General features: G+C 37.1%; 1 protein-coding gene across 2 annotated transcripts; it reads right to left on the reverse strand.

The window, feature by feature from the left end:
- Nucleotides 1-33,735: 33,735 nt before the first annotated feature.
- Nucleotides 33,736-94,844, reverse strand: GABRG2 (gamma-aminobutyric acid type A receptor subunit gamma2). Of its 2 annotated transcripts, XM_036391696.2 has the most exons (10): nucleotides 94,728-94,844; nucleotides 71,826-71,974; nucleotides 70,158-70,225; nucleotides 69,201-69,421; nucleotides 66,579-66,661; nucleotides 65,764-65,901; nucleotides 40,673-40,825; nucleotides 38,935-39,140; nucleotides 37,163-37,186; nucleotides 33,736-35,736 (listed from the first exon to the last, which is right to left on the reverse strand). In XM_036391696.2, the coding sequence occupies exons 1-10, from the start codon at nucleotides 94,832-94,834 to the stop codon at nucleotides 35,461-35,463; spliced, it is 1,425 nt and encodes a 474-aa protein (XP_036247589.1). In that variant the 5' UTR covers nucleotides 94,835-94,844; the 3' UTR covers nucleotides 33,736-35,460. The 2 variants fall into 2 exon arrangements, with proteins under 2 accessions (XP_036247589.1, XP_036247590.1); XM_036391697.2 differs by lacking the exon at nucleotides 37,163-37,186.
- Nucleotides 94,845-144,179: the final 49,335 nt, after the last annotated feature.

The raw sequence follows: 144,179 nt of genomic DNA on the forward strand, positions 1-144,179 counted from the left end.
AGGAAGCCAAAATCAGAATCTTTATGCCAGTGTGAGAAGAGTAAAGATGCTTTTGCTGGAAGGGTTTGTGCTTAATTATATGTGTATCTTACATGGTTAAAATGCCATAATAATTAGATAGGAAAGAGGTAATACAGAACCATCCCCAAGAATAGAGAGCTGCCATCAGTTTTGTCACTTGATGAATGGAAATTTGAATGGAAAATGTGCAGTGTGGGGAGCCTTTATCAAGAACTTCATAACAGAAGACTAATATGTGTTTGCTGTGTCCTGTGGGATGCCAGTGGATCCAGCTAAACGTGCTGCAATATGAGGGAAATACCAGCAGAGGTCATGGAAGCAGGAATAAAAGCATGGAAAGGGCTGATGGACTAACAGAGAATCTGTGAGGGGTAGCAGGTAAGGGCTGCAAGGGAAATCAGATGTCACACAGTACCAAAAAGAATTCAGTAGCTCACAAGCCTATATAATAAAATGCACTAATTGCACACTTCAAGTGTCACCTTCTCAGAGACAATCCAAGCAATAAATACAAGCTATAACGTGCATCAAACTCCAGTGCAAAATTACCTGCTAATAAGGTGTAATTAAATCATCTCGTGGATGAAAGAATAATTAGGAAGATATTTCAAAAATTAAATTCAAAAGCAAGGTACCATTCATGCCAATAAGAAATGACAGGTTTTTAATAAAGACCAAATTTATATTCAAGGAAAAGCACTTGATGAAGATAAATTTGTTTATTCAGGCTTCTCTTTGTAAAGTTTCAACATCTATGTATGTAAAGTTTTCATGATCATATATTCTAAAATTGTTTGCATTTGGTTCTTGATGTATTGAAATTCTTCTGGAGATTGGGAAGGTTAAGCTTAAATATTAAGCAATTACATTTTATTACATTTATTTATTGGGAGAAACTTTCAAAAGTCTGTTTTATGTAAATATATCAGACCGTATGAACTGTGCTGTTATTTTTATAGGGCAAATAATGATAGATTAAGAGATTTCAAGTCTAGTTTTTATTGTAAATAGTTTGATAGCTTTTACAAAAATGTGGAATTTTACTCAAGTAATGGAGCTTGAACCAGGAAATAGGAATCAAAGAGCAAGAAGAAAAAGTTTACTCATATCTAGCTTTGTGGTGCCTCTTCCACTACATCAACAAAAGTTATACATCACTAGGATGTGAAAGTGGAATATTTTTAAATACCAAATCCAATATAGGGCAATTCTCCTAATAGCCTTTTACTTTTTAAGTGGTGCTTCAATGATTTCTATAAAATGAAATCTAGCCCCTGTAGAGAAAAATCTTTAGTTCTTAATAAATTTGCTGAAATAATTGAACCTGAAAGAATTTAGCCAAACATTTAAACAATGTTTTCTATGTTTTTAGTGCCACATTTGTGTGCTTCTAGTTTGGGTTACATAATTTTCGGTCTTATTTACAAATGTAAAAATTTTATTTTTGGAGATTGCTCATCACCTGAAAATGAGAAGTTCAAGGCTTTGCCATGTTCTAGCAAGTGTTTTAATCGCTGACAAAAATATTCTACATTTTCTATGATTTTTTCCTTTTATAATAAAAGCTAAAAACCATGTATTTTTGGTAGAACTGAGGTTGTGGATAGGAAGTGTGTGTCATAGAAGATCTTTAGTTATACTGTAATGAATTGGCTTTGCTGTATTTTGCTGACACTGCACAGGAAGAAAGGCACTAGCACTTCTTTTCTGCAATCTTTTTTTCAATATAACTGGTCAGCCGTAAATGAAAATATCCCTGGACTGTAAAATGAGCAATGAAAATGATCCCTAGATAGCTATTAAAAAAATTGTCCTCTAGTATCTGTCTTGTTGTGATAAAAATGGCAGGAGCAGAATTAATTGTAAAACCTTTCAGAAAAATGACAGATTTCAGAGATAAATATGAATATCTGGAGGGTGGAGAAACTTTAAGTTAGAAAACATCATTTCTAGCACTTCCTTTTCATATCTGTGTAGGCAGAACTGGAGTGATGGCAGCTGTCATCGAGCTGCACACTATAAGTGGCAATATCATCTTATGAAAATTAGTATGTTCTGTGACTTCTAAGACTTCTGCTTGTGGAGTCTTTGATCCTAAGCTGTAATTGCAATTAATTACTTATAAAGCTATAAATTTTTAATTACTGTTTTTTAAAGAAATAATTCAGTGCTTTTCTAATGAGATTCAAGGTGATGTCTATCACAACTTACATAAAATTAATTCTGGGAAACTCAATTGTATGACTGGGAAAATAACCTATAAGATGTGCACGGCTAAGATCCAAAATTAAGCTTTAGGTATTGCCCTGATCAAAAACGAAGCTTGTCAGCTCTTTTAGAGGCAGAGAAGTGATCCATTTAAAGGGTGATAAATTTAGCAGTGGTTGATAGAGTAAATCACTTAGAGTGAGGGCAGCACCAAGAGTCCTTAGGGACTTTGTCAGTGGCTCATAGGCTATGATCCTTTTTTCCCTCTTGCTTCTGAAGCAAGTAATGCTTTATATCATGTACATCCATGTCATCTGTATCAAAGATGTTTTGAAGCAACCAACTAATTCCCACCTGAATAAATTTTTTTTGTGAATACTTATGTTAGGAAAAACAGTTGAAGCATGAGAAGTGCTGTCTGATAAACCTTGACATGAGCAGTGGTCACACTGCTGGGACTGGGATTATTTTCAGTATGTGTGGACTTTCTGATGTGTGAGCCAAGAGTGCACTCCCACTGTACCATCAGTACAATTCAGTTCAGACAGCTTCTCAGAAGACAGAAATGATAGAAGCCCAGAATTTTTCATGCCAGTGCTTACAGGACAGCACACACAAGAGTCTGAGCACTTGATGGTGTTTGATAGCAGTGATGCATTGTAGCACCATTGGCATGTGCCTTCTAGCTTTACCTTTTCCAAGAGCAAGTACTAAGCAGCTGTATTTTATAACAGTAGTGTATTTTATACACTGCTATGGGTTCCACACTTAGCTTGCTCCTGCCTGAATCGTATCTAGACAGCTGCCCCCTGTCTGTGCCTGTGTGATGTGTGTGCCCCAAACAGAAGGGAACAAACAATACACGTGCAAAAATGGAAGTTCTCAGTTGTGAACAGGAGCAGAGGCAGGCAGTCATAAAGTGGGCAGCTAAACCTCACCACTGAGACATCACTGGTTTTTGACATGTCTCTACCTCTCAAGAAACCTCAGAGAGGTCACAGACAAATGCTCAGCTAATTTCTTTGAAATAAACCAGAAGATGGAGATCTGGGGAGATGCCTAGAAATAAAAAATCTATTCAACAAATGTCATTAAAATTTTGAACCCAAAGTACATTTTATGACTAAAATATGTGGGTGAAAAAAAAAAAAATAGTGCCAGAGGCCTGTGACAGAACCTCCTGAGACTTTGCAAAGATAGATTTCCATCACACTTTGTGATGTTTTGTGGATGGAGATTTCAGCAACTGACAAACAATGTATTACAATTTGGGATGTTGTGCCTCTCATTCAGAATAGGTGGAGTCAGATTAAAATTCAGCTTTGGGAGGTAACATTTATTAGTTCCAGGGGGACATGTGAGTAGAACCATAAAAATAATTGGAATGGTGAAGAGAAGTTGCATCTGTATAAAATCTGTATAAAATTTTACAAACTGTAGATTATAAGTTTCTCCAAAAAGTTTCTGAGAACAATGTTTTTCATGAAAGCTACAGTAATGATTGTTGCTTGGAACCAGTTAAAAGGATATTTTTTCATTACTTCATTGGGAATTCTTGGGGGGATGATGGTTAAAAATTCCTTATCAGTTCGTACAGCTTTGCATAAAGAATGTGAGATCTCCTGCCTGCATGGTACCATACCCTCAGGGTAGGTTACTGCCTGTCATCTTATGAGGTGTATTCAACTACCTCTTTGTATTAAGGTGGGAAAATAGATTATTTTTGAAGAAAGGACTGTTGTTTTCTCAGAGTTGCCTCTCCCCTTCCAGGACAGCATTTAAAAATGGACCAAATTTTGTCTGTTAGCCAAAACCTTTGTGTTAGTTACCAGGGCAGTTAGTGAGTTAGATGTCATTGGTCAAGTGAGCTGTAGGAAGAAGCTCAGAGTACTCAGTGGCTTATATTTAAACCATAAAAGAAAGTGCACTAAATTACAGCAAGAGAAAAAAGGTCTACATAAAAGTGGGTTGTGTAGCTTCATGTGGCTCTTCTTGGAGTCAAAAAACCTCCACCTAAACAATATTCACGTTAAGGTGATGTTTTTAAGGGGATAGAAAAATAGTAATGACAAAAGTACAGAATGAGTCAGAGCTAGCCAATAGGAAAAGTGAAGGATCCACCCTGGAGGGGAATGAAATTGGTTATGACTCAAGTGTCTGATACACTGAGCTTCTATTTAAGCTCTGATTTTAATAGGGGAAAACAATGACGAGAGGTTGAGCGTTTAGGCTGCAGTCTGAAACCTACTGACCTTGACAAAATGATGCTTATTAATTTGAATGCATGCTGAATTAACCTTGTGATAAATAAACATAAGGACCTAAAAAAAGAACTGCATATGAAATGTAGCCTGTCAGCCTGGTGATATGCAAATGAAGAGGACAGGACCTAGTTTATCAACTCACCATATCTTTGTCACCCTTTTACTATTTAGATCCTTGGTTACCAGATATAATGAAGTAAATTTGTGCTTAACAAATGAATATTGATGAGGCAATGACTCATGCTTTTTAACAATTTATAATAAAGAACATAAAGGAGGGTGCCTGACTTCATAAAGATATTACACAACTGTATGCCAAGGAATTCCTGATAATAAACCTCTTAAACATAGAGGAAAGCCACCACCTGCTCTTGAGAGCTTCTAGTGCTTCCAATGGCTTTCTCCCTGTCTTTTGACTGAAGTCTATACTCTGAAATTTAGTTTCTTCCAGTTTTCAGCTTTGCACAACTTCTGCTTGAAGAAAATAAAACAGAAGAATTAAACATGGTACTTGAATTTAATAACAAGGGTGCTTTCCTTTTGGCTGCTTTAGAAGCAAGTTGTGTAGAAATCCTTTGTGCAACCTGAACACAGCAGGTAGGGAACAAACTCTGTGTCAAAGCCTCTTGTCACAGAAAGTCCAACCTCTCTTTCTGATACAAACACTGTAACCAGTGAAGGGCACTGAATTTTCTTGTAGTGATTTATGAAAAAATGTGTCTATTATCCATTGGGAAATGAGGAACAGTGAGAAATTTATCATGAAATAAAAGGGACAGCTGTCTAACTTTTGGTGTTTGGGTGTTTTTCCCCCAGTTAACAGTTAAAATTATGCTTGCTAATAGTAACACTGATGGTGTTTGCAGTAACCTCTCCATACAGTGTTTTTTTCTAATTCATCCTCTTTTCTCACTGATCCTCTTTTTTTCCCCTCTCAGGAGAGTGATTTTAAACTGATTTTGCTAAACAAGCTTAACAAATTCTTTAACTTTAACCAGCAAGAAGGAAGGGAAAATGAAATTATTTCTTATGGATCAGAATAGATGCCTCCATTTACATTGACCCATGACTATGAAAATCTTATTCCTGTTTTTGACCATTGACTAAAATTTATAGGGAAAAGCCCTGCATGTGGGAACTCATCCATGAAGCAGGCTTCTTCCTACCTGGCTCACAGCCAGACAATTTGATAAGAGGCTGCCTTAACTTGGCCCCTTGTCAAACCTCTTGCTTTATCAACCATTTTAAGATCTATCTTCAAAGCACATTTAGTTTGCAAAGGAAACTGGTGTTGAATTTCTCTCTCTGGGCATTTTAAACCCGTTGCTTTGCTCTGTGTGCTAATGTTTTCTATTGGTTATGGCAATCACTAATGTTCTATGAAGTGCTGCATTTATTTGCTCCATGTTATTCCAAATCTTCTCTAAACAGCCCTGAACCAGGCATGGCTGCCTGCCTGCCTGGAATGCTGACAAATATCAGCATTCATGGATGGTCAGCAGAGCAATGAGCTATGCACCACCCTGTGTAGAACATACTGTATTTCTGAAAGACATAAGAACAAATGTATTTCTCTTTCAGGTGGTCCAGAATGTCAATGAGGTTTTTTAGCTGGCAATAGCAGAAGTAGATTAATTGGTACAGCAAATATGAGCTACATTTTGCTTGAGCTTTGGGCAGGGGCAGAGCAGAACACAATGACTTGTTTTCTGGCAGAAAACTCCTCATAAATGAATCAGTCAGTTAAGGCTCACTGATAATGCACCAGAATATATGGGGGGTCTTGTTATATATATTATACCTGCCCTACAGCACCCATGACTCAACTGGACATGGGTAAACTGCTGCTTAACCATTTATATAAATTTCTTCTTTACTCATGTGAAAATCTTTCTCTGCTTCTTCATTGGTTTGACTGTTTTTGCAGTTGCAGCTCTAATTTGTATTCTACTAGGTAGTGATGGTGACTAAGAAATATTTTGTTAGTATATTTATTCCATGAATTTTCAGAAGTACCTGGGACTAAAAATGGCTAATGAAGTGCATAATTTAAACTGATAATATTCTCTGAGAGGGTTAGTCAAGGGAATTTCCTGTGTTTGTCCTGATCAACTTATTGCTTAAAGGAAGTTAATATGAAGTTTCTATCTAAAGATTTTTTGGGAAGAAATTAAGAAAAAAATGTAAAAGAAATTTTAAAAAATCAAATTTTATGAGTTGGTATAGTTGGCATACACTGAAGCTTTGATATTAGAATGGTTTGGGTTGCAAGGGACCTTTAGGATCACCTAGTTCCAAATCCCCTGCTGTGGGCTGGGACTCCTTCCACTAGATCAGGTTGCCCCAAGCCCTGTCCATGGAGACCTTCCAGGGGTCTCAGTTTCAACCAACAAGATAGCAGAGCTCGATGCAGCTTAGAGCAGTCTTCTCCTTGAGAGCAGACCTTCCTAAAAAGCCAGAGGAGGCAGCAGAGGGCACTGGCATGATCAGGTCAGAAGCCAACTTAATCCATCAGCCAGTATTGTGGTAAAGGCCTGCGTTTGCCAGGGGCAGCGGCCACTGAGCTGCACTCAGGGGTGTTGGCTCAGGCTCAGACCCATGTGAGGGGCAGTACCTGGCCCTTCACACACTAAATTCCCTGACCTCTCAAGACGTCCAAGTTTAAACTAGCTTGCAGCATGTAATTTTTTTAAAAAGGGTTTATCGCTATTATTATTATGTTTAGAAACACTGTATTGACTTTGCTGCAGGCAATAGGTAGCAGGATAACGGCACTCTGACTCAAAAAAGGATTGTTAGCAGTCAGTTAGAGTAAATGATTGCTGTTAGCATTCAGCTAGAATAAATGATTACTGCCAAGAGACAGCTATACTGCAAGCCCTTCGGCTGCTCTGGTTCAGTGTTACTGCTTAGAGTTGGAGAGCCTTCCAAAATCCTGCATTCAATGTTCCAGAGGAGTTAGCAGAATATGAGATTTCTACTCTTCTTGGGGAGTGAAGGGGGGAAAATAAGTCTGTGTTTAATGTTTGGCATAAGGAAAAGGCTGTAGTAACTTGAGCAGTGTGAGAAACAGTCCCTGCTCTAGATTGTTGTATTATAAAGCTGCTGTCACTTATATGTTGATTAGAGGAGAAAAAGATGGTGAGAGGTTAAAGGAGAGACATGTTTGCTTGTGAATTTTTGAATGTGGTACCAAATGCAATTGGCCACCTACAGACAGAATTCATTAATACAGAATTTTATTTAATGTTGGAACAGCAGGAATTCACTGAAAATAATTGGGGAAAAAAATCCAGTCCATTTAACTCCTTTCACAGAAAGATGGTTTTCTGTGGAGAATGAACCTGACTTTTCCAGCAGTCACCTGCCCAAACAGCATCCAGCTACTGCCCATGTCCTGCTGCTGCAGGACAGAGCCAGACCCAGGGCTTTTCCCCGGAGCTGGAGGGTTGCTGCTCCCATGTGGCACCAGGAGCAGTGGGATTCTGCTGGGAGCTGCAGGAGGAGCAAGGAGCAATGCACTGCTCCTGATCTGTAACCATTCACAGTCTAGCTCCTGTTTCTTCAGCTGTCTCTGAGCAGGCTGTGATCAAAAACCCTCAGCTGTACAGAACCCTGGGAAGAGCTGCAGGTAGACTTCTTGGAACAGGAGTGTGCTTCAAAGATTATTTCAGCCTTGCAGGAGGCAAGATAGGAAAGAATAATGCAGGAAATCTTTCTTTAATAATGAAGTATATAAAAGCTTCAGTATATGATTTGGTCTGACAAGGATCTGTCAAATTTGAGGATTTACCATTACATCTAAGTGGCTTAATTTTTCTTTTGAGCTCTGCAAGAAAATAACTGTTAAATGATGTACACAAAAAATAACTGGCAGTGTACATGCTCATTTGACCTTCCTTACAGAAAAAATTATGCTGTTACAGCTGTTTGTTTCACTGCTGTTTCCCATAATAATTTCCTGGGTTTTTTCATAAAAGGGGTTTACTTTATTTGAACTTAAAATTATTTTCCAGCCAAAATATCTTTTTGGTTTTTAATACAATGGATGTGCTTTTAAAGAACATGTTAATGTATATGGCTCCTTTCTGAAACTCTACAAGTAGGAGAAGGCTAAACTTGTAGCTCTCTTCATGCCAGCTCAAAACCAGGTACAATATCTAGAAGAAAAGGTAACGGTTCAAAGCCCTTGGTGAATGTACAAGATGTGTTACACACTTGGTCATTTTCCAAAAAGATCCTTGCCAGTTATTCTGATTTAATTTTAGGTCACCAGAAACAGCCCTTTTTTTTTTAATCCTAACAGTCAAAGAAACCTCTAATGCAGCCTGTATTGGTGTGCTCTTCCCTAGGTTTTGGGCCCTGCAATTGAAATGCTGAGTATGTCCTAAGTTTGTAGCAAGTACTGAGGGAAAGAGCTACAGAATGGAAATGAGGAGAGGGTCAGAGGGAACACTGGAATGTTGCTTTGTAGACTCAAATATAGGTAGAAACTTTTTTGCATGCTGAAGGGAAGACATCGTGTTTGTAATGCCTCAGAGACAGGAACTAAAACATTGCACACAAAAGTAGGATCATGCATAGGGTAAGGACTGTGCAGATTCTGGTGCTTTTATTCAACTATTCAAATTCAAAAGCATGAGGGCAGATTTGACTCAATGGAATGACTCTGTCAGGAAAGGTGTTGGACTGAGGCTGGGATACCTGTGCCTTTGGGAAGGGACTCACGTTGAGCACTGGTTGGGATGACTCTAACTGCCTGTACTCTGCTCTATGACTGACACTTCATCCAGTATTTGTTTCCACTGCTGTTACTGCTCTTGTTTTTACCTCTGGCTGGTTGCTGCCTCCTATACTAGCAAATATAGCTCAGTGTCTGTAGATGGGTGGTTTTCACTCAAAAAAAATCAGGTCCTGAAAGTAGTGAGTGTTGAAGTGGCAATCTGAGATCACACATCAGCACCTGCTGGTCAGAGATATCTTGTGATTCACTGTCTTAAGTAACAGTATTTCAATCAATATATATTTGAAAACTTCTTAGTCTTTCATAAAGAAAAAAATTTAGCCCCTTGAAAATGAATTTAAATAGGCAAGTTTAAATACCTTCTGACCTATTGCTCAGTGCACATTGTACAGTAAGATATTACAAAGTAGTTAATGGTATGTCCTTGTCTTTGAACTCATGAAAAAGGACTTTAATTGTCAAGAATTCTTTCCTTCCTAGAGCATTTCAACATCTTCTTTTAACAAATATCCATGATCTGCATTTTTCACTTTAGAAATACTGTAGGGTGGATTGCTAAGTTAAATCACAGGCAGCTCAGTTTGTACTCTTGAGATGTACTGTAACAGACTTGAATCAGTATTGACTTAATTTCTCACTGTGTCATTGAAAAATGTGTCCTTTTGATGTTTTGGTGAATTCTGAAAAATCCCAAGAATGAAGAGAGGAGGGACAGTTCCTGTTTCTAAGCCATAATTTCTTTCCTGTGAGGCAAAACTTCATTACATATTTGTTCCTCTTCTCTCACTCTAACCTTGACCTTTTCAACTAAGTGTTTAATTCAGGATATTAATAATCTCACTATGTTCGCAATTTATGACCTTTTTGTACAGTTTGTTACACAACTTTGCGAAAATTGACTTAAGGCTTTGTGAATACATAGTCCTTTGTGCAGGAGCCTACAGGTTGTTTTTCAAGGAAACACTCTGATATTCTGTGACAGTTACCCTCTACTGAACAAATTTGCAACAAGACCTTTTGACTCTTTTATCTGTCCTTGCTCCCAAAGAAATTCAGATTTTCAGCTGGAGGACTGGTGGCTTATCTTTACAATTGTGTGTTTATTTCACTGGAGGCTCTTCAAAGAGCCAATAACACATTGAAAACTTTGCTAGTTGATGCAGGAAAGTATGTTTAGGAATTGGGATTTTTTAAAATTATTATTTCATTTCTGAAGACCAACTGGATTTTATCTTTTGAAGATGTCCACAAGTTACAATCTTTATTTGTTTTTAATGCCTGGGATATTTGCAAATATTTCAGCTGTTTTATGATGTGATGACTGAGAAAAGGGCATTCACTGGCTGCCAGTGTGCATGGCTTCAGGTGCCCCTGAACCACACATACTCATATCTGTCCAATACTGAATATATGAATGAAAAGAAATTCAGTGACCAGAATTCCTTCTTACAGTAGGAATATAGGTTGCTGTTCCTGGCTTCCAGTATATCCACAGAATTAACTTTCCTTTTAGGTAATCCCTAGCATGTGTTTATGACCTTTTTGTACAATTTATCCTTAATTTCTTTTTATTCCTGTCTTGATTGCTAAAAAATTTTGCCTGTGGGTTTTTAAAATTTTTGTTGGGTTTTTTTTTTCATTAATTATTAATAGAAAACCCCCACAAAACCACAGTTCAGGTGTGCATGAAAAACACACTGTGCATTCTTAAAGGTTGGAGAACTTTTCTGTTCGGATCTAAGTGTCCATTTGTATGTGGGGTCTGATCAAGCTGGCATTGGCATTACTGGATGCAGTGGTTGAGTAATCAACTTGTGATACAAACCCAGAAGTATGTTAAGATCATACTTAGATGATGATGACTAGCAGAACATAACTGATGAACCAGCATATTTAATTTCATCACTGTAAAAGGTAATTTAGAAAGCCTCTCAAGGCCCACAGTTGGCAATTTTCTCTTTGTAATCTTTTATGCTTTTATTTTTTTCTGTTTTTAAAGGAATACAGTGTAGTATGATTAACTTGCCAATTTGCATTTGCAGTATTACAAGAAACTCATAGTTTGATTTGAGAAAGACTACACCATGTCCTGTCAGATTTTGTTTCCTGGTCTGTAACCTTTACGTTTCTTGTTACATGTGGTGAAGTAAGACATTTGACATAAAGGGCAGCCCAAAACAGGATGAATTTGACCTTATAAATTAATGAATAGTATACAGATGCCAACATGACATCTGTGTGAAATTGTATTCCCAATTAAGAGATTGACTGTATTTTTATTTATATGCTTTCTATAATTTTTTGGCAGACAGATTTTTTTATTTTTTTTTTAGTCTTGAAGTCCTTGACAGAATAGGATGAAGTCTGCTTGCAAATAAGGAGGAACACAAGTTGCAATGTCTACTGACTCACCTAAATAGTCAAATGCTGAGATGCAGCTTTGCTAACACTTTTGAAAATGAAAACTTTGTATTGATGAGAAAATGTAGCAGCTCTAACTGTGCTGTCCTGGTACAGACAGCATAATCTGTGAGTGACACATCTCTGCTTTCTCCTAGGCTCATGAAATATTCTAAAGCATCTATCAGTTTTAAACAAGTGATTTTTTTGAATTAAAGATGAAATACAGTGGGCAGGAAGCCTTCAACACTTTTATAAAACATTTCCTCTTAATAATCATCTTGGACACGAACATACTACAAGGAGTATTCCATTAAGCAGACAAACTGTATGCTCCAGAGTGAGATTTTTATAGTGACAAAGTTCAGTTCCATTACTGAGAAAATGAGAACTTGGCCCTGCAATCAAATCAGAATGTGCTGACTGTAGCACTGGCCCCCAGATTTAGTGAGAGACTTTTAAAGAAATAAGTTAAAATAAGTTTTTAAGTAGTTTTCTTGTGTGGTAATATAAGGTATGCCTAGGAATATTTACACATTTCAAAATAGAGATTCATTTTATGTCTCAAGTGTGAATTAGTTGTAATTTTATTTTGATGATGAAGTGTTCAAGTTTAACCTGCTTATAACACAGGTGAGTCTTACAAGTGAGACTTCCAGTAAGGTTAATTTCCAGTTTGTGATGTCTATGGACACTGCATGAGACATAGATTTAGACCAACTCCATTCCATCTGTACCATCAGAGGGTAAAGAATGATGGATGTAGAAGCTAAATGAGAAATGACATAAACATAATCTTTTGTGTTCATGTCAGGTGCTAGAGAAGAGAGTTAATCTTTGGTTTCTTCAAAGATTAAAAGAAAAATAAAGGCTTAAAGCTTGTGATGCCAAAAATAACCTTCACCACTCTATAAGGCAGCTGAGAAAGAAAAGGTAGATTTGATCTGGCAGTGAAAGCAGTTCTGTTAGGGAGTTAATTATATATGTGAATAGACAAATCATTACTCTTAAAAAGAGGGGGAACTGTATTTTATCTTAAAAATACTATTATATTTTTATAGAATAAAATTCAAAAAATTCTTTACAGAAGTGATGATCTGGAACATAAATGGCTGCTAACTGCACAGTGGAGTTTTCATGTGACAGATATATTGCAAAATAGGCATGGTCCTGACCAAGCTGGATTTATGGCTGTGAAGGTCAACAAATGTTGTAATAGTTTCTTTCTGATTTCAAGTTTATTGTGCTTATCTAGATTCCTGTGACTTCCACATGGATTATAAATGGCAATGTACAGATGTTCTCACAAGTGTGCACATTACCTCTTAAGTTAGTGTTGTTAATAGAGGTGTAAAGCTATTACAAGATCGGTATTGAAGATTCTAGAATTTCCTTCCTCATCAGTCTGAGTACAGATTAAGTTGTTATTCTTTTTACAGACAGCAGGAAGACCAGGAGGGCAAAGCATGCTTTGATTTGTTTGAGTTCTATAATGTGTTTGCAATTGATGGCCTCGTTGGCAGCCAGGTTCCTCCCAGGCAGCCACAGCCTTTAGTTCAGCTGCCCTAAGCAGTTCAGTTAAAGAAAACCAACATCAAATAACTTATCTGACTGATTGATCAAAATATCAATTTGCATATGCTTCTAAAAGAACCTGCAAGATGTTGTTTCTATAAGCAAGAAGCACCCAGATATTCTAACTCAGGGCATCACTGGGATCTGACAATGGCAACTAATTTGCATATTGTTAAATCATGAGATATTTTCCAACCCTATAAAATTAATCTGGCATGTCCAGATATTATCTACTTATTTTCACAGTGGCTTCATTATGCACCCTCAGAAAGCAGTTAAGGAAGTGTAGCAAACTCTGCTTCTTTTGGCAAATTACTTTGTCTGCTGAAACTGTTTTTCTGGTGCCACTGCCCCTTATGGATCAGAAAGAGTGTGGATTCTTGTACTGGCTTTGACTGGGATGGAGTAAATTTTAACTGTGTTTTGGATTTGTGCTGAAAACATTTGTGTTGCTAGCACAGGGATGTTTTAGATCCCGCTGAGCAGTTCTTGCACAGCATCAGGACTTTCTCCTCTTCACCCACTGAGGTTTTTTTTTTGCTTTTACTCTCCCAGTTGTCCCCCCTGTCCCACTGGGAGAGGGTGAAGGAGTGGCTGTGTGGTCCTTGGCTGCTGGCTGGGGTGAAGCTGTAACAATTATGCAGGGAGCTGCACTGTGCAGGGTTTCCTTGGAATTCTGTGAGCTTTTCTGTGTCCTTCTGCTGGCAGTGACCAGAGGAGCTATGATGACATTCAGTCTGGCAACAGGCATGTCATGCTGCAGCTTTTGGCAGCCAAATCTGCTTGGACTTCCAGGGAGTCCCACTGTACTTAAATTAGACACCTGAAAACAGAATCCAAACTTCTCAGGTGTAACCTAGCAGTCTGGTGAGCATGGAACACAGTGACCTTTTTCCATTTGGAACATTGAAAGCGGATGACTTTAGACAGAATTTTTTATGATTGAAAGATGAAGATTAATAGAGGTCATACAGAAAAATTTTTCCTTTCTCACAAGGAAAAATCCTAAGAAAGGATTTTTCATGAAAGATGTCTGTGACAGTCCTCCTCTAATTTCTCCAATATTTTTTGCAAACAGGACAAGTAAGGGAGATATTAAAATACCACATCATGTGTTATTCTGCTAGATCTAGTAATTGCTCAGTGTTTAATTGTGCCTCAGTTATGGTGCTGGGATGGCAACAGAGCTGTTTCCTATTATGCATCATCTAAAGAAAAACAAGCAAGGACTTCTGTACTTGAATTTCATATTGCTTTTATAAACAATGGAAATAGATTACTTTCATTTAGGAAAAGACTCCGGATATTCAGCTAGTTATAGAGATCAATATTTTATTAAATAAATCATGCTGAATAAGCAGCATAAAACTAAACAGATTATATATCTTCACAAAGGATGCTATTGCACAGCAGTTCAGAAGCACCCTTAGACTAGTAGTGTAAAGTAAGAACCAGCTCATCACCTGGAACCAGCAGGGTGCTGGTGCCTCCTGAGACTTAGCTCATGTCTGGCTCATTTCTGACTAAACTCCTAAAATGGCCAAAGACAGCTTCAAGGACTAAGCAGTAGGACAATAGTTGTTTATAAAAAGTGTCTTTCAGAGGGAGGTTGTCTGTTATCTCAAAGATTGAGGGGCTTTTGGTGTTTAGTCTTATGTTTCTATTCACAAGAAAGCAGATTTCTTTATCTGGCTATGTGCAAACTGTGTGGAAATTTACAGAGAATAATGAAAATTGGAAAGGTTGCAGCTACATGCCAGTTTTAACAATATTAACATTTTACCAGTGTTTTCAAAAAAAATAAAGACTGGATCCTGCCCAATATTGGGTAGATATCTCAACTCACATGACTTTTTCTTGCTTATTTTCTTATTTTAGGAAAGATTGGTACCACATTGGTTCAGCAAAATGCAATATTTAAGGCGTGTGATCCATAAACTGCAAGGCAATTGTAATTTGAGTTTTACTGATCTGTTTTCCAAGCACAATATTTCTTTGTGTGACAGAACATTTGTTTGTCTTTTCCTACTTAGCAGTATGAAAAATCTGCTTGTATTCACAATTACAGTCTGAGTTGCTGTTCTGATTATGGATCAGGAACCTTGATTTGTCATGTGATAAAAGCAGGCAGCTCAGTAATGAAGTTGAGGGAAAAAAAAGGAAAAAAAACAGAGTAATATTTGAACAACTTGAGTTTCATCTCTACTAGCTGTTAAAGCAGGAATAATTATACATGTCTATTTTTGAAAGAACTTTGTTTTTTCCCAGTATTCAGCAAAAACTTTTTGCACCCTTCAGTAAAGCAGAGAGGATGAAATGCAGGTAGAAATAGGGAACTAGAAGTGATGGTACTCAGGAAGGATAAAATTTCATAGACTACAATAATAAAAATAAAATTAAATAAATACTTTTCTAATATTCTCAAATGACACAAAAAATTACAGGATTTTGAGTAATGGAGCTTGAGTTACATGGGCTAGATCATTGCAAGGCAGCTCAGAAGTAAACACACATACAAAGAATATCCCAGGAGTCTTCATGTGAAGTGAATGCATAATATTATTAAGTAGATTTGGACAAAATCTACTTATATATAAGAAGCACTAATCCATTATAAGTTTCCTATCCTAATTTTTGTTAAATAGGGGACAGTACATAAAAACACCAGAGTATTATGGTGTGATTTGATCAAAATGTCAGAAAGTTATAGAAAAATATTTTTGTATGTTAATTTTTACATTCCGTATCTTGTAGCTAAAGCTTGTGTTTTCGATCCTGCAGACATTATTTAGGGCAGTTTTTCTGCTAAGTCCTTAATACCAGAATGAATCTATTTAACTGTAAAACAGTTCCAGAGAACATGCATTTTATGAAGATAATAATATCTAGGCATGCCAGATACTTTATTGTTGTTATAAAATATTATTTGATAATTTTGTGATCTTGTAAGGTTTATGCTAATGCTGCTCTACCAGGACCCTCCTGTGTACAAAGGGAATTAGAAACTTAGCAACTTCACATCAGAGTAAATATTTGGTGAGTGACGAAGTTGCCTGCTTTATTATCATAATGGTTATCAGTAACAGTGACCAAGTCCAGAATTTTCATATCACAGCACTGAAGATTATTCCCAAGCATACACTGAGACTCATTTCTTCCTCGTTTTCAACACTTGAGCAGAGTCATAAACTATAGAGCATAAGGAAAGCAGTCAAGTGAAGAGAATAAATAGCACTCAATGATGTGCACTAAGAGTGTGTGGGGCAGCTGTACAGCTGGAGCTCAAGTGGAAATAGGTTTCTGAGAAAACAACCGAAAAACCAAAACCCCAAACTGCATCAAAGAGGGTTCTGAGAGGGATTGGAAACTCTTACGGGCATATATAGATAGGATAAATAAAAAATGTTATTATTTAGGAATAACACCATGCTGCTTCTGCAAGCTAAGCTAGAAATCAGATCTGTGCATCCATAGGCAAGAAAACACACACAAGTCAATTGTTTTGGTGAGAAGCTTTTTCACTGCAGCAAAGGCACAATACCCAGCAGCTATGAATAACAGGAAGAAGAGGAATAATTCATATTATGTGTTATAATAATGCAACTCCATCTGGAATTAGGGATTATACTGCTGTTATTATCTCAATTAGGAAAAAATGAAAATATGTTCTGTTGGCAACTTTCCAGGAAGCTCCTATATTTTAGGTTTTTTTTTCCTTTTTGTTCTACTTGGTTTTATTCCAGTGACAGTGTTGTATGTTATAAATGCCTAATTTTGTTTTATTTCACTTAATTACATTGTTTTATAGAAAAGACAGTTATTTTTATCTAGGCCCCCATGAAGTAATTTCCTCAAAATCTTCAAATACCCAGGTTAGCAATCTCCATTGTAGTGCAATATTTGGAGATGAAGAACGACTGCAAAACTTGGCTTTTTTTCAATAAAGGCAGCAGAGCAGGGGTGGGAAGGAAGAACTGAGTAAGCCACCCTAGACCTGTCAGTAAGCTAAATAAATATGAAGCCACAAACTGTTGGATTTTAACCATTTTGTATTCTTGAATGAGAACAAATGAAAACTTACCTTGAAAGAGAAACAAACCCAGAAATATTTTCTCATCTTTTAAATTATTACATGCTGTTTCTTTTTTTTCTGTTAACTTTTCTCTAGTATTCAAGGTAAGAAACTTACTTACTGTGTTCTTGTTAGATTAAAGGGCTAAGCCAAAAGTCCACAGAAATACATTTGCAATTGAAATGTAATTTGCAGCAAAGAGAATGCTCTCACTTCAAGCAGAATTGGTTATTTATATGTATCACCTAATCAGAAATTTAAAAAAAAATTATATTGCATTACTTAGTTTATTAACACCTCATACATATTTTGAACATGAAACACTTGTTATAACGACTCCAAATGATATTCATGGACTCAGAATTGTCTGCTAAGGGATAGGATTGAACATTTCAATTGATAAAGGGAGCCACAGGCAGCCTGAGAAGGAAAAGAGGAGAAAGTAACAGACTATATAGTTCAAAACAGTTCTGCATCACTGGATACTGGATAAAAGAACACCTTCTTCCCTAACTTTAATTTTTTGTGACTCTAATGTTGATTTATCCATTGTTCTCTTTGTTTTGGTCAGCCTGAATGAGAAGAAGGACACTGGAACATTTTCTACTTTACTCTGCTTTGTGCTTAATCTAAACAATGCAATGCTTTTTCTGTTTGTGAACAGAAGCATATTTCTATTGAAGTTTAACAGAGGCTTGGTACCTGTCAGTAGAAGTATCAATATCAAGCTATAACTTTACAAAAAGGGTTATGAAAATGAGTTTGTTCAAACAAAGTTTTCAAATGCTGCCATTGAGCAGGTTCTATGTTGTATGAAGATGTAAATTGTTTGAAAAGAGACAAGTAGCATTCCCCAACACCCTCTTCCTATGAAATGGGTAGCGATATTTATGAGACAATGGAATAAAAAGATGCTTAGGCTTTCTTACTGCTCCGTGTGCTGTCAGTGGGTGCATTTCAGGGCAGACACAGCTGCTCTGCAGCTGGCAGCTGACTCTGTCTGCCCATACCCTGAACCAGCTGCGGTCACCTTGGCATGAGGTGGGAGACGTGTGAGGGCGCTGGCACAGAGCTTTCTCTTAGGGTAATGAAGTGTAACAGCTTGGGAAAATGCCTTTCTGAGGAGTTGTCTGGACTGAAAACGAGCCAGGCACATCAAAGGACCTAAATCCCTGACAAGGGGTTTGAAAAATAGGTCTGGGCACACAGAGGAACAAGAACCTGGCAAACATAGAAGGGAATGAAAGTCCCTTAGGACTTTGCCATAGGATAATGTTGAACAAAATGTTTGAGAATGGGCACCTCTTCCTAGAATTCTGGTATCACTTTACTGAGTGCTTCACTTAGAGGGGTTTCAGTCAACCATTCTGATATTTTCTGTCAACCATTCCTCCTACACAGCTGCTGCTTCATTTATTTCTGCTTTGAATGACTCTCTAAAAAATATCTTTTGAGAATTAGATTGGGTTGTGTTGTTTGTCACCTTCAAGAGAATAAAATCTTTTCATGAGTCAGGAAAAGTAATAAAGGATGAAGGGTTGGATTTGGAAGAGTGGCATATTTTTTCTTATTTGTTTTCTTAGGAAATGTAATTCAGAGTAGATATAAGTGGGCTAGGAAAAAGTAGGTAGAGGTCTGGAGCAGCAAACTGTACCTTTTGACAAGGTAGGTCTAGTAAATTAATCACTGACAAAAAGATGTTTGGTTGAGTTGGATTTAGTGTCATTTTGGAGTAATGTCAAGCATTTTTGTCTATGGAAGCAGAAATAAGAAGCAATGCTTGAATTTAAAGTACTCCAACTATAGCAGTGCAATGAGGAAGACATCTGAAGATGCCTCCCTCCTCAAAGTCAAGCTTTTGAAATTGCGTACTCCGCATGACCTGGTTTTAAATCTGTTTCATTTGTTTGTGCTAGCTCTGTAGAATTTGAAAAACAAGTAAGAAAATTGGCTTGCTATGTTTTCTGCAGTTCTTCTGACTGTGAAGAGGGAAACAGGAGAATTCTCTTTGCTAGTCCAGTATATTTTTTTTCAGCTTCCATTTAGATCTACAACCCCTTGTTTGTCAGCAGTGTGTAGTGTTTTGTTTGTTTGTGGTGATGTTTAAGGGCACTGCACTTAGTTTAGGGAATTCAATTTGAATTCCAACTTCTGAGATTTAAAAACTCTTTTCATTAAATGTCCTTATTTCTTCTTTTCTTTTCACCACAAAATCACACCAAATTCTGTTAATACGATTGTTTTTCAGCCATATCCACAACGTTTTAAAAGTATTTTAGGCAACTTTCCAGAGATCTTTTGGGTTTATTTGGCAGTGCTTATTAGTCAGAATTTCTCCAGTAGGTCCCTTTCTTCTGCCCTGCTTCAGTAATATTTAATACCTAACTGGTACTAGGCACTTGGCCCAAAACTGGTTTTGATAACTTCTAATGATCTGAATTTTAAATCTGAAGGCAGTAGAAGCTGTGGTGCTCAGAAGCTATGAAAAAATTGAAGACAAAATTAGGTAGCTTTAACATTGCTGTCTTGGTGTTTTAGTTGTGAAAAGAATTTCAGTTTTGCCTCTGAAGAGCCCTGCAGTGACTGATCTCTCTGGCTGTGGTCTGTTTTGCAGTGTGAGGTCCAGGCAGGACCAGCAGAGCTGTCAATGCTCTCCTGCCTTTTCCAGGTCACTGACAGCCTGGAACATTAGAGAGGAACTGGTTTTCAGTTCCTCTCTAATGGATTCATACACAGTTAATTACAAAGGGCCATTTTCCTGGATTGCAGCCAGAGTAAAGCTTTCTGAAAACCACTTTTCTGCGAGTGTCTGAACTCCTTGCTCCCCAAAGGTGAGAACTGTAAGTTTGCTGTTCATCCACAGAGCAGATGGTGGCAATGCCAATTTCTATAGGAGCAGCTTGCATGAACCCTGGTGTGGAAGATCAGCCATTTGGAGTGAAATGTTAATTAAATATTGTATGTTTTGGAGTCCTTACTTTTCTAATGATGGTGCTGATTTAGTCTCACTGTGAATTCTGGTAAAGCTGCTGCCTGCAGCAGCATTTACCAGGTATCTCCCTGCATTATCTTTCAGACATTCAGGAGTCAGACTCTGCAATTCAGCTAGACCTATTTTTTTTCAGTTTTCCAGTGAAAAATAGCCTTTGAATTTGAAATATTCCCATTGCATGAGGCAACTTTGGTCAGGCAGAGGTAGTACTACAGAGGCATTTTGTGTCAGCAAAACCACTGTCTGTAGTATGAATCAAGGAGAGTACATGGTTAAAACTCTTCTAAATATAATTTTTGGCTTGAAAATGGAGAAGAAAATAATAATAGGTTTGTATTCAATTGTATTTAATTTCATAATATGGCACTGTCTTCTTATGTTAATTTCATAATATGACACAGAAGACCAAACTGGCTATTCCCAGACCACTGGGGGTTTCAGAAACACCTGAAAAGTCTCTGCAGTGGCAACAAGCAATTTGCAGAGAGAGCCAGAAAACAGATTTTCCCAGGATAAACTTTTCCCACTGATCAATGTAATCCTTGAATAATCTTATGATCTTAGTGTAAGTCAATGCTGCTGCTATCAAGCTATGAATTATGAATTCTCCGTAGATCCATGTCTTGAACTCCTCCACTGTAAATCAGTCTGATATTCCATTTTTTTCCCAATTAATTAATGATCAGGAGCCTCTAGGAGCAGAATGGATTACAGAAAGCCCACAAGTGAGATCAGATGCTTTTCCTAAATTAATTCATGAATAAATTTGAGATCCTTCGCTTTTGAAAAAAAATTATGTCCTATTTTTCTGTCTTAAGGAAACTAAAAATAAAGAGAAAATAGAAAAAACATCAACAGTTCTGAAATGAAACATTATAAATTTTTCTTCAGAGGAAAATGGAAATGTACTTTTATATGTAGGGATTTTTATTAGTGTTCTAGTGCTTCAGAACAAACAAAATACATATACAAAATGTTTAATAGCCACACTTACTGGAGGTCTGATCTTACACATTGCATAAAAGAACCTAGTCTAAATAGTTCAGAGGCAGGGCCAATACTGATCTATATGTTATATTTGGCTATCAATATAAGTTGCACAATTTCAGCCTGAATCATAAGGAAAAAATTATTTTTTGGAATTTGGACCAATTACTTCATTACAAAAGTTGGAAAATATTACTTCTTGGCTTTTAGAAAATGGGTTTATTTTTTGTTCTTGTTCTTTAAAAATTACATGTTAAAAATGAGGAATATTTTCTTTGACAACTTTTAGAGTCCCCACAGCTTTACACCTTTTCTTCTTAAATTTCCAAACAACTGTTAGAGTAGGAGGATTAGGGAAGAATTACAGTTTGGGGATTGATAATGAAGTCCTAGAAACTGATGTCAAAGCTTCAGGGAGCTGCAGAGGTGCAATAAGAGCAAATGATGTAAAACAAAACTAGTGTGATCTGGGGGTCTTTAGAAGTGTCACTTTGAAAATGATCCTTTGTATTCCTAAAAAAGGAAGTGGTATTTGAGACAGTGATGGTTAACAAGGTTTTGTCCTGGTTACAGGAGTTTGTCACCCTGAGCAGGTGGACACCAAACGTGTTTTCCAAATTCCTCTGGAAGAAACACGAGGGAGTGTTCCAAGGAATCTCAGGCACCAGCTATGGTTTATTAAATAAATATAGTCATGGGATGAAGTAGAATCAAAACAGTCTTGCCAGCTCTTATCACCCCTGGAGTTTTGTTTTGAAGTGAAGAAACAAACTACAAGACCCACAGCTTGGGAACCAATCAATTAAATTCACTGTAGACAGAAAATGTTGGATTGCAAAAGCTCACCTTTTTTATTGTGTGGCCAGAGCACACAAGTGCCAGTGTTCTGCTGCATCTTCCAAGCTTCAAAGAGATTTTGAGAAGAAAACAGGTCAGTGATTTGGACTGGTGCACGTATGATATAACCTGATGTGTTTTCTAGTGTTAGTGAGACACTGTTCTGGTTCAGTTCTGACCTGGGGAAGATGCAGAGCTGCACCTCACTATCAGCAGGGCTGGTACTGCTGCCAGCAGGGATGTTTGGCTTTCCATGCACTGTGACAGAGCTCTGGTGGGGTCTAAGATATGGAAGATGCTAACAGTTTGTGGTGCAAGGCTCTGTATCACATTGCCATTAAGATCCTTCCTCTCCAGATTTGCCCATTCGGACAATGAAGTCCTCATGTACTTTTAGCCACAATAGAACCCCTCTTAACCCTTCCTGCAAAAATTTTTAGAGTTCTCTGTGTATCTTTAAAAAAAGGCAAATGAACTTGCCCAGTTGACATAATTGTGAATAACTGTAGGACTCGCACCGTGTCGTTCTTTATTTTACGAGTAGTCCCAGGGAAAATCACAAGGGCTGCAGAATTTGTTATAAACAACTCATTTATTCAGGAGCATTTGCAGAAAATATTTGCTGATCTGCTGTGAGGGATAGTGAGATTTTTCACATGTTTTTAATTAAACTGAATACTTCTATGTTTGCATAATAGGCTGCTTTGCTTGCTTGGTTGCGTACTGGTTTTGCTCTTTTTAATTATTTCTTATGCAAGGATCCTTTTCACCTTCTCTTTGCTCTGAGCAGTTTGTTGTTCTTCACAGTTGTATTGCAGTGACAGCTTGCTTTGCTGTGTTTTCAGTGCATAAAGAGCAAAACATACATTTCAGTCTCAATTACTTTCATTTTAGATTAGGAAAACTGAAAGACAAAGTGAGTACAAATATAAAATCTTCATGAGAGAGAAAGCAAAGAATCTCTAAGATCTGCAGTTTAAAAAACTCTGTAAACCTTTCATCTTTAATCCTCTTATAATGCTGTCACTGGCTGACAGGCAGGTGGGGAGATTTTCCATTTTATGGCACAGAAAGGACAGATTTGTGATTAAGGCATAGATTGGGTCTCAAAGGATTCTAGTTCAGTTTACATCTTTTGATATAAACTTTGTATGGGTGTCAGTTTAGAATTCACATTGCCTGTGTATTTTTTATTTCCTTTTCTCTGTAAGGGTAACAGTTCTCTGTCTATTTAGATGTCATAGTATCAAAGATGTTGCCTTTTGCAGTGGAACTCTAAACTTTGCTGTAATGTGAAATTTAGGCCTCCAGTTCAGGGATGCAGTTATACATGTGCCTAATCCCTGTGAGAAGTCAGACTAAGTGTGTTCACTGTGTCTCCATACACCCACCTGATGTTGAAGAAGGAACAAATATCAGAGAAATTCAATGTACCAAACAATGCATCTATTAGCAAAATGAAATTTGCATAGTACAAACGTTCAGCAAATTTCAGTGCTGGGGGTATGTTTATATTTCAATGTATTGCTAACTCTGCACTGCAAGCAAAAATGAATATTCATCTTTTTGGTGCTGCACAGACAGCAGTGGATATTTCAAGGGCAACTTCAGTAGAGTTTGAAATGCAGATCAACATTTTAAAACACTCTTATTGGAAGCTAATACTTTTTACTTATGTTGTCTGACATAAAGACATTATATTTTGATGTTCCCATTTAGTTGTTGTGAGTTGATCTCATCTATTGTGCTGTTCATCTTGTTATGAAATCAGGTTCCTTTTCACCTGAGGTGAAACATGCCTTGTTTTAACTTAAACTAAGTTTTGTACACTGGGCGGCTGTGTGACCCCTCATGTCGTATTCAATCATTCAGGCTTACAGTATTAATTAGGCATAGATTTCTACACCAACAAAAGAAATGAATTTGTGATGGTTGGTAAGCAAAAATTTGCTTTTTTTCCAATTAGTGAAACTAGGAAGTCATTTCTTAATTGCAGATTAAGAAACCTTAAGTGGCTCCTTGAGAGCTATCTGATGTCCTTTACTCACAATTTTAATATTTACAGGACAGGCTAATTCTGTCTCTAGATCTTTTATCACTTTTCCCAGAGTCTGTAAAATAGGTCAAGGAAGAATAGAATCAACTGAAAGAATGGAAAAATGGAAAATCAAATGGAAAGAATGGAGAAGAGGCTTGAACAAATGGCCCTTGCATTTACCACTTCTCCCAACAGCAGTATCATCAGAAAAGTTCTTGGTAGGAATAATTGCTTGGCAGTGTGAGGCAATTTATCCTGGTTTTACTTGCAGATCATGGAGATTATAGAGCACTCTAAGTGGAAAGTTCTGTGCAGGTGTCCAGGATTGCTGCAGGCTCTCCCTGGGACTTCTGTCATTTTGTCCTAGACAATGCCAAAACCATCCAGTGGATTTACATTCATTTCCTCCTTTTATTCTTCTTCAAAGGCTGCTTTCAAAAATACATTTTCTGTTCCTCATTTCTCCAAATATGTATTTCAGTTTAAATGGATTAAACTCAAGGGATGGGTGTGGAGTTCACATCCTTTGTTCCTATGGTAGCAAATGGAATTTCTTCCAAGATTGCCTGCCATTAATATGAGGTACAATTGAAGGGTATCATCTAGAGGAGGATTCTGGTTTCTTGAAACTGGAGAATCTTAATTTTATCTAACATTATGAGTCAATGATTAGGGAATTAGTATGGGGACAGAGAGACTAAATCCTGGGATTTCCAGTGCCCATGAGTGTTCTGTTCTGACATGTGAGATCATATTTGCCTGCTGCTGGTAAGGGACTAAGGTGATTAATTTCATAAGGTTAACAAATAAGCTGAAAGAGCCTGAATCTTGGCTAGAGGTTGCTATAGGCTCTGTTAACTTGAGGTAAAGGGGTGCTTTAGATTCAAAATAGGAATAATGCAGTATATTTTTATATGTCCTCCCCCAGCCTGCAAAAACCACGCAAACCAAAAATCCCTTGAGACAAAGGGGTCTGTTTCTGTCTAGAGGTGGCTTTCATAGTGCTTCCCTCCTTAATGGGCTTGTGCAGTTTGCTAGACAAACTGAAAATGCAAAGCAATGCTTCACCTACTCTCCAGACAGAATGATATTTCACAAAGAATATTTGGGTAATGTTTATGAATATCGTGAAATGGTTCACTTACTTGTTTTCAATATTTACTGTAAAATATGTCGTGTGCTTAAACTGAAGATTACATATGAAGATGTAATCCCCAGTGGGTACTTTAACCATTTAGTGGTAGAGCAGACATGTTAAAGGTATGAGGGAGATACAGAGTAATGAATATTATTGACTCTTTATGCACCTTAAATATTTAACTTTATATAAAAAAGTGTTACAAAGAGGTGACGTATCACTGCAGTGATGACTTTTTAAAATTCTGTGGGCATCTGTCCAACAACGTGAGGAAAAAATATTTGTTAACATGTGAAGAGTCTTGTACCTTTCTCCTATGTTTGTCTCTTTTTATGCTAATCTGTGGATCTCAGTTGCCATCTATACATCTCTGTGAACTTGGGTGGAGTCAGCAAAATCCCTGACAAAATGTGACAAGTCACACCCAAGAGGTGGTTCTGCAGTTTTGGTGGGTGTTTTTGCTAACACAGGTTAGAACATTGTTCTGCAGTTGTGAGCTTGTGTAGGAGATCCCAGCAGGGATTTCTTTGGTCCCTCTGGTTCCTCCACCTTACAAGGAGGGTGCTTGGGACTGAAGGCTCCTTACAGGTTTTGACACAGGAAGCAGCTCTGTCCCCTGTCAGTGAGAAGGCCATTTCCCCTGAGTTTTATAACATACACCAATGAAATGTCAGCTTTTTCTCTGTATAAGACCTGTAGAAACAGTCATGATATGAATTCTGCAGCTCCCATAGATGACTAAGTGATAACTTGCCAAGTTACTTTGTTTTTGTGATCTAACTTCTCTCCTTAGGTTTTGATTGTCTAAATGTACTAAGGACAGGTGACATGAAATTTAAGTTTAGAAGAAAATCTTCTGCAAAGGATTTTAAAAGAAAATTGTTGTCTTGGGCTTAACAGGAGGAAACGAAGTAAAAATGCAGATCTACAGAACTCATTACAGGTGGTTACTTCACTTTCAGGTGGGGATGTATTCATTGGTAGTTGTGACATAACTCTCCAATGGTTCTAGTTTTAAATAATAATGTATTCCAAATTAGTGGAAAAGTGCAAACTTTAAGCATATTAATTCTTAAAATGGATCGAAGGAGTTTTTAATTTATGGTTTCCATTATTTTACCATATTTTCAGGGATATAGTTCTTTTGACTGCTTTCTTTTCACTTTCGTTTCCTATGTAATTATTTTAATTTTTTTCTTAATAAGTAAAGTACTCCTTTTTGTATTTTAACTCTTTGAAAATCATGTTCCTCATAACTCGCAATAATTGCAGAGCAACTTTCGTAACTGTTGCTGTTTAGAATAAAATGCATTGTGTTCTACTGTGGCATGAATGACTTTGATTAGGATTCTGATTAATATTTTTGCCTGCTACCTATGAATGAAACGGAGCTTTTCAAGTTAGGTTAGTAACATTTTTATTACTAAAATTGAGAAAGCAGTCTTTTCCTTTTCTGTTTCAAAATGTTCATTGACTACATTTTCTAGGTAACATCAGAATGTCAATCCATTTATTGGAACTGTGATAAATGACTCAGGACAAAATTATTTAATGTACTAATAATCAGAATGATGTAGGGATATGGTAGTACTTCTTACAGGAATGGTCATGATATTTTTAGTCTACCAACATTAATTTACTAAATTACTGTGGTCTGAATTTTTCTAAGATGTTTAGAAAGGCAAATAGAGAACAGAAAAATAATCTGCCAATGCTTATCTCTTTCTTTACCTAGGGAAGTTTATTGCAAAGTTAATTTAGAGAATTTTTTTTAAGACTTCCTCCCAAATGCTACTTAGCTCTATAGGGTTTTTTTGGATGACAGGGTAAAATAAGGACATCTTCGAATAGGAGCATCTTCTCCCCTTGTACTTTTCCTTTGCACCAGGTACAAATTCAAGAGCACTGAGATCTCATTTCTTCTGGGCCTGGATGCCAGGAGAGCGGAAAGGAAGGTAGAAGGAGCAATAACAGGGTACTTAGCATTTATTTGGCAAAATCCCCTGAAGAATTTTTATAATTATCTCAGATGTACATGGGATGTGAACTTCAGTCTGCTTACATAATCAAAACTCGTGTGTCTGCATTAACTCAGCATTATTGTCTCTTCCCCTTTGTACAGGTAGGAAAAACATCCTCTGGAGACTAAAATGCCTGTTCATGCAATGAGATTGTATTCAGCTTATCCCTTAGGAAATATTACCATAGCAAATCTTATTTCAGATTTGGGATGGATTTTATTCTTAAATTACCTGTTTTATCTTAAATTCCCTGTAAAGGACCAAATTGCCATCTGAGGATAAAAAAGTGGATCAGATTATTTTCGAATTTCAGAGATTTTGAACAGAGCCAGCCACTTCACTGCTTTACCAGACAGGCATCCTGTGGTTTTGTTCACTTCTCAATAGCGCCAAGTTATGTAATTATTGAAGAGATGTATCATTTACACTTGGGCAATATTTCATCCAAAATGCTGATACCAATGCTAAAAGAAACAATCAGAAGTGATGTAGAGAGAACAAAAAAAGCATATGGTTCTTAAAAATCATATGTAGAAACATCATTTTCTGGTTAACTATTACAAAATAATAATACTGAACAGGTAATAAATTTTCCTGTTTATCATTGAGGCTGATCCTTTCAAAGCACATTACCTTTTGCACATTGTCCTGTCTCATGCTGCTCAGGACATGTGTTACTGCACTGGTTTAGGATCAGAAGAGGTGCAGGAGTGGTTCCAGTAGCACTCAAGGAATAACCCAGGCAGTGAGTGGGACCTGCCAGCTTCATGGCCTGTAGCACACCCAATTCCTTCATGGGCAGGTGAGAAGGCCCTTTAGGTTGTTTTGGAAGGAAGCCATGGTTTTGGTTAAAAAAAAATCTCAGCTTTTTGGGTTCTGTTCAGTCCTACTTTCAGATGTCTCTGGCACTCAGATTTGTTTCTTTGCACGCAAGTGCTGGGTATGAGGTTAACAACAGCTGGAAGGAGGAACTGCCCTATCTTTTCTTGAAAGTGAGTGCTCCAAAGGACAGAAAAGGTTTCCAGTGCCTAAAAATGGTATTTTATTAATGCAGAGACTAGAATGAGATGACTCTTCAAATATAGGAAATTCTCATCAGTTATGGCAGAGAAGTTTGAAACAAATGCCTTCAAGTGTACTAAGCGTTTCCAAGGTGATTTTCTTTAGCATAATTTTGCTTTCTATTTAATGGATTTTAGATAGATTTGTAGCTTGAGCTAATGTGTTTCCCATGTGACATTCTCTCCAGGTCACCACCCATTAGTTGTTTTGGACCTATCTGTGTAAATACTCTGTAGGACCTGGAGGGGAGCAAAACAAAGTCACATTCTATGGTGCTCATTCCCCTTTGTAACAAAGCCTGATTTTCAATGTTTCTACAGTAAATTTAGCAGTTCACAAATTATGTTAACAAATGACAATTAGAGATTGGCTTAAAATTATTTGTAGTTTGTTTTCATAAATTTTGGTTGTGATTTCTTTTTCTTTTTGCTGTGGTATATTTGCAAGACAATCTGTAGAAATAAATGGGGGAAAAATCTTTTTATAACTACAAGACTGTTTCTGAAGTGGGTTTTGCTGCAGTTTAATTTTGTGGAGTGTTTTCATTCTTTAGACTTATTTCTTCACTATGCCAAATACTTGAGCTCAAGAACAAATGTTTTATCTTCATTCAAACTAACATATAGTAAACTAACTTCTGTCATGCCTGTATAGTCTCCACCTGTGATTCTTTGATGATGAGAATCTCCCAAGGCCCATCCAGGGTAGATTGGCCAGTGTGTAATGATCCAACAGAGCTGCTGAAGACCCCTCAGAAACTGGAAAAGTTACTGAAACCAGCCAAAAACGTAAGGAAGTGTTAGCTGAGGTTTGAAAGAATTAATAACATCTGTTTTGGCATGGCCATTGTCTTGGCTCTTCCAGAAACACTCAATCTTCAGCAGCTGTAGGCAGTATCCTCAGGTGTTTGAGGGCAGCAGGACAGCTTCTATATGGGGAGGGTATGGTTTGGGTGAGATTTATGCCACACCTGGAAGTTGTCAGGGTCTGCAGATTGTGCCAGTCTGGGCACTCTCTGAGAATTCCGCATAGAGGGATGGGCCTTAACCTGAGCTGACATCAGCTCTCCTGAAAGCAAGTGAAATGAAGGTCAGCTTGAAGTTAGCAATTGGTCTGTCTTACCACTTCTTTGTTTCCTGATATCAAGTCTATTAACTTTATTATTCCACTTATAGCTTCTTTAGAAGTAATAGTTTTCAAATTGCAATAATTTTTCAGGGTTGAAATGGAATCACCGATTTAGGTGAAACTCTGAGGTGGTGATTTTTGGGACAGAAGCGTTTGTGCAGGAAAGATGCAGCACTGCTAAATCAGCAGGAAGCCATCAAATTCATGTGAATGTAACTGAGGCAAAGGAATTGGAAAGAGCACAAGGAAAGTGCTCTCTTCTATAAGAAATCTCTCTGTGGCAGCAGATTAAGGAGTTGTGATAGAAGTAGAACAAGAATGAGAAGCAGAAATGCTTTTGAAATTAGAGTAGGTTTGTGAGATTGTAGAAGTGCTAAGACTGTCTTGTGTTTCCCTTCTAGTCCTAAGGGAAGCATTGAAATGAATTCTGAGAGTTGATGGATATGCATAGTTTTGTCAATACAAACATGGAGACTTTTTTTTTTTTAATCTTAGTAAAAGCATGGTAAATGAACATGGAGGTTTTTGTTCTTTAATAGAGCAAAGTATCCAGCTATACTAAATCCTCTCTAGCAGGTCTGTCTGACTTTCAAGCATTCATAGCCTGATTTGCTATTTTTATAGACATCTTGTAAATATATTATCTGTGTGGATGTCTCTGTGCTTGCGTCTCACCTTAGGAATGAAATGAGAAGTCTTGATTTGGAGCCTTTTTGGGGAAGGTTGGTGGTGTTTTTTGTGGGGGTTTGGGTTTTGTTCCTTTTTTTTTCTGTGAGTAAATTAGGATGAGGCTTCTCATGGCAATATAACTGAATATATAGTTAGGCTAATAGCATATACTTGAAAATTCTGAAGAGAGTGATGGCAGATTAAATCTCATCAGATACAGGTTTCAATATACCAGTATTAAAAAACATGTTCCTGGTGGAAAGATCAATATTTCTAATGTTTTTCATACTGGCTGTATTAAAGCTACATTAATATTTCCTTATTTCTTGTTTTCCCTTTTCTCATTTTGATAATCAATATGAATTTTATGTGAATCCAAATGAGAATATCCTATCCAGTCTAACATCCTGTGATCTGGGTATTTTTCCCACAGGAAAGACAACCTTTCTAATATGTTTTTGTGAAGTAAATTGACATTCTGGAATGAATTATTCAAATGTGTTTGCTGACTTGTAAGCAAGCTTTTAGTTCATGTCTGTTATTCAAGACCTTTTAAAGGTCATGAGATTTCTTTTACATATTGAATAGGTATGTTTTTCATTGTAAATCTTGTCTTTAAAAAAAAGCCCCACAGTAATGTGTAAGTAGGAAGTCTAAATCTTTTCATCTACAGAATCCTTCTAAATAAGGAGGGGAAAGTGCACTGTCTCTTAATTTTTATAAATGGAACAATAGATCTCTCATGGGCATAATAAACCAATTTATCTGTGAAGCTTTTCACAAGATTTAATGAAATTTTCTGCCAAGTGACTGAGATTTTGTTTGAAAGACAACGCTTGTTTTTTAAAATGTTATTTTGTCCCCTGGGCTGTAATTAGGTTGCCTTTAGATGGATTCTTCATATTTTATTTTTTTTTTTGTTCACTCTTACTACTGGGTTCTACCCTGGATGCTCCCTTAGTTTAAAAGAACATGTTTCCGTCCCTCAATTGCAGAAGTCCATGAACAGACTTTATTTTTCATGAAGACCTCATCTTGTAGCTAATAATTTCCAAATAACATTACCTTTCTTCTATGGCTACACTAAATGTGGTCCTTCATGCATGTAGAGGAAGCCTGGATCCCAAAGGTACTCTATTAAAAGTTCAGAGAACTGCAACCTTCATTATTTTAGCCTTGAAAATTAAGATCATTTTGCCTCTAATTTGCCTTCTTAGATTGTTGTTCTGGGCTACCACTTTAGTCCATTAATGTCCAAATTCTTTTGCTTGCTTGTCTAATTCAGTTCTCAGCTGCAGCCTGGATAGAGCAGGTCATCTTAATATGGACTTCAGCCTCAGTGTCATATCCAAGCCTCAGTTTCTCTCCTTAACTACCAAATTCTCCTAAAAATTCTTTCTTTCACATTGTCCTGCCTTTTGTCTGAAGCATGATAAACTCCTCAGCAAACCTGGACAAGCTTATTGTCTTCCAATCCTTTTTTCAGCTCATCTCTACCATGGTCCTACAAAACCCAGATTTGGTGGTAAGGCAGATAAGCCAAACTCTTTTTGTTCTGTATAAAACAATGCTATCCACTAAAATTTCTGCAGTTAACAGAGCTTTCTTGTTCCTTTTCTGACATTATTCATTTGCCTAATTATTTTATAAGTATTTTTTTTTCTTTTTCTACATGTTTTAATACTGAAGGGCTTTGAGGGCACAGGTGGCAGGAAGTATAAATATTTGGATTCCCAATAGTTGTTGTAACAGCAGTGTCTTTGAAACTGAAACATTGTTATTAGGCCAGTCCAACCATGTTCCAGACTTCTGTAACTGTGGGAAAATGAGGTAGAAATGAGGTACAGTGGATTTTTTAAAAGATTTCTTGATTATTTTCTCCCTTTTTAGTGTGTGTGTATCCTTAGCATTTTTCAGTGTACAGCATCTAAAATTATTCCATACTTGCTTGATAAAATGGGGGTTTTTGGCCTGGCTAACATAAAAAATAGCAGAACTATTGTTGTCATGTGATCTCCCTGAATACCAGTTCTTGATTTACAATCTGGGTTTGTAGATGTTATAAGTGTGTAAAGATGTATAAATGCTCTGAAGATCTCCTGTTGTGGTATAATCCCTGGGACAACCGTGTCTTGTCTCAGTCAGGATATTGCATGCTCTTGGAATGTAAATAGCAAGTAAATAATTGTGCCACTAGGGTATACTTGATAACAACTTCCAGTGCCACTCTGAACATCCTCAGACACATCTCAGAGCAGTAATATTTATTTGCAATGTGATGAGCTTGCAAACATCTTAGCAAGCCTGGTGCATCAGGAGTGAGTTTGTTCTCTGGAATACAGCTGGGAGAGTTAGTATGTATAATGTATATATTAGCATAATGTTTTCTCTGATATGTATACATGAACATGTCTCTAAAGATAGGTTTCTGGGCAGTTTTCTTCTGAATAATAACACTTATCATACCCAATGTTTTGTGTACTGTGGTGTTAATCTGGCTTTACAACACAAAGGTTTTCTTCTGTACTGAAGAGGTAAATAATCCCTATTAGAGGAACACTGGGATTGCACTTTGATGTCAGTTTCTTGCTGGGAATGTTTTTGTGTTTTTTCATAAACAATCCTTCTGAATTTCCTCCATTTTCCCCAGAAGGAAATGACAAATCCCCTCAGTAAGTGTGGCAGGAGGGAAGTTTTTCACTGATTAGGGTCTCATTTCCTTTACTTTGTGTCATGATACATGGTGAGAAAAGTTCGTTCACCTCCTTAGGGCAGATGTGGCACACTTTCCCAGTTTGTGTGGTTTGCATTATTTAGGTGGGGATATATCAATTCTTAACTCCTCCCTTGGTGGAAGGAGAAGCCAAACGTGCACAAGTGAGGGGTTGGACCATTTGTTCCTCATTATTGCATCTGATTCATCAGTACTGCAGATTTTCTTAGGCACAGCTAACCTGATGGCTGAACTAGGGTAAAGTGCTTAGTGTCCCATTAATTCCACAAATCATGACAAAAAAATAATTCTATGTATGTTTACCAAAATGCACTTGGACTGAGGGCATTAAAGGGCTGGTTTGTTTCATAGTGATTATCTGTAAAACCTATATGGAAGCAGGGAAAAATTGACATTTTAAATGTATAGCATTAGTCACTCTTATTAATTGCAAGAAAATAAAAGAAAGTTCTTAAATCACTGACTACTGCAGAAAAAAAAATTAGAGATCAGTCTGGTACCAGTTGAAACACCTTCATATATGAAAGGTGATTGACACTCATTCAGAGAGTGGAGACTCTCTTAGTGGGGACTCTCTTAGTAGATAAAGGAAAGTTATTTCTCGTTGGAGTACTTCCAATTCTGTGATTTTCAATTTTTTTTTTTAATTATAATACGATGACCTTCAAAAGAACTAGTCTCCATTCTTTAAAGTTATATATGAGCCATTTGACTACAAAATGAGACAATGCAGAGGGTTATAAGGATTATAATCACTTATATTTAGTCAGCTGATTAATCCAACTGGTCAAGCAGTGTAGTTCTTAAATCATGCTTTTAACAAACTCATCACAGAAAAGCTGGAGTTGAGTGCAGTAGTTTTATTGAAAAAGTCCACAGGTGTGTGCAATTCCTTTATTAAAATGTTTTGAATACATTGGACTAGGAGCAATTGATGATCAAGAGATATTACTTTTTTATACATTTTTATTTCCAAAACTATACAGACATTGGAAAACTTTCCTTTTCCTCCATTTCAATTAATAATAATTCTGTAGTGTTAATCTATAGGTCTCCCTTTTCAAGCTGCAAGCCCACTTTTCTGGAGGTGGTATTTTGCATCTTTGACAAATTAAAAAAAAAACAAACAAAAACCATCAGTCATATTTACATGTGCTTAAGGTTGCATAATTGAGCATCATACAGGTTCTGAAAACCAGTGGTTTTCAGGATTCACCCAGGTGGGTTGAAGGATTTAAATACATACATAACTGCATACATGTGATTTAGTAGCCAAGACACCTTCTGTTCCTTTTTGTTTTCGAGGCTATCTATAAATTCTGTGCTAGCCATGGTAAAGGTTTGTTTTAGTAAAGGTACTCACTGAGTGAAAGCAGCACTGACAACAACTATTGCTGATCAAGGACATGAATGGGCAGAGAATTGTGTGTGTATATACAATAGAAGGACTAATGTTTCAAAATTAACTTGAAGCTGTTATGTAAAAATAACATCTAGAATAAAAGCTATTTCCTGTACTGAATTAAAGAATAAAAGACCCCCACAAACACTTGAGTAAGGAATAAAGTGGAGCTCCACATGGGAAAAGAACAATAGAAGCATGTGGATTAAATTCCGAAGCTGATCTTGCAATGTATAATTACTGGAGATTCAGTTGAAATATAGCAACATTAACAATGGGAAATGAAGGCTACAACTGCAGAGGACACATACATTACACTTTATGAGCTATTATATTGGCCAAACAGATTTGTCTATATGTTATTTAGTTGAATCCTTAAGGCTTCTCTAATATCTTGCATGACAGTGCTGTCTGCTTGGATCTTCCATGCATGAGGGAGAGGGGCAAGTTTTCAAGAAAAAAGAAAATTAGGTTTGTCCACATTTCAATTACAATAGCACATCCAGAGACACAAAATAAAAGACATAACTTTATAGTACCTTTTTTCATTTATTTTGGCCCCCAAAAGATGCATGCACTAGGCTTTATGTACTATAAGGTATTGAAATATTTACAGCATTGTACATGTGCTCTTAAAGGGATGGCAAAGGGAAAGGTCTGTTTTCATCTTAGTGGGAGTAGAAGTTCATTTTCCTAGCTTAATAATACCTATTCAAAGTGAGAGATGACTCTTCCAAAAAGAAAAGCCCACAGAGAATAAAGCTATAGCATAATTATAGCCAATGTTAACAAACTGTACAGCACTTTACCTGGGAATTCTCCTCTCTCTCACTCCTATTTGGAATCACAGTATCAACTATTTAGTGATGTTGCTATGCTCTCCTTGTCCTGTCTGCCCTGTTTCTCTCTATTCCAGCAGGCATAGGCGTATATTACCTATCGACATGATTTTATTTTTAAATTATTTTGGCATGGGGAATGGACATGTAATTCACAATAACCTGATGGTAATTTTTGGACAGATGATATGACTGATATTTACGGGATTATGGCACTAAAGAATTCAGATCACTATAAAGCGCATCATAAAGACTTCAAGTGGATTTAGGAAACCATCTCTCTAAGAAATTCAGTGAGTAAGGCTCATATCACTGATTTCCTACAGCTTTTAAAGGTACAGATATGATACCCAATAGACCAGGTTGAACAAGCAGAAGGCAGTTGGGAAGAAGATGCGGGCGTAGGAGTCCATTTTGGCGATGCGGATGTGTATTCTGCCGTGCCGCCACGCCCCCGTCCGACAATCCTCAAAGCAGCAAAAAAAACTGGCACAGTCCTTGCCATCGAGACACTCATACCCATACTCCTCATCCCTTTCTTGGAGGTGTGTGGCATTGTTCATTTGAATTGTAGCTGATCGGGGGCGGATGTCGATAGTAGGTGCCTACGGTGGAGTAGCAAAAGATGAAAAGAGATGGTAGAGAGAGAAACTTTGTTATTATCATCAGACCAGTTGGGAATAATGGTCAACATGTGCATGATGGTTCTGTGGGGGTACATGGGAAATTGCTGAGGTGTTCTAGTGGCAAAATTACCTTGAGCTTATTAAAAGCAGTTGCATCATACCCTTTAGAGGAAAGCAGCACAAACCAATCTAAAGTTAACAGCTATGGGAAATCAGCTTCAAAGCTAAACTGACTAAACATGACAGGTTATATGAAACATTCAGGAATGTAATTGATGGCATTTTGAGTTTTTGTTTTATAGTTTATGTAGCTGCTTATTATCTGAAGGCAATTTTTGTATTGCACATGAAAGGAACTGAATCAATTGGAAATGCAGGATTTTAAAAGGGGTGGTTCATGTTGAGAAAAAAGAATGTATACACAGGAAAAAGTCAAAACCCAGGTTTTTTTGAAGATTAGAAGAATCTCTATAAGACTCTCCAATTATTTGAATATTTGCAGCTCACCGCCTACTAATGTTCACCAACTAGAAGGTTCAACATGTTCTGGATTTTATATAGTAGCTGTACATGTATATATACATACATATAATTAGAATGAATTGAGCAAGTATTTAAAACACATTCACTGGGTGAATGCTGGGATGATAGGCATTGAAATTTCATGCTGATAGTTGTTAGAGAAGCATAACAATTCCATTCCATGTATGTTAAATTCAATGTCATTTATTTTATGTGGTTTCTTCCCCCCACCACCCCCCCACCCTTTTAATTTTTTTTTAATAAAATCTCTGCATTTCTGAATGGAGATAAGGTTTCAATGTGGAACACAGCTAGATATATTAGATAATTTTCTAAGTGTGTTGATCCAGTGACAACATTAAAAATCTATATGCATCTTAAACCCTTTCAAAACTCTGACTTTTTTTTTGCAAAATGAACAGCATTTGAGTAATTGATGACATTGAGTTTTTCTCAGGTCAACATCAGAATAGATTTGGCTTTATAATTAGGAGTGAAATCACAAAGATTAAAACTCCAGGGTCAGAGTTGAGTTCTAAAAGGGTGTATTGCAGGTTTTAGGCTAGCTGGTGCTATGGGATCCCATGGCAAATTGAGAGAGAGGAGCAGAAATGTTTTAATGTTAAACTCCCTTAATTCATGCGATCCAATAATGTTGGTCACTCCTGAACTTATGTAAGTTCAGGACCATAGTGGTATTTGGGCTGCTGAATCAACTCTACAAATTGTTTAGGAATTTGTAACCATTCTACTTAATTAGGAAGTAGCTTGAACAGTTTTCTCATTAATGAAAAGACCAGACAAAACACCACTCTCATCTAAGCTCTACTAGTTAAATTCAGCAGTCGCATGCAGTGAATTTCCATTCCAAAAAGCATTATACCTTGAAGGAAAACATCCGAAGAAGCTTTCATTTTGTAGACAGAAAAGAGAATCAGAGAGTTTTGTTTTAAATTAAAGAAAGGAAAGAAAGAGACAAAAATAATGTAAATTAAAAATATGTTTCTAAAACATGGTAAGTCAAAAATAACTAAATTTATAGAGAGATTGGGATTACAGCAATTGAAACAATTATCTGTAACATAAAATCCCCCACATTTTCAACTTGTCACTGTCTTGTTTACATCTGGGCCAAAGACATAAGATATCAAACTCCTGTTAGATTTTCATATCCTGAGGGAATTTTAGTCTTTTATGCTGAACTGTTTGGAAAGAGACTGTTCACATTTTATGGAAGCACCTTTGCAGGCAAAAAGTCTTTTTTCTAAGACTTTGCCCTGAACACTACTTTTATCATTTTTAGAATCTGTGACTGGGATTTTAGCAAGGGTTTATAGTTCTGTTTTTTCCCAGATGCTCACAGATAGGCAATGTCAAGAATAAGTTATTCCTCCTCATGTGGATGCCTTAAAGTGAAACAATTAAATCTGAGCTACATCTAGTTTTGGTCCTTTTGGTCCTGACTGCATAAGACACACAGATACTTTTATTTCCATCTAACACAGAACACATCACTTGATCATTTTACTTTTTTTTTTACAGTCTACCTCTCAGCAGCTTTTAAACTTGAAATTATAGGAATAGTATGTAGTGAAAGGTTCCTTAACTACTATTTTTTTCTATATCCATTTTTGTGATGTATTTTAAAACTAAAAGAGAATATTTTCAAAAGTCCTTGAATATGTTAGCAGAGCAAATACAAATTACTTTATTCTTTGTTAGGTGCCTGAAATGGAGATGAAAATACTCTTTATTAATGTAAAACACTTTTCCTTCACGTTTTTCACTTTTTTTTCCTCCTTTGGTTGGTTTGCGGTAGTTTTTTGGGGGTTTTTGGGGGGTGTTTGGGTTTGGGGGGTTTTGTTGTTTTTTAGGTGTTTGGGGGTTTTTTTGGTAGATGATTAGGCTAAATGTTTTAGAGATTCTAGACAACACATTTGTCAGCTCAGTTGCCAAAGGCAAGGAGAAATCTGTCCTGGACAAAATAAGCATCGAATTCTTAGCCTGTCTGGGCAAAAGCCCAAATTGCTACTGAGGGTGTTCCCAGGATTTTTTTTTCTCTTGTTATTTTATACATTATTTTTACTACTGGGTAGCATATATCCATAACTATCATTATAAACTACTGCAAAATCATGTTCTAAGGCAGAGAAGCAGGTAAATAAGGTAAAAAATATACAAAAAAAGAATTTAGGAAACAATGGAAAGGAAACAGATGCTAAGGGGAAGTTGGAGAAAACACACCCAAGTTTGAATATAAAGGTTTAACTGTAGTCCTGATAAGCAAGGCAGTCATGTCAACATTGTGGACATAAGTTCATGGCATAAAATATTGCTATTACTAATAAGAGAAACTGATCTTTTCTATAAGGAGATCTATATATAACATAAATAATGCCTTTGGTAGTTGTGGTTTGCAGAACACTTTGGTTAAAAAGATCATTATCCTAAGAAATTAGTTCTTCTGGCATCCAGAAAGCTGTAATACATGAGCTTTGATTCTCAAAGTCAATGTTTGCATTCCTATTGTTACAAAGGATGGGTATATAGGTAATAGAAAAGTATGGAAAATAAGGACAGTTATAAAGAGGGATTTAAATGCTGTCTCAGAAAAACTAATTTAATTTTAGGCCTTGCTGGTAAAAAGATACGTACTGGGTTTTTCTTCTTTTTGTCTTTATCCTTGCTTGGCTTTCTGTTGCTGACAAAGTAATGCAAAGTTCCATATTCCACCAGTGCAGAGAACACGAAAATAAAGCAGACTGACACAAAAAGATCCATGGCTGTCACATAGGAGACCTTGGGAAGAGATTTACGAGCAATTGTACTTAGGGTGGTCATTGTCAGGACAGTTGTAATTCCTGGTAAATGGATAGAAAAAAAACAGAATAACATTACTTCAAGTAGAAAACTGATTTTGCCAGTTATCTCTCTGTGATTGGTTTTGCAGTGTGCCTGGAGTTCAAACACAAAGCAAAGGTATTGAGTAGCACATTCTAGCAGAGAAATGCCAGTTCAGTGGGAGCTTAGAGGATTAACAAGGGTAATTGACATTTTTGCATGGTCACTGCCAGTGCTGCTCTGTAGAGTACTTTGGTTAGATGAATTCTAAGAAATTTAATTGAAGGTTTTGGTTTTGCAGTTTACTTCTGGGGAGTTTTTATTTTTTTGAAAACTGAAGTTTAGGGTTTATGCGCTCAGATCCTTAAACAGAGCAAGAGACAGATTTGCGAAAGAGAAGTACTGTGACATGCCTCACCATCCCTTCCCTTTCAGAACATTGTTGCATGTATTGTGATGTGAAAAACGTTAAAAATGCATCAGAAGAGTTAAAATCTACCACATTTTTTATTGCACTTTTGGATTTACTTTCTTACTGGTGCAAATAGATTAATTCTCAACAGAGGGACAAGTCTGTTTTGTGTATCTAGGTAAAATTTAAAATAATAGCTGAATGCCTTTATTAATTTTGTACTTCTTTAAAGCAGATTTTATAACCTCTTTCAAAGAGGATGTGAAAAAAAACCAATAACATGCTTAAAGCTTTCTTTTATGGAAGCCACTGGTCCTCTGTTATGTTCCTTCTAGGGAGTCTGAAATGAAAATTGTGTACCCTATTTTTCACTCCAGTGCTCTGTGCTGTGGTTCTGTGAAGAAATGAAAATGCAGAAGGAAAAACTGAAATAATTCTCACTTGAGTGGATTTAATGTGGAAGTAGAAAATGTGTTAAAGTTTCTCTAGCTGAATGTTTCTGCTTTGTTATTTCTTACTCTTTCAGCTGCTTTGCACAAGCAAGATTAATTTGGTCTCTTATTTTATTTGTGGAGCCGTTGCTAAATGTGTAGAAATTTCTAATTCTGATTAATTGCATGTCACATTTTCATGTATAAGGTTTTGGATGCCACCAAATTCAGTTGATGTTTTTTGCCTGAAGTCTGTACTTGATTCTTGGTTTATAAAGTAGTCATGGTGCTACATTCTCCCCTTGTTAGCACTTGGACATACAGCCAGAAAGGTGGATTCCTTCTTGGTAATTATTTAATTTGTGTTGCCAGTCACTGTGATATGGAAGTAGAACAAGTGAAACTAATGCACCCTGCCTCTAATCCAGCTGTGTGTCCCCATCCTCTTGATGTTCATAAAAATTCTGCTGTAATCAGAAAAAATGTGAAAGCTTTTATTGTTGACAATCTGCAATAGTCAGGATCTGACATGGTAAAAAAGAAGACATGCAAATATAGCTCAGTTTGTGTTATTCTTTGGAAATTACTGTGTTCCTCTAAATGAGGAGAGGTCATGTGAAGTTGTCTGTTCTCATATTTACAAACTGATGATCTGCAGGTGTCAATTAAACATGATAATGCTTGAAGAAAACAGGAAAGATAAACTCACCCAGTGATGTTCTGGCTGGAACTGCATCCTTATTAATCCAGAAAGAGACCCAGGACAAGACAACAATAAGTGTGCAGGGAATGTAGGTCTGAATTGTGAAATAACCCATTCTCCTGCTCAGGTTAAAGAACACAGACATGACTACATAGTCTCCTGTAAAACAAAAGCAGAAAAAATAAAATATTATGTTAAAAAAACAACATAAAATTCCTATGTAATAGCTAGGGCTTTCCTATTCCACATCTGGGTTGTGTGTGCATAAATATTCAAGGGATTCACCAGATGTGCTGATGGCAAATACACACATACATCTTCAACACAGCTCTAGCTCAGGAACCAGTGGTTTTTCCTCACTAGGAAATTTAACAGTTGTGCAGATGAACTCAGGTCTAACCAGGTTATTCCTCCTCACCACACCTGCCTGCTGTGGTCCCCTTGCAGCAGCCCAGGGTGTGGTGTGGTGGGGGTCCAGCCTTCCTCCAGTCTCTGTGTCCCCATTAGTGTGCTCCCAGCTCCACTCTCAAGTGTTGGACACTTTCAGATTTACTTCCTACATTTTTCATGTTCTTAACTATCTTCTGGGCTATGCTGTATCAGTAATTATTTTTTTTTATTTTCCTGCTGATCTTCTGTTGCATTTTCTCCTTTAAAATGATTTGAACCCACATTTCATAAGTGACTGCAAAAGCTAGGCTAGAAGTTACTCAGGTGTACATAACACATCCTTCTTATTCAGGAGTTTGTGATTGTCTTTCCAGGTTCTCTTCCCCTTTCAAATTGTTAAGTAAATTCCATCTGGGCTCAGGAACACAGCCAAGCTTCAGGTTTTGATGTGGTTTGTTTTTTGTTATTTTAGGTGAGTTTTCTTGGTGTTTTTTGGTTGGTAGTTTTTGTGAGTTTTTCTGGTTTTGTTGGTTTTTGTTGTTGTCATTGTTGGTTTTGGTAGTGGTTTTTTTCCTAAATTAAAAATAACCTCTAGTTCTTATCTTTACTTCAGATTACAGCACTCTGGGAAAAATCTTGATTGCAAAGGAACTACAGAACCCCAGGGTACAAAGGCTTCCTTGCAATTCAGTGAAATGCACCCAGAGAAGTCTCTAATGGAAACAGGATATGGTTTGCAAATTTAGAGTGAGCTAGCTTTCCAGCATTATCAAAGGGTGGCTAATGCAAGTTCTGCTTAGATCAGTACCTTTAGTTAACATTGAGTTCCTTCTTTTCTGGAATTTAAATTTCTCCCAGAATAATCCCTTTGAATCTGACCACAGAAGAAACTTCAGAAATATTTTTCACCTGGTGCTTCTTTGTAATTTTTTTTTTAATTTGAATATCCATATTCCTGGGATTGACTGGCTTTAGTTTAACTATATTATGTTACAATTAAACCAAATGTATAAAGCCCCCAAATTTTATATATGTGATTTTTAAGGTGATGCATCTGAATATGAGCAAACAAGTGTAATAAGTACACTCTGATGATTTTCTTCAGTCACAGATAACTTTGCATTGTATGTGCATGTCCTTCAAATACTAAAGTCCAGCCAACCTATCAAAAACGAGCACTCATCAGCAGCACTGCAAAGCTGAAGCCATAAAATTACAGTATGACTCATTCTTCATCTCTCTGGATCATATATTAACTTCCTAAGGAGTGATTTCTTTTTTTCGGTTTTTGGAATTATCCCCTTATTCATTCACCTTCATATGTGCTATTAATAGCATTCCTATTTCAATTTTATTCTGCTATGATATGGTAGAGTCACTTTAAGCAGTAGCTGTTTTACTTCCATGCAAACATTTTTAAAGAGAAGGATTTTGTGCTCACTGTTATTATATCAATTTAATGCGACAAAGAATTTCCAGAAGAGATGAAATATAAACCCAAATATAGATTAGAACAGAAAAAGATACAAAAGACCCAGAATTGAAGTTTAAAATTTGGTTGTCTTATTGCTGTTCTTGTTTCTTTCTACTGAAGTTCCAACTGCTATGGGCTCTTTTGGTAGAAGAGTGAGGTACCAGATCCCAGGTAACTACTTGCTCCTTATTTTTTGTCCTATTCTTGCACAGGTCTTTTTGCCCAACTGTTTGGCAGCAGTAGCCCTTCTGCCTTGTACTCAAAGGAACAGAAAATATCAGACTTCAGTATACAAGCCATAACTTTCCTATAGGTATTAGACTTAAATCCAAAACTCAGTATCTGTGCTGAGAAGAGCTAAATAGAGATGGACCAAGGCATAGTGCAAGCCCTCCCTCACACACTGTCCTTGTTCAACAGCTAGGTGTGCAAACCCAGCCCAGGGGTGCTGTGGATAACATATGAAGAAACATCTGTGTGTGTAGAGTGAGAGCATCCTTAGTCCTTCTATTTTATAGACTATTTCCAAATACTTCTGGTTTTTTGTTTGGTTTTAGTGGTGATCCCCTGGTGTCAATGGAGACTTGTCTGAATTTTTCCCTTAACCCAAGAAATGCTTTTTATACAGTAAATTATTACAGTTACGTTTTTACAGTATTGTATGCATTATTTTAATATTTTTGTTGCTGTTCATTACATAATCCATATGACCTTTTAAAACATGAACCAAACTGGCCAAAGGGATATTCCACACCCTGGGATGTCTTGCCCAGTACATGAGCTGGGGGGGTGGGCTGGGCTTATCAGTCTTTGGTAGTGACCAACTGCATTGTGCATCACCTGCTTCTCTTGGGTTCTGTCACTTTCTCCCCTTATTGTTGCAGTTATAATTAGTGTTATTTACATATTTCTAATAATAGTAACATTTTATTTTAATTATTAAGTTGTTCCTGTCTCAGCCCATGAGGTTTACCTTTTCTTTCTCATTCTCCTCTCCACTGGGGAGGGGTGGTGGGTGGGAAGTGGGTGAAAAGCCACATGTACTCAATTGCCAGCCAGGGAAAACTGTGACAATAATGAGATAAGGAAAAGAGGACTAAGTGCTGCAATGCTCCAGAGAAGTATCTTGCTGGGATTGCCAAGTTTACTTAGGTGATGTTGGAACAATATAACAGCAGCAGGTCTTCTGAGATTTTGAATAAAAAAAGAACTCTGAACATACAAAATAATGCAAGACCTGAGATGTGAAGTTTAGGATTCAGTCTCAGTTGTCACAACACATATATCCAAAACGTCAAATGCATTAAGTCCCATGTGGAACATGGACTTGACAGTGCTTTGCTTTAATCACACCTTTCTTGATGGCATCTTGCCCCAGCCCTGTTTTTATCCAGATTTGGTTTATTTTCTGGCTTTATTCATGCACATCTCAGCTCTTTAGCTGAGACCAGTCTAAATACTCTGTTATTTTCAGATTATCTCTGTGCCTCAGGTGATTTTTCATTCCTGGTGTGATGCCTGCATGAAGCTGTCAAACTAAGACATTAGTTTAGTAAAAAATGGCTAGACTTGATCCTCAGCATAATGTCATTTATTAGTCCTCACTTGGCAAATTTATAATCTTTTCATTATTACTTCATCCTTTCTCCCTGAGCTCTGTGTCTTGTTTGTCCACTATTGTCTGCTGCAGCAAGAAAGCTCCTCAGACTGCCAGATTGCTGTTTGGAGCACTAATACACTTTTGGAGTTTTCTAGAAATGAATGATAGTGCAACCTGACAGTATCTGTGTAAGACAACACACTTAAACCCTCAACATTTGGCATCGTAATCAGAAGATTTTGGATTATTTAGCCATTCACCAGAGACCTTACATTCATATTGTCCATTCTGAGGTATATTTCTATGACATCTGTCGAGAAAATAACACTTCCGTAATTTTCAACTTGTAAGAAATACAAAATTTCCCTGGAAAAAATAATCTTATTACACTGAGGAGTGTAATAACTGATCCCTTAAATCTTGACACCCTTCCTCTCTTTCTCTGAATGTACACATTTCTCCTATTCCTTTGTAGTGATCTGTGTTTGTATCTGCGTGTAGACAGACATAGTCTACATCTGAAGACACAATAGCAAGTTAACCAGTTTCTTCATGGAAAGGACAATGAAGTATATTTAAACCAGAATGTACTTCCTCAGGACAATGATATCCAGGTCATATTTATCCTCATGTATAAGTGCTCATATCATATTTTCTGCTAAGTGCATTATTTCTCCCAGTTATGTTTGGAAGATCAAGAGATGCAGAGCAGTGTTCTGACTTGAGACACAGCATCTTCCTGCTGCCACACTGAATGGGAAATTGAATATTTCTCTTGGTGCACACAGAGGAAGTATATGAACTTGAAGTCATTTCCAGAGTAGGAGATAATTTGAAAATTAGATTAATTAATCAGTATTCAGTGCTTGTGACCTTAGTAAACCCTTGCAGAAGGTTTTATTTCTGACAGACCTGTTCTATCCGAATTTACACAGCCTCATAACAGTCTGTATGAACTTTGGAAATTGTGGTCTTCCTCCTACCCTACACTTGTGTGACATAGTGATTTGAATACCAGGATTCTGTTCTACAGCAGGGGAAGTGAATTCCTGATTTGAGGCACCATCTGTGCACATGTGCTGGCCTAGGTCCCAAAGGTTCAATAGAAGGAATTAGTCGTGCCAGGAAGCACAGCCAGGGGGAATGTACACTGTGCTTAAGTGATTTAATCAGCTCACTGGGTGTGATCCTTCATTGCTCCCTGGTTGAAGAGTCGTTTCTACCTGTGCAAAGTGAATGGGGAATTACACCCATTAGCGCTCTCTTTATGCATGTTTAAGTGACTGTGCAAAGTGTAAGGTACTGGGGAAAAAAGCCTCCAATTTGTACTCAGAAGTGATTTGGTAGCTAGTGCAAATGCAAGAGAAAAGAACACTTTTATAACACCACAAGAAATTGGTGTCTTAATTATAGTTCAGGTAGCAGCACTTAGAGCTAAGACTGTCTCATACTTAGTTATTGTGAGATTCCTTCTGTTGTTTAAAATACTGCAGGATTTAAATTATTGAAAGAACTGCAGAAGAGCTTCAAAAATCATATATTAGCCACACAGTCAAGTTACTTGTATGTGTTAGTTCAGTTCATTCTCAGATGGTTTTTGACTGGGGACAATTCAGTGTTTCATTTCTGTTCAGGATATGGAGTTTTGAACAGGGAAATTCAATTAGGTGAAGGGCTGGCCTTGTTATGGGTTTACACTATTAAGTCATTCATGGCTAACTTAAAAGCTTTGGAAAACGGTGAGTGTGTGCATAGACATGTCCATATGAATAAGGTTTTTGGGAGTTTGTAAGACTTTATTTCTCTCTGTTTTTTACAAGGCTACACACCACTCTGAACGGCACCACAGAAACAGAGGGATGGTAGAAGTGGCTCTCTTCTCAAACTGTGTTTGTTCCTTTATATATTCTCTACCTAAAATGTCCAGGATTTCTCTGTGCTGCTGAGAGTTTACAGCACATGAACTCGTCACCTCATGCTGACTCCAGGGTGTCAGGGGTTTCATTGTGGAGATCTTCTCCCCAAGTAATGAGAAGTCTTCTATCCCTGGCTCTGAACAGGATTTTCTTTGAGTGTTTAGTTATCTTAAATATTTTTGCCAATGATTAGTAGTATAAAAATCAATGTCTGTTTTAGTAATTCTGATAATGTTTATAATGTAGAGCTTTTTGTGTTTAAACTTTTAAAATATTTGGAGAAAACAAATTATGTAGGAGAACTTTGGTTATGAATCAATAATTGCCAGCAAAAGCTACCAAGTAGCTTTATTATATCCTTTTAAAAGCTAAAGTTTTTCTCCACTACATGAATTTGTTAAACTGCCAAAAAAAGTCAAATAGGAGAAGAGTAATGCGCTATCCAGACTCACCCAGAATTTCTAACAATTATTTGCTCCTTAAGAACAGATCAACTTACTAAAAACTAGTATTGACATAGGTTACAAATTATATGGTATGTAATAGGCACAGTTTTGTATGTGCAGCAAATACCAGCAACCTGGTCCCTGCAGATAGAGATGCACCCACTGTCCAGATTCCCAATGGGCTTTTAACCCCCAAATTTACACAGCAACCATACAGAGAGGGGCAAGCACTTTTTAAAATATTTCTTTAAAGGGACATGTGAAAATAGAGATAGAAATGGAACCTTTTCTCAAAATTATTTCATATAAACAGCTATATAAATAAATGACATGCTTCTAAATGGGAAACCCTAACCAGTTCGTCTTTCTGGATGGAGTATACGTAGGGGAAAAAGCAAAAACAAAACCTCGTGCCACAGGAGGGCACTGTCACCTCAGAATAGAAATGAGAAAAGCTTGCAAGTCTGCCAGTGGAAAACCAAATCTTAAAAATTTCTAATTATTCTTGTCATTGAATGTTTATAGAAGCACTGAAATGGCACAACTGACTTGTGTGGGTCTGGTATTAGAGGAGCACTTCTAAAGACCAAACCAAGTCTTGTGTGATGGAAATATCCCCAAAGTAGCATCACCTTTGTGCTATGAGTAATGAATATAAACTGAATCGATTGTTAACGAAGAACAACTGCAGCAGCAGAATTTATCTTCTTTACCTCATAAATAGCTAATAGATACATCCTTGTTGTCTCTCTCTTTTGCTGTCAGCATGGCCAGCAGTCTCCTTTTCTATTAGGCAGAGAACACAGCTAGTGCTCTTGGTTTATTTTCAAAGAAGGAATGGTAAATGGTAGTTTGATGGAATAGATGTGTTTTCTTGGGTTTAGTCATGGTACCTGGAAATACCATTAAAACAGTGGTGCATGATGTCTCTGAACATCTCCTGTAGGAGCTTCTAAATCTCTCTAGTTCTTAAAAAGTTGCTGGATTAGTACAGACTATAAAAATAATAGTAAATGGGTCCAAAAGCATTCAAAATGCATCCTTCATCAAAGAGTTAGGCTTGGTGTCATTTTTAGACAGATATACTGCAAGAAAAAATATCTAATTGGTAAACTTGTGGGTCACTGCTTGTAAAGCAGATGATTTCCTTCCCACTGTGTGCCCTCCTGGCACGCTGGAGGGCAGTAAGGTTACCCAAAAGCTGCTGCAAGTGGAGAGAAAATGAAAGAAAAAGAAAAGAATATAGACAAAGCTTTTTCTCTTTCATGTCAAATCAGGTGTTGGTACCGAGCTCTGGTCTATGTTCTGCTCAGCAGTGGCTGAGGCAGATCCCTGCCCCCAGAAAAGGCAGGAAAAGCAGAGAATGGGAGTCAGGAATCAGACCTCTACCAGATCAAGCAAGTATCAGACTGTGGATTACATTGTACAGTACAGCTCTAATCTAGGATGAAAAATCACATAAATAGCTTTAGATTGGTATTAGTATTTGTCTTGATGAATCTTCATTTGGTTTTTGTGCCCATCTCCTGTCTTGCCCTGACAGGGTCTATATTTGGAGTTCTGGCATTTACTGTCTTGGTGAGGGTACTGAGTCAGCCTGCAAATACAGTTCAGTGGGATGTCTTACCGTGTTACAGTGGCATAAAGAAAACATGAGATTGGTTCTAAAGACACAGTTTTCTATAAGAATTCAGATTTAACTTATTCCAATAATAATCTTGTGTGAAACCTCAAGTGACCTATTTTTTTTTTCATTTTCCAACAGATCAGAATACTCATAAGTCTAAGTTCAGTACCAATGTCCTTCTAAAACTGGCCTTTTGTCACATGGAAAAATTATATTCTCTCTTACAGTGCAATGTTTTTACATACATGGCACAAAAATAATTTTTGCTGAAGTACTTGATCACTGGGTGCATGAATTAATTTTCTTAAAGACAGGACAAATTTGATCACAGTATCAATCATATGCTGATATCTATGAGATTTATTTGTTGCCACAGCCAGAAATGAGAAGTCTGGAGAAAAGGTAAAACCAGAGGGAACACTGTTCACCAGAAATCTCCTTATCTCATTCTTTACAAATGCCCTTTTGTTCGTTCTGTCCTTCAGAGGTTTTTGTTCTTTTATTGACAGATTTTTAGACTGTACATGGGCCAGAGAGTTAAGTAACTTGAGTCTCTTCCTTTCCAAAAATGCTCAATAATCTCTTTCCCTCTGAGAGTTAGCTGCAAAATACTACTAATTGTGTTATAGAGAAGTCATCCTGTGAAGTGATATAAAATGGTCTAAATGTTTAGCCTTTAGGACACAGAAAGAAAATAGGCCATGGCATTGCAGGCATTTGCTTTTAACAGACTTGCACATGGAAGCAGTGCCATTCTCTACCTGACTGCTGGCATTACATAAAAATGGGGTGAGCCATGGTCACTGCTGGTACAGCACAGCAACTGTACTCAGTGATTTCCCCAAAAAATCTAATAATAGCAATTCTTAATATCCATTTCTAAGCTGTGATTATAGTTTGATTATGCAATGAGGTAAAACAATATTAAGATTTTGACAAAGCTTGCACAGTAGTCCATTTATATAAGATTATCTCTGGGATTCAGATAGCTGCAAGCCTGATTTTCAATTTACATTCCAAGGGATGAATCCTAACTGCATTGCACAGCTGGATGGAGGGCAGGAGATGGGAGGAGATCTGCTTTTTTTTTTTGATGCAGTTTTTAAAAAGTGAGGCAGTAAGGTGCATGTCTGTGTGTTAATGTCTGGCATTAAACACCTTGATTTCCTGTGGGAGCAGGCAGAAGAGAGCTGCAATTAGTTGATGTTTGTGAAATGACAATCTCAGCAGATGAAACTTGTGCAAAATGAGATGAATCATTACACTCATCCAAGCAAGAGAAATTTCTTTATGTATGACGTGACTTTCTGCCCAACAGTTCTGGATTTTGTTTGGTCCTTGGCCACTCATTCCACTTGAAACGCTGTTTTCTCAGTTCATTTGACAGAATGTGTTCCGTTTCTCATTAGTTTCTAATTATAGGAGGAAATAATGTAATGACACTAGGCAGTAATTAAAATCTATTACTGTTGTCTGCACCTACTCTTTGGAATCACAGAGACATGATTTAGCCTGAGAATTTTTTGTTGCTGAAAAATGTCAGTATGTGGAAATGTATTGAATGGGCACTTAGGTGTGTTTGTTTCTAAGGTTTTATCTGTAAATGCCAGAAGTCTGAAAGGAAAATGAACATTACTGACTCTGTGTGTTTGCCCATGATATGATTTTTTTTCGAGTTTGTGACATAATTAAAAGCATAATTAATTTTTTTTGCTTGTCTGTGAAGGTGAATAAGCTATTACATTGGCATTAGCAAACACAGGAGGGATTTTAGTGTGCAGGATTAGTATTCAGATGTGACAGCAGCAATAGCTTGCAACTTCTGTGACTGAACCATGATGCTCCAGGATGCAAATAATCTTCAAATTATAGTGCTCTCTGTTGTCTTTCCCTTTCCTCCTTGCCTAGGAAGCATCAACCAAGGATGAGAGCTCAGTGTCTCATCTCGGAATGCTCAGGAGTTGTTCAGGTTCTAAAGAACCTCTTTGACTCACTGTGATAAAGTCCATCCAGTTCAGAGGTTAGAAAATATGAGGATTACAGGAAATATCAAGTAAAGAGAGAAAGAGAGTCACCATTTCCAGACAGCAGCACCAGCTGGGGTGTTGTTCTGTCAGGAATTTTGCTGTTCCTGACACATCCTGTGTCCTTGGCTTTTTTGGATGTCTGGTTGCTATCTTGAATACCTCAAGAAAAGCTGTCTGCTTCAAGAAAATTATGCACCTATAGCAGGGCTCTGTGCATGTTTAAAATAATGACTTGCTCAATTTTGATTATTTAACCTATTGCTATAATAATTCAGGTTTTGATATAATGTAGTCATCGATGTAAACAACTAAGTGTTTTATTATAATAAACTTAGTTTATTATAATAAAACACTTAGTTTTATTATATTACTTAGTTTTACATATATTATATTACATATATTTTATATTACATATTTCATTGATTTCAAAGTATCCAGATGGTATAACCACTTTCTGACAGCATCCAAACCTTCCTGCTGCAGGAAGAACTGGAAATAACTTCTGTTTCTGTGCTTCAAAGCATGAAGTATAACACATCCCTGGTACTTTAGATCAAACACACTATCAGAATTATGAAATGGCATGGAATAAGGATTGTCAAAACTATGTAAATTCTATCATGTTGAAATTTTCAACAGTTCATGTCTGAGAAAGAAAGCACAAAATTGTGCTTGTTTTTGTTTTTATTTTATGGGATGGCAAAGCACAAGATTGATACCATACCATGGGTCTACCTATTTGGACTTTCTAGGCAACTCTGCAAAGAGTTTGTCTGAAAAGAGAGTCTGGGCAAGTCCAGGGGTAGTAAGAGAATATAAGATGTAAAAATGGGAATTAAATAAAAGTGACACTTTAAGGTCTAGGTTAAAAACTGCAAATATAAATTAGATACAGGCCTGTTTGGTGAGTGCCACGAGGCAAAAAAAAATCAAGTATTTAATAATGTTGGTCTAAATAACAGCAGTCCTACAGACATGTTGGAGAGCTCCCTTGAAATTAGTACTGTTTCATGAGCTTTGTGCAAGTCCTGGTTGCTGAAATAACTGCAAGTGACTAATATAGCTCATAAACATCCCTTCTCAGATTTGCTTTTGTATCTTTGTGAATTGCCTTGCACGGCAGAGGTCATTCTTGAATTCCTCTGAATGCCTTTCATTTGGGGAGGAGAGGAATTTGAGGATACAGTACATTTAATCTTTGGTTTTGATGTTTCCAGTTATTTTCAGGGCCAGGAGACAGTAATACATAACCTGGGGCTGCAATAAAACTTAATGTTTCCTTCTACCTCCTCTGCAGAGGAGAGAAGGCATGACTGCATGGAGGCAACGTTCTGCAGGGGAGCTCCAGATTTCACAGATTGATCCTGTCTGAACGCCCCAGCAGAAGAAATATTTATACAAGGAAATACTACTCAAACACCAGCATCTCACTTCCAGTGGGTGCACAGGGAGATGACTGGGAAGACAGTACCATAAACAAAGAGCCCAAGGGGTGCTGGGAGGGAGGGATACATCTGCTTTTATTGCTCAGCTTCCAGCATTAGACTGACTTTTTTTCTTTTTTTTTTTTTTTTTTTAGTGTTTCAATTCCATTTATTTTTAGCTTCCATTAAATATTTTAGGATACTTCATCAATGGATATTTAGTTTTAAACCCCCAGAAAACCAATTCAGCTAACTAAGAAAAGACTAAGTTTTACTTGAGTATGAGAAGGCAAAACATCAAAGAGCAGAAGTTATACAGACCAGACTCAAAGCAGGGTGGTAACCTACCACATGTCCCGGGCTTCAGAGAGCTCAGTAAGAAAATAAAACACCTTTGAGCACAAGAACCCAACGAGGATAACATGGTAAAATGTAAATAGGCTTGTTGGAAAACACTGTGTGCTCACTGCCATGTGAGCTGTGCTTTTCTCCTGCTGGACACGTAAAAGGCTATACAGGAGCAGGCTGTTCCCATTAGTAGGCATGTTCAAGAAGGGTGCCTGCCTCACAGGATTTAGATCAGTAGTTACATTTTTCCTTGAACTGAGCTCAATAAAAGGAGTATATAAATTGCATGAAGTCACGTGTATTACAGAAATAAGCGATGTGTTACATATATTACTATATTACATAGAGGCATATCTACGTGACTTCTGCTTTTAAAATACCACAAATCCTACATACAAAAGCTCGGAATGAAAGGAAAAATATTTTCACTACATGTATCTGGGTCTGTGTTTAGTTTGACTTGTTTGAGAGTAACTCATTTATTGTCAACATTTTGTAAGCATCTAAAATCTGTTAAAACCATGCTTTAAAACCACAACACATAAAGAGATTACCAAATTCCCAAGAAGAAAGTGCTCCAGATTTCACATCTATGACTATTAAAAATATGATGTTCTTACTGTTGGTGTTTGGAACTACTCTAGAACAGTTTTTGATAAAAATATGATGAATATATTTCTTTTTCTATTTGAGACATTCTTCTAGAGGAGACTGTTGTGGACCAGTATTTGAGAGGCAAACATGGTTTTCATTCTCCTGCTATCAGTTTGCCTGAGGACAAGGCCTGCTCTGTGTGCAGATTTCAAATTGTTTCTCGTTTATTAAGTATTTTGTCTTGCAGAAACCAGGTGCAAACCTTCAGCAATGTGCAAATTAATCTTGTTCACTATCAGAGGTAGCAGCAGAAACATCCGCTGGCAAAAGTAGGTGTTGCAAAATTGTCTGAGGTGTGATTGGTGAGGAAATGAAATGGAAAAAAACCTAGCTCTAATAGAACAGGTTATTTATATGCTAAGAAAGGAGATGGCAATTGTGTTTGGGTGTGTTTTTAACGTCTTTAGCTTTCTAGGAGGATATTATTGACATTAGATAAAAAGTAGAAGTGTTGAAGGAAAGAAAAAAGCCTTTAAAACGACTATATCTTTAGCTATTGAAAGGGGGAAAGAAAGGATTTTTAAAATCAGAGAAGAAATAAAGACACTGAAGTAGAAGAAACTAGATTATTATTAAAATAGTAAATAAATGTAAAGTTTAAAAAACCATGGAAGGTGTTCAAAAAACTGAGAAAGAGCGAGAAACTATGAAAAATGGCAAACAATGAGATGATGTTCTAAAACTGTACTTAATACCAAGAGCAAGGCCACAGGCCTGAAGGGAGAAACAGAGATAAAGAGGATGCTTGGTTTGAAGATCATGCCTCAAAAGAGACAGCTATGAATCATGAATAATTTATACCCAGTATTGCCATTTGAAGTCAAATAGATCAAGCTTAGGACGTGAAAAAAATCTTTAAAGACTACAGATAATCATCTTGAAGCTTCAGTCAGCAACTTCACAGATAGACGTAGATCTTCTAGGTGTATGTAATCACCCTAGTCCAAATCCTACAAGGTTTTTAAATGGCTCTCTCTTTTCAAGAGGAGACCTTTGAAGAAGTATTTGTTTCTCAGACAGACATATTCAGGATAAAGTTCACAGCTACTACAAAACTGGTTCCCCTGGGAGTCCCTATTCCATGTCACAGTGTGTATTGCCATCACACTGTATGTTTTCAGGCCCAAAAATGCAACCTCTTAATAGCATCTTAAAAGTGAGGTTACAACAATGTGTACCCATTACCCATGGGTAATGTCTTTTTAAGGCTTTTTTTCTTTTAACATTTTAAAATGTTATGTCCTGGGAAGCTTTTAAAAATTAACTGGCAATTGTGGATCCAAAGCACTGTGAGACATGCAGAGAAGGATTGATTTTGGAGTCCCACAGGACTGTGGTGAGGGAGTTGTGCTTTGAGCTGTACCCTGTAGGCTGGGCTGCACCCTACATATGGTGTAAAGTGATGTGCTGGCCCTGGAAGCCAGATATCTGAGGGGTCTCCTATGTTATTTTTTTAGAAGTTTGGGTGCTGTGTTTGTAAAAGAGAGGTAAGGCCGCAACAAGTGACAGGCGCATCAGAAAAGGTTGATAGGCTCCAAAGTGTCTTTCAAAGTGTTTCGCTCTTCTACAGAAAACACTTTGTTTTGCTCTTTGTTTTGATCTTTCTACAGAGGTTGCCAGACTTCAGGGCGGGGTGAGAGGGTGGATGCAGAAATGATGCAGTGGTCTTTCACTCTAGGACAGTCATGATGGTACCTCAGGTGCCATAAAGAGAGAAGGATACTCAAAGCCTGAGGCAAAGCAATAAAATTGCAAACATTAACTTCTCACACCCAACAAAATATTTGCTTTGAAGGGGCTCATGAGTTTCCTGAAAGTGACGTAGGTATGGAAATGCCATCCAGTGCTCTTCAGGATACAGAGATCCCCACCAGCAAATGCAGCTCTGCTCCTCCATGGTGCCATGCCCAGCAGCAGGGGCTGATCCTGGCCCAGCTCTGCTGGCCACGTTCCCTAGGAAGCATTTTGCTGTTCATGTGCACATAGTGCAGGTGGGGAGAAGGAGTAACCAAAAGAGCATTGAAAACACTGCCTTACTCTTTCATTCTACTGAGCTCAGAGGCTTAATTTGTAACATGACTTTGAGTTTTTCATGTATCAATGATAGTGGTGTTTTCAAATTGCATCCCAGCAGCTCTCAACCAGATCAATTTTAAACATTTTATTATTTCTAGAAGTTCAAAAGAAGATGACTGCTGGTAGTTTTTGATAAATACATCTTGTACTGATGTAGTTTCCTCCTTGTTTTTTGATCCTAACATCTCTATGTGAACACATTTTTAAGCCAAATGAATGTTGGAAAACATGAATACAGCTATAAACAAAGTTCTTCAAGCAGCTCTCAATATGAAAGAATTCATCTGTTGTTCATTTGTATTACCTTGAGCAAGCAACCTTGATTTTGGAATACAATTCCACTATCATGGGACTTTTATCTCAAAGAAAAAAGAGTTTGTATCTCCAAGTTTACATTTCCAGTGTAAATGAATTGTCATAAAATTAATGCTCCTCATTGTGCTTTTCTGAAAAGCTACTTTTTCCTTTACATTTGTTTTTATATTGTTTTGTAAGATTTTTTTTTCATGGGTAGTACCTGATATTCTCTAATAATAAATTCTTTTGACAAAATTTTTTTACTTTTCTTGTCACCAAAGGTACATTTTTTTTCTCAGAATGGAAAGATATCCAAAGGTTTTCCTATACCTATACTTGTTGGTATGCTAGTTTTTTTCTCTAAATATTGTCATAGAGTTGTTGACAATTCTTGTTTTTCAAAATAAAAATGGGAAGAAAATTAATTTTCTTCATTTTCAATAATATTTTTTGCTTTTTCTAGGATGAAATCAAATAATAGAATTACTCAAGAGTATTTTTTCTTAGCTCAAACCCTTAGCACTAGAGCAAAGTGGAGTGGCAGTATGCTGTCACAAGTGCCCTGGTTATTGCTCTTGCATTTGTATAACCAAAGTCAATAAACGCAGTTTGAAGATTCTGCTGTTTCCCTTTAGGATTTTGTAATCCTAAGGGGGACAATCCACCAGCTCAGTTTCAGACCAGACATTTGCTACCATAAGATAAGAAAGGAAATTTTGGTGAATTACAAGGATGGTTGAAAACATTCCAACTTGTTTTCTTCTGGTTTTGCTTAAGTATTACTGGGTAGCAGCAGAAGATAATCAAATCAATGCATTTTCTTTGTTGACTGCGTGTTTTTGCATTTTGCATTAGTAGAGGAGGAGCGTTAAGGAAGGTCAAATAGTTATTGCTGTTTGTAATTTGAATTGGTAAGGTCTCAGCACACTGTAGGACTTTTGGAGGGAGGCAAAGGAAGTGAGGTGTTGGGGGATATTGTTAACCTGTGCACTGAGAATGGAAGCAACTTTGTATGGTGGGTTGTTACCTACACAGTTTGACTCCCCTTCCTCTTCCAAGTCATGCTCTCAGATTAGAGTAGAAGAAATTGAGCTCCAATCAACAAGAGCACATTATTTGCATTCGTCAAAATTTTTCTAATTTGGTCAATTTTTGGAACAATAGGCAAGAAAGAAAAAATAACAATTACTGTCCACTTTGATAAACATTTCTAGTCTCTAGCATTAAGACACACAAAGGGTGTTGTGGCACTTTATGCATTAAATCTTGAAAAATATTTTCAAATTCTCCTATATAGGGCATGATACAAGCAAGTATTATTACATAAATTTTATCCTGCAGCTCTTTAGCCTTAATTATGCAATCTTCTTGAGAGTAGCAAAGAACTCACTTAATAGACTGTATCACTTTTTGAGATAAGTGGCATATTTTTAGCTTCTGTAATGTACGTTGAAATGAGGGCAATTATGCCTTGTTTCAAAGACAACAGTTAAAACACACACTATTTACAATTCAGAATTTGTTTTTACAATACAAAATGAGGGAGTTAATGTTTGAGAATATACAATGCTGATGACAGCTATTTGAACATTAGACCATGCTTAGTGTTAGGCTACTATATTCCTCTGTTGAGAATGTGTTGTCAGTCTTGTAAGATGGGATATGGAATTGTAGGTAACATGTATCTAAAAATGTAAGTAGAATATTTTGTAGTCGCAAAGTACAGCAGAGAGTTTCAGTAGTTTGTACATCATGTACACATTTTCATTTAACACCCTAGTATTCTTTTTTTGTTTCTCCCATTTTATTTGATAAAAATAATTAACAAAAAAGCTCACTGTGAAGGTCTCTTCAAAATTAGTGATGTTAATTTAGTTTTATTTCCTTTTTCCGTGTCTTTTTCTAACATATGGCTGAATTTGAGTATTATTAGCTCCTATGGATGCTGCCTGGCTCTTGTTACATGTGATACAGACTTGTATGTCTTATTTCCAACCAGCCTTTCAATTATATCTATTCAAATACAGTGGCAACAAAACAGCATCTTAGCTAAGTAGGTTACTAAAAATGCAGTGTAATGACAGGGGGTTGAGAAACTAGAAATTGCACTTGCAAAGTGAAGGGATTTAACTGTGTAAGAACAGCCTTAGAGGAGTATGTTTATTATTTAGGACATATATGTGCCCCAGGCAAAGCAAAATCTATTTCAAATGAACTATCCCTACTCCATACACATTATGAACACTAAGCTGTCCTCATCTTCACACATCCTAATGAATTCATTTTATCTCCACTGAGAAATGAGGAAGATGGTGAATAACAAAATCAGGCCAAGGGAAGAAAACGTCCAAGACCTTATCTTACAATCATTGTACTACAAACATGTTTTTTTGACATAAAAAGGGTCTGGAAGTGAAACATCAGTACAGAAATGGACCTCAGTACTACACTGATCAGTTTACAGGCTGCAGGGGTTATCTAGTACTCTGCAGATGAAAGGATGAAGTGCTCAGGAACCTTGTGATTTATCACAGGATTGCTTGAACTTTAGTTGTTTGAACAGTGCACTAAAAATATTTATTTTTATCAGTGATTTAAACATGCTTATTACCTATTGCAAAAATGCTTAACACTGAGACTTATTTTAATTCTAAAGTAATTGTGACTATACATTGTTCTTCACTACTATTTCACCTGGTCTGATCCTTTTGAACCAAAGATTTTTCCCTGCAATTCATTATAATTAGATTTATTTGCAAGTCCAAGAGTGACATTGCAATGATTTTTCTCTTGTGATGTTTCTGAAAAATCACTCAGTGGTTGGAGGAGGATGATTTCATTGCCAAACATGAATTATAGGAGGGAGTAGGGTTAATATGCTTTGTCTCAAGGAGTCACCAGTACTAATGGAAATACATTCATAGGGGCATAAGAGGCAGCACAAGAATTTTTATGTTTGGTTATGTCCAGGAACTGTTTTAAGATAGACTCATCCTGTTAACTTGCTGATTTTAGCATAAAATTAGAAACAGTCAAAATTCTCGTTTTTCTTTCTTTTTAATAATTCAAATATCTTAAAAGATCTAATTATTTTCTTGCTGTTAAATGAACAAATATTCTTTAAAGGCAGTATTCTATCATATCTACACAAGTATATTTAATGCAGAACCAATCTTGCTTGTAACATCTGTGTTTTGTAATTACCCAGCAATAAGTTCAGTGAAAATGCTTGTAAGATCCCACATTATCCCTTATTCTCTGGTTACTTGTATATTAATTCTTTTTATCCTTATCTGACCTTTCTGAAGCTCAGTTTAAGCTCTAGCAGGCCATGCTTTTAGATATGGAAAACCTTATGAAGGACAGACTCAGAATAAAACCTTGACCCTCAAGAATCTCTGTTCAACTGGGGAGTTATTATGAGGAGGATTTCAGGCCCCAGGAACCCTTTTCCTCAGGGACAGTCATGATTTTGTTTTACTGAGGTAAGTCAGTTGCCATTGAGTCTAGGAAAATCTGAGAGGAAAAAAATGGCTGAATTAATGTCACTGAAATTGGAAAAAATTCTTTAACCTCTCTCAGAAAATGAAAAGTGATCATCAAAGAGCTTTTCAACTCTTTATATGATTAGGTAGAAGCAGGTGGATTTCTATGCCTGAATCTCTATAGATACAAACCTGAACAGAAACATCAGATTCTCTCAGTTTCTGAGAGTTTTAAACCTATTGATTCCCAAGGAATAGTGTTTGGTTTTTTCCTGCCTATTAAACCAAAATGATCTAACCTGTCACTGTCAAAGAGATGGCAAAGTGGAGGAGTTTTGGCTCTGGGTGCTTTCTGCACCAGCTCCAGGGGTGATGTCCCTGCAGTGCCAGATGTCCCCGCTCTCCTTCCAGACCTTCCCCAGAGTCCCCCAGCAGCCAGCAGGGTGATGGCAGTGACTGTGCCCCACAAACTGGCAGCATCATCTCCATTGTGCTCACAACTGAACACACAGCTGAAACCAGGCAAGCCCTGGCTATTAATTATCTGTATTGCTTGGATTCACTGGTTTTTTGTTGGATATGGCATTTGTGTTGAATTCCATGGCCTCAGCTTGTGCTGTTAAGATGCCCTTGGTTTTCTCCTTGCTCTGTTGCCACAGGATGGGTCCACAGTGAAAGAAGCTACAGAGCAGAGGATGAACAGAGAGGTGCTTGAATGACTCAAGTGGGAAAGCAGCTGTAGATTTTTAGCCAAGGGCTGAAGCAGCCAGTACAGAAGAGACTCAAATGTGCCTGCCCTGAGCCCTTCCCAGCCATTCCAGGTCAGGCCTGTGTCCTTCTTGTCAGCTCCTCATTCTCTAGTGCCCTGGGAGGTGTCCTGGGAAGCCTTTGGTTTGTCCCTGTAGTCCTGTCTGTCTCTACAGGGATTATGTAAGGATAAATGGTACTAAGGAGTTCTGATTTTGCAGTTCTAAAAAAAATATGCATACATAGATCTTGGAAGTCTGCATGATAGGGAGGATTGAAAATGCCTGTTTACTGAATTAGTTTGTTTATTCAGTCATGTACATTTTAATGTAAATTCTTATTTGCCACACAACTAACCAACTGCAAAAAATGTAGGATATACAAAAGGGAATGAAGGGAGTTGTATTTCAGTTTTATTCTTTGAAGACACAGTCCTGAAATTTAGATTATTTTCAGTGAGCCAATTATTCAACAGTTAAACTTTAGTAAATGTTCATTAATTAATATGATTTGATCCATGACAGACCAGCAGGCGTATGTGGATCATTTTAGGAAAAAAATTGTTGTTCCCATTTTAGAAATATCTCTTATCCATTATTCTCCAGAAGAATATGCAAGTGTAGTTATCTTAGACTGGCTTTTATCCCCTAAGAGCAAGATCAAACTCTTGTGAGCTGCCACCATGGCTGAATTCCTGCTCACAGAAGTGTCTGTAACCCTTTTAATGGTATTATACAGAAGGCAAATAATTCAACTCCTCCTGTGTTTTCTTTCAAATGATTATGTTTGGGTGCAGTAATGTGGTGGTTCATGTGAGGTGAAATAAGGGAGAGTTTGAATAAAAAACAAAAAAAGAATTTATAAGCAAAAATATTCCCTGTTGGCTCCCTTCCTAGCACAGGTGGCCATTCATAATGGGAGTAAAATCTTAAGGTGTAGCTATTAAGGTGTTTTAAGCTTATCTTAAGGTTATTGGCTCAAAATTGAGGATTTCCATTGAGGCATCAAACATAAAAGTAGGCCTTTCTGTTTATTGTGTCTGCCTTCTGCTTTAAATATTTCACTGTCCTACAGAGACAGTATTCTTCTAGCAAGCATGTTTAAGGTAATAATTTAATATAGCTTTTTCAAAAATAAGGATCTTAAGATAAATACCTTCCCATACCATAAAGAGAACAATAACAACACACAGAACACTTTAATAGTCATCTGGGTTTTCTGACTTGCAGCTTATGCCATTATTTGCTCCTCTGCAAAGTGAATACAAATGTGTTTAATTTCTGCCAAAAGCAAGATGCAGGTAGTAGTACCTTGTACCCATTCAGTAGATCAGCATCTTCAGATAGGAAATGTTTTGGGTTCTCAGGCAGATCTCCTTGGCACTGCCAGATGCTACAGTCAGCCCGTGCTGGAGCTGGCTGTGTGTGGGGCTGGCAGGGATTTCTAGGTGCACTGGAGATCCACTTATGCCTATTTTTAATGTCAGGACTATTTCCCAATGCAGATCTACAAATCTGATTGCAGCTGTCATATTTTGCCTTAATAAAGAAACAGAAGATGACTCCTGGGGTTTTTTGAGCATTATGAAACCTCTGGGGACTGCATATCTGCCAACAGTTCAATTCATTAGGAAACAACATTGAAATGAAGTATAAAAGCCTGAAAATGCATCCTCTTCCACAAAATAATAGCCCTGACTATATTTTCCAGATAAAACAGAAACCAGACCTAGATTTACTTATGTGGTTTAGCAGATGCATAGCAAGGGGAATATTTAATTACCCATTTATCAATTCTGAGCCATGCACTGTCTCTATTGCATAGCTCCCATTAGCTCTCTAAAACACAGAAAAGGAAGAAAATAAAAGGTATTTACAAATATTGCCTGACCAGTCTTGTGGCTCCTCTGCATCTTGTTGAATTGCTATTTATTAGTCTTCTAATGCCTTTGTATCTAATTAAAAATTCAGGACAGGCTCTGTAAATAAGCAGTAGACAATATCTGGTCTAAAAAAAGGAGCTACCCAGTCATAGAAATGAACTGGGAATACCAGAAACTCCCATCTGTCCTGAATAATTACACATGTACAAACTGTTTTGCATAGTACAATGTTTTATATGTTCAAAACAACTGGAAGAGTTAGTAGAAGTGCAATTTATGTAGGACTTGTATTAAATTAATGGAAACCTATTGACAGAATTTCAAGATTTAAGCTACTTCTTGCCTCTTGGTCTGTGGTATGATTTCATAAACTCTCTGATTTTAGGGTTTCCACTATTTTCCTCTCTACCAGCATTGATCATTGTTATGATTTAAAAACAGTATGGTTATTTTACTCCTTTGATCATCAATAATTTCTCCCAGACTAGTTCCATACTTCTAAGTATTTCTATAGCTCATGTTTTCTAAACTCCTTACTTGTTATATTCTCCTGCACTACCCTTTCTCAAAATATTGCACTTAAAAGTGATATTTTTATTAATCAAGCAGAATGCAGCAACCTTTTGATGTAAATTTTTCACAGAGCAGCACAGTGAATATTTCTCCCAAGTTTACACTCAACACTGAGTAACACATCCCAGGGGAGGTTTTTGCAATAATATCATGTTCTCTGTCCTTTGTGGACCACTATAGCCCCCCAGTTTTTGTTTTTTCTTTTTTGCAAAACTCATGTTTTTATATTTGTGCAGTTGATTATTTCCTTTCTACAATCTTTCCCTCTTAAAGGAACTAATTACAAATTTTGAAATGTCTTATTTTCCTCTTCCCAAAGTGCAACATGTCCTCTCGATATAATCCACGTGTGCATTATATTTAACAAATCTTATACTACTGCATCACTTGTTGCTTTCTTTTTGTAAGAACTACTCATTAGTTTATTTGTTTTAGCAGTGTGCATCCAAATTTTTCAAGTTGGTGAATTTTTGTTCTCAAGATTTTTCCATCAGTTCGTCCCTTTTTTATTGGAGAATCTCATTGCCATTCACTGGATGGGGCCTTGAACTGTGAGCAAAAAGGTCCCACACAAGAAATGGCAGTTTCTTAATAAGATAGGAACCCTTTGAGCAGTGATTATTGGCATACATCAATAGTAAAAAATATCTTAAACCTATCTCAGTTTCTAAATGTGTGAAGTCAACTGTAGTAGTTTATTTAACTCAGATGATATTAAGTCTCAATGTGTACCCTTATTGAAAATAATCTAAACTAAACCAATGCTGTTTACAAAAGGTAGATTTTAATGTAAAGACAAAAAAAAAATGCAGATCATGTATATGGACTATTTGATTATTTCAATGAAATGTCCGTAAGGCAGAAGGTTTACCGTTAACTTTTTTAAGAGTCCCCACTATTACTGGACTCTTAAATTGGATTCCATTTGCTAAGTTACTTCTTACTGCTTGGTCAGTGACTTTCAAAGAAAATTAAAGTTGCATGTAAATGTCCAGTTTGGAGAGAAACAAGCTGGTACTTCAGGATGACTTACTTCAGATAAGAGAAATAGAGGCATGTTTGTAATATTCCAGTTGGGATTTTTCAGCTGTTGCTGGGATTTGCTAACTAAGGGACAGAATTCTGACATCTGGCCCTTTGAGTTAATCTTGTATTTCTGCAGTGCATGCAAAGGAAGAGCAGCAGATAAATGCATTAATTTCAGCAAGAGCCATCAGGTCTTAGGAAGCTTACACTCAAACAAGCCTTGTCCTTCTCTGCCCATGACCCAGCCCAGAGCTCAAATGTGCAGCTTTGACATGACAGAAAGAGAGAAGTGGAGATTATAATGGCCAAATCTCAGGCTTGCTGATTCTCTCTCCAGACACAAAACAAGCACTGCCCTCAAGGATGCGAAGGTGTTGGTTGCTGGGAGGTATAAAGCTGGAAACAAGCATTTGTTTTGAAATTGTGTAAATAGAGACACTGAAGCTTTACTCCAGTTTCAAATGCCTTAACACTAGCCCCAAGATCCTTTTGTTCTCTACTGTTTAATTTTGCATTCTCTAACACTCCTTCTTTCATTCTGGCTTCTCTGGGGTTTTTTTTCAACTAAATTTAATTTTGGGGAAGAGTTTGTGGGAGTATAGTATAGCCCTCTTTCCAACATCTCATTAATTTTTCCATTGCCTCCCCCACTGTACCTCAGATTTTATCTCCACCAAAACATTGGCATGAGTTTGTACTGAAATTCTGCACTGACAGTAATTGCATGAATTGTCAAGATTATTTTAGGGGTATGGGTACTCAAACTTTTAACTAGGGTACTCTGGCTGCACCTAGGTTGCTATTAAAATTGGAATTTTTTTTTGTCCTTACTGTTCATGAAACTTTTGAAAATATGTTCATTCTAAGGGTGTAATTCTAGGTAGAGTGTGGGTCTGGCTGAGGAATACTGGATTTAGTGTAGTTTCCAGCATGCTAATCAGTCACTTAAGGAAGCCATGAAGACCCTTTAGGCTCTGCTGCCTTTAAGAAAATATTTGTAGAAAATAGACCAGATTCATGTCAACTGCTATGTTATTGGGCTTTTTTCCCGCCTTCTATTATTTAGATGCTCCACCTAGATCAAAATAAAACCTAGTTTTACATATCTGTGGTTATAAAAACAAGAGGAGCAATGAAAATCAAGCACAGGGTAACTGCAGCAGAAGAAATACATACACAGGATATTTTTCCAAATTTTTATATTCCGCAGGCCTGTGAATGCAGCAGCAGCAGGCTGAGTAACTTTCATGTGCTTTTTAACTTAGGAATTGAATGACAACTTTTCACTGCGTTAAAGTGCATGCTAGCTGCTAATTATTGTAGTGCAAACAAAATGGACTGGTGTGTGTCATCATATTAAAAACTATGGAGGCTAAATTATGGGAGTACTCCAGGTGAGTACTAACAGTTTGGATGACTATACACTGAAAAAAGAAAGGTTTGCTTTGCATGAGAAAGGAATTTTTTGCTCTTTTGTATTTTACTGTTTATTTCCCAGTATGCACCTCGTTCACATTAGCAGAACATTAGAGAATATTTTTGAGTCACCAGTGCACTCAATCAGGGTATGGGAGTCTTGTAGCATGTCACAAGATTTTATTATTTTCTATCTCTGGTCAAAAATAAAGAGTTGATTAGAGAATGGCTCAAGCAGAAAATTAAAGAAAATAGCAAATAGGAGAAACTCAAATTAGAGCTGAAATATAGATAGTTTTCAATGTGGGCAGGATGAGACTGGAAGCACACTTGGGTGCAATCCTGCTATTTGTGCTGTCTGAGGGGAGATGTTTTTATTGCTGCTGATATTTTTGCTTGGAGAGCCCTGTGTAATGGTGGTTATTAACAGCTATGGCTGGCTAACGTGCTGCTCTCCTGTCCTCTTTTGCACCTTTATGTTTGTTTTCCTGAGAAAATGAGAAAAGTTAACTGCTTTCTTCAGTACTTGACTAAAAATCTTCCTTGGCTACAGTGGCAGCAGATTCCATGAGGCATACATGGCTGCATTCTGATTTTGCCCTGCTCATGAGAGTGAACACATCATTGGTGCTTAATGTCCAGAGATTAAGGAGTTGGAACTTGAATTAATTCTCCATCTCTTTGCTTGCTCTCCTGTGTAATGTACAGCAGGCTCTTCTCAGCTCTAGTGTATCTCACTTTCCTTTTTGAATAAAACAGCAATGCTGGCCTTTTAGAAATAAAAGGGGTGGGGGTATTTCTGAAGTCAGAATAAACACAGATGCCTGAATTTAAATTAAGATACTTGCCGGAACTATAAAGTAAGGTAAAAATTGGAAGCAGACAGAAAAATCCCCAACCTGCTTACATTTCATTGTTCTTTTTGAAAGTAAGAAAAGAAAGACAAGATATATCATGCATATACAACAACATTAATATGCAGTTCCTCTTTACATCTCTCCTCATAGTAACTGGTTTTGTTTCCACCAAGAAATAAAACAAAACATATAGAAAAATATATTTTTCTGTTTAGTTAGTAGGGTTAAAATTGTATTTTTATTAAACACTGAGTACTTCCTCATTTATCATTCTGAGTTCTGTTGCTTGTTTCCAAGGAGATAGAAGTAAGAAGGAAGGCCATCTGAGACTGATTTGTAAGGCTGTTCTCTTTAATGAAAGTTGAATGTGCCTTATTTTAGGGAACAAAATAAACTTGGAGCCTCTGTAGTAAAGAAGTTGGGACTTTGAGTTTCACTTCTGTGCAGGCTTATTTCTGTGTCTGGCAGTGGGAAGGGGATTGTAAAATGTTCAGTGCAGTGTCAGATCATCCTTTAGTGGCTCAGTTCTGCTGTTTTCTGCACTAAAGCAGTGCAAGCTCCCTCACCCATCCACCCTTTGTAGCAGTGGCTTTCTCCTGACAGTCAGAGTTTTTTTTATGGAGGACAAGAATGGCTTGTAGACAAGAACTAATTTTTCTTCCTGTGAGGAATTCAGAAATGCCAGAGGCTCGATGGTTCCATAGATATTGAAAAACCTGTAATTGTTCATTGCGGTGTGAATGCTAAGTTCTAACCAGAGATATCTTTCTTGGTTTCATTCTGTTAATAAAATCCTAACTGAGCCTGGAGGCAAATCCTTCAGCTGTCTTACCTGAAGTAGTCTTCACCACCTCAGTTGTGTTTCTGAGTCCTGTGAAGGCGAACTGGTAGAGCCTCCAGGAGCGGGTGTCCCCCACCTCCACCGAGCTGCGCTTCCACTGGTAAATGATCTCTTCTCTGGGGTAGCCATCTTATTGCAATGGAAAATACACAATCCTTGGTTTCATAGTCACTGCTAGGCTTTAGGGTGCTTTGGGGAGTAAAAATACTACTAGCTATTTCTGGAAAAAACTGGGGAAGCATATTGCAAGTAAATTATAGATATGTTTTTCTCAAGTTACTTACTAGTGCCTTTTACTTAATGTCACATTTTATTAATTATAAGTTATAATAGCACTTGAGATAAATTTTTCAAAAATAGGTTTTCCACTTTTGTGGACCTAATAGGATGCAATTTTGCCCATCCTCCAGATGCATCTGCAGCTGGACCAGGAACTCACACCTTGATCTAACCACAAAATGTCAAACTCTTGACTCCAACTAGTGCAATAGTAAAACACACAGAGAGAAAGTGAAAGGCCAGGACACCTTGATGCTGAAAGTAAAAGTTTCTTGTTTTATGGTCAGATATAAACATAAATTAATCACATAGGGTCCAGAAATTTTATAATTTTTTGTACCAGTCCTTAATGATATTTGTGAACATATATAATACATGAACTGAAAAAAAATCAAAATAAAAGTAAAAATCAGTGAGGTGTGTCTAATTAAGAACATAACCTTCACTGACTCTAGGTAAGTAAAAATAAATTTATAATAAGTTTAGTGCGGGTCAGAAAAAGGAATAATTTTAGGTATGTTACTTACAGCTTGAAAATTCCAGTGGGCAGGAGTGGACATCCATTGGGAAGTTGTGTAACTGTAGCTGACACTCAGCATCAATTGTCAGCCTGAGAAGAAAGAGATCAGGATATATATATATATATATATATATATATTATATATATATTATATATATATATATGTAAAGTAAACTATTGCTGTTTATGTAATTACTGGAATATTCCAAGCATAGGAAGACATCATGGTTACTGATAAGCAATATTTCTTTTTTGGTTCTGTAGACCCTGATCATCTACTTTCTGGACTGTGTAATGGAAGAAGGTATTAAAGTTCTGTTCCTGTGCATCTGAAATGGCAGCATTATTCATGACTGACAAATCCATAGGTAGGTAGATATACAGGTCATCTCATGAGCAGTGACAAATCTTTGTGTCACAACATGCCATAAAGCATTAGGAAAATGTATTTTATGTGACAAAGATTCTATTTCAGAAATGATGGATGGGAGTCCAAATTTAGACATCTGCATCCAAGACAGCCATCCAGACTCCCTTCACAGCTAGTGCAGAGGCACTCTGAGGATACACTTCCTCTCACTCCAAAATAAGACATTCAAATTTAATCAGAGGAAAAATGTACCAAAAGGTGTTTGTCTCCACTGAATATTAGGAGAGTCTCCATGATAACTCAGGTAGTGTAGGTGCTAAGCTCAGGTAAAGACAATTGCTCTCAGCAATCCCAAGGAAGATGAAATGTACCCTCTGGTGTTCCTGCTAAAACCTCCACCATTTTTCACTCACTCCCAGCCCAGCCATGAGCTGCAGGATACTTGGACTTTGGAAGAGAGGGAAGAGGTGGGGTGAGATGAAGGAAAAGGGTGGGGTAAAATGTTTGTTCCACAAGGTGTCTCTAGGAAAGCTGTAGGTTTCTGGTCTTTGCTGATTCTGGGGTGTCTAAATGATGAGCCCTGGTTTGTCTCCAGGTTCCTGAATGAAGGTGTTATGGGCAGATGACCCTGAGTCTCATCCTCTGGGATGCAGAGGAGTGCTGGGCCCACCAAGTTAATGGAGTCCAAAGGCAACCTTTCTGTGTTAGGGATTTGGGAAGAAATCTAATTTCCCTGGTTTTCTTCTTCTTCTTATTTTCATCATCTCCAGTACCACAGATACTTGATTTCCTGCTGGGCAGGTGGTTCTTAAACCTGGGGGAGGTGACTGAGAAAACTCAACCAGCCCTTCTGGATCCCTCTTGAGGACAGAACCCCACCTGTGTGATACTATCACATTTCATTTCTGGGTTAACTGTGGTTAAATCTTTGGTGCTTGCTGTGACTCACCAGCACAACTAAATATATATTCAAAGCAGATACCTGTTTGCAAGTACTACCAGATACATCTCTTTCTAGTGAGAAAAACCAAGGAATTTGAAGAAAAAGATAATAAAACCCAAGCAGACAGTAGTGTAGCCAAGTCCAAATTTAACATTTAGAAAGTTGATCTAGGCTCATCTTTATCAGATTAACTTTGATTTGCATTGGATTTCAGTTCTTATTATTCCAATATGCAATAAATGTAAAGTAGCTATGAAATAAAACTCTTTTATAATTCAGGCAGTTGCAACATTAAAAGGTTGTCTTAACCAAAGCTTCACATCTACTCAGTAAAATTATGAGTGTACTTTTCTTCAAAACTTTATTTTTGACTACCAAGAAAGTAAAAGCAAAATAAAGCTTTGACAAAATGTAGTCTAAAGCTCAGATGTCTATCATCTTATGTCTATCATCTTTGATTGTATAATCTCATTTTAAATTATAAATTCTCTTGAAACAGTGCTATGTTTATCTATATTTTACATAAACCCAAATATTATATCACATGTAAGAAAAAGTATAAAAAACACTCCCACAGGATTTTCACATTTACAAAGTATATTAGGATCATTTGGAATATGATATTTGAGTTGTTACCTATGGCATCCACATAATTATTGAAAAGGTACTTTGTCTTAAAAGCAAAACTATACACATGACTGAGGAACCTGTACAGGCTGAGTACATCAAGTTCAGTTCCATGAAAATTTTGGTGGAATGGGGCATATCCATAGGTTTGAGTTAAATAGTCAATGCTGGGATGGTAAAATCTTATTTGTCTAAGATATTTGAGGAATAAATTGCTTTTTCAGGGTGGAGTTTCATCTGATTAGATTGTAATCAATTCAGAATAAGAGGCCTTTGATGTATGTAGTAGTTCCTTTTATACCATCTACTTAATTCCAGCATATTTCACATTTATCAGTTTAAAACAATTAAAAAGTAGAGGGGACCAAACCCAAGGTAAACAATAAAACATACCTGAAAATGAAGACTAATTGCTATAAAAATGCCTATGTTAATGTTAATATAGGAAGGTGACTATTGTGGAGCAAGGCAGTACAATCTATAAGAAGAAATAAAACTTCTTATTGTGCCAATATAAAATTTCATACAATTGATATCTTCTAAATTCTTCCTTTTTTCAGGGTTGTTTACATAAATATATAAGAAAACCCAATATTTTTTCCCTTCGGGTTAATGTGAAATGACCTGAATTCAGGATTTTTCTCTTTGGCTTGCCTTAGAGAAAATGAAATTAAATTAGATATAAGTACCTCAGTGTGTACAAGACTCTGCCATCATTCCAGATCCTGAGCATCCTGTTAGGCGTTGTTATCCAGTGAGCATCAGCCTTCTTGGAATTTCGGAAAAACGTGTCTGGTATCCAGATCTTCCCAACCATGTTGCTGTTTAATCTGAGCACTTTTATAGTGCTGTTGAACTTCAGACGTCTGTCATACCACGTTTGGGCGAAAAATATATCAATTGTATATTCCTGTTGTGTTAACCAGAAATACCGATGAAAACACAGCACTCAGCATTCCACATAACTCCTGATATGCTTTCCTAATTTCATATGAACAAACTGGAGCTACAGAAGGTGATACTAGAACTGATAAAACCAATCTCTTTTGGTGAAGTTTTGAGGTAAGTTTTAACAAAGATTGTTTTAAAATAATTTATTATTTTACAATTGAGGGTACAGCTAAGGTGCAAGTGAGTGTTACATGCACCTTTCTAATTCTGTGTCCCCACATCTCAGCCCACACCTGCTCAGGTCAGAGAGCAATTATTATTTCCTTGGATCTGGGACAGGAAAAGCTTGAGCTGACTAATTGCCTGTGCCCTCTGGTTGAAATCTCTAGAGAAGATCTAGGCCTTTTACTTATTATCTCGTGGTGGAAAAAGTGGTAATATCACCCATTAATGGTTTTCCCAATTTTGTAGCAATCTGGAAGATTGGTTTTTCTGGAGTTAAACTGTTGCAAAGCATTTGAAAGCAGAGCACATAAAATGTGAGGGTAGGTTAAAACAATTATTTCTGCCTTTACAGCATATAGCTCCATTTTCTGACTTGTACAGATTTATAGCTCATAAAACCCTCCCATCCATAATTAAAATGAGATTTTAAAAATAATGTATGTATGACAACATTAAGAACTAATGGAAGCTTTGTAATGTCAAAATGATGGAGACTTTGTAACAAGGCAAATGGGCAATCCTTTACCTACCATATTGATAGCATTCACAGGGCCAATGCTATTTACGTACATGTCAGTGTGAATTATTGTTGGTTTAACTGCAAGAGAAACAACAAGAATCAGTAACCAATGAAGGTCAAAATCAACTACATGAAAGTCAAGCAGGAGCATGTTACTATGGCATCTCTCCTCTGTGGTTGCCTCACATTTAAATGTGCATATAAAATAAATACCAATTTGCAACCATGTCTTCAATTCGAAATTAGTTGGAGATGCTTTGGACAAATTCTTGTATCATTTATTATATCAAAACCAATTCCCTTATGCTATCAGAACAAACACTGAAACCAGTGTTCATAGCCTAGAGAGGCTCCTCTGACTGAGAGGGTCTGCATTTTGTCTCAGGTCACAGCAGAGCATCAAAACAAAACACTATCAGCAAAAGCAACTTTATTTATCTTGTGATGCCTTCATCACTTGTTTTACTTTGTAATGCCAAATGCAACATGACTGCTGTGGCCTGCATAGATGGCTGTAGATAAGTAACACTTTTGTGAGCCCAAAGCCAAAATACTTAAGACTCTAAGGCAGAAATTAAGAATAATTATGTTAATTTATTTTGAAATCATTCCATTTCAGCTTTACTCCTCTTATATATCGTGGCTACAGCATGATCATTTTTATCCCAGATGATTTTAGGAGTGCTTTACTTCTTTTCTGTTTCTAAAGACTTGGTTTAAGTGAAGACAAATTCCTCTGCTAATTTACACTGTATACATACACTGAAGGTTCAAGACTCAAGTTATCTTTCACTGTGAAAAATTCCTTAGTTTACAAGGCACTATAAACTTGTTAGCTTCCTTTGTTAACCTTGCTGCTCTCTGCTTTCCTCTGTCTATCTCATCCATGAAATCTGTGCCTTTTTCTATAATCTTCTTACTGCTGCATCCTCTTCTGCAGAGGTATTGTCTGCCTACTCCCTGCTCTCGTGGGGCTTCTCAAACTGACTTTCAGCAATTCAGGGAGACTTTTTCCTTTGGGTTACCTCAGTAATCAGTGGAGAGGAAGATCCCTCCAAAAGGTGATGGAGTCAAATGAGACTTCGATTCTGAGTGCAGGCTTGGCTCTGTTTACCTACATTGGCTGTGGGAATCATCTGGGCAGACTGGCTTTGCTTGACTGCAGTTATCTTCTGTGAACCTCCTCCTCTGTGCCCTATTCTGTCACCTCCTGCCCAGGCTGCATCAGTCTGTGCAAGCCTGCTGCTGTTGGAGGCTCTGCATCCATCACATCATACAGGGATTAGGCTGTATTAGCCTCTTTTTGGCCTTTCTTTCTATTGTATTATTTGTGATTCTCTGACAGAATCTCTTGGGTACAAAAAAAGATAAAAACTTGCTTTTTCTTTCACCAGAAGTTTAATTCTGAACATCATATGCAGGTAAATCATCACAAGCTGCCTGATTCAGCAAATTATAACACTCTTATTAGATGTCTTAGGGATAGATTCAGCCATCTTAATTTATGTCAGCTTCCAAAATCATGACTAATTTACATGCCTCTGATGTTTTTCTGCATTGCAATTTAGTCTTGTAACTACTTTGAATGGATTCTGCTTCCTGAGTAGCATAATATGACATAAAAGTTCTTTCTCTTCACTGCTTAATTGATAGTGATCTAAAACCAAAACCAACGTACCTCCTATGTCAGGTCTCAGTTTGTTGTCATATCCTTCCAGCAAACCATTTAAAATAAGAGTCACATCACTCTCATGGACTTTGGGAGTCAAAACCCAAGTCTTATTTGTAGTGTAATCTTCATAATCATCATCTCCCTTTTGTGTGGAGCTATTAAAGAGACAAAAATGAAAAGAAGAAAAGCCTTGAAAGATACAAATTTGAAGGTTATTTCTTTGGAAGAAAACACAGACACAATTAAGATTATAATAATACTGTAAAAACATTTTTAAATGTCTCATTTTCAAAATTAGACTGTCAGTAAAGGTTCCAAATAACAGTTGAGGTTACAGTTCATTTTATCAGCATTTCCTTTTAGCACGGTTGAGATGACATTGTCTGTTCAGAGGAACATCAATGCTTATCACCTTTGTCATGGCTATTTTTTCTCTCATCGACTCAGGTGGGACCTGTTATGAAACAAATCTGTCACTTAGCTTATGCAACTCTCCACCAAAATATCACTTATTATGTACACATTGTTGTTGCTTCATTTCTGTTGGCGAGAATGATTTGATGAAACACATTACTGACAAGACCAATAATTACATTTATTCAGACAAACTTCTCCTGCAGCTTTTCTCCACTCTGATGAACTTCAGTTTATTGTGCATTTGGAAAGTTGAGCACAAATTTTTGCCAAGGGTTTTCCTTTTCCCTTTTGCTAACCACAATCCACAGAGGGTAAAAAGTTTATCTGCTGGGGTTTTTCTGCTCCTCAGAACTATGACAGCAGATCTAATTGAACCCGCTTAGTACAGTAAAAAAAGCAAGGCTGGAGTTAGAAATGTGTAGACTAGTCTTAATGGATGTTTTGCTTTCCCAAAATCAGTGCCCCCAGTTCTAGAGGAGAACATGGAAGCTACTTTATATGACATAATCAGATATTTTCATTTCAGAATGTTAGTGGTAACCAGCTGGACAGTGGTAGGCAACTCTGGATGGTTTTTTGCATAATATGCCAGTGCCCTTCTTCCCTTCCCTGCTTCTGTGACAGAGTTTAAACACTGCTGGCTGGATATGGAATATCTCAATGATACTACAAATATCTAAAGCCAGTGTATAGAGTGGTAGGGTGAAAAGCAGAAAAATTCTTTTCCAGTTTCAGCTAGAATGTGGAGTGGGAAGGAGCAGAGGGGAGGCAGATTCTCATGGGAGCTGGATCATCTGCATGGCACAGGGGATTGAAAGAGGCCGAGCTGGCCATGGCCACGGGTGCAGTAGGGAAGGGACGATTCCTCCCAGAGCCTGAGAGCACCATTTTATTAACAGCAATCTTTGCTCAGCTGAGGTTGTGCCTGCCCTTCCCTGTAGTGCTCTCCTGCTGCATCCATCTTGTACCACCCAGAGTAGCCCAAAGGCTTTCCAGTGCTGGTGTTTGGGAGCTGTAAGCCACCTGCACCAACACAATCTCACTAGGAAAGAGGCTTTGGGTTCTTTGTTCCCCTGGGCACAGCCTGACAGGGAGAGCTGCAGCTCTTTCTGCCCCTCAGTGTAGGATGCTGCCTCCCAGGAGGTGCTGAAGGCACAGGGACTGTTGAAGCAGGCTGAGACTGCACAGGGCTGTAGCAAATTGTAATGTGCAGCATGGAGAGAGAGCTGGGCTTGCTGGGAGTTGAGCTTGGAAGCTGCTAATGAGTCTGATTGCCACCTTTGCTAGGTGTGCTGGGCACCAGGCACTGACTGAGCCTCCAGGCACCACCTCACCCACACTGCACCAGCCATGGGGGTCTGGGAGGTTCCCAGGTCAAGAATTGGCAATGCAGCCTCTTCGTTCTGGCTGCACAAGCCTGGACTTGCAGTGGTTTATTAGGAATCAAAAGCAAAGTTTTAATTGGCAATATGGTCCATAGTATTCTGCTGGTACTGACAAACAGGCCAATTTAATTAAATTGGGAGGATGTTTTTTTATTCAGTTGTCTGGAGTTCAAAGATCTAATTGTAATTCAGAGAAACATAATTGAAGCCAAATTTTCTCTCCTGGAGGAAAGGAAATACTTCTAAATAAAGTCTTTGCAAACAGAAGGCACTAGATTATATGTTTTCAAACTATGCAAAGTGAATGAAGAAAAATAACTTTATTTATAAAAAACCTTATTCCTGTTTTATAACCAATTAAAAAACCATTCTCTCCAAAGAATATGTTTTTCTGAATGGAAAAGAAAAATAAATCAAATGCATTCTTTCACAAAGGCAATATGTTACTGAATATCAGTGCAATGAGAAAGCTTCGAAACCCAAACCAGCTGAGTAGTAGAGTCTGGTCCACTAGAAAGTGCAAGATTAGAGGTATGTTTGGCTAGAAGTTTTCTCAGATCTAGAACAACCTAAGTGAACAGCAGCCCACAGTAACTGAAACTTCTGGTCCTTCTTGGAAATTATTTGTCTGACAGAAACAGCTGTTTGTTTGCTCATCTCTCATCTCAAGCCATTTTGGCAATCCACATCTCCAAAACCAGCAAATACTTTATGAAATTAGTGTGAGACAGAGGAGGGAAAACACAGCCAATGTAGCTGGGGAAAAATGCTACTGAATTCCAGCTTTTATGAGAATTCCACAAGGATCAGAAGTGAGCATGGGTATGCAATTGTCTGTCTGTGTAAACCTTCATTCCAGCCAGAAAAATCAGAGATGCTTCTCTATCCAAATGAGCAGAGCTTTAGCTATGCAATGCCATTAATACAAAGAAAATTATAATGACAAAGCCCTTTTCATCTCCTTAAGATTTTCAGATCAGTCCTTCTGATTATATGGCTGAAATTTTGCAAGTGCTTTTAATGTCCAACTCAAATTTGTTAAAGCCTAGATTATACCCAAATGTATATTGAAATCTATTTTTATTTTTCTGACTGCTAGAAATTTTCAAATCTAGTAGTACAGATATGAAGAGAAACACATATTTACCGATTCGAAAATTAAACTTTAATTTTTTGAAGGTTCATCTTTCCGATACTGATAAAAAATCTCACCATTTGAGATATTCCCAGTGATATTAATGCCACTGCAAGATGTCTGCAACACTGCTTTACCTAAATCCATAAATCCATACATTTCCTTGCTGGAAAAGAGATTACTTAAGATGGTCAGAACCCAAGCTTGAAACTTCAAGCCATAGAGTAATTAAAGTTGAAGGCACTTTTGGAGGTCATCTGGTCCAATCCCTTCTCAGTTTGCCAGCTGAGTCTGCATGTGGTGGCTCTGATGGTAATCACTTACAAATATAGATATATAAACCAGAAGTGTTTAATATGCAGGGGGATATTTGTATGTCTCAATTTATTTGAAATATATCTTCACAAAGCAGGAAGAGGGCAGAAATTACTGGTGCTAATTATGTTATGCCAGCTTGTACTCGCTGTGGCTTTGTCCTCTAATTTTTCTAAATATACAAAATTAATTTTAACTGTAACCAAGAGTTTTATTGTGAAACTTCACCTAATTAATTGCTAATATTGCATTGTTTCTTACAAGCAGAATCAGAGTAGCCACTTAGTGCTTAAAGTGAAAGACCTGTAGCAGTAGTAAATAGCTAATGACTATATAATTTAAATCTAATTAAAAATTTAAGTTTATTTATCAAAAAATCTGGGCAATTTCATCTTTTGTACTAAGTCTGCTATAGACCTTTCAGCCAAGATTTAATAAACTGCTTGAACATAAACTGAGTTTTCCATTGAAAACACCAGTGTTTTCTACCTCTCAGGGAAGAACTGAAGCAAGGCTTGCCAGTTCACCTCACTGTTCAACTGGCACTGTTTAATTTAATGAAGAGTCAAGTTCAATTCATTCTCTGATGTGCATAAAAAATTACCTTAATCTAGATGTTATACATTATTGGTGGTGGTACCAGAGTCAGTGGGAAGGCAAGATGTATTCCAGGTTCCACTGTGGGAACAGAGATGCTGTATGCAGATGTGACATAGGAGTTTGTGGAGATTGCAGATGTGGAAGAGAATGCAGTCTCTGGAAATCTGTGTCTAAATTCTCCCTCGCTGACTCATATTTTAAGTAAAGATATCTTGATTGAAGCAGAAAATGCTTTCACAAAGCTGTGCCATGGATTCTCCTGTCCTGTTTGTGTTTCTGTTCTGTCCATTTGTGTTGTTTAAATCCCAAGGCTATGTGCAGGACTGAGTTTCTGTTCTTGCCATAAAAATAGCACCTATTTTCTATTTTACTACTAAATGTTCATCACAAATACCCAAACTTTGATTTTATTAGGAGTACAAATCATGTAATGCAAAGATTAATCTCTTCCCAAATAATTTCCCACATCAAAGATGGAAACTCAGATGCTTTTCTTAGAGAGGAGAAGATCCAGTCAGTTATCAGATGCTCCATAACAGAAAATGAATTTGAAAAATGTGGGCTAAGAAATCACTGAGAAACTGTCTTCTAGTCCTACTCCCTTCACCTAGATTTGTGCTGCAGCTGCAATTCTGGATGAAGCTATAATGTTCCAGAAGAGTCTGAAATCGTGGATTCACAGAGTTTTCAGCAAAGGCTACAAGGGTGTATAAGCTGTATTTTGGCAATTTGTTGTAGTCATGTAGTAAGGGAGGCTGAGGAAGTTCATAGGAGGTAAGAAAATAATTTTTACTTCTATTCAGTGGTTTGGGTGGGGTGGATTTTAGGTAGGTCACCTGTAGAAGATAGTTTATTTCCTAGGCAATACTTCTGCTGCAGCTATCATTCCATGTATTACTCAGATTATGGAATGTAGTTAAAATCTTGGCATGAAATGATTATTTAAAACAAAGCAAAGCTAAATTTTTCTGTCGTCCCTAAGACATAGAGGCACTAAAGCACATATGAAAATAATTATTAAAAGAATATTACAGTTCTCATAAAGAAATAGGGACAACTAAACACTTAGATTATGGGACTGAGCACACAAGTCTCAGAATGTTTTTTTAAGAGCCAGAAATTACTAGAGGAGCACAAATGAATGCTCCCAGCAATGACTTCTCAGTCATCTTTACTGAACATGAAGGCCCCAAACTGCCAGCAATCAGTCATTCCTGTAAACTGTGCCTGCCCTGAGGTTTCAAGGCTGTCTGGATTCCTGTGAGCATTTGCACTCTGCTCCCCTGAAGAGATGATACCTGGCAGCACAGCACCTATGGATCATGCTGTGGAATTTTACAAGGTTTCCTGTAGTCATTCAGCAACTCCCAGCAGCCTCACTGGTGCTTCCCAGCCATTTTGAGTAAAGCAGCCCAGTTCTGAAACCTCTTCACAAATTTCTGAAATCTTACAAGGCAGTGGTGGTTTTGTATCAGTGTCCATAAAGGTGTCAACCACAGCAGACTAGCTTCCAGTCCTTTGATCTCTTGCCCAAGACATGCACTCACATTAACTACTGCACTTAAGATGTAATAAGTTTTAGCTATTTGTAACTATTGTTAAAACATCTGTTTTCCATATTTTCAGATTCAGCTGAATTTGGCTACAGTAAGCATTCATAAGGAAAGGTTTAAAATGAAAAATTTAACTTGGTTTATGTTTTGTCTCATTTCTGTCAGTTCATGAAAACACTTTTTAAAAAAGCCCTTTAGAGTGCATTTATTGAGAGTGCTAACAATAAACCTTCTGCTTTGCAGTATTTACAGTGTTTTCTAGTTCACTGTGCTGAAAAATTGTAGTGCAATTCTTGCATTGCACAACTGATTGGATTCAAGTCGTGAGTGACCATGAGGGTTATTGTCCCTTTTAAAATATTTCTAGTTGCAACAATATGGGCTCCCAGCCAGTTGTCACAAAAATTACCAGAAACAGAGAGCAGTGTCAGCAGCTCTGGCAAGGAACCAAAAGCTGAAATGTAGCACCCAGCTTAGAATCTGGTTCTCCAGCAGACCATTGAGGTGTATTGTTAAATAAACTGATAATGGACATACATTTCCAGGTCTGTATGAACAGATTGGTGTTATTAACCAAAGCTGAATTACACCACAATATAAAACTCGTGGGTATGGAGAGGAATTGTATTGTACCCCGAGGGAGGATAGCAAAGTGTAAAGAGATGAGGGAAACTTTAGGCCAGTAAGGAATAGAAAGATAATTATGGAAGCAGGCATACATCATTCATTTTGAGCAGCCTGAGCTTGAAGTGCAGCATTTATAGTTACTAGAGCTCTGGAGGAGTCTCAGATGTGATCAGATGATTCAGATAAGCCTCCATAACTTAAGATGATTATTTCAAATTTTCTTTTTTTTTTTTTTTGAGCTGGAATTTTGTATAACTATGTTTCTTTATATTTTATTTACTGGAGGTTATATAACCTACTTCTGTATCTGTTTTCACTGTGGTTATGGATATTCATGTTAGCAGTGAGCAAAAGCATAAGAAAAAACAGAAAAGGGAGAAATAGCTACAGCTATTTCTCTTCTGCATCTGTGTAGGGTTAGCTTGAGTTGATCTGCTTTATTTGAAAGTATCTAGCTATATCTAAGTGTAAAGGATTTAATCTTGGAATTATGTGAACCTCAGAAGGTTTTTTTGTTTTGTTTTACTTTCATTTTTTGCCACTCCTCTTCCATCCCATCCCATCCCCTTCTCTCCTTTTGCAAAGTTTTTTAACCATTGTATGCATCTCTGAATGTGAAATCTAAGGCATTTGGAGCAGGATTTTTGCCTGTTGTTATTACTCAGCTCCTGTAGATTGCCACTATAGCTAACAACTCTCAAGAGAAGGAGTAAATAACCATTACTGAAATGTGATTTGACTAGGTCAGTTTTAGCTTGAGCTCACTTCATTTTTTCTGGCAGTGTTTTATTGTATATAATTGTCATTTGTTAGTATTGCATATGATATCTCTTCCCCAATGATGTACATTGCTTTTATAAATGATTGCTCTAGAATCTCACTATAAATTAAAAAGCTCAATTCTCTTCTCAGTGAGTAAGATTAGGAAAATATAGATGCCCTCCAGCCATCTATTTAAAAAACATTAACTCAAAACCCCCAATCCTATTGCTCAATTAGACTTGAGAAATGAAAAAAATAGGTTCTTGTTCTGTAGTACCCTATAAGGAACTCATATTTGTGTTTTTTTCAAAATTCTTGCACAATTTTTTTTCTGTATTTTGTTTGCATGGTAATTTCACCCAGAAGGAAGTCACTTCTGGAATCATTCATGATGTAGTCATCTTCTCATCACTATCTGTCAGTGTTTAAAAACAAACATGTGAGGTGCTAGAAATGTCAGCAGTTTTGTTATTGAGTAGCAATCCTGAGCATTTTTTCAAATTTAAAACACTTTTTTTTTTTTTAAATTGGTCTACTAGCATGAGCTATAAATTCAAGTTAGGCTGAACATAAATTCATGTTAAACTGAATATAAATCCTTATTAGAATTAAATCTATCAGGGGGTGTTTTCATTCTCATCTTCTCCTTCTCAGCACACAGAAGAGCTCTATAATGAAGTGTTCCCGGTGTTGGGCTGGGAGCCAGGAGCATGGAATGCTTACCCCAGCTAAAGGACTGGTGTCCTACTTGCTGTGCTAAGCCAAGTGATATCTTCTCTGCATGTGAGTGTAAACCATTTTTACAACATTAATAAGCACATAAGTGCCCCTTATTATTTGTGTTTGATGAAGACTGTGTATGATGCTGAACCATCTCATGAAGGGAGGAAGACACAATCCCTAACCATTCCTTAGGGAATGACTTGGCATTGTGCTTATCAGCAACATTAAAGCCATATTGTTGGTAAAGCAAGTGGGTCAGATAAGTCTTTAATGTTTAGGGAGCCAAAAAAAAAGTGAAACTAGTATAGGTTTATTCTGAGTGTATTAATAATTCTTACTTCTCTCAGATCATGCAAGTATCATTACTGGAATGTTTTTAGACAGAAATGCATCTGAAGAAAGAGCTGAATGAACAGAAAATAGCTGCTCAATACACATGTCTGTAATTGCATCATGATGTAGCTAATTCATTCACAAAATAAGAGTAAGCAAATGGTGAAAATTAAACTGGTTTCTGTTGTTTCTTTTTTAAACAATGGTTCTGATTTATCTTCATTTTTAATGCATGGTAACCAATAGTAACCCATGTGTTCCCACATAAACCAACTTATATCATGCAAGACGCTGTTTGCACTCATGCTCATAAAACAGACTGTGCAGAGGTGGATGTGGAATTTAGTTCTGATAACAGGGTAGATGTGTGATACATTAAGAATGTAAGTGGCAAACTAATGTCTCTATGTCAGCTGAGTAGGAAAATCGTCAACAAGTGTTCTGCAATTCCCCTATGGAATTTATTTGTTTTGATTGACTTTCTTTGGTGGTTGGTACTATCAGGATGGCTTCATGTCAGTGTCTCCTTAATCCTGTAGGGCATATAAACATGCCAGCTTCTGAGTGTAAGGATCGTCAGCACCTTTGCTCTAAAATGCACCCAGGCAGGGTTTCTCAACTCACCCTGTTTACCCTGGAGAAAAGGGGGCTTAGGGGGGACCTTATCCCTCCCTACATCTCCCTGACAGGAAGTTGTAGCCAGCTGGGGGTCAGTCTCCTGTGCCAGGTGACAATGGACAGAACAAGAGGGAACAGCCTCAGGTTGCAGCAGGGGAGGATTAGGTTGGATGTTAGGAAAAGTTTCTTCACTGGAAGGGTTGTCAGGCATTGGAACAGACTGCCAGGGAAGTGCTGGAGTCACCAGCCCAGAAGTACTCAATTCATGTGGATGTGATACTTGGGGACATACTTTAATTGTGAACCTGGCAGTATGAGGTAATGACAGGACTCAATGATTTTAGAAGCCTTTTCCAGCCTTAATGATTCCATGATTCTGTGCCTTTATCCTGCCATGCTCCATTCCAAGTCCACCTCTCAATGCCTCTGCTGTTGTAGTAGCCTTGTATTTCTCAGCACTGCACAGTGATGTCAGTAACTCATTCCCCATGGAGTCATGGCTTGTTATTATTGTCTAAATAAAACTCTGGTTGTACCATACAAAAAGTCAAATAAATTAGCCACAGATGCCTGGTCAATTAGATAAATGGCTGTGGCAGCTAAACCAAGTAAAACAGAGCTGTGAGCAGGTCAAGAGGAGTTCAGACCCTGACAAGCCTCTGTCCTGAGGCCGTGCAGGCTCAGGGCAAAGCAGTGCCTGTGGTGTGCTGCTGGGCTGAAGCTGCAGTTCACACATGGTGCTTCCAAAAATCATCACATAAATTGTGATGCAAAGCTGCTACATCTCACTTATTTATGCCCCACTTTTCCAGAGACAATTTCAAAAAGAGATGCTGGGGTCCTGAAAATTTTTTGAAAAGCTTACTTTGGATATGTAGTCCATAGAACAACAATCTCACTATTCAACTATATTCAGCTATCTCACTATATTCAGCTTTTTACGCAAGAATTTCAGAACCTTTTCTCTGAAAAATTTTTGAATTGTTTTAAATGTCCTAAGTAATAAATATAATGGTGAATCTGTAATTTTATTTTAGTGAGAAGAAACTGTGTATGGGTTCACTTAGTGTCTTATTTTTTTATCTTTTTTTAATCAATCTCCAGTAAGTAAAATGTAAGGCACATAACATGCAAATTCTACCTAGCTCTGAAGTTTTTGACATTTGAGTGGGCTAGCATAATGATCACTGCAAAGCCAATCTTCCCATCCCTTGCATTTGAATGTGACTATTAAGGCTCGTCAAAACACCAGGAAAGTAGGAGCAATTTCTATTCCATACACATACAAACATCTATCTCCCAGAATTCTTTTTTTCCTCCACAAATATTTTGGCATACCTTTTTTTACTCTTGTCAGCATCATAGAATTTTACTTTATAAATTGTCATTGCTCTGATTAGGGTCAGAGAAGTTTTTCCTTGTAAAAAGGAACGAAAATTTTACAGAGAAAGATACTAGAAACTTCTTTTATAAGTAGATGTTATTCAGGGCTAGAGAAAGATGTATGCCTCATAACTGCAAAAGAGAGCAAGAATAAAAATAATAACCAAGTAAAAGGAGAAGCTATGAGTGGGTTTGATTAATGTGCATAACTGGCTACAAGGGTCAGTAGTAGTATGGATGTAACCATAGACATATTCCAAAAGCATTCTTTTGAAACACTGCATTGGGAGCCAAGTTTATCCAGCACTATTACCGATTTATTTCTGATATTTCTGGAGAGAAGAAACCATGTTAAGGTTTCTTCTAAGAGATGTAGACTCATGTAGCTAGAGTTTAAAAATATGTTTAGAAATGGAATAATACAGGGTGCTGAAGATGCTACAGAGAATGATACAAAGTCCAGAAAGACATACAGTGATGAATATATTTCCTTCAGTTGGAGAGATTATATAAGAGGATTTTCTTTTCTCCTTGTCTCCTCATCTCCTGCAGCTCTGTACTGTGGCTAAGTCAAAGGATCTACTAAATGTGCTGCAAGACTGTTTCAGCTGAAAACCAGAGCGTCCCTGTATTCAGGCCACAATGTCCAGTTCCTCATCAGGTTTCCTTGGCTCCATCAGAACTCTGTAGGGCAGCCACTATGGCACAACAGCAAGGAGCTTCAAAGACCAAGCAGGGATAGGCAGATGTTACCATGTGGCATTACCAGGTCATCTTGGATTAGTCCATGCCAGCTGTGGGGTCTCCTCAGAAGAGATGTAAGCACCAGCTACGTGTGGGGGCATTTATGGAGATTGTACTTGTTGTGAGCACTGAAGCAAGGTCCACAAAGGAATTTAGGGTAGCTGCACAAAGCCTCATGGCAACTCAGAAAAGGCTCACTGGCAAAATGCAAAGGGTTTCAGACCCTATTTTCTATGATCAGAGGAGGCACCATGAGGCTTCAGAGATTTTGTTGGATCTTACCCAAACTGCATGATCAGAAACTCTTCAAAAACAGGAGTCTTTCCATGACTTGAGCAGATGCTGATGGGACCATCAAGTAAGGATGGACATCTGCAAACCCCTAAAATTAATGGGAGGTGAGCAGAAGCTAAGGATGAAGATGTTTCACTAGTCGTAGCATATCTCCCATATGGATAAATCCATCTTCAGTTTTCCCTTGCTACAGACCCAGCAGCTTTTTATGAGCTACAGACTTGTGCAGAATAACTGACAGAGTATTGATAAAATGAAATTCCACTGGAAACCACTGAAGTAAAACTCTGCATGCAATTTATCCTCCTGAGATCCTGGGGAATTTGGCAAACACACCTCAGGATAATTTGTTTAATAAAAAACAGGTGTTATTCTAAGCTCTACAGTTTTCCAGGACAGATTAACCAAGAAATAATTTAGAAGAGAGGACATAAATGGAATAAATTTGCTGGCAAATGTTGCACTTTTAGCTTATATCTGTCAGATTTTCCAGGATTATGCTTTCCATACTGCCAGCTGCTCAGTATTCCAGTCCTTGTGCAGAAAACCATGTTGGTAAACATTTAAACACAAATGAAAGTGTCTTCCTGGATAAAGGCTTGAATGCTTAAAACCTTGCAAAACTGAAGCCCAGCTTAGCTGGCTCAGCCTGTTTTCCAAGGTGTCATTGCAGACATGGCATCTTTGTTAAAGAAATACATTGTTTACCTACCACTTGGAATTGCTGCTCGTTAACTGAGAGGTCCTATTTAAAATATACACTATTTATGATTGGAGGTAATTTGACTATTAAACTTCTGGGCTTTTCATTAAATCCTTTCATTACTATTTTATTGAGGAGCTCAGAACATTGCATATGCAGGTAATGATTGCAGATAATAAATTTTTCTCATTATTTAGTCTGAATATATGTTGCATTGAATTTAATCATGTCTATGCTTATCTACTATAGAAAGATGAAGAGAGATAGAGCCTTGGGGATGGTAACAAAAGAATTTATTTTAGAGATATAGTACCTTTCCTCTTTCTTTTCTTTTTTTCCTTCCTTAATAAATTGTATAATTAAAGCTGCTCACAACTTTCCCTTTTAGTATTCACCATAAGCCTTCACATGCTCTGAACTTTTTCAAAGTTACCGTAAGAGCTGAATTTCTTGGTTTCTGGCCAAAGATTAATTTTATTTCAAAGCCTAAAATAAAATCTACTTTTTGAAATCAGTAAGGCTAAAATTATTCATATTCTCTTTTAATATCAAATCTATATATGGGTTGTTTTCGCACATATAATCCCTAGATGACAGAATAGTAAATTTTGGAACTCATTATAGAAATAATCCCTATTAAGAGGTGTGCCAGAGTAAAAGTGCTTGGCTATTAAGTGGTTAAAATGCATTAAATGGATAAAACAGTCATTGAAAGTGGTTGGATATTAATAGCAGGTAATTTGGAATTGCTTAATTTAATTTCAGAGCAATGAACTGTCCCTGGAGGTGCTGTTGGCACATGGTGAGAGGAAAGATAACTGTCCTCACCTGGACAAAAGAGCAGTACCTTGGATTTACAACCTTTTGACATAAAGGAGGCAGAGCTGTGAATCTGGATCACAAGAACCAGTGCAGAGAAGAATATTTTCATGTTGTTCACCATTTAAATATGGCTTTCATAGCCTTGTTAGCTGTGCTGGACGTGGAATTTAGGAATTTGGCCCAAAAGATTTGTCATGACTTTAATCTCATGTGCTACATTAGAGCCTTATTAAGGTTTTAGGTAATTTTAAGTGCATGCTATAAGTCCTTAAAGCAGCTTAGTGAGGTTTTTTAGCATTTCCATTAGAAACCAGGAAATAAAATGAGAAAAGGCATTATTAATGTATTGTGGATTGTTCTTGCCCCAAAGAGCTTACAAATATCCAATATGTTTATTCAATACAACATGGTCTGTGACAGTGGTTAATTATTTGGCTTCATTAAAAGAGTAGTAATATTTGTAATTGTATTCTAAGGACCTCCAAGTATTTGACTGCTGGTAACCTTCCCCTCTTCCAAATCCTCACCTTGCCAGAAAATAGTGACTTCTTTACTCCTTTACAAAACAAAATTTTAATACTCAAACATGTTTGATCCCTCACTGCCTCAAGGAGCAGAATGCATCTTTTAAGTTACATATAGAGAAGCCAAAAGTGTCTTTTCAGTATTCAAGATCAGCTACTAAGACAGTTCTTGGCAGTGTAAGTATTATTACATGGGTCACACACCCCATCTTCTTTCTGAAGCCACTATCAGCTTTCCCTCTTGTGTTCTTCTTCAAGTGTGGAATGGCTCTGCTCTCTGACTCCCAAAGCATATACCCACACTGTCTTCACTTCATGCAAATGGCTGCTCTGCATTTCTCATCTTTGTTAATTTGAACATAATAACTCATTCTTCCCAATCCCCTGTTCTCTGTTCGAAGCATAGCAGGCTTCTTGTCACTATATTATAAATGTTGTATAATTCTGGTCCTCATAATTCACTTCCAGACCAGGTTCACTTCTGACTCTTACTCATACACAGCAAGTGTGCAACCTTCCTGGACTCATAGCTGAAGTCCTTACTCCTTGAATTAAGTAACTCCAAGGGCTATCAGTAATTCATCTAAGAAGGTCAAGCTGACTGTAATTTTAATTACATATCAATTATTTGTTGGCATTTGTCATTCACAAATTTGTGTGCCTCTTTGCCTTTCCTGTTTTATCTGTGTGGGCCACCATGGTACCACAGTTGTCTTGAAGATATTGTCCATTCACAAAAATGAGCTGATGATTTACATATAGAATTATGTTGTTGATTTTTGGGAGATCAGGTGATTATTTTTCTGCACAGACAGTCAGTTCAAAAGCTTAAATTTTGGAAGAATGAGTCTTAGGGCTATAAAAGTAGAAGCATTTGGCATTGATCAGGGTAGCAGAGGGAAAAAATCATTGCAGACTTCTTGATAAGCTGTTTTCCCTTGCCTGCTTCAGTATCTGCTGTCCACCTGATTGAAGCCCTTTTAGTGTTAATTTGTTGTGTGAAGTCTCTTGTGTCTTCACCAGTTTTTGGTGAGGAAAAGCAGAGCACAAACTCTGCCACCCTTCAGTGGGATGTACACAAAATGTCCAAGAGATAACTGATCTTGGGGCCTGGTTATCATGGGCACATCTCATTCTGCTTTGGTGACCCTTCTCCGCCTCTGGCAAACATATGTGTGGTTCAGTGGGTCCCAGAAGTGCATCACTTAATAACACATTGACTAATACATTGATTAGTTTAGTAAGGTTTTCTAGCATTATCTGATTAATTTCTCTTAATGTTTTTTTTTCCTCATTCTTCCTCCTGCTATCTCTTTTTCTCTCTCTTGGAAAATAATCTATGGGAATTAAATGAAAGTGGTATTTAGTGGATAATCCTCAATCTGTTGCAGCAGGCAGAGTTCTGTTTGAATCTGAAGATATCTTGCTGTGGATTAACAAAAGCTTCATATGACCAGAACATGCTATTTGTGTTACACAATATAACATTGAGCCACTAGTGAAGGAAAGCATTCATTTTCTCATATTATCCACTTTTCTGGGGGGCAGGAATTCTGGTGGATGGTTATTAGGGTATGTGTGAGATCCCCTTTAAGGGGCATTTCTCATAAATGTTTAGAACAAGAAGTATTTTTCAGCAGAACATGGAGCATTCAAAAAGTTGAAGATAAATAGCTCAGAAGGAAAGGTGGCCTTTTATCTCAAGGGTTCACATCAAAGTCCAAGATGAAATTCAGTAAAAAATACAATTTCATACATGACTACCTGCAACATCTAAGAAAGAGCTTATGCAAGCATAAAAAATAAATAACTTCTTATTCCATCCCTTCCAAAAGATCATTATTATCCTTCATTTATTTTAAATACCTTTTTTACATATATTGATTTTTTATTCTGGTAATAATCTGTGTATGCTGGTTTAGGTATGGTAAAAATGATATTTCTTTAATGTTTTGCTGGCTGTCTGCAAACAGATGAAAGGTCTGTCTTGTAAGACTAATATTTAGTTTCATACACAATGGCCAGATTTCACAGCTAGGCCTACACATTGTGCTGTTCTTTACTGAATATGCGTGAAAATGTCCTTACACTAGATCTGAAAAAATAGAATTGATCCTCAAGATATGAAAATGTTTTAAACAATATTGATATTCTTTTTTAGAGGTGATCAACTGTTGCACTAAGATTCTTGTATGATTTACTGACTTTCTCTTGCCTGCTATCACTTTGCTGTAACCATAATTCAGTCATTACTCTGGGTCAAATCAGTGGTGTTTTGTGCCATGTATTTTGCATCTGGCAGCTGCCAACAGCAGAGGGTAAGTGCAAAAGATAAGGGCACAAAATCTCTCCTCTTTCAGAAACATGCAGCTAGAGATTTTCTATAATGGAGTGCTATCACTGAGTTTAATGGATTTTAAATATTTTTCTTCTCCCTGAATCTATATAAATATTTGGGCTCTGCATCACCCCACTTATTAAGAAGAAAAACATTTTTGTAAGTTTTCAGCCAGGGATCATATAGCATTGCATGCTCTATGTCCTTTATGTAAGAGAGAACAAGTAAAGCTGCTGTAGTCAACTTTTTCTGTGTTGCTTAGGACATCACATGAAAAAACATTATGCAGCTGAGGTGCTCATTTACATGGGAAGGTATTTGTTACATTTCTCTTCTGCTTATGCAGTCACTGGTGGTTTTCATCAGCATTAAAGCCTCCTTTTTTGACAGCAGTTGTGTTAAAAATATTACTGTTATATAAATAAGAGGATATCACCGTGTGTCAGACTGAATACCCAATATTCAGTCTGACAAGACTTGCATATTAATTTTTTGTTGCAACTATACAAATACCCCAGAATCACACTAGATATAATCCTCACTATTCTCTCAAGAGTTTTCTTCAACCTACCACCATCACCCCTCTTTTACCTCAGTTTGTCTGAGCCAGTTGGCAGGTGTTGGAACTTGTGAAAATATGTATCTCCCCTCACCCACTCTTTTTTCATACAGATGAAAAAAAACCATATAATCCTTTTGTAAATTTCTCACATGGAAGGAGATGGTTACACATTCTGATATAAATTATGTTCCAACCACTTCACATGAAACATTTAAAAGCAATTAATGTTATTTTCTATTTTGATTTTTTTTCAGTTCTTGGCTTAATGCAAAGCGAAATTTCTTCTTCATTAGAAGAATCAAATAAGCAGGTTACTTCTGGACATTAAAATAGGAAAGCTGACCCAATTCAAACAGCAAAGCTCGCACTTACTGCACCAGAGCTCTTCTGAGGTAGGTGCTCACCTAAATAAAATGTCCTTAAAGACATTACACCTCCACAAGAATACACTCTAGGTGAATTCAGACTCGCACACTCTGCTCCTTACAGCACCATGACAATTTAGGCCAAAATCCATTATCACAAAGAAGCATGCGGTGAATGCTAAGTTTAAAGTCATCAAAAGTCACTCCCCAAATTGAGTCTAAAAAGATAAGTACATCTACAATGGACATTTTATACTGTCCCTTTCTCATCTCTCTAGCATCTAAAATTTCTCTTCACCCTGGTTTTTGTGTGTTAGATGTTTTCCCTAGGGGCAGTTTAGTCCCTAGTTTCATCGGTGCTCAATGAGTTTTAGTCTCATTCCATGAGAAAGGATCTTCCTTACCTAATAACAATTATAGATACCTGACTGTGGTGGTGGGCTCTTTTTTTCTGGAATTTATGGTTCTTTCCTGGTACTTCCTGAGGTCTTTTTATTCACTGTATAAGAAACATGTCTTGTATGAAGTAAACAGCTTCCTGCTTTGAGCCCAGAAAGTTACATCTACTTCCAGTGAAGTTATCTGGATGTCCTTTGCTATTGTCAGCTATCATATCTTTTCTAAAAAGAAAATGAATACATCTCTTTCTCCTATATTCTCAAAAAGCCTCCCTGGTGCTTGTTCAGGAGTTCCATTCAGAGAAAACAGCTCATTTTCTAGAATGGAGAAATTCCTTTTTGTCCAGAAGGCCAGGGAAAGACTTATGTGCCATTTAAGATCAATTTACATTACAGTCTGTGGTCTGAAGTGGAGTGTGACGTTTTAGCTGATCATCTGTATAAGATAAAAAAGAAGAAATGAAGGAAAAAATATTTAGAGGTATTGTAAATCAGCTGGAATGTAGGTTGAGAGCTTTCTGCAAGAGCATTGTGCAGTGTAACATACCCTTTTTGAAGATCCTTACTGAGTTGTAATTTAACTTTGGGTGATTTCCCAGTTCTTAGATAAGCACAAAACTACCTGTATGAATCTATACTGGATATGCCCTGGCTTTCCTCAGCAACAGAGTGACTTCAGTGGGACAGGAATTACTGAGGATAAAATGAGGCCTTGCCATGTGAGAAGATTCCAAGAACTGCTGAGATTTTCAGCATTAGTGTTGGATATGATGTTGGTTTCTTAGTAGGCAAAACTGGGAAAATGGACAATTCTATCTTATCATTCATGTTAAAAGAAAAAATGTTTTTAAAAGAGCTACATTAAATAAGCTATAGAGCATAACAATGAAAACAAAAACCCTCTGACATCCTGTATCAGGTTTTGGGGGTATTTTTCTTAATCTCTGTGTTTATTTCTATGTGTCCAGATTCTTTTCAGTGGTGCCCAGCAATAGGACAAGGAGTTATGGCCATAAACAGAAACACAAGAAATTCCACCTCAACGTGAGGAAGAACTTCTTTATGTTAGGGGTGGCAGAGCCCTGGAACAGCCACCCAGGGAGGTTCCTGGAGTCTCCCTCTCTGGAGACATCCCAAACCCACCTGGACACCTTCCTGTGTCACCTCTCCAGGTGACCCTGCCTTGGCAGGGGGGGTTGGACTGGATGATCTCCAGAGATCCTTTCCAACCCTAATGATAAAGTGATTCTGTGATTGTCTGAACTTGAGTTCACATTAATCCTTCCTCCAGTTCCACTTTGTTCTTCACTTGCAGTCTTACACAACTGACTGCCAGTTTCACACAAACCACCTCTCTCTCTGCGTTAAAGGTTTCTGTCAGTGGGGCTGCAGGTGCCATGGTCTGCAAAGCTGCAGTTCAGACTGCACCAAGAGAGAACCCCAGAACACTCCAATTATCCCCATGAATGCTAAAAAATAGGTCCTCAAATTATCACCCTAAAAGAATGTAGGACTATATATGTAGTTGTTGTTGTTATTATTATTATTATTATTATTATTATTATTATTATTATTATTATTATTATTATTATTATTATTATTATTATTATTATTATTATTATTATTATTATTATTATCTTTATTATTATCTATATTATTATCTATATTAATATCTATATCTATGTTTTGCTGCCAGAGTGGCTGACGCTCCTTGTGACAAGGGGAAGGCTGAAGGGACTGAGCCAGCTCCAAATGAGCCACTGCATCTCTCTGCAGGACAGTGCCAGGCACAGCTACTGACCTTAAAACTGCCTCTGCTTTGGAGCTTACTGGAATGTATGTCTGCAAGGTACTGTAAGGAATCAACCATCCTATGTATGTGCATCTGTTACTGGTCACCTGTGTCTAATGCTCTATCTAATAATTTAATAATTCATTATTCGATTGACAATTCAGTTCTCCATTGGACAAAGTGGTGGTCATTACTTAAGCATATAGGAGTTTAATTGTACTGGGACTGAGACTTGGAAAGAGTTCCCCTTGACCAGACATTTGCTTCTTTGCCTTTCATCCATTCACTCCTCTTCCCTTTTAAATTTTTGTGCAACTGCTACAGAATTTAATGATATATGTCAATAGACTGAATGTAGTATAAATGAAACCAATACAAACACAATCCAAATAATCTAGATATTTTTTCCAGATTACCATTAATCTTGAACATTTTAAACCCTAAAGACCCTAAAGCATGATTTGGATGGCCATGAAGAAGACATATAATATGAATAATATGGGAAATATTACATTAAAAGAGCTTAATAATTTCCTAAGATATTTTTATTGTAGTTAGTTTCTATAGTTTTTATTAGCAGCTTTCACTTTTTATTTTTATAATTTTCGAAGATTCAAACTTTCTGAAAGGAATCTAACATTGTTTTCCATACTCACTGGAGTATTTTGGAGTACATGAGTTTTGGCACGCAGGTTATGTTTAGGTGGTTCAGTCACTACAGCACAAGTTAGTCAAAGGGTTTCATCCATATTTCTGAATCATATATTTTCAAGTAGGGAAACAGTGTCTGTAGTTTGTTTTTTTGCCCCATCAAGTTATTAGCAATAGAATTTAACCTCACTTTCAAATCTACTTTAGGTCAGTAGTTTTGGTACTGTTTTTATGACAATAATAGCTGTTCTAAGTTTGTGTCCCAGGCTTGCAGCTCCCAGCGGTCAGGAATGCAGCATGGCCATGAAAACCTCACAGGCAGGCCTTGCTCCCCCTGACATGGTCAAATAGTGCAGGACCTGTGTCCACACAGCTTTAGCTCTGCTGATCCAAACACTGGAGTGTATGAAATATTCAGTTTCATGGTATCAGAGATAAGGATAAAGTCATATTTTAACAGCACTTAGATCCACATCTTCTATCATGACCCTTCTTCAAAGGGGACCAATCCTTGGGAGGTGAGAAATTCCCTCTTGTTGAGCAACTCCTTATTCCAGTGATGGGACCTCTGGCTTAGCGTCAGTGTTATACACTGAGAAATTCTTGGCAAAGTATTAATAACTATGGCTGCAGGATTTACACCAAACTGATATTGGCAAGTTTTACAGTAATTCTAAGTGACTGTCCATATGAAGGATATTCTTGTTATTATATCACATCACTTTACCAGAGCAAAAGAATTTTACTTACCCACATGTTCATTAATTTACTAATAAAATACATGTATTCACTTAGGCACCAGACTATTTTGATGCTAAAATGATTGCTTTGTTTATAGGGTTTTTTTGATCAGTCTTGACAGTCTTCAATTTTAGGCATGTAGTTGCAGCATAAAAATATTGCCATGAAACTACTTGGGCACAAACAAGTGGAAAAAAAGTCCCACATTCCCCATCTGAACATTATTTTCCACTGTATTATGTAGCTTTTGGTGGCAGTTTGTTAAAGCTGTGCAAAAATAATTGATAAACCTCATATATAAGAAGCGTGCAGAGTACAGCTTTAAATATTTTGAAACTTTGCTGGTGATTTCTATTACATGTAATGTTTTAAATACATGTTGTTTGTTTGATGAGGACCATCAAATAATTGGTTCTGATTAAACCCCATCAGGTGTACAAATATATTTTCTTAAATAATTTTAAATTGTCTTTTGATCTGTGGATTTTTTATGTACAATTTTCAGAAATTGGGAGCTTGATCTGACCAATATTCACTGAGCACAGCTCCAAGCCCATGTGATGGACTGCACACTGCTGTGACACAGATCTGAGGGGTGAGAGGAGGAGGGAAATTTGTGCAAGAAGTTTGCAGTCCAGTTATGAATCCTGAGAAACCAACAGGTAAAAAGCACTACCTAAAACTTTAGTGTGCCCAGTTGTAAGGATGTACTTTGTGCATTTCATAAAACTGATACAAATTTTCTAAAGATAAAATACTACTGTATTGTAAAGGGACATTTTTTCTGAGTTCATTCATGTTTTACTGGAGCTAATCCTGGAATTTTAGCTACTTGCATTAATGCCAGAGTGGTGTCTCAACTTTCCCCTTCTTTCCTCAATCTTCTAAATATTAATGATTTTGCAACGATAAATTTCCCTATATAGTAATTTTTTGTATTAACAGGGTTTAAATTTCTGCACAGTAATGGTAATCAATACTTTGATCAAATGTTATGAATACTTAAACTTCTGTGTGTGTTCTGATTGATGTCAATACATTTATTCAGATGTTTAACATGGAGCATCTTTGTTAGTGTTCAATTGGCCTTTCTAAATTTCAGTGTCCTGAAAAGTGACACACAATAAAATAATAAACCCCTCTTTCTGAAGTGTTTGATGAGTTTTTAACAAAGAAAACCTATCATCTTGGCTATAAATAAATGGTATCCAAGTTCAACTTTTATAACCCTATCTTGGTCCTTGAGTTTCCAAAACTAATAACAAGGCTTCTTCCACAATGGGAGGAGGAAAATGTCCTGATTGTTAGAATTAAAATCACATATGCATATTCACTCATTTAAAATGTTTCTGTGAAGCACTGAGAATAATTTTCACTTTACTTTTAGCTATTATTTCTCAGTGTATGATTTATTCTTCAAAATTATGAGGTCAGGAGGCTGTGAAAAGAAACCATCTTGGCCATCAGATAGCTGTGAACAGAATACAGAACTTTTTGTTGAGCTAAAACTATAAGTTGCATTATGAAGGGTTTCTTTTAAAGCTTATGAAATAATTTTGGCAAAATTCCTCTCAGGCGATGCTTTTCTGAAGATGAGTGAAAAGAAGGAAGTGTGCTAAAATAAGTATCTGGGATTATTTTAGTGAAGTTTTATGTCAAAATAATATGAAAGCCCATCATAAAATCCTTTAAAAATTGACTTTTCCATTTTTGCATGCAAGTAGTAATCATAACTGGTTTTAGAAAGGTCAAAAATACCTCACACCTGTCTTACTCCCAACACCAAAGTACCCTCATGGTAGGCTCATTGAGTTTTCTCATTTTCTACTCAATTTTCAACCACTTTTAGTTTCTTCTCACAGGAATTCTTTACAAAGTTCTTTTTGTGTGGGAAAAAGTTACTTGAAAACCTAGCAACTTTTAATTTCCCTGGCCAAACATTTTGGCCTTTTATTTGGCTTAGAACTAAGATCCTACCATTGCAGGTATGAAGTCTGATTTTACATTAAAAAAAAAAAACAAAAAGAAAAAGAAAAGAAAAAGAAAAATAAACCAAGCAATAGAGAAAAACAAAGAGAATGAACCCACTTTTTGGTATGGTAGTGTCCATGTAAAAGGAAGGAAGGGGAAAGAAGGAAAATTTGCGAAGCCTATGTGAATCTAGCATTAGTAGTAGCAGAGTGGGCACTAACTTCTGGAAGGTATCAGTGACAACATGGCTTGTGCAGCTGTGGGGAGGGGTCTGTTGCCTCTTGGAAGGCCACACACTCTGCCGTGCAGAGATTTTGCCTCATCTAACCTGTTAAAAGCACAGTCCACACATTTTTGCAGGAATGTCTGCTCCGGCGCAAAGCTTGGCACTGCAGCAATTCTCCCGCCCTCCACTTTCTGCTCATCCACATATGAACTCCTGCTTCCTGTGCTGTGGGATTTTCACCCCTTTCCGTTTCGGTGCGTGATGCACACACATGCAGCAGAACGAGCCGGGTGTGCTGGGAACATCCAGCTGGAAACATTCAACCCCAAAACTATCGCATCCCCTGGGGAGCTGCGGCCGCCCGCACCTGGGCATGCTGGGGCTCTGAGGGACACGGGGGAGCTCAGAGGGACCCAGAGGAGCTGTGCGGAGCCGGGGGAGCCGTGAGGGAGCCCGGGGAGCCGGGAGGAGCCGTGCGGGACCCGCATCCCTGTCCTTGGTACCCAGCCCTGCCCGCGCCCGCCGCGCAGCCCCGCACAGCCATGACGGGGCTGCCCGCTCCGGGAAAACAAGCAGGAATGCACGGACATTGTGCCCGCAAAACACAGCTCCGTGCACCGGAGCAAGCGATTAATTCAGAGATAAAGGGCTTCATTAATATGGCACCAAATTCTATGAACAGCCCGGCATGTACCACCATCACACACACCCGCCGCTCACCCTCCCTCTGTCCATGTCAGAGCGACAACAATTGTAAGAGAAATAAAACATTCCAAGATCTCAGCTGCTAGAGATGGATGAATGCAATGCCACTGTCCAAACCTCTGGCATTCTCACGACAGCTCAGCAAATTCGCAGATTCTTCACCCCCCCCAGCCCTCCCTCTCCCCCCACCCTCCCAAACAGAATCAGAAAGCACATCTTACCGCTGGATGAGAGAGAAGAACAGAAGTGCCCACACCATCATTTTGAGAGAAAATGCAGGATTCAAGAATGCAGTGCTCCCCAGGCTTGTTGGATTTGGAGGAATCATCTCTATTCCAGCCCCCCCACCCCCCCCCCCCAGCTTTTTTCCCCCTTTCCTCTCGGTTGCAGATGGATCCGTCCCCTTCTTTAATTTTTTTTTTTTTTTTTTTTGGTAGTAGTTCTCCCTCCTCCCTACCAGGTCCCGTCAGTGGGATGAGACATTGCGCCCAGCTGCGGGAATTAATATGCAGGGGGAGAGAAATTAGATCTGCACAAGCCCTTTGCAGATATAATCAGAAAACGTCAGCTCTGGCAGCAGGCAGCAGCTTCCAAATCTAGGGAAATAATATAATTGGGAGAAAAGAAAAAAAAATGAAACCCAAACAAAAAGCGAAAATCACAGACGCTCACAGAATAAAAACATCAAGGAAAGGAGCACATACACATTTACGGAACCGCCGACACACATGCAGGAAAATCCAATAAAGCAACAAAGAGTAAATGAGAGGGGAAAAATAAAAAGAATAAAGCAATGGAGCTGCTGCCTGAATGCAGATTAACTCTGAGGTCAAAGTGGAAATGATGCACTCTGCTGCAGCACAGATTAACACATGCGTGGTGTCAGCCAGGGTGCTTTTTAACCTTTGATTACACATATGCAGGCAGCCTGGATTTTCATTTTGGAGCTGAGAAGGATTTGGCAGGCATAAAAAAGGAGGTTGGAAGGAAAAGCTCGCCCTATGCTGCTGAGCATCCTCATTTTTCTAAACAGCGTGGAAATCGTGATTGCAAAGGGGGAAAAAAATGAAAGGTTGGATGGGGGAGTGGAAAAGGGAGGGATGGTTGTTGCTAAGTAACTCAGGAAATGGGGAAAGCAGCATTGGTGGAGTCAGTATGAATGAGGTGATTTAGTGTGTGATAGGATCAGGGGGAATGTGCAAGGTTTTTATCTCCCCTCCCCCTAATAAAAGAGGCTACACAGACACAGGAAACACTTCCTGGCCAGAGGGGAAACACTAGAGGACTATGGAAGATGAATGCTGCCAAACTTTGGCACCAGAATCCCAAATTCCGTTGTCCAAAAATGCAATTTAGCAACTACCCCTGGAGTATATAATTTAGGGAATCTCACGATTTCCTAAAGTAAGAGTGCTTCAGTCTAAAATAGGTACTTGGACTACGATCTACAATAGCATTTTTTTACCTCCCCTATTTTTTCTGTCTAGATCAAAGTAAATATAGACAATGGCAAGCCTACCCAATGACATTTATGAATTGGAAGATTGGGCAAATTCAATCACCAGGAACATTTCTTTTCCATCCCAAGCCCACTTTTCTAAAACTTCAGGGAGAAATAAATAAAAAATTATCCTAAAAAAACTTAAATGATGGGAAAGTGAAATGTTGCCAATAAAATAAAAACATCAAAATTTCCTGCTGGACTTAGTCTTGTCTGAACCAAATATGACACTTGGAATCTGCTCAAACCTTCTAATACCCTGGACAATCTGTTAGTTCCCAATGTCTAAATGCAGAATGAAATTTATCCATCAGAATTAGATACAGTAGTTTCTTTCTCAGAATCTCTAAAAACACAGATCCAGCCTTCAGCCATCAAGTTAATTTTTTCTGTCTCCAAACACAATGCATTTAACTTGAACAATAATCAATAGACCTATATCATTAGTTGAATTGTTGAATTAAATACACTTTGGTTCTTGTATAGTTTGATGATTATTGGAGCCAATATCCAACCCAGTCACTGTATTTTTATCATTGTTTACAAACAAAGTGACAAGTTGCAAACCTGTTACTTAATATTTCCAGTCAATGGTCTTATTGTTAATTAAGTTATTCCACCAATTTGTGAAATACAACCTCTTCAGTGATAAAAAGCTATAAAATATTTTAAATACTCTCCCCATATCTCTCTTCCTTTCAGTCTATATATATATGTGTGTGTGTGTGTATGTATGTATGTATGCTCAAATATCAACATTTGCTGATGGTTCAATTCATTACCTGCAAACATGACACTTCTGTGATTTTATTGCTGTAATCTCTCTCATCAGTTATCACAACATTCCTTTGAAGGATAAAAGTGCTGTGTATATTTTGGTGAGGGAATCAAAATTGTTGATAGCTAAGAATTTGAACTGTGCAAACACTTATTTATTGTCTTGGCTACTGCAGCTGTGTCTGCATGAGCATGGCAGCTTTAATCTGCACTTTTTTTACTGAAAATTTGTTCCATTAGCAAATTGTCTGGAAAGAGCTCTTGGATTCCTATAAAATTCTTATGCACTTTCATTCCAGAGGGTCAGCTCGTTATTCTTGCTAGCAGAGGCAAGGGGTCTGCAATAGAAGAAAAACCTGCAGGTGTCAAAGCTTGAGAAAGTTTTCCAGGCTCCCCATCACACAGATGGTAAGGCAAAAAGAGTTGGATGCTGTAATACTAATCCTGGATTGCTAAAAGATGTAGAAGACCATTGATAGATGAAAGATGTAGAAGACCATTGATAATAATATTCCTATGGGTGCATTAGTAGCTGTACATTCTATTCACATTCTTAATTTGTTATCAGTGGGTTTTGATAGACAAGCATACTCTCAAGATTGTGTGGATTTTTTTGCATATTAAAACTTGCAGCACCATATTATGATCAATTATTCATCCCAGACACATCAGCTTTAATTTTTATTTCAGCTGCCTGCAATTGACATTAAGGCATTGGCTTAGGTGGTGGGAATTAGGATCTTTGGCCTCTCTTACAGTCAGTGGACCACACAATGGCCAAGTCAGGCTTTTGAGTGCTCCTAGATAAGATCATTTCAATGCTAAAATACTTGACCCCAATACATAAAACTTATCCACCAATAATCAAGCAATACCAATTTGGCTCTAAGTAATTTTAAATGCAAATTTGTCCTTGCAGTTCTTTGCAACCTCAGCCTGAAGGAAGGGAATGTAACCCCACATTTTATGCTTAAAGAATTTCAGTGTTATTATATTATGCTGATATACTCTGCTAGGAAAAACTTTGTTTATCTGTAGCAGATAAAACTGCCATAGAAAACAAAAATGTAAAAATGTACCAGGCTGTTTTCTCTCTGAACACACATTGTCTTTGAAGCACAGTGTTCTTTTTTCTCTACCCACAAGCTCTATCAGACACTGATATTTTAGGATTCCATCATAATAAATTATCACAAAGGATCAAATTTACATGAGGACACTGCCTAGTGTGAGATGTTTTCCTGACACCTTTGGTGTGATAAACCAATCCCACATAGTAACTTGTCCCTGGGCACAAATGTGGTATCTTCACAACAAATCATTTCAAGTTTTTGAGAAAATTGTCTTATGAAGAATAATTAAACACAGGAGTCATTGTTCCAAAAAGATGCATTCTGTAGCAGACTAGAATATTATAAGAGTATCTTAGTCAATTTGGCAGACACTTTGTTTGTTTACAAGGGGGTTCTCAGCTCCTATGATTTCCCTGTGTGTCCAAGGAAAACCTGGCTTTTCCTTACCCTAAAATTATTTATTTTCTGAGTATCAAATATTAGATCACACATCAGAAAGGAAGAAGAAAAAGATACATGTAAAAAAGTAAATGCAAAAGTAGGTGTTACAAAAGATGCATAAAGTAAAAAGAAGGACTCTGTCAATGTCAATATCTTGCCAGATTGTTTTTATCACATGTTCCTATCTGGAAATTCTTTCTGCTTCAGCTTGTTGTTCCTTCTGTTGCTTTAGACAAAAACAAAGCAAACCACCAAAAATAAAGTGCCAATTTCACTCTCTCTCAAATGGCACATGATTTGGGTAGAGGTAACTGGTTTATATGGGTCATGCTGAGGATGCTTTCTTAAAGGCATAAGAAGGAAACATCTAGGTAGTTAAATTTTCTATTACTATCCTTTATGAGACTATTTATTACGTATGAAGTAACGTTTTGATGCTTAGAAAAATACATTAACTACTGTTTTAAATTATTCTTATTCTGAAATAAAATATCCTAATTATAAATAAAAAGACTTTTAAACTGCATGAATCCACATATTTTTAAAAATAGCTTGTATAAAGCTATATTTATATATATCTTTTATAATAGTAGTTATAACATTGATAAAATTTTGCTTTCTTCAAAAAATCTCCCAGCATATTTTAGCCCTGGGTAAATGTATTAATACTGAACTCCTGAGGAAAATAGCATCCAATATAAGGCATTTCTTTGATGTGATCTAGGATTTGATATAATCTCTCTTTTTTTTCCCATGGTCTATCTTCTGACACGTTTTCTGGTCATCCATAGGTGTATAAAGGCATATTGAGACATGGAAAACATAAAAATTAATCTTGAAACACTTCTAGGAGAAAGGTAGGTCATGGTTTGATACATTTATTACTGTACATGTGTGTTCATGGTTGTGCATGGGAGGATTTCATTTAGAACACCCAGACACCTCGTTCTCTTTCAATCCATGTGCTCAAAATACAGTGAGTCTGTGAAGGAGGGGTATGGGGGTGGGCTGAACAAAAACTGCACCAGATAAGTGCTAGACTAAAATCATAGTTTGGAGATGATTATTGACTGAATCAATGTAAAACCTGGACCTTTCAAAGAGCTTTGTGAACCAAGTCCAACACCATTATTGCATCTGCACAAACACATTCATTCATGTCAGTACCAAGTAGATGAACTCAGTACAGTGCAGAGTGTATCCAACCATAGTTCTGTCTATTTTTCCAAATTTAACCCAAATATAACTATTTGTTATAATACTAAAAATAGTCCTATCCTAATACTGAATCTCGCTGCTGCTTTTCCCTGGTAAATACTGGATGGAGTCAGAAATATTGCCCATCATTGTGTCGAATATGAATGCCACAGAATTTTGAAGTAGGACTATAAGGTATATTTAATTATTTAACTAGAAAAGTATTGTTTAAGCATTGTTTCAGTCCTGTTTCTTTGGTAGATGATTCACTTAAACTGTCAGAATAAAAGAAAAAAAAAGACTAAATGGGTTAAAAACAGTAATTCTTTCAAAAAACCCTTTGAGCTGAAGCCACCTTCTTAGAGTATTCAACCAGCTGCATTTTTTTTAAAAAAAGCCAAAATCTTATGCTGCTTGGAAAATTATTTTTAAAGACTTGTTTTAAAGCTTAGCAATTAAAATTGAGAAGTGTTTCCTAAGACACTACCACATACAGTGGTACTTCAGAATTTAATGCAAAGTGAACATTTTTACAGATAGATATTATTCAATCTGCATCACCAGGTTTCTATTCAAAGCAATCACTTTCCAAGCACTTGACTTAAAAGAAAGAATTCTGGTAGCCTAATACAACCAAAGCACAACCTGAAAATACTCTGTTTGCTTACGTGCTTTGATCTTGTGCTAAAACAGTAAAGAAAACAAGTTGTTGGCTAAGAGCTCTCACACTGTGCTTAGATGTACAAGCTCCTGCCAAGAACAGACTTACCAAATGCAATTCTATGCTGCAAACATCTAAGATTCTGTTATCATCAAACTCTTGGAGCAAACTACATTCCCCATCTCCCTGCACCTGACCTGATTAAGCTTCCTTACCCTGTAACCTTACCTAGAGAGCCCAGCTCCTTCACACTGAATTCTTATGGGAAGAAATCACCATGCTAAGGTCCTTCCTGAGGAATAAATAATGTTTGTTTTTCTGAACAGTTTTGTTAATGCCTAGGAGAAGTTTCTGCTTCCCAAGACTTTCAAAGAAGGACGATTTTGAGGAGTCATTTATTGATATGTATTCACATATGTCAGTCTTGTGCACAGTACTGCACACGTTTATACTAAGAGCTTAGATCTAAACCTTGTGTTCAAACTACAGCTTCCTCCCCATGTTTACCTTGTACTGAATTTCTAAGTTTAAGACCACTTTGAAACTGTCCCTGGAAGCCAGACCCTGCTCCCTGTACTCAAGCACCAGCCAAAAGGGAAAGGACAATCTTGGAGGTGTCCAGCTCTCACTCCTGGGGCTGAGAGAGGGTGGCAATGCTGGGCTCCTTTCTGGGGTGATGACAGAATCTCTACATGAAGGAGCAAGGGAACCCTTTTTAGATAATTTGCATTTTGAGTGGGAGAAGTTGAATTCTATTGTTCATAAATATGATTATTACCCATGACCACTCAACCTTGTTTTGGATATTTACCTACATGTAACTTGTAATTGTACATATTCTCTATTTAGCAATGAGAAAGGAAAAAACACCCTGTGCACAGTCAGCACTAAATACCAAAGGGAAAAACACATTTGAAATTTTGAAGGGGTGCTTTTCCATAACTGTGTTCTAGTACTTGCATATATGTGTATTGGAATGAAATGAAACAGGTCTTCTTCAAATCAGCTATGATACAGTACATTTCATGGACCAATATGCTTGCAAATGTAATTTCATCAGTGTATACTCACATTTGGCAGGATTAATGTGTTCTGTAAATGATATGTTTTTGTTCTAAGTCATTGTATATATAATTTTTTTCTTTTTTACTACTACAAAGAAATAGTACTCTTGAGGTTGCTAAATCTGTTTATTTAAACTGTGCACATCTACAGTATTATTTTTATTCCCATATGAAGAATGAAAATTCTCATAGACCAGGAAATCATCATTCATTTATTAGTTTTTCACAATATATAATGCAACAAGAACATCAAAATCATATACTTGGTTTCTGCCTGATAAAAATAACTTGGCTACCTTAAGAGAATGATTACTTCTTTCAAAAATAAATGAATTATCAGTTTTCCTACAAATAGATTTTTTTTTTTTTTCAGAAAAGTAGTCTAGAAATCCTGACAAGAGGCCAAAGGAAGCAGTGTGAAATGCATTCTTAGGAAGTCTCAACAAACCTTAATGCAATTTGAGAGTATATTTAACTGCTGTCTGAGCCCAGGGCTTTGCACAAGGAGGTGCAACCTTCTTTTTCATTATTGCAGGAAAAGGCCACTACTTGACAGAAAACTTAAGCCTCAGAATGTCATTTTTCACAAGCGTACTCTCTATATTTTCAGTAAAGATATTTTTACTGTTTCTGTTTTTCTTTCTTACCAAGAAAGTGAGATCTAAAAGTAAAAAAGGTGAGATTTGGTAATGTAAATCCTGAATTTGTTCAGCAGTGAATATTTTAAGACACCAGCCTCCAAAGCCTGTGTGATAGCAGACACTCAGGGATGCCACTCCTTCTATCAGACACAGCATCACTGACTTTCTGTAGCTGTTATCCCTTTTGTATAGAAAATCTATTTGATATGTGTTGTTTGTCTGGCATTTTGCTTAGTGTTCACTAACACTGATCCAAAAGCTCTGTGTTTCCAGGCCAGATTTGGTATTTCCTTTAGACAGTTTACATAATCTTAAGATCTATTTTGGTGTGTCATTATTTCCTATGATTGCAATATTCAAAGTCTATTTCCAGCAGCAAAGCAGTATCTGCTCCCAAAGTAACTGTGAGGAAATCTTCCTGCCATTTGTGTAGGACCACACTGGGACACAAATATGGTTCCATATAGGCTGAGTGGAGCAGGAATGGCTCCATGGGAATGGATCCAGGGGAAAGCCTTACAGCCAGCCCTGCCAAGGGAATGTTGTGTCCATTCTGTATTATCATTGCAAATGGTTTTCGATTCTTCCTCCAAAAAACAGGAAGTAATTGAAGTAAAAGGCCATAAAAAATGTTTTCTCCATGCAGAAGGAGGCAACACATTGTCTCTGAGAAAGAAGAAAAAATAGAAAAAAAAATATGCTAACTCATTATACTAATTCTGCAATGAAAGGATACACAAGAGCAGAGTTTTCAATACAGTATTCAACATCTGTTTTTCATGTCTGCATTTGAGCTATAAGTTTGGTTTATTTTGGGTTAATATTTTTAAATTTACATAAAGCTGAAGAAGAAATCTCATAGTTTGGCCATGTTTCTGTTCAGAGTAAGCTCTTTTGATCTTGCAGCATTGGGAAGGATCACTTTCTGTGCAGTGGATGTAAATGGGAGTGATAGCTGATAACAGTCCATGTGTGCTACCAGGAATACATTTTTTTTGCCTCTGGAGTTTTGATGTCATGCTATGACATTCTCATGGGCAAACTAGGGGTATTTGATCTAGTTCTAGAAATTTCTCCACAGTAATTTTTAGTGGTTTTCTTTTCAGTGCAGTTGGGAACTGAATAGGATTATTCTTTTTAGTACTAAATATATTAAATAATGATCTGGATGGTAGTATGAATAGTATGCTTACTATATTCATATATTCAGTAAGGATGCCAAGCCACAGGCAGGAGGGTGGTGGGAATAGGATTAGACCTGAAAAACAAAAGCTGATCTGAGAAAAAAAATTCAGAACATTCAGAAAGAATGGCCAGAAATCTTGAAAACTGTTGTCAAAGGAAACATGTGAAAAGGGGGTAAATGCAGTTTAGTCTGAGAGGAGTTATGTCAAGTTTTCAAATATGTGCAGGTATAATTAAGCATGAATAGCTGGTGTTTCTGCTTTGTAGGGTGATTAAGATTTATCACTGCTTCTTAGATTAGTTATCTTTGGATAAGTCAAAAAAATGCCCTATGGTGGGAATTCCAGAGCACTGAAACAGTTTTCTGAGATCAAATATTAGGTTCCTTCAGTGTTGCTTTCTATGCCTGATAGGTAAGTGCTCTGTATAAGCTAAATAATGGGCTGAAATTAAATAGAGCACTGTTCAGTTAAGCTTTTACACAAAAAAGAAAAAAGACAGTCTCATACATATATTTTATCTGAAACAACTAATGGAAATTAATTCATTTAATAGGGGCAATGAAAGCTTTCGTTTCCACAAAAATAAAGGTACGCAATATTCATTATTTAGATGAGAAAAAAAAAGTATATTGCTTGCAAGATCAAAAGTAAATGGAAGCAAAAATGTGATTTCCAAGGATGTTATATAAAGTTCATTGTCACTTTCCATGTCTGTCTCTTAAGTTCAGTTTTGTGACATGAAAGTTCACCACTAAGCAATGACTTCCAGGAAAATATTCCTAAGAGGAACTTGAACCCTGTTACTTTTCATGTTATTTGATCTTGTGTAACTTATAACATACTCAGAACAGTAACTGCATTGAAAATCTCTTCAAACTGCATGGACTACAAGAGACAAGTCTTTTATTCTTCTTTCCTGCTTGCATATAGAGTGGATTCTTTGCATCTCTAAGTGACGTGGCCCATATACTCATGACAACAAAAAATGAACCTGAATCATCCCTTCTCCTTCTGAAATGTAGATTGTGTGATGATCTCAGTTGCAGACCAGATCCTAGCTTTTACCTATGTTAACAGATTTCTGCTGCAATGTCTCTATATAGTTTTAAGCTTTCAAGAATCCTCTTGGCCCAAAATATAAATTTCCTAATATAAGCAGTGACACATCAAGGGAAAAGTGCTGAAGTGATGTAGTTCCATATATTCCACTTAATAAGTCAAGCTCATATTGAAAGAAACTGTGAAGGGTTATACTCCCTTCTCTGCCCCTGACTGGCTACCACAGTTTATTTTTTCAGATGAAATAAGGATTCAGAGACTGCTCTGAGACCATACAGTGATAGGAAGTATAGAAATTGTAGGAATTTAGTATTTGACTCTTTTCAGCACTATAAAGCTCTCAGAACTAGGACAGAGAACACAAAATCTCTCTAAAAACCTGTCATAGAAAAATGTAACATCACCAGGCTGAAGCCTGGGGTCTGGGTTGGCATGTACACAGGGAATCAGACAGGCAGGAAGGGACAGCATGATATCCCTCATCCAGCTCCTACTCAAAAGAGCTGTCAGTGCTGATTGGATTTAAACCAGACCTTGCTGTTCAGGTCTAGAAAAGCATCAAGGTTAGAAATTTCACAGCCTCTCTGTGCAATTCATTCTAATCTTTAATTGTGCTGAGAGTGAACCATTTGTTCTCCCCCTTTGACAGCCGCCCTTATTTCTGGCGCTGCCTCCTGACCCCAGGGAGCTGCTCCACGTGCAGCCCCTTCCATGGTCCTCTGGGGGCTCACTCGTGTTTATCAGTTGATTAACTGTACAATTTCTTGTCTTGAAGCCCCCAAAAAGGACACAATGATCCCCTGTGGTCTGATGAAGGCCAGGTAAAAGGGAGTGAGGACCTCCTCAGGTTTGCCTTCATCCCTGCCATGACTCCTGTTTCCCTGCCAGTCAGTCCCCAGCACTATTTGGGGAGGGATTATTCCATCCCATTGCAGTATTTTTTAGCTATTCTTACTAAATTTCATTTTATTCCTTCAGCCAAATGCAGCCTCTCTGGATGGCAGCCCTACTCACAAGCACATTGACACCATGCCCTTGCTGCTGTCATCCACAAACTTGATGGGGCTGCATCCAGCTTCCTTTAGTGCCCAATTTTATAAACCACAAAATGCAAAATCTAAAGGATCTGGCTAAACTAGAGGATAACAACTATGTTAATTTTCCTTTTACACTAAAAGTTAAAAAAAATACTGTAAAGTACCATCACTGGGAGTTTCCAGCTTGATTTTATTTATTTGTGCCTGCTTTGAATGCTACCTGTTTGTGCATCTTCTCATGGAAAATTTATTTAAAATAATTAATCTTAAATACCTTTATTTTCAAAGGGTACTCATTTAGTTTCCTGGTTCTTTTACACTAAAGACTTTATTATCAGAGGGGCTGTTACACCTAATGAGACCATACAGTGCTATGCTCATGTTTCAATACAATCCCATTAGTACTTCAGTAAATTAAGCTGCATTTTGAAGCAAAAATAACTAAAAAAAAGTTCAAAGAAGTTTTAACATAAAAAACATTGTGATGCATAATCAGGTGAGGTTACATATTATCATTACAATGATAAATATTAAACAATTGTGCTATTATTAAAGTTGATCATGTGATAATCCTGATGAGGCAGCATTGCTTAGTTTGAAATGATGTGTGTGCTATCATTCCAGGGTCTTGGACTAAACTAAATATCAATGTGTATACTAATAACAAACTAAATTAAGAAAAAATTAATTAAACCAAATGAGAAATTATTAGCAATGAGAAAGCTTCATTTTGAATATTACTCTATCCATTGTCACTGTCAGATACATTGAACCAGGTAGAAATTAAATTAGGAGAATCCAAAAATGTATCCACTTGAAAATGAAGTGTCCTTTCTGACACAGCAGTGAACCCACAAGGGAATTGATACAGCAAGAGACCATTCAAAGGAGGCTTTCAAGTTCTTTTTAATTATTGGTTAGATGTTACACATCCCTCTTTATTTAGAATAGCGTCTCAGGAGCTGTAAACCAAGATTTATTTTACTGAAACTTTTGATCTTTTTCCATTCAGCAAATATTGATTTAATCTTTCATATTTCTCCCAAAGAACAAGCCAAGAAACCAATGGACTGCACACTTTGATCTTTATCAGATGATGTCAACAGCAGTGAATGTCAGGCTGAATCAAGAAATAGAGATTAACCTGCTGCTTTTCTGCCTGAAGTTTAGCAGTGGCACCTGAGCCATCATTTGAGCCAGAAGTCAAATGGAGATTAAATTGGTTGGGGTTTTAAGAGATACTACTTAACTAAGTTTTGTATTGTTTCATAACAATCCCGAGGAAAAAAAAGTGGAATCAGGTTTTTATGCCTCTGAATTAGCAAGTTTGTATGATCACAAGGAAAACATTTCTTTGTTTATGTGTTATTCACCTGAGTCTGTGTTACAGGTTATGGGAATACAGAGAGGGGTGGTGAATATTACACGTTTAGAATCAAAACTGAAATTTCACAGACCTTCTCAAAGGAGATATGGAAATCAAAAATTCAGAAATTTTAACTTGTTTAAAGCTGATTATTCTGCTGGTCATGGAAATTGTTTTAAAGCTGGTAATCCTACCGGCCATCTAGAAATAGATGAGCTCACTCCACTGCACTGAGTTTGGCTTTGAAATACCCAGGACGGGAAGGATGCACCTGCTGTCACTGTCATATTTTCTGGAAAATCCTCTTTGCCTAGGATTCTTCTCCTGGGAAGCTGAGAAGCCTCAGAGAAAAAGGAAAACAATATAATCTCATTTGCTTCTCCTGTGTTTTCCTGCTTTGGAAAGTGTTTGGAGATTGTTTATCCAACATGTGAATTGTTTTGACTTAATGACCAGTCATGGTCAGGCTGTGTCGGACTCTGAAGAGAGAGTCATGAGTTTTTCATAAGTATCTTGTTAAGCCTTCTGTAAGTATCCTTTCTCTATTCTTTAGTATAGCATCATATCATATAATATATCATATCATATATCATATCATATATCATATCATATATCATATCATATCCTTCTAAGAACATGGAGTCAGATTCATCTTTCCTCCCCACGATGGGAGACCCCGAAAGTAGCACACACCTACCCCAGGGCTGTGCATGGTTGGGATGTGGAAGGATTGCAGGCACAGGGTTCGGTGCACTCTTTGGGTTTGTGAGCATCATGTTCTATGAGGTAAGACCACCCTTACCTTCTGTCAAACAAATGCTGTTCTTTGAACCTGCTCCACTGAGTTTCACTTCCCAGGTGTTCATTCCAAGCTGCTGCTGCTGAACAGCAGGAATGGGATATGTGGACAGTTTTGATTTTTTTTTCCATGGAGGCAAAATACTACTTAACAGAATTTAAAAGAGACAACATATGGAGAGACTGTTTCTCAAAATAATCCTCCCTAATGGACATTGCAGTGACAATCCTACAGAAAGAAGGAGGGGAAAAAATCTCTGCAGCATCTGTGAAAGGAAATCCTGGGAAAACAAATAAATTAGGCTCTTTTAAACTGGCAAATGACTGCCCGAAGTTATTTGTGCACAACATTTGCTTAGTTACTTCTTCCATTTTGTTTATGGATGGTTTAACTGAAATTTCAGATGGGGTCTGTCAGATCATATTCCCAGCCCTGGTTCTTTTGCACTGCTTCAGAATATGGACAGAAATTTGCTTCATCAGCTGGGGAATTCCTGGCATCAGGATCCAAAAGGTAATGCCAGCCAAGGTGATGCCATGTGTTTTGCCACTTTTTCTTGTCCTTCTCACCAACATGGAAAGTAAAATGTTGAGAGAATTCTCCCTTTTCTTTCTTTCATTGCCATCCTCATATGCAAATATATCTCGTCACTTCTGTTCTCCTTTTGGCAGTGAATAAACTATTAATATGTAAAACTTCACAGAGTTCTAGTGCATTTCTCAAACTTTTTTTAGTGCAACTAAATCATATTTTCTCTATTCTATTTATTGATCTGGGCAGTGACTCATATTCCTTTGTATGGTCTAGAGCCTAATCATACTCCTTTTGTTCTTTGTTGTAACATCCATTAAAACTGCTCACTAACATTTTGGTTCTGTTTCTATAAGCCAATATTTTCCCCTTTTTCCACAGCTATTTTTCAAAAATCTTGCTATTTTTGGAATTTGCATATTCATTGTTTGATTTGGTCTATTAAATTGTATGGAAATAAACATGGATTTTCCCTGTAGCAAAATGTCACAGAATGAGCTCCAGTGCTGCTAAAATCAGTTTAACTAGGGGAATGAAGCAAAAAAAAAAAAAAAAAAAAAAGGAGTGGGCTGGAAATAGGAATAAGAACAGATGGCCTAAGTTAGCATTTTTAGATATTATATTACATAAAGTGGTAGGAGGGAAACTAAAAAAGGTAAATACCAACCTTTTTAATAGTAGAAGTTTTCTGTTGATACTCTCTCTGTATTGTATGGATATGAAAACTGAAAACCACACTGCTAAACAGTACAAGTTTCAACATTAAACTGGTTAATTGGTTAAATTGGAATTGTAAGGATACCTACAACATTTATGAGTATCTCTGTGGTTTTTTAAGACTTCCGCATTTCTTTGAAAGGAAACATTTATTGGTTTTTTGTGATCTTATCTGCACAGCTGATTTGCAAATTAAGTGCACAATAATATTCTTCAGAGACACTCTGCCACAATGTGCCTTCAAAGGAGTGTCTGCAGTTTCTGGCTTGAAGCTGTCTACCACACTTCATGTGTGACTTCTCCAGTGCCTGACTCTTTATTTAGGAGCTCAGTTACCATGCAAACTTTTGTAACATTGCCAAGAAACTTTCAGGTGAATGCTGGCAGCACTTCTTATTTTATTGTGTGAAAAGAAAAACAGAGTAGACTCACTTGCATATTTTATTTTTTTGCAGAGAAAGGTTGTTTAACATACTGGCTGGGACGAGACAAAAGCTTTTTTTGTTTGTGTGTGAATATGTGGAACCTGGATACCTCCTCAGGGGATTTTTAAATTGTCATATTAGAACACATATTAGAGCACGAAAATATATATATAGGATTAAACACTGTAGGTCGTGTCTAAAAGCGTAAAGGAGAGTCACAAGAGATGCAATATTTCTGAAAATGATCTGGGAGAGTGATTAATCATCCCATCATTGCTGAGAAAGTGGCAATCCAAAACCCTGAGGTATTTTGATACCCTGAGGTATCTTGTACTCAGCATTTAGACAAGAGGTTAGGATATGATCTTTGGAAGTATGCAATGTGGATTTTAATTTATTTCGGTATAAGAGGCCTTGAACCTGTAACAGAAATGAATTGTTAAACCTGGAGTATTTTAATGTTAGAGAAGAAATCAGCCATATCTGAGATTTGTCATAATACCCTTCCAAACTCACTCAGCAGTGTGATTAGCCAGGATGAGACTGGGAGCAGGACACAAAGTGCTGCTTCTGGTGATGCTGAGGAAGAGCAGGGACAGCCAGGTCAGCGTGGTCCAAACAGGCCCTGGGAGCAAAGGCAGAACCAGAAGCATCAGGAATCTCCTGCTGACAGCAGCTGGGCCCCATCCCAGTCACACAGGAGCAGAATGACTGCTCTCAGAGTCAAAACCACAGGTGCCTCCACCTAAAATCAAAGCTCCTTCAAGGTCCTTGAAACCTTTTATGAGTCTGGCAAAATACACAGAAGATATAATTAAGAACAGAAGACAAAGAAAGAGTAAAATTAAAAAAAAAATTCCATGGTAAGCATATACCTACCAATGGTTGAGCATTTTAGTAAATCCTTTAAGGCCCAAATATACTATAAGTTACATCTTTAGATGGTAAACTTAGTATTGAAGTCAGATGTTCTTCACTAATTTATTAGCTAAGAAACTTTTTCTACTTAATAATTTAAGACATCCTGTCTGTCCATTCCTGTATAAAGCAATTTTTAATACAAGTATTAAACACATTTCACTGAACCATTGAGTTTGGCCACAATTCATCTTTCCAGTTAGATAACACCTGAATAGCTGGTCAGAATTTAGCCATAAACCTCTTTATGACTGTACCTATTTCATATCAAAGTCAGATAGTGTCATTATATTCATGGCTTTGAACAAAGTAATGCTCTCCTACATTAGAAAAAGTCATTTTCCTTTACCTTTTGATGTCTCTGCCTTTCCAAGAATTTGTCATTTGCAATGATAGTCAGAATGTCATGGGAATCAAAGTTCTTCTGTGAGCAGCTCTGTTCATCTGTGCAATGAGAATGAATGCATAAATAATTTATTTGTGTCATTTTACATTTTGGTTTTGAATTATATTCAATATCATGCTCTTATTATATATTTCCAAGAAGTATTTTCAAATAGAAAATGGGTAATAAAATTACATAATTTCTTAAGATAACATTATTTTAATGAGTGCTGTGAATGAGGCTCATCATTAACATTTCTTGCTGCCTGAAGAAACCATCTCTTCTTTTAGAAGCTTTGTCTATACCAGGGAAAAAAAGGAAAAATAATTTTTTAGGGGACTTACATTGCATCAGAGGCATCATATGAAGAAAGAACTTAGGAAATGAACCTTTCAAAATACACCACTCGCTACCTAAACTCAACCAAAGGTTTTTTATTCTTTGCAGCTTTTTGGAAAGCTTCTCATTGTCAGACAATACTTTACTGTAGCATTTAAATATCTCTTCTTTATCAGTGATGTCTCAGAGTGATCAATTTAATCAAATGCTAGATAAATCTATAAACAAATCTGACCATAATAAATTGTTGTAGGAATTAAATGTATTTTCAGATCTGGCCTGATTTTTTAGCTGTGTGCCATATTTATTTCATTTTATTGTTGACATTGTTTTATAATACTAAGAGAAGAAATATAATTAAAACAAATATATATATTTTCAACAATTATCTACACATGCTCCCCTCCAAGAAGGCCATAATAATGGTAATGACTTATTTACAGGGAGACCAATTTTAATTTGTTGCAAAATAATTCCTATTTAGGCTAGGGGTAGAGGAAAAAACCTGAAGTCAAGAGACAATCAATATTTTTCCCATAGCAATTGAACAAAATACACTATCTGTTAAATATAACTGGTTTTGATTTAAATGTTCCCATAAACTTTGTTCAGGCTCTGCTGAGCCTGCAATATATGTTAATCCTATCAGAGGGACGAAAACACTTGTGGAAATACAATAAACAAGCCTCAAGGCAAGGTGAAGAATCTACTATTACATTATTGATCCTGCAGTGAGACTGAGCAGAAAAAGAGCTTTAACTGTCAGTCATCATCCAGCATCTGAATTTTGTTAGTTATTGTAGGTGTGCTTTTCTTCTTGAGAAGAGTGCCTCACTGCCATAGACTATCCATATCATGTTATTAAAATAATATTCAAAGTTCTTTTATAAACTCTCTTATAGTTTAGGAACCATACACTCTATTCTTTAGTTTTAGTTAAGTTTATTCCCTTTGATTGGACAGGCATTGCAAGAAAACTGATGAAATAAAGCTGGGTAAAAAGCATGACATGAAAGTTTTCAGTTATTTGGTTCCTGTGGTTCTGGCAACTTTTAAAACTTCTTGCTGTGTGCAAATCCATCCCACTGGAGCTGCTGGAGTCACGAATCTCTCCTGTGCCAAATCAACTCCTTCCTTCTTTTCAGTCATGGCTGAAGGGTTTGTAACACAGCGACAACAAATATGCAGCTCTATATCTATTGTTTGATGGCCACAGCAGCAAGGAAAGTAGACTGATGTATTGAGTCTTTGCATATTGTTGGATATCAGTGGCACAGCACTGGTTACATTTTTCTTCTCTAGTTGCTTTTGAATTCCTACTTGCATTTTAGTTTTATTTTCACTCTTGTATTTTTTATTTCCCTTTTGTAATAACTCAGGTTTGTTAGAAATAGCCTCTTTTCTGCTATTTTGTGTAGTTATTTTCAGTAATGAAAACAAGGGAGATGTGAGTTAACTGCAAGGATTTTTCATTTTGGACAACTATAATGGAACTTAGCAATAACCCAATTTTTTCCCATGATTACTTACCATTCTCACATGAACTCCATTAGCAATTACAATGCCAATGACAGATTCTGTGCAGGAGGATAAGAATGGAAAGTTTCAAAACATTTCAAAGTACACTAAATCACAATTTAAAAAATTAGTAATGTGAATAAACTTGTAATAAATTAACTTTTTTCTGAATGGGAAGAGAAATTTGCTACAGAAATTTTCATGGCAAGTCATATGCTTCAAGAAAAAATATTCCTACCTACTGCTAGGATTTTAGGTATCAGAATACTTTATGAGCCAAATCTAAATCAATATTAACATGAAACATTCACAATGAGTACAAGGGAGCATGGGAGTTGATATATGATTGTTAAATAATTTACAGTACTTTTTTTCCTTGTTCATCTATCCTACTATCACTTATGCTTATGGTTTTTTTAAACATCACTTTTTTGCCAGCAATGAATGGAGACCACCTTTGTATGCAGGTTTTTTATTAAAACTGCTTAAAATTTATGGTTTCAGTTCAGCTGCCTAACAGAAAAGGAAATGTGAATTAGTGCAAACCTTCATATAACCCAAATGTTTCCTTTTTTTTAAATTATCCAACACTTGAAGCAATAGCAAGGCAACAATTCACAAATTGCCAAAAGCACAGGGAAGACCATTCTTCTGTTTTCTCAGGTCAAAAAAAGGGGAAATAAAAATTAAAAAAAAAATTAAAAATAGGATCTCAAGGATCTCAACCTATGACACCTCCAAAATCCTTCTGTCCAGCACATTGTGGGGTACAGAGAGAAAGATTCTCACCGTTTCCCCTCTGTTATGTTTCTGATTGTGGAATATTCTTTTAAACAAGGAAGAACTAAGGAAGAGCAAATCTGTAGTGTTGTCATCAGGATCTTTGCTTCTAATCCCCATTCTAAACCAGATAAAACTAGAAAAATCAATATAACTTCATCTACCTCCTACAAAAGAATCTGGTAACTACCAGTTTATTATATTAATCAATGGAATTAAGGATGGTGTACTTTTATATCAAAAGAGGAGGAGAGTTTACAAGTAGGGAGATAATTTCGGTTACCTCTTCTGCCACCAACTTTGTATCTCTCAATTCCCTCTCTGTAAAGACAGTTAAAAATCATATGCATTTCTCTGGTTTTTTTCAAAGTGTGTTGTAAGATCTCAGAGGGAATATTCAGTTCATTATATATTTTTGGACTACATGTGCCACTTCTGTTCTCAGTTGTGAGTCCTATTGCAATTGAGATAAATTAAATCGCAAGACTTTAAATCACATTAGGCTTATAAATGCCACAGAAATCTTTGTTAACCATTTGAGCTTTCCTCCTGTGCATAGGATCACGCTGGCTCTCCCTTAAGGTCAAAACCGAGCTGGATCCTGTTAATAACACCCTGACATCATGACAGGAGTTACTGTATGCAGGTTTGCCACTCATAATCAAATCACCACTTCCTCTTTCAGTTTGGTTGCGTTATTAAGTGACACTTAAAAGTAATTTTGATGATTAAATGAGCTGTTCTTCACAACAGGCACATCATTTTCTTTTTTCCATGAAGCTTTCAAATCAAGACATAATATTCTGCACTTGGCACATCTATGCCAGGTGTAAGAAAATTGGTCTGGAGTTTTACTTCCTCCTTTACCTGCTAAGAGGATGTTTCCATCACTTGTAGTGTGTGTTTCTCTCTGGTTTTATTTCCTAGGAGGAATTATTTTGCTCACAGAAGCAATTCTGACAATAACTGTGAATAATTATTTTTGCAATTCAGACCAGAAGAAAATGAAGGTGAATATGCTGAGAAAGTTGGTGGTATTGGTTCCTTTTGGAGTTATCAACCATCGTTGTGATATCAGGTTGTATCTAAATTTTTAAAAATTTATTCTAAAAGCCTCATGTGAGCAAACAGTAGCATTATTCTTTTCACTCAGGTCTCAGATGTTTCTCACACTAAATTAAATGCCATTCAGCGTAAGCAAAGTCTATCTTGTTACCCCTCTTGCTCAATCTGATTGAAGATCTTAAGAAAACATGAGGCAATTGATATTATGCTGCCTGTAATAAATCTTTATATTACAAATTTTAATTAAACACAAAATATATGGTCTCCTAACCCTCTTAGTAACAGGCATGTGTGAGAAATAGCAGCAACTCAAACTATGAAGGACATTTCAAGCACAGATTTATTTGTTTTCCTCTGATGCAAGAGAGTTGAATTTTACTCTCTGCAAATAAACAGCTGTAGCTGCTACATTGATAAATTCTCTTTATTAATTTGACAGGTAAGATTTAATCACAGAAGGAAGGAAACCAGACATTTATTTTATTAGCAGAGAACAGAGAACAGCTTCATCTGTGTCCATTTTATATTATTTGAGCACTATATTCTATGTTTTGTATGGTTTTATTTTGTGTTTTGCTGGAAAGGCTGGAATTTCTAGTTTTATAAAAATTTCTTTAAAAATTCATTTATTCAAATAAAATAAATAAAACAATAAAATTAAAATAAATAAAATAACAAAAATTATTTATTCAAATTCCTACTAAGGGACGTCACACTGGAACACATGGAAGAAAATCCTGGCCTTGTTTGCCCTAGCAGGAGTTTGACTTTGATTACATTTGTTGCCCCTTTTCTCCGTGTCTGGCACACCAGTCACATCCCAGAAGAACATTTACAAAGGCAGCTGTGATGATGACAGCAAAACCAGCTCCCAGTACCTGCAGCAGGTGGCCAGAGAGCTCCCAGCCCAGCAGCCCCTGCATCCCCGGGCAGGGGGGTGCGATGCTCCCCTGTGGGGCTGCGCTCTCACTGCAGGCTGCAGGTCCAGGGAGGAGCAGGCCTGGCCCAGTACAGCCAGGAGGAATTCCAGCATTACACAAAGCAGTGCAGCCAGCCTGGGAAAAAAATGTATGTCAGGCTGTAAATACATAAAATTTGATGAATTTAAGAAAACAAGTGATGTGTTCAATTTATCAGTGAGATTTTGCTTTTAAATCACATAATCCTGAATTATGCATTAGTCTGAATATTTTTACTCCTGTTTATACATTTCAATTACAATATGTTTGTATTTCTGTTGCTTACTCAGCCTCTGTTGCTTTTTGCCTTAAAGTCTATTTAATTTTATTTTGAGTAATGTAATTCAACACAAGATTTTGGAAAAGTCCAAAAATTATGGAAGGAATTTCTAAAATGACAAGTACTGTCATACTCATCAAAGAAAATTTCTATCAATTCTAAGTGCTTTATTATGTTTGTGTCTTCAGAGCTGACTAGGCAATATCTGATTTCATCAGTTCTTTTAAAAATTAGAGAAACATATACATATTAAAAATTCTGTTCTGTTGGCTGAAAACATAGTCTTATTGTTCAAATGTCTGCAGCAGTCTGTTACTTGATTGTTCTTTTTGTAGCTCAATTTCAATTTTAGATTATGTTTAAAATTATCTGCTGTATTCTTGGTATCAACTGCCAAGCACATGATATTCTGGAAAGCTGAAACTGCTAAACTGCTTATACATATTTTTTTCCTAAATGTTATACCTAATTTTAGCAATGTTAACATTGTCATCTTGCAATTATATAGGGGCATATACATCATGACCTGCAAATAATGTATCAGCAAAGGGTTTTCCCTCCTACAGGCTTCTATTCCAAATACTTCATGAAATCAGAAGGTATGTAAAAGTTATTCTGAGCCACTAGCCCACCTACAGCATGTCACTGTGGATTGCTGAAAAGTACTATTTAAAAAATGAATTTAAGATGGTGAAGAAGATAGGAGCTGTTACATTTGTTGTGACGGAATTTGTAAGATGTTCAGTTTTATGTGTCACTTAAAAGCAAAAGAAATCAAGGACGTCATATTTCCATCCACAGCTTCCCCAAAGTAGTTTCATGAGTTATTACATTGCCAGCTGCCAGATGGTCAGTGACTTATCTGAGGGCTCAGATAATTTATTGACAATGACATTCATTCATTCATTTCTATCAAAATTTTTTAGGAAAAAGTGTGGTTTTTCTGTCTTGCTCTTTTTCTTCCTATGGAGTGAGTGAGGAAATGAAGAAATTAGAGATGTACATGCTTTGCTCTGTCCTCAGGCAGGAATTCATGGGGGAAGGTTGAGCTTCTTCTGCATGAAACCCCAGGATTTCCTAAATGCACATTGGCTTTCCAGTTTTGAGTCATTAGGAGATGTTTAGCTGAGAGTATGGAAAAGACTTGAGCTGGGCCAGCTGGTACAGAATTCAACAGCCCATCATTCAGTGTGTATTGACAAGATCCCACATTTGCAGTTCAATAAGGAAAATATTTGCCAGGACAGTTACAGTGTCCAGGTGATCTTGTGAAGGATGGAGGGGAGAAAGAGGCTTTATCTGACAAATGACCTTATTTTTCCCTTCTGCCAGCTTCCCCCTTTTTTTTTTTTTCCTAATTTCACAGCTCTTGTTGAAATTGTTTGTTTTGATTCCTAAGTATGGGACCAGCACTGTTCTACAGACACCAGAGGTCTGACACAATGGTGTAGTAAAAGGTGGCAGTTTATAAATTTTACACAGCTGAGATTTGAAATCCTGGACTATGGATGTGCTTTGAAGACTTGTGTACAGCTGTGACAGAATTGGCAAAACTCCTTCACTTTAATTGCTTCAGAGTTTACTCATGACTTCTTTCTTAAAAATCCCACTCCACAGTAATACCCGAGTGAAGTGTTCTACCTGAATACCCTGAGGTATTCTATTCCTTTAACTGGAGGGTTTGAAACAGAAATAGGAATTATTTTCACTGTACTCTGAGGCAAGTCCAGCCTGCAGAAAGTGTAATTTCATCATACCCTACAGAGTTTTTCTTTCTCTCTGAAATGTCCTTGTTGCCTGAAGGACTTGCACAGCTGTACTGCACTCACATGATCTTCTTGCTGGAGCTTGGGAGGTGGTGTACAAGGAAGGCAAACAAGGTAGCTCTTGGTAATGGTCTTTAAATTGCAGACAGTTTCTATTAACTGCTTGCTTTAGGATTCCACTGGGTAAATAATGATTCTTTTTCTCATTAAGAGGAGGAAGAGGGGGGAAAAAAGGAAAATACTAAAATGGTATTATCAGGATTAAAAAAAAAAGAAAAGCAGCTAACAAAATAAAAAGGAAGGCTGAATAGTCAAGGGATAAGAGATAAGCCACATTAATGAGGAAGGTGAACCTGATTGATTTACAGCCATTATTTAGAGCTGGGGAGGAAGAGAAATAAGGAATAGACCCTGTTTTTATATCATTGCATAATAACCTCAGTGAAAAAAGTGATGCACTGGAAGTTACTTAGGAAATCTAAAAAAATGAGGCACTTCAAGCTCTTAAAGCCCAGTAAAGGCATTTCACAGCATGCTATCTTCCTGTAAAGGCAGAACCTGTCTTTTGTATTCGTTGTTTTGGATTTGAGATTAAGATTTGACCCTCAGTCCCAAGTACTAATGGAACGTGGAAAAAAATAAAGAACTGAGAAGTAACTATCTGCAACATTCACTGGGGCTCCAGAGCTCTAATAAATTCTGTGTCTGGATGGGATGTACTGTCTGTCACAGGAAAAATGGGATATTTTTAAGTGTAAATCCATATTAATGGAGATACCATCATCTGGTAGCCTATTAATCTGTTGAAATCAATAGGAACTAGACAACAGACTGAGTTTTGATGCCTATGTGTTGCCTTCATCACCAGCAAGTCAATAGCAGAGGATGTAGTTGAGATCAGGCTCCTCAAGGAATAAACTGACATCCTGCCTGCCTCTGAATTTAAAAAGTGACACTGGAGGGAAGCAGCATGAAGGAGAGATGCTACACACTGTTAGTGACAACAGAGACAACCTCTGAATATTCAGCTGTGGTGGTTTATTTATTTTAGAGCCTGTTACTCACTTCAGTGAGGTTGCCGTTCCCTGGGACTCCTGCTGGCCTTGCACATGTGGCAGCAAGGGTAAGAAACCTGCTTATGCTCTAGGAAATTAAATCCTTACTTAGCACAATTGAGAACCAAATGAAAAGTAGAATGGTTGAATTTGATGAGCTCCACTGAATATCTTGGTAGAAAAATACAAGTAACGAGAAGAATCCTGCAACCTTGACTTTTATAGAAAAAGATAAGAGGGAAAAATGAGCTGGCTCTAAAATTACTTTTCTAAGGGCAGGGGGCATTAATGGAAATGGTAGGGTGTTCCATAGCAATATCACATCCTGTGTGACAGTATTGTGCCCAAGGTTAACAGGCACATACCCTTCTTTAGATATGTGATTAGTGGGACACATTGATAATGCTGATCTGTCTACCATATAAAAGGGGAAAATATTAAAATAAAGTCATTCAAATGAATGAAGAAAAATAAGTTAAAAAAAAATCAGCTCAGGATAATATATAAATGTACCATTCTATTTAATTTGTATTCTAGTACTGGTCTTAGAAAAGCACTCTGCCAGTTTGGGGTATTTAGTGTAATATTTAATTTAAAGCTGTGATTGAATTCTGGAAAATCTAACAAGCATTTAGCTTCATTTATTAATATCTAAAGATGCAGTATTCATCATCAGTGATTTTGATTAATGTTCCCCTTCAGCAACGATACACAACAGTGAGGTGACCTTGATGAGAGAACATTCCATGCTATTAAATAATAGACATCCAAAAGATTATTTCGATTCCTCTGTCTGCCTGATTCATTCATTCCTTTGGCAAAAGTTGTTCTTGGTAGAATAAAGCCATGCATGCAATGAGACAATTTTTTAAATTTTAAATCATTTTTCTTTAACTTCTAAAGTGAAGTTTAGCTTCCTTTGGGGGCCATCATCACTAGATATTAAAGGTCACTTGCTGATGAATTGGGTTTTTTCCAGTGACTGGATTATGCTTTGGAATTTTTCTTGTATTTTCTGGATAATTCTCATAATACATAACCATAAACTTAAAATTATTAATTAAATACTACATATTTATAAGACAAGTTGCATAAGTGCTCCTCTAGGATAATTTGGATGCAATTATTCACTGAACTTAATGAAAAGACTTGGGGGAAAAATATTTTTACCTGCCACAGCATAGAAATGATCCAAAGGTAGGCAAAAGTTGAACAAGACTGAGAAACAAGAAATATATTTTTATGGATATGGATTCAATTTAACAATACAGAACTTTAAGGAGGGGTAAATGATTACGTATTATAGGAAGAAAATAATTTGTCTTGAAAATTTATACTTCAGTGTTCTACAATTTCAATGCAGGGTCCGTTCCAGTCATGAATTGTATGGGACAAGTTAAGTTTAGTTATGATTGCTGTGATAGTCCCATGAAGAGAGAAGAGAGAAATCTTATTCTGGACACAAATACAGTGGGCATAACTTTCTTCTTTGAGTGGACTCTCTTCTGCATTTCAGTCCACTGAAAGGCCTGCAATAACAATACCACAAACGTATCACTCCAGCCTTCTCAATGAATTATAAGGTCAATATAAAATAAATATTAGCTGGTTTTGCTTCTAAGCTCCTGAAAAGCACCTTTAATAAGTATCACTTGTCTGCAGTTAGCTGCACATCAGTCCTTGAATTTACTGATGGCTCAAGTGATTGTGCACCAAGTGAGGAGAAGTGCTTTGGAAAGTGCACTAAACGTATATTTGTGTTCAGACTCCTAAATACCTTTGAAATCCAGCTCCTGGTCTTTTGCAATAAAACTAATTCTTGTAGAGGTTTGGTTTGTATGAATACTTGTGGGAAAGGCAGAGGCTGTCTCCTTAGGAGTAGTTTGTACTCAGGAGCTCACATCTGCAGGTGGTTGATTGTGTCCTCAGTCCAAGTGAGTTCAGGTGTGGAGCACTTTGGGGAAGCACCAGACTCAATAAAAGACTGGCACCACAGCAAAGGGGTTGAAGATACTTGAAAAAGTGTTTGAAATAGGCTTTAAAAGGTCTCTTAATTCTCTTTTCTCTACTGTGACTTCTTTTGCTCCTCCAAATTCATATGGAGGCATTCAGAGTATTTCCAAATGCCCAGAGTCCCTCACCCTTGGGAGATGGAGGCTGGTCAGGTCAGGATGCTCTTTTATAGCAAGTCTTTGCTCAGGAATGAATGTCCAGTTGGGTAATAATGGATAACAACTTCCTCTGTAATTATTTAAAGTTCTTTCCTCTTTAAACTCGTGCCTAAAAAGCTTAAGACCAAAGCAGCTAAACTTTAGCATCAAGATGGTAAATTGAAGAATGCTTAGAGAGGAAAATCATGTTGGAGAATTCCTTATCCCATGGTTGAAAACAGAATTGCCAAACATTTTTGCTAAAGAGAAGGAAATAGAAAAATATCATAGAAACTAATGCAAATTAGACTTATGATGTTTCTTCAGGGATTTAACAGCATAGTTTGTGGTGAGTGGAAGTGGGGCTGTGGCCCAGCCTCATCCTTAATGAGCTACAGCTGAGAGGAGCAGGTGAGCAGCACTGACATGAGCCATGGAGCACCCAGGGGCACTGAGCAAAGGGAACAGAGGGCACACAGGTGCAATGCATCAACACGAGGGCATAAAAGGTTGGGCTAGAGAACAAGAAAGGGCAAACGTTTGCAGTCTTCTGAATTGGCATGATGTTACTCCATGTGGGAGATGCTTGTAGCCTTCTGAAGTTGTGTGGTGATACTCTGTGGATTGTGGCTATCCTGACTGTGACACAATTCAACACAAAGTAAGAGAAGTTTTACTTCTGACTTTTACAGGTGACTCATTTTCCATGGTTGGTTTGAAATAGCTTTTGTTCTGGCTTAGTAATAGTGATTTCTGGTTTTATCAACCTTTGCAGGGTTGGTGAAATGCATTATATTGTAAATCCTTTTTCTTCTACATAAAAAATTACAGAAGAAAGCCCAAGTTTGCTGTAGGTTTAAGAATCCCTTGAACTCTAATGTCTGTAAACAGTCTAGCACTGGTGCTGAGTCTGTTATGCTGACTACCCTGAAGCCACCCAAATTTATGAATGTTGAAGTCAATCTGTAATTTTGCTGTCACTCTTAATGTAAACACCATGGGTGAGATTTCCTTTTAAACCAACACCCTTCCTGCTCCTGTTCCTATAATTTCACTCCCTTTCAAGTATCTCTTATTTGAGTGTGACATGCTTAGAGTCCAGCCTTTTCACTGCCACAAGCTCTGAAGTTGGGTGCTTGAAGGACATGTATGAGCTTTTTCTCTATCATAACTTATGTACTTAGAAAACGTAAATAATTTTCTGTACAGCACAAACTAACCATCCTTTTAAAGAAAATCTGAGAGAAAAGCAGACTTAGAAGATATATCTTCTGATGAGTAGGTAATTTTCGAGTTCTGTAAATGATGTAGATTTGGAAACCAGAGTTATTGAAAACTTGGCTCCCATTTAATGCTAATCATGGCTGTCTCCAAATTTGTAGAACTGCACCTGTTTTCCTTTTTGACTGTTTCTGCCCATGGTTTTCCTATCACTCTTAATTTCTTTCTCTGGATCCACATGGTCCTTTCTGGCCTCTGCATTAAGATTTGTGGCTCCAAGTTGCACAGGGTCATGGAATTACACTTTCCAAAGCTTTGTGATGCTGCCAGAGTTAAGTTTAGGATGAGGGAAATTCAAAATAATGCAGGCAGGGTCAGCAAATTCCTACTGATCCATCACTGCTGTCTAAGGATAGTAGTGGCCAAGGGAGATGCAACTCAGCTGGATCTGATCTGATTCCATTCCTCTCCTTTAGGTTCATACAGGATTATGTTTTGCCATTAGAACACCTAACATTCCTTTTGCTATTTCAGTGTCTGAAGAAGTCTGTATTCATGTTTAAGAGTGAGATCAGCATTTTGCAGTCTAATTCAATTAGGCTTGCTCTAAGATTGTTACAAAAGGGATTGCTGGGAGATTTCAAGTTTTTGTGTGGTTTTAAGTACTCTCTATTTGTATTTTCATATTTTTTTTATAATGGCATTCAATTGTTCATAAGAATTTCTTGAAGTATTAATGATTTCTCTTTTATTTTAGCTTAACTTGGCAATTGAATTTATTAACATTGTTTTTCAAGGAATTTTAAAAAAAGAACTCTTAGGGTGTAAAAATATATTTCAAGTGATTAATTGTTCTAGTAGACTTTAATGAAAAAGGGTTCTTGAGTTCTCATCTAATTTGACTAACAAAACCTTTCTACTGAATGCTGAGGTTGTCATATGGGATTTCTGTTTTTAAAAAGAATGTGAAATCACTAAATATGAGTATATGTTAATACCCTCTGTGAATATCCCTTTGGGTGAAATATTTGGAGGTTTTTTTTTGAAAGCCTGGTCTGCCACTGCCATTCCCATTTAATTTGCAATGTATGCCCCTTTGGCCATGTCCCTTCACTTCTACTTGAAGACAAACACTTCATAGAATAATCAGACAATTATTTCCTATAGATGTTTAGGATTAGTGAAATGGTTTGAAATAATTAGTTTGAAGGTTTCTGAGTATTTCTCATGTACGTGTCTGCTTATCTTATATAGGTGTTAAGTAGCTTGTACACACATCTACAAGAATAAATGATACTGTGAATGTTCACACAGGGACTGATGGTGCATTTTACATCACTGCTTCATGTAAAAGCACAGCATAAAATGTTTAATGTCACAAAAGAAGGTCAAGTGAATTCCTTAATTAGATTTTTGCAGAAATTGGGTGATCTGGCTTGGAATAAGTGTCATTCAGTAATAATTAAGTCACTTGGTAAGAAGCAACTTGTCTCGTAGTCAGCATAAGTAAGCTTCCCTTTAATAAATGAATGTTAGAGAAAAATTTCTATTTGGTTCTGGTTTTCTAGATACTGAAAATGCATTATGCTATTTGTCATTGTCTTTTCTTGATCTTTGATCTGCTGCCACTCATTTCCTCAATATTTTTTTCACATTTCCCAGAACTTCTGCTATTTGATTTTCTAGCCTCATGCCAGATTTATGGAGGTTCTTATTTACAAGCACAGATGTTTCAACCCACCTCTAGAATGACAGTGTGACATGATTCCACCTGTTCAATGGAAAATCATGACATGTTTTTCTGACTTGTCCTCACACACAACTCTCTCTCCTCTTTAGACAAAAACATACATGTTTTCCTTTTGCTGTCTCCTTTCTCAAAGACAGCAGCTCTTTGATTTGTCTCCTGCGCATCACTGTTTTGCTCAGGCTTTTATCAAGGCATTTGCATCTAGGTTGTTATGATTATCATGAACCAAGATCTGTTTGATAGGCCTTCTTATCTGTACAATCAGTAAGGCTTTTCTCCAATCTCTTCTTCTAGCCTCTAGTTGCTGTAATTTACATTACTGTTGGCCTAAAACACTTAATGGGGATATCCAGAATACCACTGTGAAAAGTAATTTGCCTCACAAATGTTTTTCCTTACCGTGTAACTTTATTGATGTGCCTTTCCTTCCCTCTCACATCAAACACAAGCTGCTTATCTCCATTTTCATTTTACAGTCAACTTTTCCATAAGCTGTCAGTCAGAACCCAGAGATCAGTCATCACATCCTGCACTTGTGATGTCAGACTCTAATCTACATGTTCAAGCAAAGAAATGCTCTATTGATAGTTGCTTGTGATCATATTTGCACAAGTACTTCAGACAGACCTTTCTGGGCATCTCATGCCTCTAAGCTCAGATTTTGTTTGCATGATTTTTCAGATTTTTTAATAAAATGGTCGTGACAGACTTGTCTGTCATATATTGATTTTTAAATTTTACCAGAACAGCTCTAAGGTATGAAAACTTTTGTAAAGTAAGCTGTCATGGCTAAATATTGTGAGTTCACTTCAGCAAATGGTTAACAGGCATGGTTTTCTAAAAGACACTGGCTACTGATGAACTTGCAGGGTGATATTATCTCATTGTTAGTTTGTCTTCCAGCATTTCACACTCAGAAATATGATGCACAGTTATGTTAACTTTTTTTTAAATTATGTTTCAGAAGATTGTCTGTAACCATCTCCACCTTTGCTCTTTGAGACAAGAACTGTCTTAATATTTCCAATTAGTCGCTAAATTGTTGTTATTTTCTTATATTAGGTAACAAAACCTTATGGCACAACTGCATTAAAATTTGGCTTTGAACCAACAGGAGTAAATTAACCCACTAGGAGGGTTAGAGTTTAAATCATTCTTTGTCTTGTTAGCCTAATAGTTGCCCTTTGAAAAGGATTTAGTTTTATTGTTTTTCAAATTTTGGTATGGGTTCTGCAGGGTTGTTTATAGGTATTTGACATAAACTATGAAAACTCTTGCCTTTGAAATTAGACCTTCAGTATTGCAGACTTTGTTTTTACAAATTCCTTGAGGTAAATATCACTTTCTCTTTAGTCTGTAGAAGATGAAGAAATGTGTTTAAAATAGCTTTTAAAATGGTGTAAATACAGAAAAAAAAAACCCCACAACTTTTTTACTATATACCCATATGTCCATCAGAAAAAAGAACAATATAGTCAGAGATTGAGAGAGCTGTTGACACAAATTTTGCCCTCCATCGCATTCCTTTTTGAAATAAAGCATTGAGATTTGTGAGCTCTGTGGAGGTTTTGTATAATAGAGCAGATGGCAGGGGCTCAATAGGGTGAAAACTGCTGAGACACTTGATGTCATTTTTCTTTCCATACCTCAGCCTGTAGATCTTTCCCAGCAACTGTGCAAGACATCAGTTTGAGGTGGTGTGGAAGGGCTGCTGGCAAGAATAAAGGACAATGGCCCTTTCTGCATTGCACAGAGAGGATTTTATCTATCCCAAGGTGATATTGTACCATGTCTAAGCCAATAACTTCTGAGAAGAAAATGGCCAGAGAATGTAGCTTTAGGCGTTTGTCCATTCATCAGGTGGCAGTTCTTTCTCAGATTATATTTTTGCAATTAGAGAGAAATAAGAATAATACTAAAAGTCTTTTCTGTAGAATTATAACCAAAAAAAAACCACTTGTGCAGATGAATCGGATATTACCAATGGGGACTCCTCACATTAAGGATGCTGAACTGCTAAATAAAGTTTAACTCTCAGTTTTTCCCACTTATGCAGCATTCTGCTAATCTAGCTGAGGTCCATGTTTCAGTATTTTTGCTGTGGAAAGAGAATCTTGAGCCTGTAATTAAACTGTCTTTTGCCTTAAATATATTGAATGGACTTGGATACAGTATCAGAGTTGAATAAAAAAGAAAAAAAATGAAGAGAAAAAGAAAAAGCTTGAGTAGACTTATATAATGCTTTTCAGAACTGACAAATGTTTATTTCACACTATTCTTCCTTACAATTGATCCTTATTTTGGCAGACTTAAAATGTAAGCTTCTTCAAATGAGATACTTTGAAAAAACAAGTACTAGCTGAAACATCCCCTTATTAAATATTTTCATCAGACAGAAAGGTTTATGACACACTGTATCCTACCTTTCTCCAAAAAGTACAATAAATGTTATTTTACTGAAGAAGCTAATGGTTCATTTCTCTCAAGTGGAGTTACATAAAAAGAATCACCATGTCACTGAATGTAAGCACAGCCAAAGCTGAAATTTTTATGAAAATTGCTGTTCAATTATTAAATCCAATTTACCTTTAAGTTCCTTTGCATCTAGAGATTTTTTAGGTTGGACTCAGGAAGAGTCTCTGAATAAATAAATAAATATACACTGCTCTATATTTAATAGCATCTGAGCATGTGACAGGAGATATGTAAATGTCCAATCTCCCCTCCTTTCTGCTTTGATTTACACACAGTTCTGCATCTGAAGCACCTTGCAGTAGGTGCTCAGCAGCTGAATATTTTGTAGGGGGGGAAAGTGTTTCCTTCGTCAAGAGGTGTCAGATTCTGTGTCGGTCAATAAGTAGGAATACACACCCAGGGTAGCAATACCCATTACTTAACAGTTTCAGTCTGCTGAAGTCTGTAGTGCTGAAATCAGCAGGTTTGGAGCTGAAGTTGTCTCACCAACCCATTAATATCTAGAGATCCTATGTGCTGTGGTTAGTGTGTGCAGAAATCAGAGTTTTCACATTAGTTCCTTGTCTTTGTGTGGCAGGAGCTGGATGAATTCCATTTCATTTCTCAGAACCACCTTTAGCGTGTTGTCCATTGAGTTTTGTCAATTCAGTGCCATCAAGGAGTACAACAGAGTCAGCAAATATCCCAGAAATTGGACCACACCATAGTATTTGTTGCAATATCAGAGGTCTTGCTACGTTTCTGTGAAGATTTATTTTCACTGTTTCCATGTAGAGGGTGTGCTTTATGAGTAACTGTTTCTGTATTTCATAATTTAGCATTTATGTATGTTTCCAGAATATATATACATATATAGAATAGATATCTATATAATAGATCTGTGATGTTGCTTTAAGGCTGATATGTGTGGGAATGTCTGAAGGTGTGCATATGCCCTGAAATACAAAAATGTTAGCACTGGGTCTTTGCTTTTTACTGACCAGTCTGCTGTCTTCAGGTAATGTTAGTGAAAGCTGTATGGTTGAAGTCATACTTCTTGCAGTGTATTTTGTGTTTTAAACCTCAGTGTGTCCCTTCCTACTGGGTGATCATCAATTTGGATGATACTAGATAAACCAGAATCCCATCCAGGCCAAATACTGCAAGAGCTCCTCCTAATGGAGCTAACAGAAAGAGGAAAAAAAAACAAACCAAAAAACAAAGGGGGGGGAGAGGGGGGACGTATGGAGTCGGGGAGGGAAAAAAAAAAAGAGAAAAAAGAAATGTTGGAAAAGGAATATGGGAAAAATTTCCTGTATTTGCTGCTCTGTGTCTCCTAATTTGAATGGTCTCACCATGTCACTGAAAGGCTTTGGTGCACCTTTGTCTGAGACAATCACATTTGGAATGTTTCAGAGCCAAGCGCACATTTCTTCTGCAGATTATTTTACAGTGAAATCCATACTTAGATACTGGAAAAAAGTGTTCTAATACTCTTCAGGTGCGTGCCATGAGGAGGAGCATTTTTCTTTGGAGGGAGTGTCTCTGGAAGCACTGAGTGCCATCCTGAGCTGCTCACAAATGCATCCCCTCTCTGCCTGCATTAGCATGCAGGAACTTGCGTGCAAAGCTGCTCTTTTTGCAAAGTCAAATCTGTATGCAGGGAGCATTTACACAATGAAAAGATGGCTGGACTAAATCGAATATTTGGCTTATAATAAAGACTTCTAGATTCCAGTCATATAGATCTCCCAGCGCTTTTTCACTTCAGCTGAATGTGTGTCTCTACTCACTGGTCTGGGTAAGGAGGACAAAACAGAATCTTAATTTAAAATGACAAAATGTTCTCCACAAACATGGAGAATGTGTTTTAATTCAAGCTGTCACCAGTAAAAGAATGGGCTTGCTGGGTACAACAGCCTGGAGCAGGTTGATAGGAAGAGACTGTTGGGCTTCTCTGCTATTGCTTTGCTTTATTTATTTTTAACTTAGAGCAGAGTCACCTTGAAACAAATTTGAAATAATCACATCTTGTTAAAATAAATAGTTATTGTAATCTAATGAATTATGATTAAGTGATTTCTACAAGCTGTGACTAGACTCATATTTTGTACAAAAGTGTGGTGAGTTTTAGAGCCATTTGAATCAGTGGGACTACATTTGGCAAAGAAACAGATGGCAGTTATGGCAAAGGCAGTTTTCTATCACAATGTTACTGCTGGGCACTTCAATCACAGGTGTAAATAAGAGCTCCCTGGTGGCTGCTGTTTCACATCCAGCTGTGATAATCTCTGAGGGGCTATTTAACAGATGGACACCATCACAAGCCTGCTCATACCTGATGTCTTTCTGCTGAAAGCTGTCAAAAGAACCGTGTATGGCTTTATATTGAATTTCTCCACCCTCTGGAATCCTGTGATGTAGATCATTATTTAGATAATCACTGTCTAATTTGCATAGTGAGAGGAGTGCAAGGTAAAAAGCAGGTTTAACACAAGCCAAATCTGTTCATTAAGTTCCTCCATGAGTGTTTTTAGTTTCCTGGCCAAAATGTGTACATATGTTTGGTTCTTACATATTCCAGAAGGGTGGCTGTGATAAATAAAAATGGCATATGTTCCTAACGTCAGAGTTTGAAGACAGCTGGTGGTTTTGAGCTAAATCACAGTAGGCCCAATTCTATTTTCAGTCTTCTTTGAAATCCAAAGCACCGACTGAGCTAGAGCAGTGTCTGAGGATCTCTAATATTTAAATAAATAAATTAGTGGACAAGGTGAGAAAGGGACGAAATCCAGACCAGGCAGCCTAGAGCACTGCATTTGAATGTGGCTGCTCAGCAGCCATGCTTCTGTGTCTCTGAGAAGTGGTGGTAAAACATTCCTCACAGTCTGAGTCAGAAATGAATTAAAGGGTGGTCATGAAGTATCAGTTTTCTGGCATTGAACAAGGGTGTGTTACAACTAATATGCATTTCCTGGATGTTTATTCATACCAAATTTTAGGTCTTACAGCTTGTTAAATCTCATACCTGCTGTCTGTAAAGAAAAAGGCTCTTCATTCTTCCATCTCCATTCATGAAGAGAGGGTCTTAGAGCAGAATTCATTTATCTAATTATCTCAGTCTGAAAAATATATAATCTTCCTCTTCAGTAATTGTAGGAGAAGGCCACTTCCAACAGTCAGGGTACATTTGTGTCGTTCTGTTTACATAGTCAATATGTTCAAGGTATCTAGATGATGAACTTAAATATTTACCTTTATTCAGGATAATTATGGTGCATAAATCATTCACTAAATAATTTTAAATGAGCAAATTTGCATAGCTTAGAAGTCAGTTCAACTAATTAGTCTGTTAAAATAATTTAAAAGAATGAATTAAGCTAATGTTTGCTACAATTAACTTGTCCAATTCTAGTATGAAAAGGGTCACTTAAATTCTAGAATGATGCAATAGATGGCTTATTTTGATTTCTAAACTACTCATATATAGTAGGACCTACTAATTACATGCTTCCATCAATACTTAATTACTATGTGCTTCTCACTTGCCAGTTTATCCTACGAACTTGGTATCTTCTACTGAGCAGCATGAAAAGTAAGGGGTATTTTTTTTTTTATGATTTCCTATTAGGACAGTTTATGCTATTCTGTTCTCTATTTGGGCCAAGGACCTTTTTCTAGTCTGCTCTTTTCACTTGTGTCTTTGTTCTCCCTTTGTCATGTTCCTCTACATCAAACATTAACTATACCTCCCTATTTTCAAAGCACTTGTACAACTGATTCTTAGACCCTTGCAGCATAATTTTGGGGGAAAGTGTTTTATTTTCTGCAAATGTCACTCCAGACTTTGCATTAAGACATGCATAATTGAGAGAAAACAGTTGATGACTGTTCCAACAGCATCTAACATTCTGGAAGTAAAATAAGATCCTTTCCAGTGCACCCTGTAGGTGATGGTGTCTTTTCTCAACTGGTGTCCTAATTGCACAGGAACTGGCTTTAGGCTTTTCTGGTTTTCAAAGAATAGAATTCCACTGGAAAGGAGCTGAGACAAGCAAAATCTTTCAATTCCCACAAGCAGTGTCAAGACAAGGTGTGCTGCATAATGGCTTCCTGCATGACAATAAACAACATTTAAGGTCCAGAAGTCACTGCTGTGCCATTTTATAAATAGTGGCCTGAATCAGGCTGGTCATTGTCTCAGTTTTCAATACAATAGAAATAAAGCTTCAAATTTTGACTCAGAGGATCTTTGCCAAAGGGTTCTGTGCGGTGTGGTTTCTATCAAATGCCTTCTTTTCCTCATCTAATTTAGTAGAAATGTCTGCAATAATTAATTGAGGTGGGGTTGGTTTATAAAGGACAGTGCAATTACACTGATTCAGACATATGACAAAGATCAAATTATCTGATTGATTATCAAAAAACATAAGCTGATTTAATTCAATCACAAGTTTCATTGCTATAAAAACACCTTTATTTAAAATGTGTGTCATTAGCTTAACTAAAGCAGTGAGCCTTTTAAAGATTCCAGGTCTGTGTTAACAAGTCTTTTCATGAGTCTACAGTTTACCATATACTCATATCATGTACATTATTTTGCACTATTTCATATAATTTTTGTTCTATTTCTTTTACTTTTGCAGATGACCCCTCCTCACACCCTGGCACTGTTTAAGGATGCCCTACTTCACCCAAAATTTTCTAAAAGTGAAATGTACAGGACAGAGTTTTTACAGAGCTGTCAGCTGAATATTTTTTTTAACCTATCCCTAGCAGAGAGTGCCAAAAATAGAGAATTAAAAGAATACTAGGAAGCTGCTGAAGTTGTTGCTTGAGACAGCCTGTCAGACCTCATGGTTTTGCTGCTGGTTTTTGTCCATAGTGTAAAAGGCAGCACAGTGTAAAGAGCAGTGAATAGTGGTAAAGTTACCACACACTGCATTCTCATGTGTCACTTGATATTCTGAGACCTGTTCAGATATCTCAGTTTTCTGTTCATCTGTTCAGCCACCCTTCTACTTGTTTAGACAGTCTCAAGCTGGAACTCTTTAACCATGTGATTAGCTAGCAAGTAGTGTGTTGTTCTAGTTTGCCTCAGTTTTTAGGAGTTAATTTATTCTCTAGATGTTTGTGGTGTGCTTTCATAAGCATGATACATCCCCACATTTCCATAGATAGATCTCAGTTATCCCACAGCAGAAAGTTTCATGAACATTAAATTTTACATGATTGCCTTGCTTTAGTGATGAAAGTGTCTGTGCTAAAATTCAGTTTGGGCACAGTTTGTGTGGGAGTCCCCAGACTTTCTTTTGCAGTGAGAAACTTGGAATGTCCAAAAAGGTGTGTAGGCTTCAAAAGAGAGATTTATGTGTACTGAATAGCTCTTTTGGAAACTGAGAGCTTGGAGTAAGGCATGGCACATCCTTTTTTACACACACCCTCCCTTGTGTCTCCTTTAAACGTCATCATCAGACTCACACTGCTAAATCAGGGGTTTTCTTGGTTAAAGCAATTCTCTCAGTCTGCTCTTAGGTCTCCAGGGAAATTCTAACCCTTTAAAGGTAGGCCACGTGTCTGTTCTTTTCTTTCCATGGCACACTTTGAGCTTTTGAGCTCACTGAGCCTTTTTTCTGAGTCTGGAGATCTCAAAGCAGCTCCAAGCTGACTTAAAGCCAGTCCCACACCCGTCCCACAGCTTGGCTGGGAGGGCGATCATGGTGTGCCAGTTTGCTCTAAACACAGCAGCAATTTGTAGCTGAAGAACAAGTATGACCTGCAATATGCTGGCTCCTCAGTGCCATGCAAGATGATTGGAGCTACTCCATACAAAAATTCTGTTTTCTTGTTGTACTTAGACATTGGGAAGAATTTTCTTTAAATATCTGTGCACACTTATTTCAAATAAGTGCTTTATAATAATAAAACTTGAAGAAAAACTATGATTTGCAAAGAAAGATTATATATAAAGTACAACTTATATTAAAATATGAAATATAATTTTGAAATAAATTCTAATCATTTGTGACTTGATCCTGTTCTTGGGCATTCCCAACACTTAGGTGCAGCATACATGTTTACAAAAGAGCCAAGCATACAGAAAAGTATGTCTTGGAAATCTTTGGCAAGCTATAGCAATAGCTATTTCTGGAGTCCCACACTGGTTAAATCTAGGGGGTTTGGAGTACGTGATCCAAAAAGAATGATATTTTAGAAGCTCATCTATTTTTTTGCAAAAGTAAAACTTCCCCTTCCTGCCAAATTCTGAATTTTTGTCAGGTTCTGCTTCCATTTCACTAAGCCAAGGAAGGTGAGCCAGTCTTATTTTAAAAATTAACTCCAAGACTGCATTGAGCAAAATAAACTGCTGGCTTTTGGCGTTTCAGATACTTCAAAGGGACAAATTAGAGCAGCAAGAGTGGTGACTTCACTCTGTGTCTGAAGGTGGTGATAGCTGCCAGCCCATTGGTAGTGCAGGGGGATGAGCTGGTGGGGGCCAGCGCTGCGGAGCCGTGGGCAGCACCCCCAGTCACGCTGGGCGTGGGAGCAGGTGCTGTGTCTGTGCAGAGCACTCCAACAGTCATATGGAGGTGACTGTCACATCAGCTAAAACCCACAAAATCAGGATTAGTCACTGCTGCCTTTTTAGCACAGCTCACTCTTTTCTCAGTCTGTGAGACAACAGGTGTTTGTTGTTCGAGGCGAGCTATGCTCCTGCTGGATGCCAGAGAACAGAAAGTCCTAAGAATAATAATTTTTCACCATGAGCAACATGTCAACACTTCTATAAATAGAGGAGCTCTAGTTCAGGTGTGTTCTGGCCTTTACCATGGCTCCCCCCAAGTGTAGAAAGAGTACAGGCACTCAAATGTGGAAATATCAATGAGCTGATCTAAAGGGATCCTAAAGGTTTGCTCAGTGTCATGAGCAGGCAAAAGCATTTGGCATTTGATTTGGCACTTCACTGGGGTTGGACACCTAATATTGAGATAGCAAAAACACAGTCACTGTACCAAGATTTATATCAGGTCCTTTTATCACACACACCTATCATGTCTAAAATTTAGGATGAGAATATTGAGGTATATACACCTCTCCCCAGAAAGTCTGATTTGTGATATAATGTAGGATGGTGCCAAATAGGGCTCTGGTGCTGGTTTCTTTTTCCTTCCAAATGGCAATAATTTCCCGTTACAAGCTTAGGAAAGTATACATAAAAAGTAAAGGCTGGATTTCTTTTTTTAACACTAGCAGCTGGCTGCCATTTGTTTGAGTGCTTGACTTGTTTCTTTAAAAATGTGATTTATTTGGAGGAGATTTTTCTGTGGCACATTGCTTCCCCTCAGGCTATCTCTGAGTCCATAGCACTGGAGATGGTGGTTAATGAAGACAGATGACGTTCCCAGCCCCCAGGCTAGTGTTTTCATTTTTCAATACCAGCTCTTGCATCAAGGAGCAAGCAGCAGCAGAGACATTCTCTGCCAACCGCAGGGTCTTTGCTTTGTTTCCCAAGGTTCTTCCTTAATGGGAATATAAAAATTGTGTTTCTCTAATTATATGTTGTAGAAACTTTAAGGAACAGTAGTAGTTGTAAATGCAATGTTGAAAACAATCATGACCAGCCAAACTAATGGGTGTGACTGTGTCATTTCCTCCTCTCCTGTTCTCTTCTTATCATTATTTGATACAGTGATGGAGTAGAGACAGGAGTGAGTAAATGAGTTTTGCTTCTCTGAAATCAGTGAAACTATACAAATGGATTTTTTTTCCTCTTGTGTGAATGTTGGTAAAGTATTTTGTAATTTTTGAGGGAGGCTGACAATATTTGTGTTTGCACAGCAAACATCGTGAGGCTTTGGGTGCTAAGTGAATGACTGGAATGTGGCTTGTGGATTAGTACACCTACTAATTTTCAGGATTTCAATATTGGCCACTTTACTAGGTTATTTGGGTCTCTCACACAGTATGTATACCATTATTTAGTACCTCAGCTGAGCTCAGATGAAACTGTGTCAGAATTTATTTTAAAATAACAAGAATAGTGATTTTCTAAAAAATTACACAAACATGCTGAAGTCACTTGAGTTCTGCTTACTTTCTTACCTGACTGATTCAACCCCAGATACTTAGAGATGTTTCTCTTTCAATGGGGAAAATACAAAGAATTTATTTTAATAGATGTTCATATATATGCCTTTGCTTTCATGAGTGCATTTTTGTAAATACTTTGTAACTTTGATATTAACATTGCCGCTTCTGCAATTTTTATCATTTTAGGCTATTTACTAAAATATTCATGAAAAGCAAACACAAAGTTGTCAGTTAATTGATTTAGAATATACATGTATATTCATTTTTGTTCACTTGGCAAAGTTAAATTATATAATTGTTTTATACAATGCAGGATTTAAAAGATTAAGCCTGAAAGATGGAACTCTGTTTTCAAAAATAGTTATGCTTTCATTTTATTATGATTTTGTAGCTTTCTATCAGCTTCTCATTTTCTGAGATTTTGCTGTGTTCTAATTGCATATAATTAGTTTACTGCTATAAGTAGAACACTTCAAGAAAAAAAAAATCTTAAGATGGTTAAAGTCTCCCAGAGAATAATCATATTTGCTGCCTTGAATCTAAGCACTTCAAAGTTAAAAATTCAAAGATATAAGAATCTTTGAAGAAGGACCATCTGAGAAATGTGGAGATCAGTCTACCTGTTTATACATTCTTCCTAGTCCTATAGAGATAGAGGAAATTCAGGGATAACATTACATATATGCATGCATTCATCTTTGAAGCTTGAAATCCTCTCAGTGATAATTTGTAGCTGACTTCAACAGAATCACAATTTGATCCACTTGATGAACTTTCTAGTTGAAAAAAGGTCCATGACATGGAGAGAGAAGGGAAAGCCCGCTCGATTCTCTGTGAGGGAATAAAAGCACCTAGCAGTACTTTATACTAAAGATGAATTATTTAAACAATTATTTAGGTACTAGATAAAACCCAGCATGGTTTGGAACCTTGGTTGCTTTGGTCTTTCTGCAATGATAGCTATTTACATTTGCTCAAAATGACTAAAACTGAAAAGGCATTTTGCTGGTGATGTTTGTGTGCTGCTGAACTCCATAGGATTGCCATGCTAGATCTCTTCTCTAGTACATTGCTCTTTAATGGAACTGGTTAGGAACAAGAAGCTTCTTTCTGCTCTGTGAATGTAATAGCACATGATAAAATCAGTTAAAGAAAATATTTATTTTGGAAAAGGTCACATCTGGTTGAAAAATGGTAAAAGTTGCGAAAGCATCAGTCATCTTACAGGGTTTTTCTCCACTCCTGAGGAGTTTTACCTTAGCAAGGTTATCTACTCAAGTGACTTATTAACTATTGGCAAACACATTTTTTGAAAATTCCTTATCCTTCTCTCAGACTGTTTCCCACCATTTTCCAGTTGATCTTATCCCCACCATGGGTTAACTCTTCTCTCACTCTCCTCTGCCCATCAGAGGGAGGGGAGACAGTAATTGTGAGGCTCAACATGACCTTGCAAGCTGCTACTCTTGGGCAAGCTGGAAAGGAGATACAGTGCAGTCCCTCCGTCCTGAGTAGAGATGACAATAAATCATGTTTTGAAAGTTCCTTTCATGGAAGAATCAGAGTCCAGCTATTTAATTCAAGAGATAAGGCTGAATAAGGTTTTTAAGTCAATGAAACTTCTCCTGCATTGGAATTGCAGGGATCAGACAAGCATCAGCAGAGAGTAAAAAGCAGTTTGAAAAGGGTCCCTGGTTGCTCAGCTTTTTCTGATGGATTCTACTTCAGATTATTCTACTTTCCACATTGAACTCTTGAAACTATGGGCATCAATTACTTCAGGGCTTTTGGACAGGGAAAGATCACAAGAGATAGGCTTGAATATATCTCAACCTTTTCCAAATTCACTAAATTAATTTTTATGATTTCCTCTCCTCTCCAAAGAATGGAAGTACAGAAATAATGTGTAACATTTCTTTGAGATACGATCATTAAAAAAAATATATTTAAGCCTACATATATATACACACACAGTGCTGTCCTAAAAATATCACCAAGCTAATAGAGATATTCCAGTTCTTCATTTTTCTTCAATTTGTCTCCTGTGTAGCTATTGGATACTCAAACAAGTTTCATGAATTGGTTGAGGTTTCTTCCTTTTGGTCATTGACCTCCACCTACTCAGCCTCTGACCTTTCAGTTTTCCACTTCTGAGCCTGCCATGGTTTTGTGAACTTTTTGGGAAATTTAATGTTCAATGGGCACAGAGCTGGCTTCCAGGCACAGGAGCCTCAGTGAATTGCACACTGAAGCACTGCATTTATTTCAATTCACTTATCAATGATAACTTTGTTCCATGACATGCAGTTAACTAAAAGTGGAAGGAAAGCAATTCCTTCTGCAGAGAAACAATAGTGACTAGAACAAAAAAGAGGTAAAAAAGGGAAAAGGCAAAAAAAAAAATATATCTAAGAACATCTCCCAGAGAAGAGCAGGCCTTTCATTATGATAAAAAGGAAACTGAGGGTATTTCTTGATAACACTCCTCACCTTTTCACAAAAATACAGTGGCCTCTGAGGGTAGGCTGGTGCTTTGTGTCCTCTTCCATCAAGTTGAGTTTCTCATTTTTCCTTATGGGTCCTGGTCTTTTAAGGGGGTGTAATTCCTTTTGTTAAAGAAAAGTCTCACTGCAAATTTCTGTGTTAGACCAACAAAAACTTTTCTAAAACCAGCAGCAGCAAAAAAAATTCTGTTCATTCTTTCTGAACTTTGTTCTGTGAATAAAGCCTTGTTTTGGCAAAATCTTTTTGAGGACCTTTGTTTTAGTTCAGTGAGTGAGATGTGGGAAGCTTTGCTTCAGCTTCACTTTCTTTTAAAACCTATAAGCATTCTCGAAGTTTTGCTTTTTTGACCTTGCGTTGACTTTGAGAGAATGCTGTAGTAGTTGCTCATGTTTCAAATGAGGTCCAAGGGCAAGTGTGCCCAAGCACAGAGTTCGTGCTCTGAGGGCTTTCAGGTGAACGCTCGTGACTTTGGGAGCAGCCTCTCACAGCTTCCTCTCATCTGCCACTGCAGTTCAGCCATTTCCTCACTCCCAGAAAGAAACACAAGCAATTAATCAGAGTTTACACTGAGATGCTTGATGAAGAGATCAATAATTTGTCTGTTGCCTTAAGTGACAAGTTCAAAATAAACAGGGACATGGTGGTACTGTTTAGGATTGAACAGAATAGATGATGACAGATTAGTTATGAATTGGATTGAAACAGCTCCTTTCCCTTGTCTGTCCCATTTTCCATTGGAGCAAAAGATGATTTTTTAAGTAGTTCTTATGACCATTGCTGCCATGGAACTTGTACTGATTTTTATCTCAGGGAAAACTGCACATTTTTGCAGGGGATCATGGACTGTGACCCACAGGGATCATTGAAATCCAGGTACTGGCCCTGTACAGGAAAATCCCAAGAATCCCACCATGAGACTGAGGGCATTGCCAAGAACAGAAGCTGTGTAAATTTTATAAAGATGTGTTATCACTGCACTGGCACTGTTACACCACTTGTTACCCTAGATGAAGTTCTGTTTTGTTTTTAGTGAAACCATAATTTCAGGTGGCAAATGAAGGAAAAGGAAAGTTCACCAATACAGAATCACCTGAATTCTTTTGGTGAATGTCACAAAAGAGCAACAAGCATGTCATTAGATTTAGTCATAACACAATGTGTTAAATTTTAAAAGGTTGGGGGACTGTCTCTGAGAAGAGGTGGCTCAAGGGTTGAGGTAGTTTATAAACTGAATAGAGTAACACAGTAGCCAGAAAAAAAGTAATGTATTTTTCACATGGTTACCAGATTGGACTTTCTCTCTCTCTCTCTCTATTTGTTGATTTGTTGTTCCTGTTGGCAACTGTGGAACAGCAGAAACAAAGCAAGGTGTCTGGGTATAAACATTGGGGTGTTTTGAGTGTCTGAAGTTAACTCTGAGGAAAGAGTATTAAAGCTTTAAGGCAAAGAAGCAGCAGACATCTGTAAAATAACAGTGGTTGAAATGAAATTTTGTGGTAGGGGAGCTTTTGGTGAAATACAAAAGCTGTATCTTTTGTATTTCACCAAAAGATAAATGTTTGTCTTGTAGGAAAGGAATAGTAAATTTATAGAAAGAAAAATTGCAGTTGGACAGATCCAAATATGACTAGAATATTCTCATTGATTTAAGCTACATAACTAACATGTGAGATTTCTTTGCCTGTGGAAGGTAAAGTAGCAGTGTCAAGCCAGGTTGGAGCCATTTGCCTCCCTTTCTGCCCCTGTGCTGTGAATGAATTGCCCAGTAGTTTCTCCAATATGGACACAAGATATCTGAAAGCCAGTTTTGTGCCATCTCCTGGAAGAATCAAACAGACTGGAAACCTGAGTATCTTGTAGGGAGCAAAACAAATGAGGTTGAGTAAACCCAGAAAAGCATTAGAGACAGAGTAGAAAAATATTGGAGAAGCAGCATTTATGTGTTGTGGTCTTATATATATTGAGGCTTTGGTGAAAAAGGTAAAAGTCAAATATATATATTCTGCCTTTAAACTATTTGTAGCTTATGTTCTCTGTCCATTTGTGTGTGTTAGCAGGTTAATCATTGCACCCATCTGGTTGGTTAGTTGTTAGCAATATTGAGTTTATTGAGAAAAATACCAAAAGGAAGGAATCTGAAGCTAAAACACCTGAGAATTCAAGAAAACACTTGGAGTAAATTCTGTGGCCTTGCTGAAAGTCAAAAGGCAGTGGGTGTTCTCTTTGCCACGGCTCTTGCTGGGCACTAAGGAGGACATGCACAGTGTGGCAGAGCTCAGACTCTAACGGCTCAAGGCACTGGCAAAGGCATGACCTTCCCCACCTTCCTGCCACGGGCAGACTGAACCCTAGGATACTTTTAGAGACTACATGCACCCACTAAATGAGAGTTCTATGAGACATTCTAATAGATGATCTAATTTACGTATCAGTCATTATTTATGCATTTGTTTTCAGAAATTGCAGCCAACAGCTTGATTGCAAATGCTAATACAGGAGAACAAAGTGAGTTTCAGGAGGTTATGAACTTGTGTTGTTGACTGACTTTAGGTCTGCCTGCTCTGCATGGTCTCTCTGGTTCTCTGGCAAGGGCACAATGAAGATGCTTTGGATGCTGATGCCCTTTCCGTTTGCTTTAAGCCCTGAATGATCCAGGGTTAGAGCATTGTTCAACAGACCCTGGTGTGTCCCTTCAGCTGGTGATGTGGTGCAGAAGGCTTTAAATTATGGACATATGTCAACTCAAATGAAACCCAACTGAAAAATTGATAGTTTCTGTTAGGTGATTGTCTTGGTTTGAAAGACAGGTGTCTGCTAAAGGAGGCAGGAGCCTCCCTTAGAATGGAAAATGTGACACACTCTTGAGAGGGAAAAAAAAAGCCAAAAAAAGAACTCCCAAAACCCCAGCAGTGGTTTGCATTTGTCCTGTGGTTCTATGGTTTTTGTATTCCGTGTTCAGCCACAGGTGTGCAGCTTAAACATGCTGAATGTGGGTAGCTTACCTAAAACAAGAGCTTTCACTGATCTTAAGCATTTTATGAAATGACTCAAAAATCACAGCAAGGAAACCATGGAAAAACATCCATATTTTTATCTATGGCTTCTATCCTCATGATGGAGTACTGAATGATCATGTAAAATGCTATGGGAGTGCTAAGAGTCTGAATAACTACACAATCTGAATTAACAATCTTTGTGATTATATAGATATAGCTAATTCATACTTACCACACTATAAAAACCTCACATAAACAATAGAACAGAGATGAAAGACTCCATTTGTCATCTTCTGATTCTGAAAATAGTTGGACTCTATAGTTCAAATGCTTCTGAAATCTGAATACAAAATGTGCTTCACATGTAAATATTTATCATGAAAGCTTGTAGCTTTTTTCCACTTATTTTTTCCCTGTATCTTCCTTTTTTTTTTTTTTTAATGCCTTTCAATTCTGGATAATAAAATATGCTGAAACTCAGGAATGTTGGGAAAATGTAGCATACAGTCCCTTGATAACACAACCCATCTTACTTCATGCTTGAACTTGGGTCTTAATTATTGAAAAATAAATTACTTATTTACTAATCCACACAGTATACCCTAATTTGCTACTTTATCTCACAAAGAATAATTAAGTTCCATCTAAACATCTTATCAGTTAATCCTCCCCAGAAAATGAGCTCATTAAATTAGTGTAGAAGGGTATTTTGTGTCACAAATCCTTCCCCTGGTTGAATAAACAGATTTATTTATGTTGCAGAGAAGGAACATTTTTAATTTCTTGGTGACATTTTAATTATGACCACTGATGCTACAATTAGAAGCACAATGAAATCAGCACAGTGAGACAAGGCCATTCCCAGACTGTGTCTGCTTGGCACATTCTAGAATACTTAGCTTCTTTTTCTGGTCTACAGGAGAATACATGAGAGAGGGGAAACACAGAGGTAATTTTTAAGCAAAGAGAGTGGAAATTAGGGCCATTGTTCTCAGTCCAAAATGATGTGATCATATCTGTAATTTTCATTTCATGGCTGCTTTTGTTTCCTGTGAGTACCAAGCTGGTTCTCTGGACTAGTCACTGGTGGTAAAATTCAGTACTCAAAATTCCTAGAATATATCAATTTAAACATTACTGTTGCTGAAGGCAGGGAGTGAGAGAAGGTGTGAAAATGGATTTGGTGATTTCCAGCTACACTGATCCTTAAACAGAAGACTGCTTTTTTTTGTGTCAAAAAGCTGGTGAGTAAAACCAGCTTTCAAGTTGCTTTGAAAAGTCAGTAAGACCACACTAATTTCTTTAGCCCATGTGTGTGTAGTACCTGGAACAACACAGTATTGCCCCTGATTGTGATGTGAATAATGATAAAGGCAGGGAGAATGAATAATCTCAGGCCTTGATTATGAGGCATTCAGGAAGAACAAGTGGCCATTCCTGCTAACGTCCCTTTGTTTAAATAAAGAAAATATTGCATTATCAGAAGTCTGGAAGAAGAAGACATTCTTAATTTTAGGAATGTTCAATCCAGTAGTAAGTTCCCTTTTTATGGTTTGTCAAATTATACTTTGTGTGTGCTTGCTGCATATTTGCATATACTTGTTTTCTTTGCATAGGTTGTTCATTAGTTTAAGCTATTGCACAGGTATTTATGAAGTGAATTATTCTGTGTAGCTGAACTCATTTAATTTTTCATTCCTGGGTGACTTCATTCATCTATAAACCTCACTAGATGTCTCTACTACGGAAAAGCTGACAATGTCTTTAAATGTCTGTCTTTGAAATGAAAAAAGAAGCGTGTGCAGCAACAAAATCTCACTGAGCTAGCGCTAGTCTGGTTATTAGCAAAATTCAATTTTCTATGACTTTTTCTTTTAGTCTCGTTGAATATCTCCTCTAAAGAATCCTGATTATGAACCAGTCTGACAGCTGTCAGTCACAGGCTAATTGGAGTGTATCTGTGCAAGGAGCTTAGAGTCAGTTCTATGTTGAAGAAAATGCCTTAGAACTAACCTTGACTTTTATCTTAAAGCCAAAATAAGGAAAGATGTGTTTCAGTTTTTGGTTGTCTGTGGTTTTCAGAGTGTTTTTCTGTATGATAAGTCAGATCTGGAGAAAGAAAAGTAGATAAAAGAATAAGAATGCTCCCAAGTACAGATTTTTCTTTTATGAATAATGGTTAAGGGCAGAAATAACTTCTTTAATGTGTCCTGCACTATAACTGTTCTGGAGCCATTGTGGGTTAACAGAATTTTCCAGGTCATTTATGATAATCCTTTTGTGATGGCAAGATTGTCTGGCAGAGTGACGGAACAAGTGAGCTAAGATCACTTAAATCTATTTATAACAAGGGCTGTAGCACTTTGATTATCCTGGGGATTCAGAAGAGACTGATTTTGTATCTGAGTGTGAGGTCTGTTGGGGATGGAGATTAATTTTATAAAGAGGTTATATGCAATCTCTCCAATCTTTGGATGATGGTTCCAGCAGAGCTGGAAAGTGAGCCTCCAATCTGTTGTCTCAGCATCTTTCAGTGTCTGAAAGGACATGGAAATAATCAGTGATTGGGATGGGGTGGAGGAGGCAGGGGGTGAGGGGGAAGAGTCTAAGATCATGATTTTATATCATGATGGAGATAGTATGGGAGTGACACTGGGCAAAACTTGGAAGAACTGCTTCTCTTTCTGATAATAATCTGCTCTTATCTGTGTGTCTGGCTCCCTTATCAACCTTTCTCTCTCTTCCTTTGCTAATGGTCATTTCCTGGAGAGCTCTCATTTATATTAAAGTGCCTTTTTCAAGGAAGCCCCAGCATTGTCTGGGACTCTGAGCTGTCTGTTGTGCTGACTGAAACTCATGGGGGGGCCAAATAAGCATTTACAAATATCTCTTTGAGCTGGTCATCAATCAGGGTGACACAGGGAGCACTCCCAGCCTGATCTGCTCCTGTGCTCCTCATCAGGCTGTGCTGTGATGGAGAATTAGCCCTAGAGGCTTTCACTTGACATGTCAGCAGGATTTGGTGATGAAGCAGATTAATTTCCTCACTTCAGATTGGGAATTTGGCTTTCCTGACAAATAATAATTCTACCTTTACAGAGAGTATCCCAGTAGGGCAATTAATTTGATTTTGCTGCATAATATTAATTGGTTTAGTCAACTTGCTTGATTACTGCTTCTTAATGAAACAGGTAGCATGTCATTTTATGTATAGTTGTTCAAACTACTGCACAGATTCCTTATTCATACCACATATTTTAATCTCTCCTCTTCTACCAGAGACAGTTTTTAATTTTTAATTTATTATATTTTAAGAAATCTTTCTGATCTATATTAAGTCTTATGATGTACATTAGTTGTGTTGCTCAGGACCTGCTTCTCATTTTTTGGTTCAGTTTTCTCATCTGGAATTGAACAGGATTTCTGTATTTAACATCCTATTACTGTAGATGAAAAAAAGTAGATACCTACACTAATTCTTTTTATTTATTCTCCACTTCAGTCTCTGGTGCTCTGATTCCAATTTTCATTTTCCTGCTTCATGAATGCATTATATTGGGTTGAAATTTGTAAATTTTCAGCAGCAGCTCTCAAATCCCTTCCCTGGTTATTTTGCAGCAGCATAAGCCTAGACCTCATGTCAGTAATTTTACTGACATTTGTTTTACTGACAATTTGTTTTTCTGTTTTATTTTCCCAGTTTGGGCTTGTAGTTTTTTATTTTATTGCTAGCTCATAGGATCCCGCACTCATCTGCTATTTCTATCTGCTAAGCCCAGGAAGTAAAATGATACTATAATCCACTTCAAATCACATTATAACAATCCTTATTAATTGAGTCTTTGTCTTTAATCACCTCATAAGATTATGATGATGGAGTTTTGCTTAAAGACTGCCACCCATGCTGTCAATAGGGCCACTGGATCTCCCTGGAATCCTCTATTTCTACATAATTGAGCATGTTACTTCATTAAAAACATTTTCTTTTATCCCAGCCTGAATCTGGCACTCACTTTTTTCCACACATGACTCAGCACCATAGGACCTGCAAATTGTATCAAATTTTCAAATCTGTTTAATGCTGAGGTGCAAAAAGCTCACGGATAAAACCCTCCTAATTACCAACTCTGATTGTGTGTCTAGAGCTGGGTGATTCCATCTGATACTTCTAATTAGGGCTGAAATTTCTCATTGGATATTTTGGTCAGGTAGGAAATGATCATGGGAATTATATTGATTAGGGTGCAGGAATGTTTTTCTTGGTGTTTTTTTTTTTGAGGTTGGGGATATATTTTCTCCAAGTTAATAAGGAATTAAATTCCATTTTAATTATATTTATGTTGACTCAATTACTACACTAGCAAAATTTTGTGATGTAGCTGGAGAGGATCCTAAGTCAAATCACTACTTAGGTCTTGCTTTCTGAGCATGAATCAAAAATGTAGAAACACAAATTCAACTAACATACTGGGATGTATATTAATATTCTCAAACCTCATTACTGGTGGGTGGAAGCTCATTCCCCCTTATTTTTTTCTGCTCTAGCTTCTTTGAATCTTCCTCGTATTTCACATAGGGCTTTTTTACTTCTTAATGCTTTCCAGCTGAATCTCTGGAATCCATCATCTGTGCTGCTGTTTTCTTCCTTTTTCTTCTTGTGTTTTGTACAGAATGCATTTTTTATACTATTCAGTATAAAATACAACACAGACTACAGATAAAAGAATGTTTTATATAGCAAAATATACCTAACATTTATAATATACTTTATTAACTCATGAAAGTTGAGCAGGATTTTATTGGTCTGCCAGCATTTCATGGGAATCATTTGATAACACAATAATCGTATTGCCACATTATCAACCTTGCATTTTAGTGATCATATATAAACTCTTTTTTTCCATAGCATCTTATATTGCCTATTAACTTAGAAATAAAATACCAACATCATTTCATCAAAATCTT

Source organism: Molothrus ater, chromosome 15 (genome assembly GCF_012460135.2).
Source record: "Molothrus ater isolate BHLD 08-10-18 breed brown headed cowbird chromosome 15, BPBGC_Mater_1.1, whole genome shotgun sequence".
Taxonomy (NCBI): domain Eukaryota; kingdom Metazoa; phylum Chordata; class Aves; order Passeriformes; family Icteridae; genus Molothrus; species Molothrus ater.

What these genes read in the sequence shown, in the direction of transcription:
- GABRG2 (XM_036391696.2), bottom strand. Translation starts at nt 94,834, where the DNA reads ATGATTCCTCCAAATCCAACAAGCCTGGGGAGCACTGCATTCTTGAAT. An exon ending in TTCTTCTCTCTCATCCAGCG is followed by an intron (nt 71,975 to 94,727) that starts GTAAGATGTGCT and finishes TCTCTTTAATAG; the next exon opens with CTCCACACAAAAGGGAGATG. An exon ending in CTGTGAATGCTATCAATATG is followed by an intron (nt 69,422 to 70,157) that starts GTAGGTAAAGGA and finishes TTAACACAACAG; the next exon opens with GAATATACAATTGATATATT.